This window comes from Ambystoma mexicanum, chromosome 6p (genome assembly GCF_040938575.1).
Source record: "Ambystoma mexicanum isolate Mex_15411 chromosome 6p, UKY_AmexF1_1, whole genome shotgun sequence".
In the NCBI taxonomy this organism is placed as follows: Eukaryota; Metazoa; Chordata; class Amphibia; order Caudata; family Ambystomatidae; genus Ambystoma; species Ambystoma mexicanum.
The window spans coordinates 65,344,156-65,488,334 of record NC_090935.1 but is presented as its reverse complement, the minus strand read 5'-3'; the positions used below and the strand labels follow the sequence as shown (position 1 = coordinate 65,488,334).

At 46.0% G+C, this 144,179-nt stretch overlaps 1 protein-coding gene and 1 long non-coding RNA gene across 2 annotated transcripts; both read right to left on the bottom strand.

Moving 5' to 3' along the window:
* Positions 1 to 42,012: 42,012 nt before the first annotated feature.
* On the bottom strand, positions 42,013 to 42,672 carry LOC138510662 (zinc finger protein 300-like). The gene has a single exon (XM_069626445.1). The coding sequence runs from the start codon at positions 42,670 to 42,672 to the stop codon at positions 42,013 to 42,015; it is 660 nt and encodes a 219-aa protein (XP_069482546.1).
* A 1,048-nt stretch (positions 42,673 to 43,720) lies between these two features.
* Positions 43,721 to 130,691, bottom strand: LOC138511217 (uncharacterized). Its single transcript, XR_011280589.1, has 4 exons — positions 130,662 to 130,691; positions 125,591 to 125,717; positions 125,244 to 125,306; positions 43,721 to 43,749 (listed from the first exon to the last, which is right to left on the bottom strand). It is a non-coding gene; the product is annotated as an uncharacterized lncRNA (long non-coding RNA).
* Between the last annotated feature and the right edge of the window lie 13,488 nt (positions 130,692 to 144,179).

Here is a 144,179-nt window from a genome sequence, read left to right as displayed (position 1 = left end):
ACAGGTTTGCTATAACCACTGGAGGCCCGTCAAAGCCATGGTGCACAGAAGAGGGACCGCATGATGCTGTGCCATCGACGACTGGAGCCGCACGCTCCATTGATTAAGACTTGATTCACGGACGCGCTCGGCCGCAACGCCGCCCGCCTTATCCCGCCAGAGAAGGCCAGGTTGTTGACGCGCCAAGGAGCATCCGCTGGTGGGTTTCCCGCCACCCAAAGACTGTAGACACGCTGGATGACTCGACGGCCTTGTTGGGCCACAGTTCTTCACAAACTCTCTGCGGTCCTGAACTATCGACATCGAGGTGCCCCCACATGCCTCTTCCTTGCAGGACGTCTTTGAATCGTCATCGATGAGCACTGCTGGGACCGAAGCTGCCGCCTCGATGCCAAGTTCACTTTCTCCGAAGGATCTCGATGATCCGTGGCTCCTGCTTTAAAGGGAGCTGCTCAAGAAGGATCCGTTGACGACTCGTCGTCAAACTCGGCTATTCCAGGTACATTGGGATGGTAGAAACCTTGTAGAAGGAAATAAGACTTATAGAACAATATATGGACTGGGCTTGTAGCATATCTTTATTTCACAGGTTTTCCAGGTGGGGGGGATCTCCACACAGATCTGTGTCCAACAGTAGGGGCCAGTATTCTGCCAATTGTTCTTCCTCCTAGATCTATTGTTGGTTACCTTTATGAAGTGATTTGTGTGACATTTAACCAGAGTACAGTTGATGCACTTTAATGAAATCTGATAATAATTGTGGTACCACTTAGAACTGTATATATTTGTCATTGTAGATTTACTGAGTGAGTTATTGTGATTGTGTATATAACCTTGAACCTTAATTATATAAAGACTGTGTTTTAACTAATACAGTGTGTGGACAGTCCTTTGTGGGGGATTGGGGCCTACACTGTACGTAAGAATCAGCCCGCATCACCTCCTGAGAAGCTAGGTCTTGATTGCTCAACTATGTTACCAATAATAGAGAATCTTGGCTGGGGTCCTCTGTGCCTCTCCTCTGTCATATAGAGAGCAGGAGTACAGACACCCCCCTCCAGTCTTTACAGCAGGTAACTCAATAAGTGCATCCAACAAGTGCAGAGAGAAGGGACAGTAGGACTGCAGATACAGACCATAAGTGCTATGGGAGCCCGGAGGCAGTGCAAGGGCAACTGGACACACAGAGCAGATTAAGAAAAAGGCTGTTGCAGTTGTCCAGCCTAGAGCGGACCAGAGCTCTGGAGACAGTGAGCTTCTGGGGGAAAGTGAGGAAAGGAAGAACACCTCTGAGGAGGTGCAGCTGATAGTTTGACTTCTTAGAGATGTGAGGAGAGAAGGAGAGGGTGGAGCCGAAGATGACACAAAGTTTCTTAGCCTCACATGTAGGAGCAGGAAGAGGGTCCAGAGTGGGCGGCCACAGAGAGAGAGGAAAGGAGGGAGCTGCTGTTTCCGATGAGGAGGATCTCAGTCTTACTGGTGTTAAGGCAGAGATCATTAGCGGCACACCATTCCTGAATTGCGGCCAAACAGTCTGGTATGAGAGAAGGGGAAGAGGCAGTTGAGGGGAGCCTGAAAGAGAGCTGGGTGTCATCCGCATAACACTGAAAGTTGGAGAAGAAAGTAGCAAAGTGGTGGGCAAGACAAAGTACATTTAACAGTGACTTTTGAATGGGCTACGTCCTTTTGCAGGACCACTTGCTACTTAGTATCACTGATCTCACAGCTGCCTTTTACTTAAAAGTTCATTCACAGGTCTGCCTTTCTTTGCATCTCATCCATACACATGCAGCCTTCACTTGTGATATAATGTTGCTACTTCATTTGCTTTAACACACACCAGTCTCTCAGGTCGCTTGCCTACTCACTGGCAGTGTGCGCTTCTTTCTTGTTTTGCTATTTTCAATTTCAAGTCAAGGTTAGTACCACAGGCTTGGCTTCGCATCCCCAACTCTGCTGTTCACCTGGGAGGGTCTCTGGCATCCTTGAAAAACAATGCAATCTTCACTTGTGGGATCTTGCCTTCTCCACGGGTCTTTCTCTGGCTGTCAGAGGCAACGACTTCCAGAAGGGAACCCTGGGGCTTTCAGCCAGCTGCTCTCATCGCTTGGTCCGTTGCTCTGCTCCAGTAGGTGTGCCTTTGTCCCGGATGTTCTGCTCGTACTTGTGTTGTGCCTTGCTTAGAGTGTGTCTTTAGGTATTGCCTTTTTTCGAGTGATGAGAACTAACTGGTATCAGGTGTATGCACTTAGTATAAAGTACCTGATTTTGCCTGACCCTATTAACGGGACATGTCCAGTACAATGTGAGAAAGTTAGTCTGGTTACTCCCAGGCACCCTCTTCCTGGGCCAAGTGTTTGTGGAAAAAAGGGGGGGATGGGGACTTCGGAAAATCCTACAAAATAGGGTGGGGTAGATGAACAAAAAAGGGGGGAATACCACGTCTCACCATCGGCTGAATGACCCCTCCCCCAGGTGATCCTCCCACAATGGTCCACCCCCAGGGTCTGGATCCAAAGACGATGGCAGTGCCCTGGCCACCTGAGAGAGAGATATCCCCGGGGACTAGCAGGTGAGAACCCTCTGCTTTCTGAGAATACTGACCGCAAACTTGCTCCTGCTTGTGCATATTCTTTGGGTGTGCATGTCATATAGATGCATCCCCCATCTCCTGCTAGGTCGGCCCATACTTCATTTTCAGAGTCAGGGGGTGGGACAATAATGGTGTGGTATAGGCGGTCTACTTCATCTCCCTTAGGGGATCGGGACCATTCGAGGGATGGGGTGGGCAGTTTGTATTTCAATCTCTTTTGTATTGCGAGGTACTTTTGAAATACCAATTGATAACATCATCATTGCGCTACTAGGCACTGCTTTGGCACAACACCGGAATCCCATTTGGCAGGTGCATAAGATGACCAAGATGAACACGATGACAGGTACCAGCATCGCTCCTAACCAAGAAGGGGCCCAATCGAAGGCCAGATCAAACCAGGCTCCACCATGTATTTCTCCTTCTTTCTTCATGCGAACTCCTAATCCATGCAGTGCTGCGATTATATGAAATAGTGATCCATTCTCTGCGTCTACTGTGGGCATGAATGTGCAGCAAGAATCACCAATCTTGCGGCAAACACCTCCTTCCATCGCCGTCGGCATGTCGAGCATGTACCTATTCTCTGTATCGTCATCAGTCTTAGTGCTCTCGGTTTGACCTTTATGACACTGAACCTGTGTTCAGCATAATTTGCCAGCTGGAGCAGTTTCCAGTGCACAATTTGCAGCCACTTGGCATTGATTGCTGCTTGCACACTGGGTATCAGGAGTGAAGCAATGAATGCATCTGCTGAACTGAAAAGTAGGTATTCATTTGGGATCTCTGCAAGCAGTTAAGATGAGTCTATGGATAAGTATTTCGAACCCTTTCTTATTTTCAGTTTCTCGTACTGCCCCCTTCCAGGTAGGATGCAGAACTCTGGCGATGGTAGTGGGTTTTGTTCTTCGAATGTTGGAGGAGCTGTTGGGACAGTATTGTGGATTGGCCTACCTTTCAGGTGTTCTTCTGGGACTACTAATAGACTGAGTGCAGCGTGGCCAGCGATCAAAATCCCCTCCATGATGGTGGGAGGTGCAAGTAAGTTTGTTGGGCACAGACCCAGATCCATCACTGCTGCCATGTCCCTTTTCAAGCCTGGAATCAGCAGTGTTCTATTACATTGCTCGTTAGAGCTGATGAAGAAAGTTCCTTCACTGTGGAAGCAGAGTTCATAAGTCTCCTCTCGGTACGCTTTCACTGTCTTTTCCATTGCCGCAATCCATGTCAATGTTGTAATGTGCTCTGTCCATATTTGTGCACAGGTTCTTTTCACTAAAGCCAGTACTTCTTCCTCGTACCCCAGGCAGCCTTCCGCTAGGCAGCTGACCATTGTTTCTTGCCATTTGTTGTTTTTGTATTTTAGTCCAACAATTACTAAATATAACATAAGAGAATTGCCTTTTTTCACAGCTGGTCTTATGGGCGAATCAATTTTCAGCCAGATTCACTCTCAATTTACGGCGTCCAAAAAATATATATTACTATTGGATCAACTAAGTAATGTACAAAGTTGTCGCACACGGCTGGAGTTCAACGTTATAAAGCCTAATCCGTTATGTGATTAATTGAGATATGAAAAAAAACACCAGAACTTCTGCGCCACATTGATAAAAAATAAACTTCAAGTTTATTCAAAAATGTGCCCTTGTTGATAACACGTGTTTAGACTCTCAAAGCCTTTCTCAAATCAGGGCTATTATTGGTCTTCACCTTGACTCAACTTTCTTTCTCTCATATTTCTCTCACCTCTCGTTCCCGTCGCTTCCACCTTCATAATATACGGAAAGCTCGCCCCTTCCTCACTTTCCAGGCATCTAAACTTCTAATATCCTCACTGATCTTCTAGCGGCTCTTCTACTGTTCCACTACTCTCTTTGGGCTCCCAAGTTCTCATCTTGCCCCTCTCAAATCAATGGTTAATTCTTCTATTCGTTTATTATGTCCTCTCCCCTATCATGACTCTTTCGTCCTCTCTTGCTACACTTGGCTGGCTCCCTTTATACTCAAAAATCAAATTTCACCTTCTCTGCCCCTAGATACCTTGCTGTTCTTGTATCCTTCTGTATTCCTACTCGTTCTCGTTGGTCTTCTTCCCTTTTCAGACTCGTGGTCCCTCATCCTCCATGTGCTCAGTCCCACTTTCGTTCTTTTCAACTTCTTGCTCTGCTTCATTAGAACGCTCTCCCTCTCTCACTTCTTACCTCCTATTCTTTGTTTTGTGCTGCCCTGAAAAAATATCTTCTTCAATATCCCCGATTGTATGCGGCCTGGACTTGACAACTTAATGTTTGTGCACTTCTATTGTAGTGCACTTGTACAGAGTTTTGGATTAAGCCGTTTTATAAACTACAAATAAAATTAAAAAAATACAAATGGGAAATGTTATAAATATTTACAGAGGTGTTGCTGGTTCTGTTTAACTCCCTTTATGTTCCCCCTCCCCCGCTCTTTTAGATGGTTTGTCCAGATAAAGGATGTATCCCATTAAATACCTAACATAAACATTAAGATAGTAAATAATAAGGCGCTAAAGTGTAATCCACATGTGTATGAATATAACAATCTAGAATTAACATTATTATATTATTATTATTATATATTATATGTTTTATTATACAATGAATCATTTGACCTTGAGGGTTTCATTTTTCTTCGCTCCTGTAGTGGAAACAAAAATGGGGGTGAGAGAGGGGGAGGGAGATTTAACTTTTTTATAAAAATCTGATGCTTTTAGCAGCTATACACGTTTATTATCTTGGACATGTAGTTCGGTCTTTATAGCTGAGGTAGTCAGGTTATTAAATTTGAGGTAGATAAATAGTATCTCTAGGGAAAATGTGCGGTATTTGGGGTGCTCTACGGACATCTGAGAGGTGAATCCAATATCGAAGCCATTTAACTTACAGCGAGAGGGGTGGAAAACACAACTTTATAGCGGCCATGGAACCTGGGGTTGTTCCACTTGCGCACAAAGCTTTTGATATATATTAGTTCTCCTGGCAGCAGCGGTTGGGTGGGCGTGGAATCTGTGGTAGGTGGCTGTGCAGTGTTTGGCGCGTCTTCTAGCCGGGGTGGTGCAATCTGTTGGGAGACATGTTTAAAATGCACGTTTTAGGTTCATCAAATAATCTTTGAATTCTTCCCCTAAAACCACTGCAGACATATGATGCCCTTCTAACTGGGGAGACAGGCGTATGCAGAGTCTTTCAGTTACTATTTCATGGGGTGACAGGTGGTGTTTTTTACTTAGTGGTGTGCGTAAGCTGAAGAAGGCCAAGGGCAAGCAGTGGACCCAGTTTTTCTTTAATGTGGTGCAGAGCTTGGATAGCTTGCTTTTAAGGAGGCCATTGATTCCCTCAACAGCACTGTTGGTCTGGGGTGATAAATTAAGCAAATCTGGTGTTTAATGCCAAGTAGTGCTCTTATCTCCTTGAAGAGCTCATTGTAGAAATGGGTGCTGTTGTCGGATTTCAATACATCGCACACGCACCATCGAGGGAAGACTTTGCGCACCAGGAATTTAGCAGCGCACTTGGCATCCGGATGTGCACAAGTACCAGCCTCAACCCACTGTGAGAAAGGGCATACTACAACAATCACATATCGGGAACCATTGCGCCTCTACCCATGTCTGCATAGTCTCGGTGTAGCTCCCAGAATGTCCCAATGGGGTGGGGCAGAGTGCCTCGTAATGTCCGGAGAGTCATGCCAGTGCTGAAGGTTTGGCAGGTGGTGCAGTGTACAATCAGGTTTGTGAGATGTTCTGGAAGGTTTAGTATAAACCAATCTTCTTGTATGTCTGCTGCGATGTGCTGTTTGGAGCTGTGGGACGGGTGGTGTAGCTGATCGAATGCTACTGCCAGGAGCTCTACCGGCATAACTGCAGAGCCCACATACTGAGTTTGTCTGTCTCTCCATGGTCAACGAATTGGGTATTTTGATGCCCAGGTTCTGCACCACTTGGGGGGGGATCTGGCAGAGGTCCAAGTGAAGGCGGCCAGAATTCAGAGGTCCAGCTCATCGTGACCTCTGTCTTGCTAACTATCAGGACCTCAGTCATCCCACCATTTAACATAAGCCAGTTGGCTTCCATGCAGCCCCGGATAACGCCAAGACAAGTTTTTAGTCTTGCTCCCACATCAACCTGATCCGGGTCTAACCTAAACAGAATTTGAGAATCATCTGTGTAGGAGAAAACCCTAAACCCAAAAGACCGAATGAGTGCCATTAAGGGCCGGATGTATAGGTTGAACAGTAGCAGAGACAAGGCTGACCCCTGAGGGACTCCAGAGGTTACCGCGACTGGAGAGGTTCGATATAGAATGGGGGTGAGGGGAGAAACCATTTGAAAGCGGGAGGTCAGGAAAGCACAGAACCAGTCCAAGACTGGTCCGGAGAACCCTGCCTCTTTTAGTCTAGATAATAGGATCTCATGATCAATAGTGTCAAAAGTGGCCGACAGGTCCAATAAAATAAGGCCGGCCATGCCGCCTTTGTCCCTAATCATAGTGAGATTGTCAAGCACTGCCAACAAGATTGATTCGGTCCCCATCAAGGGGCGAAAACCCATTTGGCAGCAGTCCAGGACATTTTGTCCCTCCCGAAACACCCTCAACTGTGGGGTGACCACTGCTTCCAACACTTTCACAGGGAAAGGCTGCAGCAAGATGGGACAATAGCTAGATAAGACTGAGGCATCCAGAGATGACTTTTTCAGCAAAGGAATCACCAATGCTTCTTTTAACTTAATGGGAATTTGACCGAAAGCCAGAGAAGAATTCACAGCTTTGGCTAGGATTGCCAAGAAACTCTCTAGAGCTTGTTTTAACAGGTACAAGGGGATATCATCTAGGGGGGAGGCCGACTTCAGGCCAGCAACCGTCCTGCTCATCTCGGTCCTGTTGGTGGGTGTAAAAACAGTAAAAGGGGTGACAGCCTACTCTACGGTTGACAATATAGGACCGCCGATCTTGCAGGATGCAGCAATTTCGCCGATGACACACATCTGGTCTTTTAGCTCAACGGAAATTACAATCAAGACAGCAACAAACTAACATCTATATACAACACCATTGAAACATGGATGAAGGCAAATTGGATGTGCCTTAATAGCACCAATACTGAGCTAATGATTTTTGGCTCATCTTGCGCCAGGATAAAAACTTAACTCAGTATATTCCTCATTTAACATCAAAGAGACGCCAATCACAGTATCGGAAAACGTAAAGACACTAGGCATTTACTTACAGGCTTCACTGGGAGTTGAAGCCCAAGTAGCCCATCTTAAAAGAAACTGCCCATACCACCAAAAACTCCTGAGAAGAATTAGACACCTGCTAAATCAACAAAACAGCATAACAATTGCCAGGGCTACAGAAACTCTCTGCTACTGGGCACAAGTAGTAAATGCTTAAAACAGTGCCAAGTGATCCAAAATAATGCTATAAGAACCATAACTGGCAAAACAAAGAGCACATCACAGGCGACAGGAGAGACTTACATTGGCTTGCCATAGAGTACCATATTACATTCAAATCGCTGACACTAGTTCACCGCTGCCTATTTGGAAATTCCCCTGCATACCTAAAGAAACAATTCAAATGGTATAAACCAAGCCGCAGCTTCAGATCAACAAACAAAGGTCTCCTACACGTCATGCCAGCTAAAAGGACAAAGGGACTAGGCACGGCCTTCTCATCCAAGGCCTTCATCAAATAGAATGAACTACCCATGATGTTCAGATCAGAAATGAACTACCTATGTTTCAGGAAAAAACTTAAGACCCTCCTTTTCAAATAAAGTCACCATCTCATCTACTCTTAGACCCTGATGTCCCTTCCCTTTACATTGTCCTGTCACTATGTCCCTGTCTACATCGAATGCGATCTGATGCCCGAGTGCTGCAGCGCTTTATAAATATATAAATAAAAATCAAATTAAAATAAACGCTTTGGCGCTTACACGAATTATGCATTCTGAGGAAGCTGTTAATGCTGTAGGTATAGGGGGTACTCCAATACCCCATCCTGTGTCTACTCTGCTCATTGTCACGACAGGTCCTTGTTCTCTTGTGAATTTGTTTTGGATTAGATGTATTGTATAAGCTAATTTGCCCTATTTACTGTTCCCCTGATATTCATACTCACAAACAAAAAGCATGAGGTGCTGAAAGTATTGCAAGAAATTACCCATTCGAACTCTGAAGAGCAGGCCGCTACAGGAACTGTTGAACCAAATTGCAGTCAAATTATGGTAAACACATGCAAATTATACTGGTTATATGGTTAATGTGTGGAATCTGATAAAATGAGGATGCCTGGAATTGTTATCATTAGAGAATCAGTACTCTGTTACAGAACCATTACTCATTGTTACCCAGTATTACCCCTTTTGGAATCCAGTTATTCATTCATCATGTTTAGTTATCCATTATTGCATCCTGTTTAGTAGTACATGAAGACGTAGCATCATTATACTATCCACATTATTAGACTGCCACTTTGTATGCATTAGCCATTTGCATTTATGCATTTGAAGAGAGAAATAGGCCCCGTTATATGAAGGGTTTGTTTAGTTATGGTATTGCCATATATGACAGAAAGAGATGCTTTTAGAATATGTTTGCATTGTTGCGCTTGCCATTAAGAGAGAGACGTGCTAGACACTAGAGAGAACGAATGAGGCCTGAAATGACACACTGTCATATTTGAAATGCCAAGTAGAACCATTTAGAATGACACATTGTTATGCTTTGTAGAGACACCATCTATTAAGTGTGCACTTAGAATTTGCATTATGCTTTGAGTATAGTGCTTGGTATTGGTTGAATGTCTTAGACACTATATTCGAGAATAGAGAAAGCATTTAGCTGGCATTTGAAGCCATTTTTGATGGAGACAGAGAAGTTGTTTGCGCCGCGGTGTGCGAAGATTGTTTTGAGTTAACAGTGTACAAGTATTCGTAAACATTGGCAGGCAGAGACAGATGACACGAACCTTGTCCCAGTGGGGAAAGCGAAGGAAGCTAATCAGCATGGCATGGCTTGGTGTGTCGCGGAGACAGCAAAAGTGGGGGCAGCGCCATGGAGCAGGGTGATGATTTTGTTCACTGAGAGAGAGGATTATGTGATGCCTACAGTGGAATGAATGGAGGAATAGATGGAAGATGGTGTTTTGCACCGCACACGGAAGGCTAAGGCAGAGATATGATGTCCTATGTCAGATTGACACAGAACACGTAGTGACCAGAACACACATAACACAGACTGGCATGCATTGTTATATGCTGACAGAGAAAGAGACATTCTTAGCTTTGAGAATGTAAGTAACCATGGAGAAGGTTTGCGTCATTGGATTAGTATAAGCAGAGGTGAAGAGAGAGGAGTGCTGTTAGTTCTTGCTAGTTGCTGGTAGTTGCTGTGGGAGAATCCGATGGGCTAGTTGCTGTTGAAGAATGGGGTTAGATACAGATGGAGTTCGTTCGAGTTAATTGCTGATGGAGTTTTGGATGGAGGATACATTCCTGAGAATGAGGAAGAGATGTCTTGGTGCAGCAGAATCCGATGGCTTTGGGGCAGAGCTTGGCAGAGCAGTTCGAGTGGCCAGATCTTGAGGGGCCTGCCACTGACTGGCTGATTGCAGAGTTGTGCATAGAGGAGAGACCGGACAGACAGAGCTGGAGACAGAGAGATGCACAAGCAAATGGGAAGTATGGTTCATGGCTTAGACAAACTGCTTGATTAGAACCAGTGGGGTGGCTTTGCTGATGGGTTTGGGGAGGACATGGCATCTGAAGGGGAGGTGCCCAGGCCAAATGAATGGGTACAGAATGGTGTGCCATGGAGGTTGGGGGGACGGGCATCCCTGTCCACCCCCCCTAGAATTACGCCCATGATTAGAACAGACGCTCACACAAAGAGCTTTGGGTTTGGCTGAAGGGGAGATTAGACAGGGATTGTCTTAAGAGAGTGAGTGTGAAGTATGGTGTGGATTGGAGAGGTTTGATTCTGCATGAAGGAGAGGATTGTTGGATGTTGGACGCTTGCACTAGGCTGCATTAGAATCACAGGCTTGCATCACAGGCTTGCATTAGAAACCTGAAAGGCTCATAGTTATTGCATGGTAGATTTGCACCAGAAGCATAAAAGGTGCACATTCGATATTGGCTAGAGTTTTAGCATTGTTTGAATTATGCTTTGGTGTGCATAAAAAATATATTCTATTGTTATAATTGAATCGATTCATGTGTTTTCTTTGTGTCTTATGTTATTTGTGTCCACAGTAGTAAGTTAGGAGTATGTTAGAATGTCGTTAGAAGTAATCTAGGAGTAACACAGTGCACATAGGCCCTGAGATACGAAGGCAAGGGGGGTATAGGGATCCACACCCCCCTAGGAGATTGTCTAAGACTGGTGCATGGTTGCCCAGGGGGGCAAGACCGTGATTAGGATTTGGTTTTACATACTAACAAACGGAGGGGACACAACCGGGTCTTCACTAATGCTGACTGATAACATGGATTGCAGCTGGCTTGTTGATCCACTTATCGGTTTTGCGGCAGCCGAAGTTTGACCATCATGTGCAGCTGTGTTTTGTTTTATTCTGGTAGTTTGTAGTGGGAATATAGATTTTTTATGTTTCATGTTTTGTCTGTCTTGGGGATGTTATTGAATTAGAGCATGCTGTCCACAATTTTGTTTACCGTAGGAAGGGGAACGTAATTGTCTGATTGACCTTTGAATCCAGAATTTGGTTGGCATTGGTTGACATTGACCGAGAGCAGTATTTTATGACTAGCAATGTTTTAGGAATAAATGTACATTTATTTAGCCGAGCGAGAGAAACAGATTTTTTCTTGAAGACGCCTGAGGTACTTTGTTTGGAAATCCGCGGAGACTGACACTTTTTGGGGAAATCTGTATAGATTCCATTTGGTTGAAGATTTGTGCGCACATTTTCAGCAAGATTACCGAAGACGAGAACCTGCTTGTTTAGGAGAAGTCTTGGAAATTGTTTTTTTGTGTAACTCACTGAAGTGTCATGAGATTGGTTGAAGAGAAATCCCGTGGGTGAATAGTTGAAACTGCAGTATGAGCACATTTCTTAGTGACCTGAAGGCAATGAGAAATCGGCTCAGAAATATGCTTGACGCCTGGGATGCATCACCGGCGCCATCCATACGAGATAGTGAATAGTGAAACAGAAATGACAGAGATGAGACCTTATATTAGTGACTTGCATTCAGTAAATGGGAAGTTGTCCCAGCAGCAGCTTTGAAATATGACCCATTGAAAAATGTATTGAAAATGGGTGGGAACAGAGTTCCTAGAAAAATGAACATTGTTCGTGGGGACAAAGAGTTACCTCAGGATAATGACCGAAATAGTGTGAACCAGAAAGCAGTTTGTTCCACTGATAGGGCAGCAATACATGAGAGATTGCAGCAACAGCAGAACAACACATTGAAGGAGGGGTTTGCCAGGAAATAGAGGACATGAAGAGAAAATGCATAGAGGGATTGCCTATGAAGATTTGAGGCATTGTGAAACTGTAGCAATGAAAACAGTTATGTGCATGAAGGCACTTATGTGAAGATCTTTGATTTGAATAGAGAGGACATTTTTGGCAGCAGCACTATTGTGCCTATGTTATTGAGTGAAAAAAAAAATATTGTCTAATGACATAGATATTTTGATAGCATTGAAGCAGAACTTGAATTGCGCTGTTCGTGCTAAAAGTGGATGTTTTCAGACCTTGGATTGTATGCATTTTTTTTGTTTGAAGAGAGTGCATGGAAAGGACGTTTGTTGACATTAGAGATTGTGCGGAACTGGCAGACTGTTGATTTGAAGCAGGAGTTAGCAGTGCATTGAAGGAATGTTGTTTGAATGTGAATTGCATTGTATATGAGAGAGGCTGTTTGAATGAAACCGATTTGTTTGTTTTTTTTCCAACATGGAGTTATTCAGCTTTGTGAAAACTTAATGATGGAAAAAAAAGGGGAGAGTGTGGTTAGAACGAGAACACATGGGAGTGACACAGACATAGAAATGCAGCATATGGGGCCTCATTACGACTCAGGCGGTAAGGGTTTTACGGCGGCGTAAACAGCGCCGACCCTTACCGCCTGAGTACGAGGTCCCTTAGCGCCGTGGCGGATTTAACACCTGCTTTTAGCAGGTGTTAAAATCCATGGCGCTAAGGGACCATGGAGTTAATTACGCCACCGTAATTTACGGTGGCGTAATTAACGCCTTCCCCACTCCCATTATGCCCTATGGGGCAAAAATGGGAATGGGGAAGGGTAAATGGGGATTGGGGACTTACCGCCCCGCCAACCTCGGAATGGGGCGGTAAGTCTGCCAACCACCATGGCGTAAACATAGTTTACGCCATGATGGTAAAGTCACGGCCCAGGCGGTAACTTACCGCCTGGGTCGTAATGAGGCCCATGGAGTGTAATTGAATGAGAAATGTAGTGGTGACAGTTTTGAATATGTAGCATTTGAATGTGTAATTTTTGAAGGTGTATTATTTTTTGAAGTATATGAAATTATTTGTTTTGAGAAGGACAGAGATGGAAATGCAGGAGTCATGCATTAAGCATGCATGCACTGAGCAGAATGGAGAGACAGGCATAGTTAGATGCACTGACACATTGATAGAACTGACTGAGACAATGAGGGAATTAACATTGATGTCTTTTGAGAGACATGTGTAGAACTAGATGTGCACTGCAACACACAATGAGAAATGCCGTTTTGTTTTTGGCTTTGATTACATTGGAATCTGATTGAAGACTGATACTTACACTTTTGTTTTCTTTGCATGAAATCTGGAGAAACACCTTGACCAAACCGAGATCGCATTGATGACTGACCAGATTGCATACCCGCAGGAATTGACCAGACCATGAGTGGCAGCAGCATGTCCAGATGACCAGAATGACCAGACCAGATTGACCAGACCTTGATGACCGTCTGTTCGAGATCCATGATGGCTGACACCTTGTGACTTTGCATGGCTGTTTTGAAACAGCACCAGGAAAGAGACTGGCTTTTGTCACCTTGTAATGTGACGCCATCTGACCTTTTGCTACGCTTTGCAGCAGCACTTTTGGGGAATGCCGACCGACCGATTTGAGGCCTTAGGGTGTGGCCTTGTCTAATTGCTGTGCCCTGAGAATGTACCCAGAATATCTGCTTGCTAAACAGACTTCATGGCATGGCACCTATTGCCATGGAAAGTGAAGATCGTGACTGGCTGTGCAGAGAGAAGACACCTTGCAGCATTCTGTGCCAAGTGAGAGAGAAAGAGCAGTGAAAGATTGTTCAGCAGCAGAAAGAGGAGAAATTCAAATTGTTTTGTGAGCAGCTTTTGTAATATGCAGCGAGAAGAGAATCCATTGGGAATGCCTTTCCGTGTGAACGAAAACCAGAACCAGAGAAGTTTGGGCCTGAGAAGAAAGAGAAATGCGGGAATGAGCAGGAAGACACGCTCTGAAAGCATTTGAATTCCTGTTCCACGTTTGAAATGCAGTGAAGCTTTGTCTCTTGAGTGAAAGAGATTAAGCATTGATACATGGTGCTTGAGATTTGCACTCGCATTCAACGCTGGCTGGTCCCTCACTGGAAGAGCATGGGACTGGCATGGCAGGAACTGGCATTGCAACAACTGGCAACAGCATGACCTGGCGAGGAAGGAGAGAATTTGAAGCTGGAGTTTGGCCTATGCCAAGGGCCACTGTGCATGGAATTGCACTGGAGATTTACGATTTGCATTGTCTGAATGAGTGCACCTGTGCTTCTTTGCACCGCCTTTGTTCCCCAAATTTGAATGTTGGGAATGAAGGCCTAGGGAAAAGGGAGCGTATGATCTGCATCAAATTGACAGTTTCTGACACGCGGTTTTCCCGGTGCTACCTTTGAAAAGTGAAGGGCATGTGTGATCACTCCATGGGGACAAATGGGGCGCATATGGTACTGACACACTTGATGCTTGCTCCTGCCTTTTTGGAGCTCTGTGCAAAATCTCATTAGCTTGCTGTCATTTATTAAGCAGGCCAGCCTGAATTGGCTTGAACACTTTTCTGCTACCTGAACTTTGAAAACTTTTGCTGAACACCGATATGCTCATAGTGAACACATCCGATTTGTGAACACTTGCTTCGTTGACACTTCATCTTTGTTGACATTCCTTGGCTAAACCTTTTGCATTAGAACTAGATTTGTACTGACCTGGAATTGTGCACAGAGTGACCTGAAAATACCTTGGACTGGAATATAGTAAATGAATTGGCCTATATGACCAATACACTGGATGTATACACTGATATGTATGCATTGATCTGTGAATTGACTTGGCCTGTTTGGCTACTGACATCTTTACTGACCTTTGACACCTGAGAAAAGTGATTGTCATATTTTGTGCTTGACACATTGAAAAATGGAAACACCTGTATCCACAGTAAATATGCATTGATTCTATGCATTGAATTTTCGTTTTCTGCTTGTAGAGACACTTTCACACTTTTGACTTGACTTTTGCTATGAGAAATTTGGCTATGCTATTCTGAATTCTGAAACATTTGCAGCTATGCATTTGAATATTTAGCTTGCCACTGATGTGCCTGTGAAATGCTTGCATTTTTTTAAAAGGGGGTTTTGCATGAAAGAATCATTTTTTCCCTTTTTGCAATTTTGCTTGGTATTAGCATACCACATTGCTATGTTATGTTATGACATATAGTTAGGTATGATTATCTAACAATAAGAGGAGAGATTGTGGAATCTGATAAAATGAGGATGCCTGGAATTGTTATCATTAGAGAATCAGTGCTCTTTGTTACAGAACCATTACTCATTGTTACCCAGTATTACCCCTTTTGGAACGCAGTTATTCATTCATCATGTTTAGTTATCCATTATTGCATCCTGTTTAGTAGTACATGAAGAAGTAGCATCATTATAATATCCACATTATTAGACTGCCGCTTTGTATGCATTAGCCATATGCATTTATGCATTTGAAGAGAGAAATAGGCCCCGTTATATGAAGGGTTTGTTTAGTTATGTTATTGCCATTTATGACAGAAAGAGATGCTTTTAGAATATGTTTGCATTGTTGCGCTTGCCATTAAGAGAGAGACGTGCTAGACACTAGAGAGAACGAATGAGGCCTGAAATGACACACTGTCATATTTGAAATGCCAAGTAGAACCATTTAGAATGACACATTGTTATGCTTTGTAGAGACACCATGTATTGAGTGTGCACTTAGAATTTGCATTATGCTTTGAGTATAGTGCTTGGTATTGGCTGAATGTCTTAGACACTATATTTGAGAATAGAGAAAGCATTTAGCTGGCATTTGAAGCCATTTCTGATGGAGACAGAGAAGTTGTTTGCGCCGCGGTGTGCGAAGATTGTTTTGAGTTAGCAGTGTACAAGTATTCGTAAACATTGGCAGGCAGAGACAGATAACACGAACCTTGTCCGAGTGGGGAAAGCGAAGGAAGCTAATCAGCATGGCATGGCTTGGTGTGTCGCGGAGACAGCAAAGGTGCGGGCAGCGCCATGGAGCAGGGAGATGATTTTGTTCACTGAGAGAGGTGATTTTGTGATGCCTACAGTGGAATGAATGGAGGAATAGATGGAAGATGGTGTTTTGCACCGCACACGGAAGGCCAAGGTATGATGTCCTATGTCAGATTGACACAGAACACGTAGTGACCAGAACACACACAACACAGACTGGCAGGCATTGTTATATGCTGACAGAGAAAGAGACATTCTTAGCTTAGAGAATGTAAGTAACCATGGAGAAGGGGTGAGTCATTGGATTAGTATAAGCAGAGGTGAGGAGAGCTGTTAGTTCTTGCTAGTTGCTGGTAGTTGCTGTGGGAGCATCCGATGGGCTAGTTGCTGTTGAAGAAAGGGGTTAGATACAGATGGAGTTTGTTCAAGTTAATTGCTGATGGCGTTTTGGATGGAGGATGCATTCCTGAGAATGAGGGAGAGATGTCTTGGTGCAGCAGAATCCAATGGCTTTGGGGCAGATCTTGGCAGAGCAGTTTGAGTTACCAGATCTTGAGGGGCCTGCCACTGACTGGCTGATTGCAGAGTTGTGCATAGAGGAGATACCTGACAGACAGAGCTGGAGACAGAGAGATGCACAAGCAAATGGGAAGTATGGTTCATGGCCCAGACAAACTGCTTGATTAGAACCAGTGGGGTGGCTTTGCTGATGGGTTTGGGGAGGACATGGCATCTGAAGGGGAAGTTCCCAGGCCAAATGAATGGGGACAGAATGGTGTGCCATGGAGGTTGGGGGGACGGGCATCCCTGTCCACCCCCCCCTAGAATTACACCCATGATTAGAACAGACACTCACACAAAGAGCTTTGGGTTTGGCTGAAGGGGAGATCAGACAGGGATTGTTTTAAGAGAGTGAGTGTGAAGTATGGTGTGGATTGGAGAGGTTTGATTCTGCATGAAGGAGAGGATTGTTGGTGTGCATAAATAAATGTATTCTATTGTTATAATTGAATCGATTCATGTGTTTTCTTTGTGTCTTATGTTATTTTTGTCCACAGTAGTAAGATAGGAGTATGTTAGATTGTTGTTAGAAGTAATCTAGGAGTAAGGAGTAACACAGTGCACATAGGCCCTGAGATACGAAGGCAGGGGGGGTATAGGGATACACACCCCCTAGGAGATTATCTAAGATTGTCTAAGACCGGTGCATGGTTACCCAGGGGGGCAAGACCGTGATTAGGATTTGGTTTTACATACTAACAAATGCTGAGCCAATCAAAATTACTCTCAATACAGCCAAGTCCCTGCCATGAGTACCTCAGTATCCTATTTCCTGACACGTTAAATAAGGTATTTGCCCTGTAATAGAAATCCTTCTCCAACAAGGTATCATTGTGCCAACCCGCAGTCCCTGCAATACGATTTTGTCCACTAAGAAGGTAGGCTTTGCATGGTTAATGCAGATGTGTTAGCAGCTTTTTCTTGTTGTACCTAATCTGGCAACCATTTTGTCATTTATTCCGTTACTCAGCCAAGAACTTGACTGTTCTACATTTGTGTTCAGCATTTTTTGCCATACCAATACATCTGGACAGTCAATACAGGTTTGCATTTACCCATAATTCCACTCAATATACATTGACTAGGCTTCCAATAGGATATGTAGAAATCCCTACCCTGTTCTCTCTGATTTTAAAGAAAGATCTTGATTCAGTTCAGTTTCCAGGAGGGTCGACGCTGGTACAGTATGTATATCTGGTCCAGGTCCCCCTGCCCCCTTTGGAAGCTCTTGTGAGGAAGACTCTCATTCTGTTGAAAGCACTTGCTGAAAAGGATCTAAAGGCATCTAAAAACAAATTACAGTTGTGTCTGCCTCACACATGGGCCATGAGAGTTCTACTGGGAAAAGAAATGTGCCCAGGATCGGATTGCACCTATCCAGAAAGTCCCCAAGCCCTAGTCCAAGAAGCAGATGAGAGGTTGCCTTGGGATGGTCAGTTACTATAGGGAGGGGGTCCTGGGATATGTATCCATAGTTAAGCCCCTTCAGAACCTCACGCATGATTCGACCCCTGAGCGCCTGCCATGGTCTCAGGAAACAGATGATGCCTTTGTCACCATTAAGCACGCACTCACAATGGCCCCAGTTTTAGGTTTACCAGATTACAGTAAGCCCTTTGTGCTGTTCTGCAACGGGGGTTTGCTAAAGGCATGTTGACTCAGTTACATGGTGACTGTATCCTACTGTTGCATAGATTTCAATCCAGTACCCTGGGATGCCCATCTTGTCTGCGATCCTTCACCGCTGCTGCCTTGTTCATAGAAAAGACTGACTTTGTAGTGCTGTGATGTCTTTTCTGCTTAAAGTGAAGACACATCACAATTCAAACTCCCATCTCACCTGATACGAGAAGTCCTTATTTCTGCCGCGAATGTAACTTTGAATCAATGTTCAGTCCTGAATCCAGCTTCTTTGCCATCAGCCCCAGAGGATGGGGAGCTGCATGACTATCAGGTTGCCATGGAGACGCTTTGTTGAATTCTGACCCGATTTCTTTTGTCGACGGTCTGGAATCCATGTGTCAGAAACTGGGGAATTGGTCACTGGTTATTTTATATGTACCCCCCATGCTGTTTTAGAAGCCCATCTATTACCTATGGCAAAATTAGCCAAGGTGGGCAAACTTGTGGCTCTCACTCGTGCTTGTACTATGGCCCGAGATAGAATGGATATAATCTATACTGACCCAGGTATGCCCATGGGGTAGTCCATGGGGTATCCAGCAGCATGGATATTTAATCTCTGCAGGCACCCGATTATTAAATGGAAAGAAAATATGTATCAGCTTTATTGAATGCATTACTTCCCGGAGCTGTAACTATTGTTAAATGCAAGGGACATGATCCCTCAGAGTCATTCTTAGCCAAGGAAATACATTAGCAGAAGGTGCAGCTCTCTCAGCGGTCTTAAGAGCCCCTGGCTCCCAATTAATTTATTTTTTGTGTTGCAGTTCCCTGGTCACCAATCACTTCCCTTTCAAGTCTGGCAATCATCCTAGATCGGGGTCAAGAACCCAAAAAGGAGACCTGGACTCAAAGGTATTGTAAACTAGGAGTAGATTTCCTCTGGCCTCTCCGGAGGGTTGCCTGTTGGCACTTAAGGTACTCCTTTTCTACCTGGTCCCTGAAGCTCATGGCTCAGCGGAGTCAGGTCAAAATGTTATGATCACTTTATTGCGTCGCGATTGGATGGCTCCTGGTTTAGCCTCTATTACTCAAGGTTATTGTGAAAATGGTGTCATATGTTTAACATATAATGTTGGGAGAGTGGTGCCCACGAGGATGTCTGCATGTCCTGTACCGGAAGGTCAATTTTTGCACGTGCAGACAGACTTTATACTGCTCCCCTCCTACATGTACTTTGTCTATCGCTTGAATTTGGTTGACGTATTTTCTGGGTGGGTGGAGGCATACCCATGTAGAAAAGCAGACGCTTTCACTGTGGCTAAAAGGTTTTTAGCAAAGTTTTTACCTCGGGTTGCAATGCCCCCCAGTGACACAGGTACCTATTTTACTGGTCAGGTTATTACAAAAGTATGTAAAGCTTTAGGAATAACTTAGCGGTTCCATTGGTCTAAAGTTGGAACGGGGACCTTAAGATAAGGCTGTCTAAAGTGTGTAAAGAGACAGGTTTGAAATGGCCTCAAACCTTGCCCATGGTTCTGTTTGCCATGTGCAATAATCCACAGCATAAACAAAAACTGTTTGCCCATGAATATGCACTGGTCGCCCCATGAGAGTGGGAAATGCACCCCCACCAGTTCCCCACATTCAAAGTCTGCCATTAGATGATGATAGAATGCTCCAATTCTGTCACATGTTTATTAAAACTGTCCGATCTTTCCATGCTCAGGTCAATGTAGGCCTGCCTGAACCGGCTACTGAACCCTGCCACCCTCTACAGAGAGGACACTGGTTCCGGTGAATGTCCACCAGTGGAAATCTGTGCTCTAGCCTTAGTGGCGTGGCCCGTTCCAGGACTTCTTGACCACCAACTCTACGGTGAAGTGCTCTGGATCCATGTGGCACACTACCGCAAAGTCACCAACCCAGTTGATGACATCACATCTGCAAAAAATATATCTTCCTCGGCATGATTACAGTTCCACCGTGACCGACTCCACCACCAATGACTTTGCCAAACATTTACCAATGTCAGACTCTTCCAGTGTTTCTGGAATGGCCAGTACCAGAAAGCAAGGGTGCAGCCCTCAATCAGCCAATATGCTCAAGTGCTGAACAAAGAACTTCTGAACATCTTCCACACATTAATGTCCCTGCAGAAGCTACTGCTAAGGCTTCATCAGGCAGCCAAGGTTCCTGGAAAAACCACACCGATTCAGACCTCGCTGTTGGTGTACCGTCTTCAGTGTCTGACCCCTCTGAACCACACAACCTCCGAAAGTAGCTGCTGAGAGTCAATAGCACTGAACCAAGTGGCAACTACTCAAGTCACTCACCCCTGGATTTGTCCCTTCAATGACTATGAATGTCCCTGAGCTGGTGGTGCACTGGCAGAGAGTAGAGGCCACTACTGTTGATTCACTGATACCTGCATGTTATGGCCTCTGCGGGTATCATCTGTTGGTCATTCTTTTTGGTACAATGACCCTCGTATCCATGTGGCTGTGGTATTTGTATTTGTATTTAGTTTATTTATAAAGCGCAGCCAGGCCCTGGGGCATATGGGCGCGTAAGGTAGAGCTGGTTACAGGGGAGCAGTTAAACAGAGTTACGTTACAGTAAGGTTACAGTTACATAAGTGTGCAGTTACAGGAAGGTTACAGTTACATAAGTGTGCAATCAAAACAATACGATCGGCCAGGTTCCAAAATGGTACGTGGGATACTTGCAGCTTGGACTTAAAGCTGGAACCTTCGATCATAAACGGTGGACTAAGGAATTCATTTCTCAGAACCTAATTCCTGGTGGAACTTTAAACGTTGATATGTACTGTGAGGGACAGCAATGAGAGGTGGACACAAAGTTGTAATGTTCTCAACATTAGCCAGGTTTATTAAAAGAAGAAGGGGTTTGGATTATTATAATTGTTCTTTTATAATGCGCTTAATACCGGGGATCAGTTTCTAAGAGCAAGCCCAGGATGCAAACCTGTGTTGCTATGTGTTGTCTTGCTTCCAAGACAGACACATTGTTCCTGAGCTATCGTCCCGGCCGGATAAAGAACTATCTTTGCATATCCTAAAGAGAATGTCCCTGCCTATGAAACTAAAACAAATTGACCTTGTGTCCAAAATACATCTGACCATCACACTAACAAATCAATCAAAATCACATATCAATCAAAAGACACAAGGGAAATGGTTCTTGTTTTCAATTCAATAATGTGCAAAAACACATACATATGGTCATCATACATTTAGCTTTTTTTGATTTTGCCACCATATGTACCAATGGTCCTATCTTGTGACTAGTAAGTTCAATTATGGTTTAATGAGGCCCATTAACTTGGTAGGCTTTTGATTTTCCAGTCAAAACATCATCCACTTTATATTCTGTTTCTCTCTTTCGTTTTCCTCTATTTTCTTGTGGATTAATTTTCCTCAGAGATGTTGGACATCCACAACATTTCCAAATGCAATTTTGCACAGGTTATTAATAACAGTTTGGAGCACTATGCACTTTACATGCAGAGGTAGCTTCAGGAGATATATTAAGTAGTAATGAGAACTTTACAATATTTTTATGAATATTGATGGACATGTGCAATAATATTGGCTTTAAATCTTCCATTGACTTTTGATCCATCTTGTATACATTGCCTGTGTGGGGAGTAATCTAAATGAAAGGAATACGCGCCGCTGGTTTAAAATCAATCTGTAGAATGATTACATGTAAATTGGGATTTATCCATTTAATGTGCAGGTCACAAGTGTTACAGAAATGTATTTCTGTTCCTGGTACCTTTTAGCCACACAGGTTATTCATTTTCTTAACTTTCTTTGTGTACAAATTTAGCAACCTATTGAAAACTAAGACAGGCAAAAATGGCTGATCGTTTTTACTAATGCAATGACCTGATCTGGTGTGTCATCGACACTGACATGCGTCTCAACCCTTACCTGCTTTGGTGAACTAAATCAAATTTTGTCTTCAAGCAACAAACCTTTGTGCTGGTGTCACAGCCAGATTCCAGAACTTGGACATTCGAAGATTGAACTTAGTTTATGCTATGTCTGGTTATATTTCTGTTATCATTATGGTCGAAATTCTCTAATGTATCATAGAGATGATAAATAAGACTGACTTTCACCTCAAGGCATTGTATGTGAACAAGCTACGTGTGTGTAGCGAAGAAGTGTTACTTTCTCTTTCCCTGGGTTCAGGGCATTTATTAAAGTACCGGTATACCAACCCAAGGATTTGGATCTGTCCCCTTTTGTTTTTTTTTTACATGGAATGGCAGTGGAGTGCATTTGGGTGAGGCCGTTGCGGCGAACAAACTAGCTTTTTTGGATATATATATTTTCAACCAAACAAGTCTTGTTTCCAGGGTTTGTTCCCTTCCCCTGAACTGTTTCAAGAAAAGTGTTATATTTTAGAATGCTCCGTTTCACCAAAGTTCTATTAGAAGCAATGTAAAAGTCTCTTTCACTTAATGTGCTGTTCAAGATGACAAAGCAAATGTCCTTTCTACAACATAGGTTGGAATATTCCAGAAGAAAGTCTGTTATGATTTTCAAATTTCCAAACGCGGTTTGGAATTTAGCAAGTTCCATTTCAACAATGATTTGACATGACAAAGTATCTCTTTAACAGAAGATTGGATTTCCTGGTATTCTCCCCTGCCTTAGTCACAGAAAAGGGAGGGATACGACATCTCTCCTGTTGGAGCCATCACCTCCCCCTGACAGCCATCCCTCCCTCCATGTGATCCACCCTCAGAATACCACCCGCTGGGTTAGGGTCAGGTAGCAGCTGTCTTCCCCTGGCCACAAGGGAGGAGACTTTAGGTGGGGATTAGTGATGACCCCACAGGATTCATCACAGTACTTTGCTGCAACTTCACAGAGCCTATAAACTATGAACAAGAGGTTTTGGTCTGGCAAACTTATTTTACATGTGTCTCACACCTTACCTGCTTTGGTGAACTAAATCAAATTTTGTCTTCAAGCAACAAACTTTTGTGCTGGTGTCACAGCCAGATTCCTGAACTTGGACATTCGAAGATTGAACTTAGTATATGCTATGTCTGGTTATATTTCTGTTATCATTATTGTCAGATTATTGATATATTATTGCTTGACTGAGGATTTTCATACCACTTGTCATGAAAACGACAGTCCCTTTGCACATCCCTGTGTTCACAGTGAAAACACTTACTGGCATCTCTCCATTTTCAGTCTTATTGGCTGCTTGGTCTGTGCCCATTTGCCACATGAATTATCCCCCAGGTTCTCCATCACACCCATCCCCTTTCAGTGGCAGGATGTCCGTTTGCATCTCAAGTTGGTTACCCAATCCTAAGGCCCTGGACCCGGTAGGGACGTTCATTCCCACTTGGGCTCCTGTGAATTTTCACACCCCAAATGAAGTATGCACTAAGCCAGCAGCACTCCAACTTTCCTCGCCAGCAATTGGTCTTGTATGCTACACCAAGACAGGTCCTCTGTTCATGGAAACTAGCAAATGTCATTATTATCTGTCCACCAATTCCAGTGTAGTGATCAATAATGTTACATTTGCCTTTGCCTGTAAATTTTCATTTTCGCAGTCTGGGTACCCTACGTATACTGGAACCTTTTCATCTATGCAGACAAAGCTTATCCCTGGCTACCCATTAATTGGGGAGGGAGTTGTTGCATGATGTACATTCTTCCTGCAGTGGTCAGACTCCCACCTTTCCAGCCCAGTCCCGCCCAGAGGACGTACTGGCTGGGAAGACCTGGTTGCAGGGGGTGGGATATCTAATATACCAGCCCTTGCAATTAAGATAAAGTATGACCCAATTGTCATAGTCAGTGGAGGATATTGTAAATGCCACTGCATCCTCCTTGACTATTATCCCCAGAACAAGTACTTTTCCGAACTATGGTACTACAGAATCATATGTTTCTAGGCATTGCTCTGGCATCACAAGGAGGCATCTGCGCAATCATGAAGAGTGAGTGCTGTACTGTCATACCTAGTTACTCAAGCAATATTACTGACATTGTCACCCATATGCGTCACACTGTAAGCCTCATTCACAGCAGTTCAGAGGCTTCCTGGATCTTTGGGTCTTGGATTGAAGGTCTATTGAAACCTCTGGGTACATCTATTGGTCAGATCTTACTCATAGCGCTAGTCATAATTCTAAGTCTGTCCAGTCTGTTGATGGTTTGTAAGTGTCTCTATTATCAGGTATGTAAACACCTGTTCTACAGTCTCTCAAACTGCCCAAGTCTCTTGCTGTGATGTTACAGAAGAAATAATCTGCCATGACATGTCAGTCTGTGATATTTGTTCCCCTAGAGATGTATATAATGACAATGGAGTGAAGGTCCCATAGGAGGGGACTGTGGGATGAATGGTTTGAATTGAAAATTATATGTACCCCCTTGCACATTAATGCATTATAATATTGAAAATACTGCACGCTGCAATGGTTAAACAACTGTTTCTTGGTTGTGCGAGGTGAGGCTTTAGGCTCTACTGTGCAGGACTGTGATAAAAGTTCTTTGCCTAGTGTGTAGGTCTGCTCACCTGCTCATCACTCGCTTCTTTCCTTTTGGCATATGCAAGCATGTTTTAGGCACAAGCTTTTCTAGTAGAACTGGCATTAGCACACAGAAGTCATCATAATATAAGCCTTCTTGCCTGCCTCAGAACGTGTGTAAATCTTTGAGTATATTCAACTAAACTAAATGTATCACAGTATGCTGTTCTACATGATAACACTAACATGTAAGAACACAGCGGGTATCAAAAACTTGTATAGAGGGGCTTCGATCTCTTCGTGCAACATTATTTCAGTAAGAATCCTTGTCCTGTCTGGATCACCCCTTCCATTGAAATGCATGTGTTCCTTTAGGAATAAGAGAACGGTGAACAGAGCGAGGGGAGTTGTGTGCCGTTGTTCGCTTTCTCCCAATAAACTGTTCACCAATCCACCAGAATAGTCAGTTGTCATTCTTCCAGGATTAGTTCAATTCCGCTGCATTTTTGATTTGTGTATCTCATTTGTGATATGCTATATTTTATTTGGATCGCACTCATGCACAAGTGCCTTGTTCGTTGTTTTCTGTTGTATTGTTTTATGTGTGACAGCATTGTGGCCCTGTGAAGGGGCAGGGAGCCCAACACCCTTCCCTGGTGCCTGGGTGTGGGCAAGCCCCTCCTTAGCGTGTCAGAGTGCAGCACGGCCACTGAAGCCTCAGCGGGACACTGCAAGGGAGCCAGCAGGAGATACAGGAAGTGGGACTGTGGCGAGCCCTGCTGCATCCAAGAATCCAACACCAAAAGGCTACACAAGCCAGGCCAGCACAGCAACCTCTCCTAGGACATCAAGGGAGGCCACAGCCTGCAGCACACCAGTTATTGGAAAGGGAGCAGAGCCAGTGTCAGGAAGGCCGAGGTGCAGCTGTGATTTCATTTCTAGGGGGTGCAGCAGCATGGACGACACTGGTCGGCACAGTGAGAGTATAGCGCAGGGGCAACATGCTCACCTTGGAAGCAAGATGACACAGAGCACCACAGGTTCGATCCCCAGGTCGCGCTTAGAAACCTCTGGGTATTAAGCGCGTTATAACATATATCCAGGGCCAGCTGGTACACGCGCATATAGAGACCCCACTAGCCCACCAGGGAATCACTTTTGTACAGGGAGCTAGTAGGCCAACCGGGAAAGGCTTAATGAAAAGAAGCCTAGACAGAGGCCATACGCAGCAGCTAACCACACCAGGGACACCTAGAAAGACAAAATGGTCCATGGGAGCCAGAATGGGCTCCATGTTAGAAATAAAACCAGCTCACAAGGAGACAGGACAGAGCTTACAAGCCCTCTCAAGCTCTACCCATGACCTGCCTCAGTCTCACCCTTTCAAGGCAGTTGAGTGATTCACTAACTAAGTGGACAATTCTGGGAGGGGGTGGGGCATTTAAGTAGGCGAGCGTGAGTATGTAGTGTGTATTAATTGGGCGAGGACAGGAGGCGGTGGAGGACGTCCAAGAGAGCAGAGGAGGCAAAAGCTACCGAGAGAGGGGGTCAGTGAAGTATTTGTGTGCAAGAGGGGAAGAGTGTGAGGAGTAGAGACAAGGAAGGAGTAGCAGTGGCAGCAGAAGTGATAGTAGTTGTGGAAGTTGTAGAGGGGCAGTGGGAGCAGCTGGTAGTAGGGGATTGTACTGAGTCTTAGTGAGTGGTAGTTGCATTCTCGAGGGGTATTGGAAGTGAGAGATCGTAGGGAGAGACTCCCCCCGCCCCCATGAGGACAAGAACTCCATTTGATGAAAAACGTCCCTAAACATGTGCCCCCAGAAGCCTTAACATCATTGACTCCTCCTCTTTTCTTTTTAGAGGAAAGAACTGCATGTTATTGTAAAGTCACAAATGTCTCAGGCATAACATCTAGAAATACTGAGACGACCAACACCAATAGAGTAATGCTGATTATTCCCTGGTTAAGACCAGACCATACTGAGACGAAGAAGCCCTAAAGAAGGCATGAAGATCACTACATGGGAATTAAAGAAAGACAGACAACCGGCTGGGGAGGGTCCAGCTGACAGCCATAAAAAGAGACAAAGGAATACTTGAAGGAGGAAGCAGGCATGAATGCGGGAAACTCAAACCTGTGAAGGAGGAAGGCTGCAGAGGTTGGTCCTCGAAGAGAATGCAGCGTCCCCGTTGGCAGGGCACTCTGAATGAGCCCAGAGTGCCAGAACAGCCAGCAGTTGGAGGAAGGCCATCAGTGGCATGACCTCACCGAGGTCGGCTGTTTGGTCCTGCAATGGCGCTGAAACAGAGGGCAAACACCTTGCAGTGCCAGCGCACAGCAGAGGAAGAAGAAGACATGGCAGCCAAGTGGTGCGGCAGACTCCAAGACCCCAAGAAGAACCGGTAACAGGGGCCACAGTAGACCTGGTAGCGGTTTGGGGGAGAATCAAGAAGTACTCAGGAGTCCTCTCCCTCGTCACAGTAGTGATACCCAGAGAACAAAGATGGCATCATCTCCCTCATCACAGTAATGAAACTTAGAGAACCAGAAGCCAAAAAGTACTTGTACTTGGGGGTCAACTCCCTCGTCTCCTGGTGTCTAAAGAGGACCTTTATTGCACACTTGAGGCTTTACATTTGTAGTTGCACAGATACAGTAGGTGGTTTGAGACAGAGGACAGTTTACACGTTTTTGGTTGACTTAGCCTCCAAGCTATTCTAGGATGAGGCAGGGAATTCCTCCGTCTAGAAGTAGGAAGAGAAAGGTTTCCTACTTTAGTTCATGCAGGATCATGGCCAAAAGTCAAACCAAGTTGTCAGCCTACTCACTCCATCTCACCACAGCATGCAATACAATGTGAGGAGGCACGCCTTGAGGCCTGCTTAGTTTAGGCTATTGAGTGTCGCATGCAACACCGATAATAGCCAAAACTATTGTATTGAAATACTGATTCATGTGTACATAAGGATATAAGCTTGTGACAAGGGGTGCACAAGAATCGAGGAGGGACATGCATCGTATTTTGGTATTGTTTGGTTATTGGTCCCTCAAGTTCCCTCTCTGTAGCCATGCTAATCCCTATGGCTAATCCCACCCATTCCTGGCGATCTTGGGTGCTCTTCCATGGTCACGGGCATCTTGGAAGACTGTCTCAGTGAAGCTCTCTAGAAACAAGCTGAACTAGCGGCCATCTTGAAAGTCAGGGTCGTTTAATTATTGGAGTTAAAAGTGCATAGCATACAACTCATAGCGGCTTCTGAATCTATCAAACCTGACTTTAATTGGGAAAAAAAAATCAATGAAGGTTCTGAATTTTACAGCATGATAGTTTACTTTTGATAGTTCCAGGGACAGACTTCTAGAAGTCCCTGTGTTATCGCGTTAGCACATTTCACTGTTGCGCAGCCCAGCATTTGCATTTTTCATCCACATAGTCAGGCATGGCAGCTTCGCTTTCTCCCAGAGTTGTCTTGTTTTTGGTAGCTCTAGATCTTTGTTGTTTACCAATGCCATTACAACAAGTCGCCCGATCGGATGTTAAGCCCTTTTTTAGTGTCTATGTGCAGCCCTCCCTTGTCCAGTTGCACTTCCAGTTCTGGTCTGCCTGCTTGTTTTCTGCGCTCCCTGGTTGCAGTGTGGCAGTGAGTGATTGTGCAGGCAAAAGTTATATTAATAACCTATGTTAATATCAAGTTAGTTTTGTGGAAGTATCCATCAATGAAATCTTCAATACATGCTAGAGTATGGTTGAGGCATTGCAGTATTTTTAGTGTTCAATAACCAAACACTTTATGTGGCTCTATCAGAGTGCCTGGTCCTTCAAAAGTTGTTGGTTCTATCCTTTTTGTACTTGAGTCTAAGTGGGGGGCTAAGTGAACAAAGGCACTCTGTATTAAGATGACCACTGATTAGCCTGATGTGCATGTAGGGGCCTATGGTGCTGTCACTTCTGTGTCTTTCACGACAGCGCGGCTCGCTCTGCGGATGGTTCCTGATGTTTCAGGGTGCCGATTTCGCCATTGACAACCGTCTCCAGCCCACTGATCATGGCAGAGGTATGACCGAGAAGGTGATCATGAGGACCGCTGAGGTACAGTTACAGGGTAAGAGCACTTTGCCCTGAATTACCTGTTCATGTGTAGCTTACACTACGAATATCCAAGAGAACCTTCTTCTGAGACAGCATAAGCTCACAATTTCCTAATCCGGGCACACTGTACTTTTTTTTTTTTTAAATCACGTACCAAACTGTTGGGTCTTCACATAAGACTCAAGGCAGTGTTGTGAGTGACCCATTTATTCATCAGTCTTCATTGATAACTATGTACAGTGGGTGGTTGCATCACTTAAACTGGCTTGGTTTATGGGAGTTGTATGCTTTCAATAGTGAGCTCTCATCACTGTGTTCAATGTTATCCCCAATGAAAGCAAGGTTGTAATTGACTATGCACATGAAACGATGCACGCAATAAGAACTGCAGCATTCAATGCATCAATAGCACAGAGCAAGACTGAGTAAGAATATTGTGAACGAGATAAGGTTCCGATAGTTACCCTGTTCAGAAAGTACATTATCAAAGTGGGAGCTCTCTACATCATCGATGCCATGGCATGACAGAAGCATTCGTGTCAGCGCAGTTGAAACAATTATCACTTCAACATAGAGCTTGAGAGCCGAGTGTCAAGATACAATATCACCTGATGTCCAATCGTGACCTTTTTTGTATGCAGGTGTATAGTTTGTTTTTATTTGGCCTAACAGTGGCACAAGGGGTGATTTACAATTATGTGGGTTCTTTGGTGAGCATGTGCATTATTTCTAATCATTCTTGTATGTTCACTGTGTGACTTGTTCGATACTTTCCCCTTCAGAATGACCCATAATTGTAATAAAGTCTTGCATTATAGCCCAAGAATGTAATGGGTGGAAGGTTTTGAATTAATCATAACCTTTGGCAGTACTCTTGGCCACTTTGTACACCACGTCTTTTTAAGCTGTCTGTGCCATTGCAGTAGGGGAGCAGCCTTACGCACATTTTTAGTTTAGGCAATTAGAGGTTGCTTGCGACATCTATATGCTGAAACTATTGCATTTGAATACAGATATGGAGAAATGGCATGCGAGGAGGGACACAGACTATAGGTGTTTTGTATTTCTTTAAAATAAAGAAATAAGAGTACAGATTGGGGAACATGCCACATGAGAAGGGACACACAGTTTGTAGTAGTTTGGTTATTTTCCCACCCATTGTCTGGCCACGCTAATCCCTATGGCCATTGCCATCCAGTTCCTACTCCTGCCCATCCAAAACACCTCATCGTGGGAAGGCTTTGAACATGCTTTAATCCAGCGTTACCATCAATCTTTGGGCTTGAATAGGCCTGCCAGGGTTTTTTCAAAGCCGTCATGTGAGAGTTAATGGCTTAATATGGAGTTGCAAACTCGCTATTGGAGTAATAAAGTTCGGTCTGCTTCAGCCACTCAATTTGAGTTCATGTGTGTCCTTCTCTGGGCTCTTTACAAACATTGCCAATACTTTGGGCTAGAGTATAAGTACTAGGCATTTGGCAGGTAACAAAAGCCAAAACTGTTGGCATTGCCAATGCTCGTTTTATCATTTGTAGTGAAAGCAGATTTTATTTCTTGCCACAGAACTAGAGACTGACGTTGCTCTGCTATTGTTGCTCAGTGGATACAAGCTTTGCCTAAGATTACATAAGAGAATATTCTTGCCCCCACTGTGGGTCGATACCTACGGCTCTTCAGACGGCAGAAGACGCCATAGCAGCAGAAAAGGAAAACGTGACATTTATCTCAGTTGTGTGTGGTTTTGTGTGTTCTTTTTTTTAATGGTAACGTTTATTATTATTCTTTATTTAACACTCAGATTTATAGACATACACATATGCATCACTTCTGTTGGTGCTAAACGGGGTGGACAGTGAATCTTCCCACAACCCCATTGTTTCTGTTTAGTGTACCCAGCCCCATTGTTTCTATTTTCATCTTCACCTAAAAATGTTTAATATATAAAACTGCTTCACTGATGCTAACACATGTCACAATGTTCACAACCAAGAGCATTGCTTTACACTGATAGAAGTAGTGTTGAATTGCTTTATTCATGTTTTTGATTTCTCAATGTTGACAACACCAGACAATACCATGCCAAACAATACACATATGTATTACACTTCACAACTGCCTTTTATCTCTTAATAAACATACAAGACCATTTCAGATTGCATAATAAAATAACTGTCCTTGCTGTTGGTGTCATTCATTACACATACATCTTCACTATTAGATGTGTACAATTCAGAAGCACATAGAATACATTACATCCTATTACACACATCCTGTAGATTTGCAAACCTGAGTCAGGTGTCTGGTTGGTGATCAATACATTGTGAGCATAGAAAGCAGGTCTTTCACCCATTACTCACCACCAATAATGGAAGCAAAAGAATCTGTGATATTCGTGGACTATCACAATGACGGGGGGATGGCATGCACTGTTTTGTACTTATAGAGGATTTGTTACACCAGCATTATGAAAGGTGACTCACAGCCCATTCTTTAATAAAAGTATTTTTGGCAGAGTGCACTGCTGTACATGCTAGTATACCACCGATTGATTTTCTTCTAAATAATAGTCCCAGAAACATACATTGCTAAGATATAGGGCCTCATTAAGGTCACCAGTGCCGGTAATCCCTTACCGCCCTACTACGAGGTCCCTTAGCGGGTCCCGTCCTTAACGCTTGGTCTGACCAGGTGTTAAGGACGGGACCCGTTAAGGCACTTTAGAGCTAATAACGGTACCGCAAATTGTGGTACCGTTATTAGCTCCATTCCCATTGAGCCCTATGGGGGCTCAAATGGAAATGGGGAATGGTTCCCAGAATGGGGACTTACCGGGTCCTCCAAGGTTGGAATGACCCGGTAAGTCCCTATTTCGGGAGCCCGGACCCGGAATGTGGTAAGGGGGTAGCCATGGTGCTAATAGCACCATGGCTACCTCCTACCGCGTAATGAGGCCCATAGTTATCACTTAAAGTAGTTACAGGGAGAAGAATAGTAAAAAAGGTAATTCATCAATTAGACAAGATCATAAAACACATTCCCATAACTGAAGAAGAGGACAGAGTAAAACTGCATTGAATTAATGAGTGATCATCAGAACAGCATCACATATCTCTCCATCTCTGCATTTCCAGATACAACGCTCAAATCCTCATGACAGCGCATTTACTCTGACTATCATTTTGCCAAGTCTACAATTTAATTTCAGTCACAATTAGTTAATACACATAGTGGCAAGACTTCTGCTGAGAGCAACAGTCATTTGTACTTCTTTCATGGTTTCTACTACATTTCACTGTTTCTACTACATGCCTAGAGGTTCTCTTCTCAATCTAATTGACATGTTTTGGACCATTTGCCTGCATTTGTAAAGGTTTTGCTCTTTCTGCAAATGCGTTCTACCAATTTCATAACTTTTTTGAGAAAGAGTGCTTTAACAGAGAGTGCAGCATCCTAATTTATGCAACATATGTCTCCTTAGGTATATCCTAAATCACTTAACTATCAGGTGCTGCAATAAAGGTGGGCAATAGCGTTGGACAGTTTAGCACAGCCCGAGGACAGAGAACTGACAGAGATGAGTCCAGATGCAAATGAGCCCCTGAGGTCAGCATTTGTCGGGGCTGTTTCAGTTTTGTTGAAGGTTCCAGGTTGAAGTAAATCCCAATGCGGGGATTGCCCCTTGATGAATATTGAAGAGGCGCCCTCAGGCGTACTCAGCGGTAATTCAATTGGATAAAAATGTGTTCACTAATGGATAAAAGGCGTTTCTTTCCCAAATAAGGTTTTGAAATGTTCAGTGCACTGAAAAACGTTCTCACCCATGTGTGGCTTCTCATATAAATGCCTGTAATAGAGTAAACACACACTGCAAGTAGCACCCTGCCTATAAGGACTATGGCAGTCCAATATGACATGCATTACTCACTGTAATAGCATTTCTGATGATTGTATCTGCTTAGATTCACATGCTGTGGATATGGTCCGACATCCGGTGGTAACTGCAGAGTATTGCATCTGGTCTTTCGGGGACCAAAAGGGCACGTCGGCATAGGCGTGTCTGTAACACTATCCCTATTGCGACGTGTAGTGTATGCAAAATCCCTCACGTGCCGAGGTCCCGCTGATTGTATTTTTTCTGCCATGAGGGAGCCCAAGGCTATTTTGAGTGAGTACATGAAGAGAGAAAGTAGTAAGACGTCTATGTTCCTTCCACCCCGAGCGGGGAGGGTGCATGTGAATCTAAGCAGATACAATCATCAGAAATGCTATTACGGTGAGTAATGCATGTCTTCTGATGCTTGTTAATCTGCTTAGAATCACATGCAGTGCATAGACTAGCGAGCAGTACCCAGAGTTGGAGGTGGGTTATGAGAAGGAACAGTAGAGAAAAGATGTCTTAATACTGCTTGTCCCACCTGAGAGTCAGATCTAGAATGAGTGTCTAGGCAATAGTGTTTTGTAAAGGTGTGTACAGAACTCCAGGTTGCCGCTTTGCAAATGGACTCAAGAGGAACATTTGCAATGAATGCTATGGAAGCCCCAGTGCCCCGAGTAGAGTGTGCTCTAGGCTTGAAGGGCAGTTCTCTCTTAGCAAGAGTGTAACACAGTGTGATGCATTTGACAATCCACCTTGAGATAGCTGATTTAGAGACCAGATCCCCTTCTCTGCCAGCTGCCACAAACGAAAAATTGGTTCGTTTTCCTCAGTGGTTTCGTTCTTTCCAGATAGAACATGACTGCCCTGCGCACATCAAGTGTGTGTAGGCTTCTTTCGACCATGCTAGTGGGATTCTGGAAGAAAGTGGGTAGTTTGATCGATTGGTTCACATGGAACTTCGAGATGAATTTAGGTGCAAATCTGGGATGAGTGCGCAGAACTACCTTATCCCTATGGACTGTAACAAGGGCCTGTATTTCGCTAACCCTTCTAATAGAAGTGATAGCCACTAGGAATGCCGTCTTGTAAGTAAGGTCTTTTTAGACTTGCTTTATGCATTGGCTAAAAGGGAGATATCATGAGTCTGGTTAAAACCACATTTAGATCCCATCCAGGAGCTGGGCGAGAAATAGGGGGGTGGATTCTCTTAACCCCTTCCATAAAGGCCTTAATAACCAGTATTTTCCACCATGACATTTTCTGTTGTGACGTGGTGTAGGCTGAGAGAGCAGCAAGATGAACCTTTAGGGAATTGAAGACCAGTCCTGGGTTAGGTACAGCAGAATGCGTGTGGGTGAGCAATCGATGGATTGACGCCCTTGGTATTACACCAGATGACAAAGCGGTTCCATTTACTGGAATAGCAATAGCGGGTGTTAGGTTTCCTAGCTTCCCTGAGTATGTCCATGCATCTTTGAGGGAGCTGTAGGTGTCCAAACTCTATGACCTCAGGGGCCAGGCTGCTAAGTTTAGAGTTTGTGGGCATGGGTGTAGGGTCGAGCACCCACCCCTGTCCTGAGACAACATGTTGTACGGGCAGGGTAGTTTTACTGGTGGGGAGAAGGACATTTCCATTAGATGAGCGAACCAGGTTTACCGGGCCCAAATAGGGGCCACCAATATCATGGTGACTGGTTCCTGGTGCACTATCTTGGTGAGTATGGGAGTCGGGGAGAAAAGTGTAGACAAATTTCCCTGACCATGTTATCCAGAGTCTGTTCCCCTTGGAGCGGTTCTGGGGGTACCTGGAGGCGTAGTCTTGGCATTGGGCGTTCTCCTGAGTTGCTAACAGGTCGATCTCTGGGAAGCCCCATTCTGCGAAGACGTTGGAGACGATGTCTTCGTGCAGACGCCATTCGTATTCTACGGGCAGTGAGAAATCTCTGCTGAGCACGTCTGTCAGAAGATTGAGTTCCCCTGGAACGTGTTGGGACAACAGAAACATCTTGTGTTTGAGAGCCCACATCCATATGTTTTGGGAATGCTTGGATAGCCCTGGAGAGTGTGTGCCCCCTTGTTTGTTTAGGTAATACATGACTGTGGTGCTGTATGTCAGAACCAGAACTGTATTCCCTTGTAGTCGAGTCTGAATACTTTAGTGCCTTGAACACTGCTAATAGCTCTAGCAGATTGATATGGTTGGATGCTACTTGTGGGACCACACTCCATGCGCTGTCTGCTGAAGCAGGTGAGGGGGGGGAGGGGAGAACCCCCCCCCCCATCATCCCGTGAGAGATGAGTCTGTCGTGAGAGTAGCTTCCACTGTGAGGGTGGTGAAGGACTTCCCCTTCAAGAGGTTTTCCCTTGACCACCACTGCAGAGAGAGAACGAGGGCTGGCGAGACAACTACCATATCTTCCCATTGTCCGCTGGCCTGACACCACTGGCTGTTGAGCCACTCTTGCATGGGAGGCAGGCGCGCGTGGGGAACCAAACATATGCATGACGCCATCATACCTTGAAACACATTGTGTATAGGCGCTATATAAATAAACTATCATATCATATCATACCTAGCAGCCTCATGGCGTTGCGTACCGTCACCTCCCGACTGGCTACATATTGAGGGATCTGAAAAAGCATGTTCTGAACCCTCTCGTTGGAGGGAAAGACGAGGCCGTCCTTCGTCGGGATTAGAGCCCCCAGAAATTGTTTTACTTGACTGGGGACTAGACTGGACTTCTTCTCGTTGATAGAGAATCCCAGACTGAACAGAAGGTCTACGGTCTTCTGCGTGTTCAAAAAGCATGTGTCGTAAGAGTCGCCTGTCACAAACCAGCCGTCGAGGTAAGGGTAAACCGGGATGGAAAGTCTGCGCAGGTGTGCTGCCACTACTGCCAGGACCTTTGGAAACACCCTTGGCGCTGAGGCAATGCCGAAGGGGAGCACCTTTAGTACCTGTCCTCTATCATGTACCTTAGATAGATATTTCCTGTGCGCTGGCAACATTGAAATATGAAAGTATGCATCTTTCATGTCAATATTGCCATGTGGTCCCCCTGTTTCAACAGTGGGATCACTTCCTGTAGCGTTACCATACAAAACTTTTGAGGTTTTATAAATTTGTTTGCTGGGCGCAGGTCTAGAACAGTGAGCATGGTGAGGTCCTTTTTGGGTACAAGGTAGAACACTGAATAAATACCCTTGTTTAACTGAAGAATAGGGACGGCTTCTACGGCGTCCTTTCCCAGAAGCGCTTCCACCTCTTGAATCAGGATCTGTAGATGGTCATGCGTGAGGCGTCGTGAACGTGGCGGTCTGAACTGTGGTGGTCGGGCGAATTCCACGCAGTACCCATGGGTGACCGTCTTAATGACCCACTGGTCTGAAGTTATCCCCTCCCATCCCGCGAGGAAAGATGTTAAGCGCCCCCTGACCAGGGTGACAGGGGAGGGGACCTGGATCCGTTGGACATTTCTGACCAGAGGCTGCGGCTCCTCTGGGGTTGGGGCATCTGCCTTTGCCATGTCGTTGACCCCTAGGTGGGTAGTTGGCGGGGCTTCTGGATGCTTGTCCAGAGTTCCAGTTTTCGAAAGGACTGACGAGAACCGCCTCCCCTCGGGGGGGGTGGGGAGGCTTCAGAGTTATTTGTTGTAAGGACTTAAAGAGTCTCAGGCTCTTTCTTGGCTGTCTCCAGAGCACTGTCGACCGCTTTAGCGACGAGATTGGTCTCTTCTATGGGTTTGTTAATAAGATTGGCCTGTGTTTCAGGCTTGAACCCCGAGTTGCGAAGCCAAGCGTGCTGCTTGAGTAGTGTGCCCTGGGCCAGGTACCTGCCTGCCATCTCAGCAGTGTCCAGAGTGTTTTTAATTATATTTTGATTTACCTGCCTGCCCTCGGCCACGATGGGGAGTGGTCTGGACCTAGCGGGTTCAGGAACCTCCTGGATACCTTCTTGTACAAGGTTCCATTGTGCGTCTGCATAACTGGCAAGCAGCGTAGTGTTATTCGGTATGCGTGTGGTGTATGCAGCTGCCGAGGTAACACGTTTACCTAAGGCGTACAACCTTTTAGATTCCTTATCCGGAGGTGCCTACCCCGTAGCAAGGGGTACCCCTGCCCGTTTCCGGGTGGTAGTGACTACTAAGGAGTAGGGAGTGGCGTGGTCTTTAATATATTGAGGGTCAGTGGGAGATGGCCGAAATAGTTTCTCCACTCTTGGATTCACTGCCCGGGTCTGTGCTGGCGTGACCAGGAAGGGGGACAACCTTCCTTTAACAGAGTTCAGGAGAGGAATGGCTTGGCTTGAGGGGGGTTTCTCTTTGAGAATGTCCTCCACAAAATCTTGTTCGGGCACCGCCTCCTGGGTGGTGATCTTAAAGTGCTCTGCTGCCTTCCTTAAAATGGCATTGAAAGCCATTTGATCGTTGTTAGGGAGAATTCTCATAAATGGTTGATTTCCCTTACCTAAAGAGTCCCCCAGCAGCTTTGCTGGATTTCTCGGATTTTTTTTTTTCACCTGGTAAGAGTGTGAGCCTTTTTTCCCACTCTTACATGTGTTTTGCCATGTGTATTTCTACTTTCTGTGTGATCTTCAGCACTAGAGCATCACCTACTCCATGTGCACCACTTTTTTGTGTGTTACACAGCACCTTCAGTGCAGTGACACAAGGTTGTCTTTGAGACTTCCCCCTGACTCCAATTTTCTGGGGCTGACTACTGTCCCCCAAGTTGCCATTAACTTTATATAGTCACTTTAAACCACAGACCCAGTACACCCTATCTTACATGGAGTATTGGAAAGGGATAACTCTTATGCCTTTTTGTCTGTGCCTCTTGGAGCCTTGTTTCGCTCCCTTAACATTAAGACTTGGCTGGTGGCAGTGGTATCTACCCTAACTTTTCTACCGCGATTATCTTATATAAATGTGGTAATGTTTTAGGCTATTATATTAGCCTCGAACATAAACCTGCTTGACCAAATACATTTTTTTTTGGTTCCGGCTGGGTTTATTCGCCATTTCTTTTTGTTAAAGTCTTTCTCGTGGTTTTCTCTGCGCGCCAAACCGGGGATGACTCCTTTCTGTGCTGTCTTTTCGCAGGCTTCTGCACAGATGCCCTCCTTAAGGCGCCTGATAGTCTAGGTAGGCAGGATGTGAGGGCGGGATCTTCAGACCTCTGCCATGGGTTCCCTTGGTAACCCCAGTCGCACTCTTGTCAGATTGGCTAAGGGGACTGGCCTTGCCAGGCCAGCCACCCTGCTGTGTGATAGACAGCCAGGCTGTATGAATGGGGGAAAACTGCATAAAAAGCAGGTCTCTGAGACTGGAAGAGCAGAGTCGTCACTGGAACGAAAGAACCAACAAGGAACTGGAAGATGAGGACCCCTACAACAACTGAACCGCCCGGTGAACCCCTGCTGCAGGTCCGAATCTCCAAATCCGACGACAGAGAAGATCCTCCAGGAATCTTCTTCCCTTGAGCTGGTGGGACCAACCAGTTTGCCCAAACTACAAGCCAGGACCCCTCCACTGGTCGAATTCGCTGTACATAGCAACAGTGGGCCAGATAGCCAGGAAGGTCAGACCCTGCTTGGGTTTTAAGGAGCGTACCTTTTATTCGTTGTTTTCTTTGGCGCTGCTGCTGGTTTCTTCCCTGGGTAGTGCAGGACCCTCCAGTCTTCCTACTTCTGATCAGTCCGACAGTCGCTTCAGGAACCGGGAGCCTCCAGGAACGTCTGCCTCAGCTACAACCCCCTCTCTGCTTTAAGGTACTGTGCACATCCAGTTGTGCGTTTCGCTCAGCCGCAGTGAAAGTGTTTGAAATCCTTCTCCAATCCGAGGGCTTGTCCTTCTCTTCTCTTTGAACTAACTTTTCTACCAATCAACCTCGTCCGGAATCTGTACCCCGAACTTTACCGCAAACTACCCTGAACTGTGTGATCTTGAGCAAAAGACTTTTGACCAATTGACTTTGGCCCTAAGCTGATCTCCTCACTGTAGTCTCTCTTGTTCAATTGCCCAGAGTACTTACCGGTTGGTCTTGCCTGATTTCTAATAACTTTGTCTTTCCCTCCCTTTTAAATTGCTGGCGTGTCATTTTGCTCCCACTTCATTTTGTGAGCTTAACTTGTCTGGAATTTAAGGGAAGTGGTGTGGTGTATTTATGATTATGATTGTGATTTTGATCTTGCTTATAATAGTGAAATGTTATACAACTGTTGAGTAAATAAAGATATATTCTTTTACTTAGAAACCTTGAGTCAGTGTTTGCCTGAATCATAGTAATTGCTGTCCTTTGTGTAACTATTTGTACTGCTCACTTACTCTTGAGATAAGTCTGGCTGCTCCGCTACCACTATAACTGTGTAGTACAGGCTTGTACCAATGGTGAAATTGTCCTGTCACTTGTAGTCTTAATTGTGTGTAGTGTTCCCAAAGGGTACTGCATATAATTCTGCCTAACAATCGTCCACAGGCGCGGCCTGGTGGGCTGGAGTGGTGGGAGGGGAATCCAGGCATAGGACATCAGTGTCCTGATCTTGCGTCGGGACCACCCAGGGCTCCGTCTCGACTTGCTAGGTCTCCTCCCAGTTGCCCATGGCATCCGCCTGGGCATCAGGGTAGTCTTGCAGGAAGGAAGGGTCTTCTTCCTCATCATAGATGTCTTGGTAAGTGTCCATCTGGACCACATCTTCATGGTGGACAGAAGCCGAAGGGTCTTGAGAGTCAAAGATTTTCATGGAAACGTGAAGCCGACACCAAAAGATGGTCTTCACGAGATCTCTTAGGGGAAGGATGCTCTGAACGCGAGACAATCCTTTCTAGGCGGTCCATGCATCCACTTAGATGAACCTGAAGGGGCAAAAGGTGGAAAAACATTGCGTTCCTCTCGTTGGCGTCGAAACTGGTCTCCAAGGGTGTGGGACAGAGGCTCCTGACTGTCCTCGTAGGTTTCGCGAGTACTGGGGCGCCATGGCGTGTCTTTAGACCTGGCAGCGGCACGCTCTATGCATTTCAACTGTGTTTTAGGCGTCAGCCCAACCGCCAAAATAATCCTCGCGAGACTGTCCTCAATCTCCACCGAATCGGCGTGAGTCAACAGGTCAGCAGTAGATTTACTGCCTTCCGCAGCGTCAGAGGGACTAGCGGTAGATTTTTCGCCTGGGAAAGGCTAGGAGGCCTAGGAGTAGGTTTCTGGCCTACCGGGGCCTTAGGGGGCGCCAGAACGTTGGATGATCGCGCTTCGGCATGTAAACCCTATTTAGAGGTAGTGCCCCTTAACTTTGGAGTGCCCAGTAGCAAGACACTGCTGCGGATGTGGGGGAAGGCTGCTGATCTACCAGATCAAAGGATTCTGGCGAAATTATCGGCGGTCCTGTTGGCGCTTTCACCTTTTTCGGCGGAACCATTGTAATCGGTGATGGGGTTGTGTGCTTAGTGTGTGGATTTTGTACGCCCTTGTATCCGGATGTTGTACCCAAAGCGAGACTTACGTCAGGCCTAGAGGGGTTGGGGGACAGGCGTGGCGGACCTAGAAGCATCCGCCTCAAGGTCGATGACATCCGACACGGATGTCTGGTCATCGTCAGTGCCCCCGTCACTTTCGGCGGGTGTGGTGGTGGGGGAAGAGGCGTGAGCCTGCGGCATGCTGTACGCAGCCCACCTCTTTACACGGCGCTCCTTAAGGGTCTTAGGCCGAAGGAGTCTACAGACCGCACACTGCTTCTCGTTGTGATCTAGGGGTAGACAAGAATTACACGTCCTGTGCTCGTCTTTCCACGGGTACCTGACTCTACACTTAGGGCAGAACCTAAATGGAGCCATGGAGTTCCATAGCGAAAGGTATAGACAAAGATGACCAGACCTAGAGGGTAAAGAGGGGGAAAGAGGAGACATAACGAAAGATATGGCCACCCTGACCCCATTCTCCCTACTGTGTAGGCCGGCCAGAGAGCCCGGCCACGTGGATGGCTCAGCTGCCGGATCTTAGGCGCCGAAATCTACCGCCGTAGAAACTTCCGACAGTTTCGAAATGACTTATGGGGACATAACCGAAAAAGTCGGTATAAAGGTAAACAATGTCTCTTATAAAGAGCTCCGCTATAGGGCGACTAGTTATCTGGGCGGAAAAAAACAAACTGAGGGACCTCGGCGCGTGAGGGATTTTGGGTACACTACACGTCACGAAAGGGATAGTATTACAGACACGCCTATGCCGACATCCTCTTTCGGTCCCCGAAAGACAAGATGCAATACTCTGCGGTTACCACTGGATGTCGGACCATATGCACAGCATGTGATTCTAAGCAGATTAACAAGCATCAGAAATAAGTCAACAAATTCAGTAGCCGTGCCTTTAGCCCTTCTCAAATATTTCAGTGGTCATGAATTTGCATCTGTTCCTTAGGATGGATATCATAACAACGGTAGGTGATTCACAACTTGACTTGTCCTAGAAATTATGCATTTTAAGCAGCAGTATTTTAGCTAAGTGCAGATTTGTTTAACAAGTTTATGCGCACTACACATGCCCATCAAATGAACCATTTTCTCGACTGACTGCCCGTGGAAAATATGAAATGCCGGGGAAATATGGTCTTCATGCGGTGGCAGCTGTGCCAATTCTACTCCTATTGGGCTACCTCCTCACTAGAGCTTATTCCATTCTCAGTGTAGATGGGAGTTTGCACACATGCTTTCCGGTGATAAATAAGATAACCCTTCCCTCTGAACCTTTTCTTTTGCTTTCAGTGTACAGGCGAGGATTCATAACTAATATTTCTGGTTACGAATAAGAGGACATTTCTAACAGATGTATTTCCCACATTTAGTGCAACGGTGAGGGTTCTCATCTATATGTGTCCTCACATGATGAATAAACGTTCCATTCTCTAGGAATCTTTTCCAAAATGTAGCGGGGGGATGGTGTTTCTCACCTGTATATGTTCCCTGGTGAAGAACATGATCGTTTTGACAAACGGTCTCTCAACATTCAGGGCACGGATCTGGTTTTCATCTGCACATGCGCCCTCTAGTGAGAATAGCTCAGGTCTGGTTGAAGCTTTCCCCACATTCAGCGTACAATAAGGTTGTTTGCCTGTGTCTTCTTTGGTGGTAAATAAATGATCACTTCCAACTGAAGCTTTGACCACTTTCAGTGAATTTATGAGGGTTCTCACCAGCATGTCTCTTCTGGTCAAGTGACTCTTCTGACCAACCCATTTACCACATCCCAGCGCACTGGTGAGGTTTTCTCACCTGCATGTGTTCTCTGGTGGCGAGTAAGATGACTCTTCTGATTGAAGCATTTTCCACATTCTGTGCACTGATGAGGTTTCTCACCTGTATGCGTTCTACGATGGAGAAGAAGATTTCCCTTCCGACTGAAGCTTTTCCCACATTCCGTGCACTTAGGAAGTCCCTCACCTGTATGTGTTCTGTAGTGGAGAATAAGAATTCTCTTCCAAGTGAAACGTTTTCCACATACAGTGCACTGGTAAGGTTTCTCACCTGTGTGTGTTCTCTGGTGGTAAATTAAATTTCCTTTCTCACGAAAACTTTTCCCACATTCAGTGCACTGATGAGGTTTCTCTTCAGTATGTATTTTCAGGTGGCGAATAAGAGTCTTCTTTGCAAGGAAGCTTTGACCGCATTCAGGGCACTGATGAGGTTTTTCACCTGTGTGTGTTCTCTGGTGAAGAGTAAGATTACCTTTCTGACTGAAGCATGTCCCGCATTCTGTACATTGGTAAGGCTTCTCACCTGTATGTGTTCTCTGGTGGTAAATAAAATTTCCTTTATCACGGAAACTTTTCCCACATTCAGTGCAATGATGAAGTTTCGCTCCAGTATGCATTCTCAGGTGGTGAATAAGCGTCTTCTTCTCTGGGAAGCTTTTAACACATTCAGTGCACTGATGAGGTTTCTCACCGGTTAGTATTTTCTGGTGACATATAAGATGACGGTCTCAACTGAAGCGTTCCTCAGCTTCAGTGCAATGATGACATTTCGCTCCAGTATGCATTCTCTGGTGGTGGCCAAGAGTCGCTGTCTGTAGGACGCTCTTACCACATCAGTGCACTGATGAGGTTTCTCACCTGTGTGTGTTTTCTGGTGACAAGAAAGAACATTTTCAACTGAAGCATTTCCCACAAACAGATTACTGATGTGGTTTATCTCCTGTATGTGTTCTTTGGTGGTAAATTAAATGTACTTGCTGACTGAAGCCACATTCAGTGCACTTATGAGGTTTCTCATGTGTATGTGGCCTCTGGTGGCAAATTAGAGTTTTCGTCTCACTGAAGCTTTTCTTACATCCAGTGCCTTGATGTTGTTTCCCATGCTTAAGTTCCCTCTGGTGGTAAAGAGGAGTTTGCTAACTGAAGCTTTTCTCATTAAATTTGTGCTTTCTCACCTTTATGTTTTCTCTGGTGGCAAACAAGACTTTCCTTCTCACTAAAGCATTTAGGACCTTCAGTGCATGGAATCTGCTTTTTACCTATTTCCAGCCACAGGGGATTTTCATTCAACCCTTTACAAACAATCGCCTTACAATCAGTATATGTATAAATATCACTAAATATCAGTAGCTGTTCTATCCTGAACAGGCTAAAGGATAGGCTTGTATTACAATATGTACATGTTGACTCCAGTTTGCTTTACTGTCCGGTTAGCATAGATTTGTATGTTAGTTTGACTGATTCACCACGCTATATAGCTAGAGTAAGATGTTACCAATAATGTGTTGTATGGCCATGAATTAAGTAGACTTCTTGAATCCAAGTTCCGGATTACTTTAAAATGACAGATGGCTTCATGAGTTGTTGATTAAGATCTGAAGAAAACACTTTATCCACCAATTAAACTTTGCACTGCTGCAGTCTATAATATATGTTCAGACTCACTGTTATTGCTTTGTCAGGTTATCAGCCACCTATTAAAACACAAGAAGATTCCCATTATTAGTTGCCATTTGTAAACTATCAAAGACATGCTGGGACTTCAAACAGGCATTATAATACCTCTGGCCTAACAGGAAAGCAAATGTGATATGGAGCAGACACAATGGTATTCAGTTATATTTACATCCTACATTTAACATAAGCAATCATATTACCGGAGCAGAAAGACACATCGTTTCCAAAGCAGGATGAAATAACAAAAACAATATTCTTAAGGGAAACTGTATTAATTAGGAGTAAGCAAAGTTGAAAAGATGTGTAGTGGCTGTGATGTACTGCTGATAAAGTGTAAATCATATGTTCTTATTCATATCTTGGCATTGAAACTTTCATGTAGCTGTTTGTGCATTGGTAAACAAATTAAATTGTTCTCAAATTTAATGTATTTGCCAATGCATAAAAAGTTTATGTCACTATATGAATTAGAACATATGCTTTACACTTTGTCAGCAGTAAGTCAGTCTTTACACACCTTTTTAAATAGCCAAGTATGGAGGCGATTAAACCATTACCTACCTTTGACAAATATACATTAATCCAAACTCAAATACAGAACTGGCATAATTATTGAAGACTCATTTTAAGTTTAAAGTGAGCAGCACTAGTCTATCTTCCAATAAGCACAGTGCAGGCAATCTTAAATGACCATCACCTACATTTGAAGGAACAGAGTCTTCCGATATAGGAAAACCCTACAGAGCTAATGGAAAGGGTCCCAAGCGTGCACAAAGGAGTGCCAAACGTGCACATCTACCAACTGAGACAAAATGACTACTACTCTAGATGAGTGTAGGCCTGAGTATGGGTTTCTCATCCCCACACTAATACTAAATCAGTCGTGATCCCAATCATAAACGTGAAACAGGCACAACATGAAGGTACACATCTTTCTCCTGTTGGAGGAAGCATGGGCCAAGGACAGGCTAAACTCTGAGGGGGAGTTTAAGCTAGCAAGCCAACATTCAAACAATAGTACCTTTGTACCCTTAATAAAAGAAATGTCCAATCAAGTTTCTATAAAGGAGAATACAAACTATGAAAGAACTAGCAACTGACATCTGTAAAGTAATACACAGAATAGGCAGACATTTGGATGAAAGGGAGAATTTGCATATGAAAACAATGGTATTCTGTCATTTGTCTATACAGTCATGTTGAGTTTCAAAGTACATGTCTTAAAAAGGTAAATAGTAGGGTCTTAAATGTCAGTAAGGCCCATTAAACTAGGTCAAAGAGACAATATTACTAAAAAATACTTTAGTCTAGTCTTGTTCTCGGGACACAACAGCATCAAACCAAGTGTGAGGAGCCAGGAATGAGAGTTGGACAAAAAGGGAGTTATGATTTTGGTCAAATACTTTGACTTAAATAAATGTGGGTGGGGAAATGCCCCTCTTTCCCTCCTAACAAGTTTGGACCTACCTAAAACCAAAACTAAGGGTCTGTCAGCATCGGAACGTATAAAGCAAAACTGTCTCATGCCCAAAGTAGTATTCTGGCGCTCACATTCTAGTAAAATAAACTCTAAAATGTAAAGGGTGTCTTTGGCCTCGAGTGGTTCATATATGTCCATAAAAGGAAAATGTGTAACTATACATTTCAACAGGATCGAGTTAATTGTTACAGACTGTGGTTCCCTTCCTCTGGATTTTTCTTCCCTTGGTGCTTTATTCAACAATATCACTTCCTAGGTTTCTCTTAATAAATGATACAACTGATATACAAAACAACTTGGCTCTCTGTCTTTGTCTTGTTAGTGGGGTGGAAATGCAAGCTCATCGCGGAACAAAAGGCGCAAACTCATCAGCTGGCAGAGTAGCTCATTAAGAAGGGAGGGGGGCTTTGTTGATGGCCACACAGTTCTGTGCACTAGGCTGGAGAATGCCCCAAATGAATATTAAGCAAACATAGGCGATACAGATTGGTTACAGGTAAGTATGAAGGGCCCAACATTAGACCAAGGCACTGTAAACAGGCTAGCTTGCTTAGTAGACGCAGAAACTGACAGCACACTGCAAACTACATGGTCCCAGGCTGATGAGAGAGCAGCCTTTTGACACTTTCAGGGTCATGAAGCAGAGCTCAAGGGTGCCGGAGAAAGGCAATGAATACACCATAATTTTATAATTCGATATATTAGTTATGGAAACTGGTCTATGGTGGTTTCAGATTGCCCCTCAGTACAGCTCATCCTGGGAAGTGGTTTGAAGAGTTCCTATTATGCACCATTAAAACAGTGACTTGTTACTGGTTCAAGGCTCAGTCAGTGTCAATCTTGGTAGTGTTCTCATGAGAAATGGATGGAGATGATCGGTGGCGGATAAATAAAGATCTGCTGGTCATCTCAAATGTCTCAATGTTTAGGCACCATGATTTTGGAATTGTGGGTTGGACTGGGACATCACAGAAGTGGTCATGGGTAGTGTGGTACGATTATCGAGACCCAATCATTTCAGGAATATGTATGTCCCACTATAGGGGAATAAAGTGTTCATACCAATAACTTTCTCTTGGAGGCCTGACTTAATGTTGCAGTGTGTTTTGATGTTAATTAGTTTGCATGATTATAAAAGCTTGTGTTGTAGGGGCATATCTTTGACAGAGCCTTTCGTGCAGTTCTGTTCTGCGTTGTATGTGTGAATCTTGCTTTCCCAGTTGTGTTCGGGGTACTGAATAAACTGTTACTTCTGGCCTGGTGCACGCTCTCATTTTGGATTACTTTTGTAATTTTATTGCAAGTTTTTAAGGCAAACCGCAGTACATTAGGATACCTGGTGTACTCTCCTGACAGGATTTCACTCCTCTTCCTATGATCAGCACAGCCTTTTTACTAATCCGGATTAGTCTTTCTCAGGACCTCTTTTAGTCGTGTACTTTCTATACAATGTTCAAAGTTCCTTGCCTGGTGTACTTCCCTGCCAGGGATTTCTTTTATACACACACTTGCAACTGCCTGGTATACTCTCCTGTGAGTGCTTTCACATATAGGTATCTTTCTTACACCTTTAATTTTCCTGGTATACTTCCCTGACAGGGCTTTTCTCACATCGGCTCAGCACAGCCCTCCAAACTGGATAGTCTCTTACTTTTCCTAAGATTATATCTGCAGGTATATTATCCTGCCAGTACTTCTTTTACATGTGCAAAGCATTGTGTTTCTCATCTGTACTTTCTTCCGAAGTAATACTCTTTTGGTCTTCCTCTCTCATATGCTTCTTCATTAATACTCATTCAGTCTTGCCTGCCAAAACACCCCGGTGTCCCCGATTCCCCCGGGTGGACTCCGGAAAGTGTATTCTACTTCTCTGGTGGCAAGCCGGTAATGTGGTTCAGCTTTTCCCTCTCAGTTTCTTGGCTTCTATGACTCTCGATGTACCTTCTGGGCTCTTCTGCTTCATGTCTTCAGGCCCCAAAATGCGAAGGGTGCCTCCAAACACCTGTAAATGCACAGGAGCCCTCCTTTAGCTTCTGGAATCCCTGTAACAGGTTTGTTCTCGCGGTCGGTTTCTGTTTCTTTTCGGGTACTGCAGCCGGTCGGATCCACTGCTCTCTCTCCAGCCTCCCGGTCTCTCTGATCTCACAGAGGGATTCAGCTTTCTCCCTCCAGCAGCGCGCCTCAGTCAGCTGCTCCACTTGTTTTAAGTCTCCCAGTCACAAGGATGACTGGTGTAGACTGCTTTTTGGATTGCTTTTGTAATTTTATATTCTATTGTTGTTTTGAAGGCAACCCACAGTACATTTTTGGTGGCCAGTACAGGGACTGTGGTTTTCCCGACCAGACGTAGGAATTCCAGCCGTGCTCCTGGAGGGGGGGCGGGACAGCGTTTGCTGGCCAGTCCTAGGAGCTCAACACTGAGGAGGCTGTGCAGAGAGAGTTCGCAAAGGTCTGCCTGGTCAAAATGCTCCCCCCGAGCTCGGAAGGGGGTACTGGCCTTTAAAGGAAGACCTCAGGGCCGAGAGGACTTGAGAATCTCTGAAGAAGGATACGTGAGTGTACCTGAACGCGCTGGAGGATGGTAGGGGGGTAATTGTTTTTATGGTGTTTATCGGACACACTCAGGAGGTGGAGGGCGATTGGCCGTAGTAGTCCTAGATTTTAGGTCCATTTACCCGATAGGGAGTACGTGGGCGGTGGCACATCTGCATTAGAGAAGAGGGGTGCATAATAAGTGGCAGACCTTGTTAGACAAGAGTTGTGCGTAGTGCAGGCAATTGGTATAGTTGCACCATTTTTTAGGTTAAGGAGTAGTGAAGTTGTAACGAAAAGGGGATAACGCACATGCATTAGTAGTTTGTTGTGGTGAAGTGGAGTTAGTCTGTTTTTTGTTTATTGTAGCTGTGGAAATCGCAGAAGGGCCTGAGCCGACTAATATGTAAATATTGAAGGAGCAGTGTAGCACTTGCAGGGGGGCACGGTTGAACGAAGGGAGGCGCAACCGAACCACAGACACACTAACATAGGGAATAATGGTTAAGATGGTGGGCCTGTGGAGAGGGCCATTGTTAGGAAAGTTTCCCATTTATGTGTAATTTTCCCTCCAGTTGTGTACCCACCAACTTTTTGCTGCTGTCCGACAAACCTAGCCTGACTTTTGCCAGTGGAGCACAGCCTTCTGCTGCACTCCGCTGGGCTTTCACTCACTTTGTTATGGGGAAACTGATATGCCCTTAAAGACAGTCAGTACTGGGAGACTTTGTTTCGCTTAGTCCTTTGCAATGTTGCAATTTCTTTGCAACATGATGCAAGTGCACTAAGTACCTTACAGTACAGTGTGCTTGCGTCTACCTTTCGTTTCCAAAGGCCCTAGAATCCCTCAAATGATCTTTTGGTAGAAGTGCAGATGTACCTTGGATAGGGCTGGTGGCAGCATTTACTTTGGCATATTTTTAACCCTTTGCCATGAAAACCGCAATTACTGCAGTTGGCACAGGAAGGTGGCCTGGCTCTAAAATGGCCATGCCACGAGGTTCGTTGGCCATCTTGTCCTTTGCCTTCCCCAGGTCGAGCAGACCCGGGACAGTCCTTATTTGGTCATGCATTTCCCTGCGAAACGCCAAATTTTTGCGGGCTTCTGCATGCCTCGAGTGTGCCTCTAGTTTGTGGGCTGGATGGTCCAGTTCCAATACACATCCTGGGTGCCAGAGAGTCTGGTGTGCTGGGAATGACTGGGACCACTGTGGTCCGTGATTGGTCCACATCTGGTGTGTCTGTATGTGAGCATATCTCCCATTGGGTCCTTGTTTTGGCGCAGAGGAGATTCTGGGTAAGAGAAGGCTCCAAACACCCATACCAGGTCAATCTCTTGAGTTCTCACTGAACCTAGGATAGGATCCAAGCATCCTGAAACTAAGAAGCCGAGTCGAGGAACTGTTGGTGACCCGCTGGAAGGTTTGGTTCCCTGAGCCTGCTGTCGTCCCGCAGGACCGCTCTGCATCTGATCGAACTAGAAGGTCTGCAAAGGCGCTTCGACCCATTTGTATATTGGGAACTATTCACAGCACCTTCATCTTAACCTGCAAGCAAGCCTCTTCGGAAGTGTTCCTGGGCCAACCAGTGAACTGAGAAGCTTGTGCAGGACCTTTTCTATGAAAACCGCCGCCGTTTTGAGTCATCACTTGAACCTTGATAGATCGTAAGCAGTAGGCCCAAGGCACTCACCTGCCGAGTTTCGTACACTCAGGTGCCCTAGGTCTGGAATTGGAAGTGCACACAGTCACCATATCGCCCAGCCGTGGTGACAAACTTTCCAGGTGCCTTGCTGCTGTGCCCCTCTGTGCCCTGAATCCTGCTGCAGTGAAACGAGCTGGATCCCTTCATCAGGAGAGGAGAAATCGCAACTGAATCGTCACAGAATCATCGCTGTAACTCAGCCGCTGAAAGCCGCAGAATAATCCCATTTGAACCTGCAACCCAAGTGGACTCGACTGCTGATGTTTGGTCCGGAGTGCGCCTGGGGTCGGTGAGTACTTGCAACAAACCTTTACTGGTGGCCCCCAGCGCAGCCATCCTTTTTCACGCACTAGTGTCCCCTGAGGGCTACTCACCTTTCCACAGGTAGCCTGTGCTACCGTCCCATTCCCAACTCCTGGAACTTATTCTGCCGTTTTGGGGAGACCCTCCTTGAATAGTGGGAACCTAGTCTTCATCGCCTCACCCACCTTCCTGAGTCGCTATAGCCACTGCAAGAGACCCTGTTTTTGCTCCTTTTATTATTTTTTATTTAGTTAACGTGATTCAAGTGGTTATATTTATCAACAACCTTTGATCACAACGTCCTTCAGTACATCATGAAGCAGACAATGTGAAATAAAATGAGCATTAATAGAAAAGAACAGAAAGAAGTTCATGTATCCTCCGCTACCTTCCTTTGAATGACTATTAACAGTTTCAACAAGGCCACAAAGTTATTGGTATTTTCTCACCTGACAACTTAATTTTCCACCATAGGTCCTTGGGTCTGTATTTGCATTTGCTTGTTACGGCAGACATTAAGTGCCCTCTTTGTGATGACAGAGCCAAACAGTCCATGACCAAGTGCTGCATATTTTAGATGGAATCATCTTCTTTGCATAATCTGCATATTGGGGAACTTTCTTCTAGGATTCTATACCATGTGGTCTCCTTTGTTTTCAATAGGTTCAGTCGAAACCTGAAGAACTGGTCTGTAAAAAAACAATGGGAAATAATCGTAGATAGGTCGTTAATGAATTTGGTTTTCTGTTATCCTCCACGATTTTCTATAGGCCTTATAGACACATTTTTCTTCCTCCATTCTAAACCAATCTTGAGAAAACAGCTTTTTTTAAAAAACTTTATCAGGAATATTGATTAAAGTGTCACTTGTTTCCCCCAAACATAGTAGAAGATTTTGGCACTGCACTTCCCACTGGATCAGTCCCAGCTCTCTGTGTTCAATTAGGGCTTTTTTCAAACACACAACCACCCCCCCCCCCTTGGTGGTTTCCTCTATGCATTTTCTGTAAAAGGAAAGCACCTTCCATTCTGCTGCTGCCAACGAGGTCAGTCTCCCAATTCCATTCTCACAGCCTGAATCGGGGTGCCTTTTGGCAGTCTCAATATCTTTTTCCAGAAGCCCCCCTCCAATTTTGGCCAATTCTTCATATCAAAATTAAGAGTGGTTTCTGTTCCATATGTTAGAATGGGAACGACCTTGGATTTGTAGAATTTAGAGGGATTAGACTGAATTCACAATATCGATCGAGCAGGATCTTTCCCAAGCTTGCCAGATTCATGGCTTTTTTGGCCAAAACTTGGTACCTCGGGGCGTCTACCCTACTCGTGTTCAGGCAAACCCCTAAGTATACAAGTGAATGAACAACTGGGATCTTGACCGCTAGCAAAGACCAAGATAATTTTTTAGCTCACGTTAGCCCTTTTTGAGTGCCAAAGGGCATGATGGCAGATTTCTTTGGATTGATGGCAAGTCCATTTTTGCCAACATACGTCTGTAGGGAGTTTCGTTGTCTCTGTAGGCCCACCGGTGTCTGATCAATATCGACCACATCGTCCACATATGAGTCTTCCGAGTTGTATATCAGCTAATGATGGGGGGAAGCATCTGATGTCTGCAAATGCTAAATCTACATCAGATATGAAAAGATTGAATAATTCTGATTGGACAGCCCTGCTTTAGGCCTTTATTGGTGGATATTGGTCTAGTTAACAGGCCTGCTTTGTTGAGTCAGACTTTTATGGTAGTGTCTTGATGGAAATACTTGATAGGAGCCACTAAAGCAGTGGGACGCCCCCACTGGGAGAGTTTTGCCCATAGTAAGGGACATGAAATGCTATTGAAGGTTTGCGTGAGATCGATAAACGCAATATAAATCTTCTGATCATTTCTCCTTTCAGTGCGACTCTTTAATAAGTTTAGTATAAAAAATAGTGAGGGCTGTCACAATCCCTTTCACAGACCCTGATTGCCAGGGGTCCAAGTGACCAGAAACTCACCCATGCTCGTAGGGAATTTAATATTAAAGTTCAAAAAATGTTCCCCGGGGCGTCCAACCCGGCTATCGGACGATAGATTGTTCCAGCCGACTGCCCTTTTTGTGGATCGGGATAATTATCACCTCTTTCCACGAAGAAGGAATCTTCTGAGATTTACAGATGTAAGCGAAGAGAATTGACAGAAATTCAGCCCATTGCACTATGTCTTCTTTTAAGGTCATGTTGCTGAGCCCATCTGGGCCACACGCTCTCGAGCGAGACTGTTTTTTGATGACATCCGTGACTGCTTAAGCAGAGGTGTCTATTAGCCCCCACTGGCTTTAGGGGTGTTAGATGTTGAAACTTTTTTGGCTTGATCACGGAAAGAGTCAAAATAAGAAATCCACGCTTCAGGTAATATAGGCGTTATCATTAGTGAATCCTGCGGAGTAGCAAACTGATTTATCAGTTTCCATAGTCCCGAAATATTTGAGCTTCTTAATGTATCCAGCATCTTCTCGGCATCATGCCTCCCTTGCCTCGGTGTAATTTAAATTTATTTTATTTATTTCATTTGTTACACGCCCAGACCCATGGGTGTCACGGCGAGGTTACAGACAGCTTATTAAAATTCTTGTACAACGTTACGGAAAAAACAAATAGAATAACAGTAATGCAAAGGGCTCATGCAAACAGTACATTGGTGGTCCTTAGGTAAGGTGATGAGGGTGAGATGGCCTAGTCATTCAGTATTTGTTGAACAGCCATGTTTTCAGTGATTTTTTGAAGCTAGCAACGGTTTCCTCATTTTTGATTCTAAGTGGTAGGGAGTTCCACAGGGTGGGGGCCAGAACTCTGAAACTGCTCCCTCCTGCTTTGGTGCTCTTGTGACGCTGAATTTCGGGTAGTGCTCTGATGGTGGTTTTTTGCTTTATGGCATTGTTAAGGTAGCTGGGGGCTTTGTTAGTGAGACATTTGTAAACAACGCATAAAGTTTTAAAAATGATTCTGGCTTTGATAGGCATCCAATGATTTTGTTATCTAATTTTGGAGATGTGGTCTGATTTCTTTATGCCTAAAGCCGCTCTTAGCGCTTTATTCTGGAGCAGTTGTAGTTTACTTGTATTGGCATTAGAAGTTCCTAGAAGGAGGGTGTTACAGTAGTTAAGCTTAGTTAATTTCAAAGCTCTAGCAAGTGTTATGCAGTTGGCGGGTGTAATGTATTGATGGCTCAGAGTAATGAGTTTGGCTGTGTATGCCGTAGAAGATGAGGGGGCAGATATGCGTTTACACATGATGAGATTGGCATCTAGGTAGACGCCAAGAGTTTTAACATGATTGAGTACTGGTATCAATGTGCCGTCTATAGTGATATATGTAATCAGAGTGGAGAGCGCCTATTCTGGATTGGGATCCTACAATGAGAACCTCAGTCTTCTCGTCATTAAGACAGAGAGAGTTCTGTTGTTAGGGAGAATTCTCTGTTTAGGCTGAATTTCCTAACCTAGTGAGTCCCCCAGCAGCTTTGCTGGATTTTTGGGGTTTATTTTTTTCTCCTGGCAAGAGCGAGACTCTTTTACCCTCACTCTTGGGCATGATTTGAGTGTGTTTCTTTGACTTTAGATGTGTTTAATGGGCTATGGGGTCTTTTACTCCATAGGGCTTCATGTGTTTTTGTGATGTATGTTACACAGCACCCTCAGTGCAGTAACACAGGGGTGTCATAGTGACCCCCCCAGTATAGACTCCATACCCTGGGACTGACTACTGTCTCCCAGGCCATGTAAAGTCACCATTGACTTTACTAGTCTTAAATGCTGAACAGAACCAGTACAAACCATCATATTGTGGACGTACTGGTTGGGGCAATTCGATTGCCCCGGGGTCTGTTAGTCGAGGGGGCACGTCTCCGCCCCCCCTGATAGAGTTTTGGCTGGTGGCAGTGGATACTACTTTTTATATTCAACCGCAAATATTTCTCTATGGGATTTTCCCATTGTTCGATGCTACTATCTTTATTTATTTAATTACGATAGCCTCGAACATACCGCCGGTTTATTTAATTATTATTAATTCTCCGGTTGGTATTTTTTGCCAAAACTCGGTTCTAAAATGGCTTTTGTGTTCTCTTCTGTGACTCCAACCCAAGTCGAGCCCTTTGTTCCACTTTTTGGCGGGCTTCTCCACAGAAGCCCTCCAAAGTGGTGCCACTCTGTCTAGGGTACTTAGGAGGGGTGGCGGGGGATTTAGGCACCCTGGACTGAGTTTCCTAGGCAACTCAAGTCGCACTCTGTCCTGATTGGCCCAAGTGGTGAGCCGGCTGGCTCACCACTTAGCATGTTTGAGTGACAGCTATGCTGAGTGAATGGGGGTTTTCTGCATAAAAGCAGAGCTTTGGGGACTGGAACTCCAGAAGTTGCCACAGGACCTAAGAATCCGAAGAGGGAGAAGCTGAGCCATCTCACCACTTTTCCTAACGACAGAGGAGATCTCCCGCCGGAGAGTCTTCTTCCTTTGACTGGTGGGGATAACCAGTTTCACCGTCTTTTCGCCTTCCCAACGCATCTCATGGCCGCCTTGCCTGTGCCAAGCACCCCGGCAACCGGAATACCACGTTTTACCACGACCGCGAAATAAAGGGTAATACCTTTAACCGGAAAACTCTGCGGCTGGTTTCTTCCCTGGCAGTGCAACGACCTTCATCTTTCCTTCAAGTCGAGATCTTCTCTTCCCCTGGACGACGACAAGACTTGCACCCGCTGCCAGGAACAACTTCCCACTTAAGATACCGTGTCCCGCCTGGCTTCCCTTGCCACCGACTGTACGGGGTAGATTTAGCCCCCGGCTTTCGAACCTGGGTTAGCCTGGGACACCCTGGCTAAACTTTTCTGAGCCTCTCTAAACTCTTTTCGAACTCTCTGCAAGACTTTCTAAGCCTAGTGTAACTGTGTGATCTTGAGCGCATTTGTGCTCTGCTCTCTCTAAGAGTGGGCCCAGCTTATGTACTTTGGCTCACAAGTGACTTTTGCTCTTCTGCCTTGCTAATAGTGTTCCTAAATCTTAGAGTGGTGTATCTCTCCATATTCTGTCTTTTTCCCTCCCTTCTTCATGAACTTATTGGAGTGCCATCTATAGTTAAGCACTCATCTCTGTATGAAAATAAGTGGGGTTAACTAAGACTTATCTGATAAGGAATAAGGGTTGTATATATTATATAGTAACTGTGTTTAGAGTGTTTTACAATAAGAGTGCTGGAGTCTTTCAAACAGTGTGTTTTTAAATAAATAATTATATACTTTGATACCAAAGCTCTGGTCAGTGTTTGCTTGTGTTATTGTATCTGAGTGCCTATTTTGTATACTTTGCATACTGCCTAACTCTTCTTGAGGAAAGTCTGACTGCTCAGCCACAGCTACCAGGTAAATCTGGGTGGTACAGACTGCTACCCAGTGGGTTTACTGCTAACACCTGTAGTCCTAAATCTTTTTCAGTGTTCCCAAAGGGAACTGCACAGGTGTCTGCCTAACATTGGTGTACAGCGGTGCGATTTGTATTGAGTATAGATTTTAGAGTGCTTTAGGATACCTTAGTGCAACTAACCACAAAGCTTAGCACTGAAAAAGTAATATTTCTAACATGTTAACTATGGAAAGTTATAGTCAAGAGTCCCTTGCTATAAAAACTCCTGATTGTTTAAGAGTTCTCTTTAAGCATAAGAATCTCCTGACTAAAGGCAAGAAAATGGAATAGAAAGGTTGTTAGCTAATCAAAGCCTGGATGATGCTTCAGAGGAACCTACCACTCCAGCAACTGTAGATAACAATATTGAGATTGAAACTGAACCAAATGTTGATGATCTTGAGGAAGAGTCAGAAGAGGAGGGTGAGGCTGCTGTGACTGTCCCCCCAGGACTCTGTCTGCTCTACCTGCTGTACCTACTGGACCTTTACCAGGTCCCACACTTAGTCCTCAATATCTTGAACTAGAGAAGATGAAACTTGAATTAGAGTTTAAAAAACGTAATACTCAGGCTGAACAAAGACACCAGGAACTGAATCAAGAACTAAGGCTAAGGGAAATGGAGCTCAAGCATGAGCTAGAAATGAAGAAATTGTCTGTCGAAAATACTTCTCTCTCTGGCTCCTCTAGAAGATCCAGTCCTAAAAGACCCCGGATGCCTAAAGAATTGGTTGGTATGTATGAGCCTAAGTTGGATGTGTTCGATTGGTTGTCTCTGTATGAATATAATCATGGGCTCCAGAACATCACAGGACATGACTTACTCACCTGGTTGTTCTCTAGGCTTCCCCCTGTTGCAACTGATGTGGTAATGGAGTTGGGGGAGGAGGATAGGAAAGAGTATGAATGTGTGAAACTAGCTCTGATAGCTAGATTTGGGAAGACCCCTTCCCAGTATCTTAAGAGGTTTAGAACCCTCAAAAAGCATGATGGTACCCCTTGGGCTACCTGGATGAGTGAAGGGTTGAAAAACTTAGAGGGATGGATTAAGGGTTACAAGGTGAACACTTATGAAGGTATGAAGAATCTTTTTATGTTGGAGTCAATGTATGATGCCTGCTCTCCTGAGCTCAGACAGCACTTGGCTGATTCAAAGGAATTAGATTCCCGAAAGCTAGCTAAGGCTGCTGACTTGTGGGTTGCCAACAGGGCCACTCACAAGGATTCTGGGGTAACTCAGAAAAAGGATGAGGGGAAAGAGCCTAAAAAGGACTCCAAAGAGAATTCTAATTCTGCAAATTCCAAAGAAGGCCCCAAACAAAACCATAAGGGTAAGCCACAAGGGAAACCACAGCAGAATTGTGTACCCTCTGGTGCCAAACCAGAGGGAGGGCAGAACAAGCCACCATTCCAGAAGGCATTCGGTAAATGCTTTGTTTGTGGCTATACTGACCATGTGAAAGGAGATCCCAGATGCAAGGGTAAACCTTCAGGGATCCAACTTGCCTCCTTAACCTTCGCTCCAGAAGAGGAAGTCCCAATGGCAAGTGGAACCTTTCTACTGCTGGCTGATGAACCCATTGGTGTCTCAGCCAGTGTTTCTTTAGTCTCTCTGGGGTTGTGGGAACAACAGAATTTAGATGTGTATAATTCTATCCCAGATAATACTAAAGAGTATTATAAAGACAGTGTCCAGGTGAATGGTCAGGAGACTCCTGCCATTAGAGACACTGGGGCCAGCATAAGGAACAAGTTACTTACCTGTAACTGTTGTTCTCCAGCATGGGTCTGGCATGGATTCACATGCTCATGAATATTCCCCGTCGTCAGGCTGGGAATCCTCGGTAAAGAAAAAAAAACCAGTATCAGTTTCGTTTCTGATCTGTCTTTCGTAGTAATAACCAATCTCTGTTCTCTGCGTCATACTGACCACAGCCAATGACTGCCCTCTACCTAAGCACCGCCTCTGGCAGCCGTCTTCAGATTTGGAAGCACGTGAAGTGGCAGTATGACCAAGTGAAGAGCCGCAGAGGGGTAGGCGGGAGGGTTCGCATGTGAATCCATGCCAGACCCATGCTGGAGAACAACAGTTACAGGTAAGTAACTTGTTCCTTCTCCAGCATGGGGTCTGGCATGGATTCACATGCTCATGAATAAAGAATACATAGCAGTACACACATGCACAACCACGGGAGGTGGCAAAGGCTCAACATTAAGCATTACATCAAACTCAACATTAAGCATCTTACCTCCTCACCAGGCTCACCTCAGGCGAACAGGTTGCGCAGCACTGCTTGGCCGACCCTGGACTCCTCCCTGGAATCCCGATCGACGCAGTAGAATTTCGTGAAGGTGTGCGTCGACCTCCACGTAGCAGCCCTACATATGTCCAGCAGGGGCACACCAGAAAGGAACGCCGTGGTAGCTGCGATCGCTCTGGTGGAATGGGCTCTCGGACGGCCAGGCAGCGGTCGGTTTGCCAACCGATGACAGTACATGATACAGCCGGAGAGCCATCTGGAAATGGAAGCCTTCGAGAGAGCCTTCCCCTGATTGACAGGTCCAAAGTTCACAAAGAGTTGTGACGTCTTCTGAAAACACTTTGTGCGGTCCACGTAGAACTTCAGCGCTCTAGCCACATCCAGCGAGTGCAAAGTCCTCTCAGCCGGCGACGAAGGCGACGGGAAGAACACAGGCAACACCAAGGGTTCGTTGAGATGGAAGTCCGACGGTACCTTGGGCATGAAGGAGGGGTGCGTCCTGAGCACTACCCTTGTGTCGTGGAAAGTCAAGTACGGGGCCTTGCAGGAAAGGGCCTGGATCTCTCCCACCCGTCGTGCGGAGGTGATGGCCACAAGAAACGCTGTTTTCCACGACAGAAACTTCAACGGGGCCGAGTGCAGAGGCTCGAACGGAGGTCCCATGAGCTTGGTCAGCACCACGTTGATCTCCCACGCCGGGGCCGGAGCCTTCACCGGCGGGAACGATCTGAACAGTCCCTTCATGAACTCTTTCACCAGACGATGAGACCACAAGGACGTCCGCCCCGTGGTTCTGGTGTATCGGGAGATCGCAGCAAGATGAATCTTGATGGACGCGTGTGCCAGTCCAGCTTTGGCCAGCGTCAGCAGGTACGGCAGTACCTGGGGAGCCGTAATCCGTAGAGGGTAAATCTTCTGTGCGTGGCACCAGACAGAGAACCTCTTCCATTTGTGTCCGTAGTATTTAAGAGTCGAGGACGCCCTGGCCTTTGCAAGAACCTCTCTGCAGTCGGCCGGTATGTCGTATCCTCCAAACTCTAGCGCTGCAGGAGCCAGGCCTGCAAGTTCAGCGATTTCGGGTCGTGGTGGAGGATGGCGCCTCCTTCCCTGGAGAGTAGATCCGCGTCCACCGGCAGCTTGATTGGCGGGGACGCTGACAAGTCCAGAAGGTCCGGGAACCATATCTGCCTCGGCCACGCAGGTGCGACGAGGATCATCCTGTACCGTGACCTCTTGAGCTGGTTGATGAGCCGGATTAGCAGTGGCAAAGGAGGGAACGCGTAGAGGAACAGGCCCTCCCAGGGGAACGAGAAAGCATCGCCCATGCTCCTCGCCTGGGGAAACCTGCTGGCGAACCTCCGGCACTTGGAGTTCGTCGCCGTCGCGAACAGGTCGATCTGGGGTGTGCCCCACCGTCGGAAGAGGCGATCCACTAGATCCTGCCGTAGTTCCCACTCGTGGCACGAGTGCAGCTCCCTGCTGAGTGAGTCGGCGATGGTGTTTTTTATCCCTGCCAGATGAAACGGCACCAGAAACATCCTTTGGGCGACGGCCCAATGCCACAGGTCCTGCGCCTCCTTGGACAGTGCTGGGGACCTGGTTCCGCCCTGTTTCCTGATGTAAAACATGGTGGTGGTGTTGTCGGTGAAGATCCTCACCACCTTGCCCTTGAGGGACGGAAGGAAGGACCTGAGGGCCCAGAACACTGCACGGAGCTCCAGGACGTTGATATGGAGGGACTTCTCCGTCGGGAGCCAAAGGCCTCTCGCGTGCAGATTTTCGGTGTGCCCTCCCCACCCTTCCAGGGAGGCATCCGTGGTCACTGTCTCCTGGTGGTCTGGGGTCTGGAAGTCCATGCCCGCCGTCAGATGCGCGCGGGTGCCCCACCACCGGACCGCTCGGCGGAAACTCTCGTCGAGTGTGATCCTCTCCTCGAAGCCGCCCGTCGTTTGGATCCAGCGCGCGTCCAGGAACTCCTGCAACGGGCGCATCCGGAGCCTGCACATGGGAATGAGGTAGATGCAAGAAGACATCATTCCGAGGAGGGACTTGATGGACCTCACCTTGGCCGCGTCGGAAACCAACATCCGCTGTACCTTGCCCAGGATGGACCTGGTCCTTTCCTCCGACGGGGAGGCCAGAAGGGACACTGTCGAGCTTCGCTCCCAGAAACAGTGCATTTTGCGCGGGTACCAGGTGGGACTTGGCGTAGTTCACGGAGAATCCCAGGTCCGTGAGAAGTTGGACGGTCCTTGCCGTGTGCTCCACGGCGAGCTCCCTCGTCTTGGCTCGGATGAGCCAGTCGTCCAGGTAGGGGTAGACGTGGATCCCCTCGCGGCGCAGCTGCGCCGCCACCGGTGCAAGGCACATGGTGAATACCCTGGGTGCCGACCGTAGTCCGAAGGGGAGGGCTTTGAACTGGTAGTGACGCCCTTGGACCACAAACCTGAGGAATTTTCGGTGCCCCTTTAGGATGGGAATATGGAAGTAGGCATCCTCCAAATCCAACGACGACAGGAAGTCTCCTTCCTCCAGCTGACCCAGGACGTGCTGGAGGGTGACCATCCGGAACGTCTGCGCCTTGATGAACTTGTTCAGACGTCGCAGGTCTAGGATGGGGCGCCATCCTCCCGTCTTCTTCTTCACGAGGAAGTATCTCGAGTAAACTCCGGAGCCCCGAAGCCTCTTTGGGACGAGTTCGATGGCGCCCTTCCTGAGCATCGCCCTTACCTCCAGGAGAAGCTGAGGGACGTGAAGCTCTTTCCTGGCCACGGGGGGGACGCGCGGGCACCTTCTTTGAAACTCAAGCGCGTGGCCCCGGGCTAAGGCGTCCAGCACCCAACGGTCGGTGGAGATGGACTCCCACACGCTGACGAAGCTCGCCAGCCGGCCTCCCACCGGGGTGCTTCGGTGGGGGCCCGACCCCACGGCCGGTTCAATCCTGTTTCGACGAGGCTTTGCCGCCTTGACCTCCTTGGCGACGACGGCGGGGTCCGCCAGACTTGCCTCGTCCTCTGTAGGCCTCCTGAGACGACGACGAGCGGGCCGCTTGACGGTAGGTGGAGAAACCGCCGCCGGAACCTTTGGAGGCGCCCTTGCCTCCGCTGCTCCGAAAGGGCGTCCGTCGTTGCTGCAGAACCCCAAGGGCCCGGGCCGTCTCAGTGTCCGCTTTAATGGCCTGAAGGGAATCGTCCACTGTTTTCCCAAACAGGTTGTTCCCATCGAACGGCATGTCCAGGACTCTGGTCTGTACGTCTTGACGGAAGTCCGTAGCCTTGAGCCATCCACGCCGCCTAAGGCACACGCCGTTGCCCAACTGGCGAAACCCAGTGTCGGCGATGTCCGTCGCAATAGTGATGGCGTGGTCCGACGCCACCTCACCTTCCTGTAGGATCTCCAGGGCATCCGCCCTCTTGTCGTCCGGTAGGAAGTCCAGCAGGGGAGCCAGTTTGTACCATAGCTCCCTGTCGTAGCGGGCCACGATAGCCAAGGCGTTGGCCGCTTTAATCGTCGTCGCTGCAGACGAGATGACCCTGCGTCCCATAGCGTCCAATTTCTTTCCCTCGCCGTCCGGTGGGGAAGTCGATGTGGAGGCCGCACCCCCCCCGCTTTCTTCCTGGCCGCCGCGGAGACGACGGAGTCCGGGGTAGGCTGCGCCCGGAGGCACAGGGGGGCCGCGTCCGGGACCCGGTACTTCTTCTCGTACCGGTCTCTTCTAGCTGGCGTCGTGGAAGGGTTCTTGAGGAGGGCGAGGCCCTCATCCCAAATGTCGTCCAGTAGAGGCACCGCGAGGACCGTCGTCCTCTTGGCCTCGCGCCGTTGATAAAGGAATCCTTCCTTTTTCTTCTCCTCAGGGCAGAGTTGGAAAAGCTCGGATGCCCTGGCGATCATGGAGTGGAACGATCCAATCTCGTCGGGCGGAGAAGCCCTGGTGGGAGGTGACGACGGTAGATCCTCGTCGTATACCTCGTCGTCCGTGCCCGTCGCTGCCGTGTCAGTCCCCGTATCATCCCCTCGGGTGGGCGGGGAGGAGGGCTGGACGGGGCGCGACGGCTGAAAAGGAGGTGGAGGGTGAATCCTTCTTTTCTTGGGCGGGGGAACACCAGAAGGTCCCGGTTCAGGATCCCCCGACGGGAGAGGTTCCTCTGTCGGCAACGGTAGTCTCGTCCTTATCTCTGAGCATAAGGACTGTATAGCCAACAAAATGGCCGCCGAGTTGTCTTGCGGCGCTGGCAGAGGGGAATCCGACGGGCGATCAGGGGCCCCTTCGGCACCCTCGACGATGTCGTCGTCACCTGCGTCGGGATCCATCCTGACGGGCCGGTCTTCTTCCACGCCAAGGCCGTGGCTTAAGACCTCGATCAGCTCTTCCTCCGAGGTTGAAGCCGAATCTACGACGACGCCCTGCCCCCCCTTTTTCTTCCCCGCTGGGGATTTCACGGGGGTCCTATCGAGGGGCATAAAAGAGGACTCCCTCCGAGGTGGCAGGGAGACTCTGAGCCCCGAGGTCGCCACCACTGGTGTAGCCTCCACAGGCTGAGCCAGGGCCGCTGTGACAGTTTCGATAGAGGGCTTGGCGGATGGATTAAGGCCTTCACCACCTTAGGTGCGCTCACCGCCTTATCCTTGAGGGGGGGACACTGCCTCGCTCCCCCTCCGATGGGGCCTTCGAGCTCGACCGGGGCCTCTCCAGGAGCTTCGCCGGGTGCTCGCCCTTCCTCTTACCCGACCCAGAGCGCTGGCTCGTGGCTGAAGGTGCCGGGGAGGGTGCGCCCTGCCTGGCGCCCGGTGCTTGGCCTTGTGTTGGACCCCCGTCGCCGGGGCGTCCTCAAAGGTCTTAGAAGACCGCTCGGATTTCTTCCTCTTCTTCTCGCCTGACGGGCTCTTCCCTTCCAGCCAGTTGGCGAGACGTTGATGGCGGTCCTTCTTGGTCCGCTCCGACATATTGCCGCAAAACGCACAGTCCCTCTCCACATGCGTCTTGTCCTCATGTAAGCAGTAGAGACAAAAGGAGTGTTCGTCCTCCTTAAAGACGTTCTGCAGCTGGCATCCAGGGCAGACCCTGAACAGCTTTCCGGGCGTCGAGCTTCCCTTCTCCTGGGCCATGTCCGGGCCTGAGAAGCTTCTGGAGTCCTCCAAAAGCGTAGCTCGACGTAATCTTCACCCTTGAGGGGCGCAGACGAATCCGACACGGGTCCCTGTTGATCGGATGGAGAGTCGGTGGAGCTTGAGGCTCTTTTGACCGAAAAAACCAAAGTTTTTGAGAAAAAACGTGAAAAAATAGCACTAACGCTCGAGAGCAATAGCACGAGGATCCCAACACATGAACGTGCGGTAAAAATCTGAAGATGGCTGCCAGAGGCGGTGCTTAGGTAGAGGGCAGTCATTGGCTGTGGTCAGTATGACGCAGAGACCAGTGATTGGTTATTACTACGAAAGACAGATCAGAAACGAAACTGATACTGTTTTTTTTTTCTTTACCGAGGATTCCCAGCCTGACGACGGGGAATATTCATGAGCATGTGAATCCAAGCCAGACCCCATGCTGGAGAACTGAGGTGTATGAATCATTTTTCAAGGCAGAGGATGTTGCTAAGGCACCCAAATACCTCACCAAGTTAGCTGGAGGGCCTGTGCAGATGTGTCCCCAGTTACCAGTTCTCATCCAGTGTAATGATATGGCTGTAAGGATACCCGTCAGTATACAATGTGAAGTACCAGGTAGGGTTCTGTTGGGTAATGACCTGAAAGCTCTTGGAGTTGTGTCACATACCCCCAGACCTCCTAGTAAAAGGTTGCAGGAGCTCACAAAACCTGCAAGAGAGAAAACCCTGTGAGGGTTATCTAAGGAGATGATGACAGAGATCACTCCTTTACCACTGGAGCAACTCACTGCAGTAACTACCAGATCAGGAGCAAAGGGGCAACCCAAGACTCCTAGGAAAAAGCCAGCAGCAAGCACTCCAGTGCTTCCATCAAGGGCTTCCCCTCGGTTGTCCACAGTTACACCTGTAACTCCACCTCCAGCTGAGGGGGAGGTACAACCCTGTGTGGTTGAACTAGACTCTGAAAAAGAGCTAGTTGGAGGCCAAGAACTTATTGGAGATCTGGACCCTGAGGACCATCCTGAGCTGTCTTTACTGGCAGAAGGTGGGCCCAGCAGGGCAGCTATTCGTTAGGGACAAAGAGAATGTCCAACTCTGGCGGGTCTCCGCCACCAGGCAGCTGCTCAGGCTGATGGGCAAGAGCCTGGGAAGTATAGGTTGCACTGGGAAGATGGCCTCTTCTACAGTGAACCAACTGAGTCTGAACCTGGAGACTACAAACGCCTTGTAGTACCTCAAGAAAACAGACAACAGTTCTTGCACTTAGCCCACGAGATTCCTTTGGCTGGTCACTTGAGTTTCAAGAATACCAAGGAAAAGCTCTCACTCTATTTCTATTGGCCAAAAATGGGGGCGGAAGTAGATAAGTTTTGCAAGAGCTGCCATACCTGCCAAACTTCTGGTAAGGTTGGCTCCAAGAATGTGGCACCTTTAGTGCCTCTCCCAGTTGTGGGAGTCCCATTTGAGAGGGTAGGGATTGACATTGTTGGTCCCCTTGATCCCCCAACCTCCTCAGGCAACCGGTTTATCCTTGTTGTAGTAGACCATGCTACTAGGTACCCTGAGGCAATTCCTATGAGGACTGTTACGGCTCCGGCTGTGGCTAAGGCCCTCCTTGGTATTTTTACCAGGGTTGGGTTTCCTAAGGAAGTAATATCCAACAGGGGGTCAAACTTTATGTCCCACTACATGAAAGCCATGTGGAAAACCTGTGGAGTTACTTACAAGTTCTCAACCGCATACCACCCCCAGACAAATGGGTTGGTAGAAAGGTTTAACAGAACCATGAAGAGCATGATAGGTGCTTTAGAAGAACCTCTGAAAAGAAAGTGGGACCTTCTACTACCATGCCTTCTCTTTGCTTATAGAGACGTCCCTCAGGAGGGAGTAGATTATTCTCCCTTTGAACTTCTCTATGGCCATCCAGTCAGAGGTCTGTTGGCCCTGATTAAGGAGGGATTGGAAGGTGCTCCTCCCCTCAAGCCAGTCAGAGTGACTGACTATGTGATAGGTCTCCGAAGGAGAATGTCACACATGATGGCAGAAGCTAGTGATAACCTGAAAGCTGGACAAGCTTTGGTCAAGCATTGGCATGATCAAAAGGCTAACATGGTTCTGTTCACTGTTCCTAGTTCTTGTTATGCTCCCAACAAGGCAGAGGGCCTTGCAAGACAAATGGATGGGACCCTTCAAAGTTGTTGGAAAACTTGGGGAGGTCAACTATCTGGTGGATCTGGGCAGACCCAGGGAAGCTCCTAGAGTCTTCCACACCAACCGACTGAAAGCGTACGTCTCCAGACCTGAAGTAGGAGCCTTGCTTCTAGCTTCAGCAGCAGAGGAAGAAGAGATTGAATCTCTCCCTGATCTCCTCAGAGGTGTACCTTTAGATGAGAAAATTGAAGGAGTCAGTCTCTCTTCAGATCTGACACCTGAGCAACAAGAGGAGAGCAAATCTATGTTAAATCAGTTTGCCTCCCTGTTCTCACTCTCACCAGGCTTGACCCCTTGGGGACAGCACGAGATACTCACTGGTGACTGTCTGCCAGTCAAAAGCAGAGGATACAGAATGTCAGAAAATGTGAGAACCCATATCAAAGGGGAGGTCAAGAAGATGCTTGATCTCGGGGTAATAGAGCCCTCTACTAGTCCATGGTCTACCCCAGTTGTGTTAGTACCAAAGGCAGGATCCAAAGACTTGAGATTCTGTGTGGACTATAGAACTCCTAATGCAGTCACGAAGACTGATGCCCACCCTTTGCCAAGGACAGATGAGTTGGTGGATAAACTTGGTGCAGCCAAGTACCTCAGCACATTTGACCTTACGTCAGGCTATTGGCAAATAGCCTTGACAGACCATGCCAAGGAGAAAACTGCATTTTCAACCCCAGTTGGCTTGTACCAGTTTAAGGTCATGCCTTTTGGATTAAAAAATGCACCTGCTACATTCCAAAGGATGGTGAATCAAGTATTCTATAAATAACAGAACCAATCTCACCAACATCTCCACCCTCTACAAAAATGAGATTATACGGGCCAAGAAAGAATCTCTCAATACTAGGATCTCCCAGGCAAGCTCCAGTACTAAGGAGCTCTTTAACATACTAAAGGAATTAGAAAACCCCATTACCCCCACTGACTTTTGCACTAAGGATAAACCCTGGTGCACAGGGATCCAGAATGCCCTAGCTAACAAAATCTCAGGGCTCCAAACTAAAATCAACAACAAACGACAACAACTCACTCTCGATCCCACCTCCTTCCCCACGCCCCCTCCACCTACTGCCACTAGTTCAGGCTTCACCTTCAAAAAGGTATCCATATTGGAGGTTCAGAAAATTATAGCATCCCTTAAACCATCGAATTGCAAGGGGGACAGCTGCCCCGCACAGATCATAAAAGATGCAGCTAGGGATCTCTCCCCATTTATCACCAAATTAATAAACCTGTCCTTCGCCAACAACATGGTCCCCAGCAATCTGAAACAGTCCTGGGTCCTACCGCTACTAAAAAAAACTACTCTCAACCCTGACATCCCCACGAATTACAGACCCATTACCACCGTCCCATTCCTACTAAAAATCTTGGATAGAGTGGCTTATTTACAAATCCAGGACTACCTTGAGGCCAATCACCTACTAGGAACTCGCCAATCTGGCTTTCGACCACAACACGGGACAGAAACGGCCCTTGTTGATCTCAAATGCCAGATAGACGAACTCAAAGACAAAAACAAGGCTGCCATCCTTCTACTCCTTGACCTCTCCGCTGCCTTTGACCTGGTCGACCATAAAATCCTGTGCAACCATTTGTCTCTGGCAGCACACTTCTCCCACTCTGCAGTCACATGGATCCAATCTTTCCTGGACAACAGAACCATGCGGGTCTTTTCCCCCCTAGCAGCGGCTGACCCCATCCCCATCACCTGCGGTGTCCCACAAGGATCCTGTGTCTCACCTACCCTTTACAATATTTTCACCAAGCCCTTATTCGACAAGCTGGACAATCTGGGTGTCACCTATACTAACTACGCAGATGACACCCAGATACTCCTCACCTTATCAGGCAACTACAACAAGGACGCCAAATGGATCAATGAAGTATTTTCCATCATTCAGGCATGGATGGCCACACATGGCCTATGCCTGAATGATGACAAGACTGAATTGCTTCTTGTCGGCTCACCGAACACTATCAGTAAACTCTGTCCCGGCTACACTAGCTTCACTATTGACGGTAACACCATACCCATTGCCAAGAGCGTAAAAACCCTCGGTTTCTACCTAGACACGAACATCAACCTAGCTAAACAAATCAATATGACCGCCTCAGCCACTGCCTACACCGGTAAACTAATCAGGGCCTGCAGACCACTGATCTCCCCTAGCAACTGTCTCATCCTAGCCAGAGCACTCATTCAATCTAAACTGGATTACTGTAATAGCCTCTATGTAGGTGCCAACAAAACAGTAATCAATAAATTGCAAGTTTTACAAAATAACGCACTCCGTGCCGCCCTCAATATTCCTAGAAGGGAACACATCTCCGCCACCAGAACTGCCTGCAAATGGTTGTCCATCCAACAGAAAATTGACTTGAAAACCATATGCCTTACTTACAAAGCCCTCAATCATCTTGCCCCACCCTACCTCTCGAACAAATTTACACTAAGACAGAACACTAGAACCACCAGATCGTCCAACTCATTACAACTAACAGTTCCCAAATACTCCCTCAAAAGAGCTGGAGGATCCAGCTTCCCAACTTTGGCATCACAACTCTGGAATTCCATCCCACTGGATATTAAATCTACACCTACTTTCCAACCCTTCAGAACCAAGGTCATTTCCTGGTTAACCAACAAATAACTGTCCTACCACATATGTATGCACTCCGAATGTCCAATTTTATGTATATTGTTTGAATACTATTATCTATGCCCTATCAATACTGTACTATTGTCTTTTACCTGTAACCTGATGTTCAAAGCGCATATATACCCCCGGGTCAAGAGCGCTATATAAATAAATAAACAAACAAACAAACAAACAAGTTCTAGCTGGGATGGAGGACTTCTGCATGGCATACTTGGATGACATTGCAGTCTTCAGCCACTCCTGGGAGGAACATGTGAACCACCTAGGGCATGTTTTGCAGGCTCTTGAGCAGGCCAATTTGACTATCAAGGCAAGTAAATGCCAGATAGGTGAAAGTAAAGTGGTCTACCTTGGGCATGAGGTAGGAGGTGGAGAAATAAGGCCTTTGCTCAGCAAAATTGAAGCTGTGCAAAATTGGACAACACCTACTACTCAAACCCAGGTGAGAGCCTTCCTAGGCCTCACTGGGTATTACAGGAATTTCATTGAGAACTATGGGACCATAGCTTCTCCACTGAATGTAATCTCCTCTCCAAAATTACCTAAAAAGGTCAAATGGAATGAGGAGTGCAATCAGGCCTTTGAAAAACTGAAGAAAGCTCTTTGCCAAGCTCCAGTACTGAGAGCTCCTGACTACCACCAAACTTTCATTGTACAAACTGATGCTTCCAATATAGGTATAGGTGCAGTTCTAAGCCAACTGGATGAGAAGGGTAGGGAGCACCCCATTTGCTTCATCAGCCGTAAGCTGAAGGATCCTGAGACAAGGTGGGCAACAATCGAAAGATAATGCTTTGCTATTGTGTGGGCACTGAAGAAGTTTAGGCCATACTTGTATGGTTCTACATTTGTCATTCAGACTGACCACCAACCCTTGAGATGGTTAATGCAAATGAAGGGAGAAAATCCAAAACTATTAAGATGGTCAATCTGCCTGCAAGGGTTTGATTTCACAATTGAGCACAGGTCAGGGTGTCACCATCAAAATGCTGATGGACTCTAGGATGTATGTCATCGACTAGAGGTATGAGGTTCATCCAGGAGTGGAATAAATCCTCCTGTCCCTTAGTCTGGGGCGGGGTGAGTGTTAGGAAGAATTCTCAGTTTAGGCTGCATTTCCTAACCTAGTGAGTCCCCCAGCAGCTTTGCTGGATTTTTGGGGTTTATTTTTTTCTCCTGCCAAGAGTGAGACTCTTTTACCCTCACTCTTGGGCATGATTTGAGTGTGTTTCTTTGACTCTAGATGTGTTTAATGGGCTATGGGGTCTTTTACTCCATAGGGCTTCATGTGTTTTTGTGATGTGTGTTACACAGCACCCTCAGTGCAGTAACACAGGGGTGTCATAGTGACCCCCCAGTATAGACTCCATATCCTGGGACGGACTACTGTCTCCCGGGCCATGTAAAGTCACCATTGACTTTACTAGTCTTAAATTCTGAACAGAACCAGTACAAACCATCATATTGTGGACGTACTCTGGCTGGGGCAATTCGATTGCCCCGGGGTCTGTTAGTCGAGGGGGCACGTCTTTTGGCTGGTGGCAGTGGATACTACTTTTTATATTCAACCGCGAATATTTCTCTATGGGATTTTCCCATTGTTCGAGGCTACTATCTTTATTTATTTAATTACGATAGCCTCGAACATACCGCCGGTTTATTTAATTATCATTAATTCTCCGGTTGGTATTTTTTGCCAAAACTCGATTCTAAAATGGCGTGTGTGTTCTCTTCTGTGACTCCAACCCAAGTCGAGTCCTTTGTTCCACTTTTTGGCGGGCTTCTCCACAGAAGCCCCCCAAAGTGGTGCCACTCTGTCTGGGGTACTTAGGAGGGGTGGAGGGGGATTTAGGCACCCTGGACTGAGTTGCCTAGGCAACTCAAGTCGCACTCCGTCCTGATTGGCCCAAGTGGTGAGCCGGCTGGCTCACCACTTAGCATGTTTGAGTGACAGCTAGGCTGAGTGAATGGGGGTTTTCTGCATAAAAGCAGGGCTTTTGGGACTGGAACTTCAGAAGTCGCCACAGGACCTAAGAATCCGAAGAGGGAGAAGCTGAGCCGACCTGCCACGACGACACCACCGGTGGAGCCCTGCTGGACCGTCTCACCACTTTTCCCAACGACAGAGGAGATCTCCCGCCGGAGAGTCTTCTTCCTTTGACTGGTGGGGATAACCAGTTTCACCGTCTTTTCACCTTCCCGACGCATCTCGTGGCCGCCTTGCCTGTGCCAAGCACCCCGGCAACCGGAATACCACGTTTTACCATGACCGCGAAATAAAGGGTAATACCTTTAACCGGAAAACTCTGCGGCTGGTTTCTTCCCTGGCAGTGCAACAACCTTCATCTTTCCTCCAAGTCGAGATCTTCTCTTCCCCTGGACGACGACGAGACTTGCACCCGCTGCCAGGAACAACTGCCACCGCTGGAGGATCCTTCCCACTTAAGGTACCATGTCCTGCCTGGCTTCCCTTGCCACCGACTGTACGGGGTAGATTTAGCCCCCGGCTTTCGAACCTGGGTTAGCCTGGCACACCCTGGCTAAACTTTTCTGAGCCTCTCTAAACTCTTTTCAAACTCTCTGCAAGACTTTCTAAGCCTAGTGTAACTGGGTGATCTTGGGCGCATTTGTGTTCTGCTCTCTCTAAGAGTGGGCCCATCCTACGTACTTTGGCTCACAAGTGACTTTTGCTCTTCTGCGTGGTGTATCTCTCCATATTCTGTCTTTTTCCCTCCCTTCTTCATGAACTTATTGGAGTGCCATCTATAGTTAAGCACTCACCTCTGTATGAAAATAAGTGGTGTTAACTAAGACTTATCTGATAAGGGTTGTATATATTATATAGTAACTGTGTTTAGAGTGTTTTACAATAAGAGTGCTGGAGTGTTTCAAACAGTGTGTTTTTAAACAAATAATTATATACTTTGATACCAAAGCTCTGGTCAGTGTTTGCTTGTGTTATTGTATCTGAGTGCCTATTTTGTATACTTTGCATACTGCCTAACTCTTCTTGAGGGAAGTCTGACTGCTCAGCCACAGCTACCAGGTAAATCTGGGTGGTACAGACTGCTACCAAGTGGGTTTACTGCTAACACCTGTAGTCCTAAATCTTTTGCAGTGTTCCCAAAGGGAACTGCACAGGTTTCTGCCTAACATCTGTGCCATCCAGTTTTGAATGATCGCGTCAATTTTGTTAATGGTCTGAGTACCTTGGGCGTAATCTCTGGTGATAGGGATGAGGATCTGGGGTCATCTGCAAAATTTGTCTAGATGACACACATATCGTCTAAAGCTGAGAATAGGAGTTTGGTATAGGCATTGTATAGAGTAGGGGAGAGGCATGATCCTTGGGGTACTACGATGGGGACCGCTATAGGGTCAGCCGAGTCTTTCCCTAGAAACGATTTGATCCAGAGGGTAGCATCAGTCGAGAAACTGAAGTCTTTGGCTAGTGTGTCACAGAGTTTGTCATAGTCTACCAGGTCAAACGCTGCTGAGAGGTCCAGCAACAGTAGTATGGGCATTTTTCCTGAGTCTCTGATGGTGTCTATTTGGATTTTGAGGCCAGTGACTGCGGTTTCGGTACTATTGTTCGGTCTGAACCCGGATTGTCAAGCTCCTAGGAGTTTGCTCTGTTTGAGATGGGTTTGTATTTGGTTGTAGGCTATTTTATCAATGATTTTAAGAAGGAATGGGACCGTAGTTATAGGCCTATAGTTGGTCGGAATTAGCGGGTCGAGCAAGGACTTTTTTTAGTAAAAGTGGAACCCAAGCTTTTTTGATACTGGCTGGGACCAGATTGGAGCTGAAGGATGCATTCACAAAATTAGTGATGATAGGGGTGAGAGTGGGCGCACATAGTTTGATTAACTGTGCTGGGAAATAGTCTTCTTTGCAGCTGGATGCCTTTAGTTTATCTATGGTATTAAGCACTGTTTCTTGGGAAACTGGGGTGAAATGGAATACTGGGGTGTTACATACTATGGGGCTGGATTTGGTGTCTGCCAGAGTCTGTTTTTCTGCTAGTATTTTCCTTTTAGTGATGATTTTGTTTTGTAGTAGTTGAATTTTAGCGGCAAGAGCATCTTGAATGGTAGTGCACCATTCTTTGCTTGGTTGGACAGGGTTGATAATCGGGATTGGGTTTTCCAACTCTTTGAGGATAGCGAACAGTTCTTTTGAATCTGAGGATCCATTACTGATTGCGGTATTAATCGCATTAGCTTTATGTGCGATGATGGCTGCTTTATAGGTTTTATTTGCAGAGTTGAAGGCTTCAGTTATTTCAGGAGCTTGATTTTTGATATAGTGATGCTCACACGAGCGTTTAATACGCCTAAGTGCTACTAGTTCCTCGTCAAACCAGAACCATTTCCCTCCCCCTCCCCCCGAGCGTCTGGTTTTGGTGACACAGGGTGCTAAGGTATCTATTGTGTTTGGGAGGCAGTTACAGTAGGTATCTGCAAGGGTGCAAGGGTTGTTATTGTAATCATCTTGTCTGTAAGGGTATTCTTTAGAATAGGGTTGAGGTTTTCAGCAGTGAGTTTGCAGATATATCTGGTTACATAGGACTCCAATGTGGTAGGCTTGGGCAGGTTCGAGGCATAAGATGGAGAACTTAATGCTAAGGTGATCTGTCCAGGGCAGTGGGGTGATAGTTTCAATGGAGACTGGAGTATTCAGGGATAGTACCTAGTCCAATGTTCTACCTTTATTGTGGGTAGGTGCATTCACCAGTTGTGTGAATAACATATCTTTGAGAGCATTATGTAATGCTTCTGCTTTGTGATCTTGGCCATAGTTGAATCCGAGGTTCAGGTCGCCAAGGACGATACTTTTTTTTTGGGTTTGATCAGGGGAGTAAGTAGTAATGGTATGTCTATGTCCGGCTGAGAGTTTTTATTTAGTGCTCTGTATATCGTTACTAAGTTAATAGCGATTTTATGATTGGTGGTAAGTTTTGTGAGTAGAATTTCATAACCCTCTGGTTTATCAATGGGGCATGCTCTTAGATTGAGGTTGGTTTTTGCAATAATGGCTACTCCCCCACTACTGGTTTGGTTCTATCTGTTCTGAAGATGGTGTAATCTGGCGAGAGTAGGTCCAGAGGCTTGGTGGAGCCAGGTTTCGGTCACTATGAGCATATCTAGTTCCTGATCAATTATATAATCATGTATTTCTGGGGCGTGAGCAGCTATGGATCGTGCATTAATGAGCGCTAATTTGAGTTCAGCAGTGGGTTGAGTCTGTGGTCTTAGTATAGAGTGGAAGTTGCTGACTTTATTTAGGGTGGCTTGAAGCTTAGTGGTATTTGTGATGGTCTTTTTTGGAGAATTGAATGGGCAGTCCACTGTGGAAATCGTGGTAGTAGTCTTGCATTGAGTGGTGGCATTGGTAGCTGGGCGTTTAATAGTTTGTGACCAGAGTCGTTGATTTCTAGTGGTGAGCTGGGTTAGGCTCATTGTACATTTTTTGCATGTCAGGTCAAAGGGTACGATACAAAAAGGAAACATGATGAGCGTAAGCCAGGCTGACATAGCTAGTTGTTGGTAGTGGGTTGGCACTATAACAGTGACCACTTACTAATCCAGTCGTCCAGAGTCAGGCTAGGTAGATGAACCTAGCATAGGGTGGCTTGGTTTTCCTGGTTATTCATAAGCAGGTCTTAGTGGTAGGACACATAGTTTGAAACGTAGTTATTTAGATACATACATTTCCTAAATATATGCAAAACAAAAGTGGCAATTGAATGGGCGAAATATTGCAGACTTTTCCGGGAGGTGTGATGATTTGGTACTGGCATGGAAATAATGGCCGTTATAAACTGTTCCTAAACATTTACGGTAATCGTGTCCAAAACGAATGATAGGATAATCACATTCATGATATGTACTACGGTAAGTTTACTCGTATTTTACATGCTGAATAGTAGTACAAAAGTGAGCAATATATTTCTAGGCATAACAGTCCGTGTGTTCGTCATGCTTTGCAGCATGTTTTACTCACAGTTGCAGTTAACGGGTCCACATAATGGTTTCAGAGCAGGATAAAAGAGTATAGCTTTGTTCGGGAGAAAGGGGGATGCGGTCCCCTCGCGGCCATGCCGCGGACAGCTTCTGCGTCCGGGGCTCCTAAGTGAATATTGGCGCAAAGCCAATCAGCTGTGCTGGGCGGAGAGTGGGACTCGGATGCTCTCCAGAGGGATCAGGGCAGCCATGCATGCAGGGTGCTTGTCACTCTGACGGGATGAATGCCTCAGGATATGTAAACGAAATGAGGACCCGAGAACACAAGAGGGTCAGTAGTTGTTCCTAGGAGCGAACAGGTGGCAAACGGCCTTAGATGGCCTTCGGTGGGCCGTCTCTTCCGCCTGCCGGCGAATACGCAGGCAACTAGAAAGACGCTGAGCCTTGTTATGGCGCCATACCGCACCCGACATTTTGTCATCAAAATCAATGTCGGCGCGTGTGCAGGCGCAGGGACTGGGCTGCCTGGGTGAAAATGGTTGATAAGCCTGGTGAATCTCGAGGATGGTGGGTAACCAATTGCGGTAATACTGTCGCATTTTTTGTCTTTGTAATGGCGCCAAGGGTGTTTGATCATATTTTATGACGTTGAGTTGTTGCCTCCTGAGATTCTTTTGACGAGCAACCTGATCATTATAGGAATGGCGATGCGGTTTGTTTTTTCGACCCAAATTGTTTGGGTTTCATCTCAAAAGATTTAAAAAGTCTCAAATAGTCTAAGGTATTGGTGGCCCCTTCTGACTGAAGAGGTCCCACCGAGGAGATTAAACTGTTGATTAACCCAGGTAGTTCATGACGAGCAATTTTGAATCGTTTTCTCCTCATTGTTACTTCCATAGGAGCCAAGTCGATGTAACTAGAGATGTTCCGAGACTGGCATCAAGGAAGCAGAGAGTAGATTGCGGTCACCATCATTCATGTGCTCTACTTCCATTGTATTTTTTTTGACAAATCATCTCCTCCGAAATGCATATATAGTCCAGGATTTGACCTCCTGAACGATTTTTCCAGGTATGTCTCCAAAAGTAGAGCCATTAAGGATGTACACATTTTTGGCTCCTACAGTTGAGATACATTGATATCCTCTTTCACCTGGAGTTGCAATGACAGAGTCATGATTAATTAGTTCTCCCCCTCAAAACAATTGGCATTTAGGGCACCACATATCACAAACCATGGGTCAGTCCACTTTAGTCTGCAATGATCGATCCATTTCTCCACCTGGTCTGGAAACCTTACGCTTGCCATTCTTTCTGGGTTCCAATATAAATTAAAGATGATAATGACTTGTGGGCATTGTCATTGTTGTTTTCCAATCTTCCGAACAGGATTTGAATTAGGGGGGGGGGCGGGGGGAGTTAGTTCTTCCAATATTGTAATCTGCAGTTGGTTTTTGATAAGAATCAAAAGTCCTGACATTGGTCTTCCTTCATCCCCCTTAACTGCAGGATTTAAATGGCTGGAGTAGCCTCCACGATTGGGGGCATACGCAGCCAAGTTTCCTGCAGACAGAATATATCATGCTCCTTGATTTGATCACCTCCTTCAGTAAAGAGGCGAGTAAAGCCCCTTGTGTTCCAAGATGCAATTGGCAGGGGCTTTAATACATTCAAGGCCCTGGCCTATGGTATTTTGATTTTATCAGTCACCATGCTCATCAACCACTTCCAATTTTCTTCTGTGCCCTTCAACGACGGTTTCCGATTGACTCTTCTTGATGGATATCTATGCCAATCAGATCTTCCCATGGAGCATGATCTCTGCTCCTCTCTCCTCCGTGGACTTCTGTATCGCTCAGTTCTTCCTGTGTTGGGAGTCCATCGCAAGGAGACATGCGAGTTGTTACTTTCTTCCTTCTTATAGGCTCGCTTCTCATAGATTTTGGTATGGTACACTCCTCTTTCTGTCGGGTTTCTCCTCAGCGACCATCAACTTCTGCTGATGGGACTTGTTCTTGGCACGTAATTGTGACCCGCTCTGGATGGTATATGTGGGGGTTTAGATGAACAGGGTGCAATTGTTGGTTCTGTAAGATCAAATCCCAAGGATCTAAGTTGAGAGACTTCTTGTCTTAGTGACTGCGTTATCATTGGATAAATAAGGACTCTATCTGGCCGATACTCATTGATGAACTCCACAATAGCCAAATCGTGCAATGGTGCAATAGTCTTATCACATTCAGTCCATCTTTTTCAGGACAGATTCTTTCCAGCAATAGAACATCTTCATAGTTGATCAACCTTGTCGTGTTCTTACCATCTTTCTTTTTCCAAACTTCTCTCTGCTCACGCTCCGATTTATGTCGTGAAATCTTGGAGGGTGTGGAAGTTTGAGAGGTGAAATTTGGTATGGATCTTCACCAGCTGGGGGGGCAAAGTTCTTGGAGCCCCATGGTGTAGTCTCCTGTGTGTCGAGGGATGAATTTAAGGTTGCTGGGATATTCGTTTTATCTTGATTGTTAGGGACCTCCTCACACACGCCTGATTTAACTAGGGCAGTATTGGATTCAGGTTCTTTTTGATGAGATTTTGGTATTTGTTGAATTCTATTTAACAAAGGTGCACATGGAGGCCGAGCCACAGTCTCCTTCCTTCTAGCTTTTTCAAATTGAGTTTGAATAGTCCTCTTTTCTATATGTAAATGAAGTGGGCCCCTGGATACACCCTCCCATTCAGGCTTCTTATTGGGCTCCATATTCTGGTTTTCATCCTCGCTATCAGAGGAGGAGACTTCAGTTGTCCTCGCCTCAACATCTTCAATGTCTTCCTAGACTACACTTTCATCAATGGAATATGTTGAGAAATCAAGTAAATCGATAGAGGAAGTGCCTCCTGCTTTAGTGACCCACTTTAACCCTTGGGCTCTTACTGGTGCAAGGATTTGGGAGGTAACTGCTTTTGTTACTTGAATAACCGGTTGTTCTTGCTGATGATTCATGACAATTTCCATCAATTGAGAATTAACACTTTGTTATGCAGTGATTTGTTTAATGTCCAGACGATTGATAATCCCAGATCACTCTTTTGCGTTTTGTTTTCCAACAGTTTAGGATGGCTCATATGCTTTTTAATCTCCACTGTTTTTTGTTTGACTACATTCTGTTTTTCTGGTTTCTGCATAGATTAACTGGGTTCAGATATAGGGCGAAGCACTCCAGGTTTTTTCTTCTGGTCCTTTTTGCCACGTCATTCCCAGAAGTATGCATTGACGTGGCTAGACCTTTGACAAAAATAGGACACACTTGTTTTTCCAGGTTTGAAGGTGGCAAGGATTCAGCAGTTAGATCTTCGCTTAGCTCATCTATTGTCTCACAGTTGACTCATGGGGGATGCCCTGGGTGATGCTCATCGATTAAAGCAGGAACGATCGAGGAAGGATTCTTGTTGCAGTTGTGTGTTCATTCTCATCCTTGTGCTCAATGTGGGCTTTCAGTCACCCTCCCCCTCCTGAGACCTAGTCTTGACCGCCGTCAAGACTACCTTGATTGGTCTGGCTTGTCCAGAAGGTTACCCTGTTCCAAGAAACTAGGCTGGCCTTCTGAACCTCTGCCCACCAGGTCAGAGTTCAGAAATCCATCTGAACAGCCATTCATATATTAACTAAAACTATCAGGACAGGTTTGTGGAGAGGGCCAATGTGTGCAAGTGTTGTGAAAGAGCGGGGCCGAAGGAGAAGGCCAGTGTTAACGAAAAAGGGTGAATGAGTTGAACGGTGAGTATAAGAAGGCGTGAAGTCAGTGTGGGTGAGTAAGCGGCGTAAGTATTCGAGATATAGAGGTTAAGAATAAAAGAGGGAGAAAAGAGTTCTCTACAAAATTAGGGAAAAAGGTGTAATGTCCTCCCACTGGATAATCCCCCAATCAAATGTGTAAAAGCTTGCCCCACTATCATGATAAAATCTAAAAATACCATTGTCAATAGATGAATGACAGTGGGGAAGTTATCAGACATGGCTCGGAGAGGGGACATTTCAAAAGGATACAAGTATGTACTCATATTTATTAGCGACATACAAAGGTGCAAATCTTAAAAGAGAGACAAGACATTTTAGGTCTTTGGAAACTTGATCAAGAGAATAAAGAGAAAAGGAAGGGATAGAGTGAGAGGAGAAGGACAGCCATCTACCGCCTCCATATAGGTTGTTACAATTGTTAAAGCCAGCCACAGGATACACAAAACCTAAACCGGCATTGCCAGACAGGGAAAAAACAAACAAAAATAAAGCAGAGTCAGACCTTCAGACAGAAGATTAAAAGGAGAAAGGGAACAAAATACTAAGCAGACATTTGAGAAAAACACTGGACAGCAATATTTAGAGAAGCAGAAAAGGTAATGGAGAGGGAGATAGAGAAGAAGGGGAAGGATCATGGAAAAGGTCACGATCAGAAGGATGGACAGCAGGACGTATACAATTTAAAATGTATAATTGGGGACAGGATACAGAGTCAGACGAACCAGACTCAATGGAGGGTGATAATACTGCATCAGACTGTGGGGACATCAGTGACAAGGACAGTAGGGATGATGAATTTGATCCTTGCGACTTAACAAATATGAGCAGAGGAAAGAAGGGGAAGAAGAAAGGGGAGAACAAACAGGGAACTGGGGAAATAGAGTTTGAAACAGAGAAGCAAGGATGGCAGTAGCAAAAAGACCATGACAAAGGGCTAAGCGTGGAGTGCGAACTCAGTTGCCCCTTTTACAGAAGGCAAAAGGGGGGATTGGAGGGGGAGTACACTATATACACCCTGGCGGACAACTTGGTTTACAGTTTACCTTCACTAATGACAGGGTCCAGAAAGTGGATATATGTGCTCGAAAAAGTGACAGCTGGGATCCCATTGGCCATAGGGGAAAGTTTCCTGGCAGTATTGGTAGGGTAACGGAGTGATAATAGTTGGCTGCAAGCAGGGTATGCAGGAGTAAAATTAAGCACCAACATACATGATGGCGCGCCTTTTAATAACTGAAGAGCACGCATTTGGAAAGCTCAGAGTTCTATCCAAACACGTTTGATATGGGTTCAATATTAGCACGAAAAATGAAGCCCGATGAGGACCCTGCAGAATACATACATTCAATACAAGAAATGTGGACTAAAACTAAAAAGTCATGGGATGATAAAATACCCTTATTTTATCCAATTCTAGTGAGGGGGCTCCCCACAGACGTGCAGGCTTCCCTGGAAAAGGTCGTGGGGATAGAAGCAAAAGGGATGGCCCGAGATAAAAGCGACTATTATACATTTTTGTAAAAGGAAACAGGAAAAGGAGAAGGAAGCAGTAGACAATGTGGTAAAAGCCGAAAATGTTATTGTTCAGAACTAATTGGCAAAAATAAGCATAGAAGGGGCAGTGCTCATTGGCCCAGTTAGCGTTCCACCTGCCCAACAGGGAGGGGGCTTCCAGTAGCAACAGTAATCCAGAAAGGGGGATATACACAAGCACCAGAAAACCTGCAGTGGGGGGTGCAACAGAAGCCCGGAATGATAAATGTGCAGCAGCCTTGGTTAACACAAATGGGGGGAATTAACCCGTACATGGGGCAATATTAGATGGGAAGGGGATATTTTCCAAGAGGAAGGGGATTTGGATACAGGGGTATTGAACCCCAGTTTAGAGGACAGGTGTTTTGTTTGTGGAAACCTTGGTCATTTTGCCCGAACAACAGATGCAAATTATGCTGCAGCAACAGTTGCAAATGCAACCTATACAGACACGGGTCATACAACTGCAGGGACAGGAACCTGGCCAAGGGGCAATAGCAGCTGGATCCCAAGGTACGGTGAGTGTATGACAGGAACCAACATAAACACACACAATAATAGGTGACCAATACTGGGACAGAATGAGGTGCCCCATTACACAGGGGTCACGGTAGTGGGTGGGAATCCATTCACATCCTCAAACAATACATTTTCCCAATCAGGGTGTTAACAGCAAGTACGAGTGTGTCCCGTCCTAGCATAACTGAAAACCCCGAAGAAGAACCCGAGGTAGCAGTGCAGATAGGGCAGAGGGACTTTTCCTTTCTAAAAGATACTGGAGCAACTAAATACTGTATAAAAGAAGGGTGATTCCCACTAACAAGAAATTGGACATGTAAGGCTTCTCAGGGACAATCCAAGTGTTTCCTCTAACAAAAGACGTAACAATGACAATAGGGATGCAACATATTGTTGCACCATTATTGTATTCAAAAGATACACCTATAATAAGATTAGGAAGAGACCTGCTAAGCAAATTGAATGCCACAATTTCATTTCAAGAGAAAGGGATGGTGTGCACCACACCTGGAATGTATGCAGCTAGGGAGGCAGTACTGATACAAGCATACTATGAACACAGCACACAGAGGGATACCCATACACACACACACACACACAGACGTGTTCCTGTATGGGGTCGAAGTACTGCTAGGATTGGTCCCATGGATACAGGGAAAGGTTTTTTTCGACTATCAAATGAGTTTGTAGTCAGACCACAGTACTTCTCAACAGCCTCAGCAGGCACACACGCACAGCTGTACACCGAAGAAGTGGTGAAAAAAGATGATTATACTGGTTCCAACAGATGACAATGACATGGAGTGGCAATCAATTATTTTGGATACATCCTACACTGACAGGAGTAACACACAAAGAGTTGTTCGCTAGAAAAGATGAAGAGGGGGAGATAGTTATGCACATACCATGTCCAGTACAGATAAAAGTAAAGAGCAGTGCTGCAGATCCCACAATTGGTGAAAAAAAGAGAATGAATACACGCAGGAGCATTTGGAGAAAGTTCCCAAAAAATGTGTGTTCTAAAGGACACCATGATGCAGGAATACTGAAAGGGGCAGGAGCAGTGCACGTTAAGATAAAGGAAGGAGCACTGCTGCCAAGAGTAAAGCACTATGCACTCTCTCAAAAAGCAGATGAGGGCATATAGGAGGCACTGCATGCACTATGGCAGCAAGGTATCATACAGGAATCTTCATTGCTGTGCAACACAGCAATCTACCAGATTACAAAAAAATTAAAGGGTTGGGCATGGCGTTTCATACATAATCTCTGCTCTTTTAACCACATCATCGTAGCAGAGTTTCCACTAGTTCAAAATCCAGCAAACATTTTCTGCATCATTCCAGTAGTGGTTTTGGAGACTGCCTTCTTCTCTATTGCCTTGCACCCAGACTCCATATATCTCATTGTGTTTACGTATTGCGGGATGAGATTCAAACACACAAAAATGCCCCAAGGGTATTGTGAGGGACCCAGCATATTTAACAGAGTAATACAAATGGATTTGCAAAACATTTGCAAATAGCAAATACAGTGATACAATACATAGATTGTGTAGTACGACAGAAGAGTTCAGGCATGACTCAGTACCTTTACAAACATTGCTGGCTGACAAGGGGTACAAAGAGGACATAGAAAAATTGCAGTATTGTCAAAGTGGTTTACCTGGGGAAGATTGCATCGGCAGATGGGAGAAAGATAACACCAGAAAGGGTTGAAGCAATACATAAAACACCTCAACCTAAGGCCGTGAAAGAAATGCAGCAGTTTCTGGGTCTATGAAACTAAGGCTGAGCATGGGTCTTTGATTACTCTACATACACCAGGCCACTCCTTCAGGCACTTAAGGAAGCTCAAAATAACAAACAAAATGGACAGCTGAGATGAATGAAAGTTTTGATGAGCTTAAACATGAGCTGGCACACGCACAAATATTGGGCACACCCAATTACAAGGAGTTTCATTTGTTTTCGTACTGACTAAAGAAGGGGCACAGACACAAGTCACTGGCACATTACACTTTCCTTGTGAGCAGGTATTGGTGGCTGCTGCTTTTGCAATTGAGAATGCATCAACAATACTAATGGGTTGCCCAGTAATATTGTACATAGAGCACGCACACATTGATTGCAGTACTAGAAAGGTGCAAAACAACATTAACAACTCAGTGAGAATCAGGCTATGAGGTGATACTGACAAATCCTGCAATAGAAATTGCAAGATGCAGGACAGTAAACCCAGCAGAATTAATTGCAGAACCAATAGAGGAAGGAGACGATGCACACAATTGTGTGGGATGCATGGACAGGAATGAATGAAATCCTCTAGTAAAAGAAGAAATAATTGAGGGGGGAGACATGATCTTAATTGATGGGTTTTCGAGTATCGACCCATGTACGGGAAAAAGGCAATCTGGGTCGGCAGTAGTGGGCCACAAACTGGAATACACAAAGAAGGTGAATTTGAAGTTCTCTCTCAAACACGACACCCAGCACGCTGCTCGGCACAGGCAGCCGAGTTGGTGGCATTAATTGAGGTGCTAAATATGTCAGAAGGACAGGAGGTAAATATATTTTCATACTCTGCGTACATAACATCTACAGTACATTCAGGACTAGCGAGTTGGGAAAAGAGAGGGTTCAAAAGAAAAAGTGATGGCACGTGTATAACATGCAAATCTCTTGAGTGAACTATTGGAAAGGTTACCACTCCCTATAGAATTGCCAATAATTAAGTGCAAGTCCCATACTGGAGGGCAAGATTTTATTTCATTGGGTAACGAAAGAGCAGGCAGACCAGCAAAACAAGCAGCATATTTTCCAGAAGGGACGCATGTACTGTTGCCTGGCGAGAAGCTACCACTTATGGCATTGATAAAAAGTAAAGAACAGAATGCATTGCCAGGGGGGCTTCAATGCAATGCAGATAATAGAGTTGCAAGGAGAATCATCAGATGGTGAAAAAGTATTGTGGTATGATGAAATGTTACGTTTGGTAAGAGAAAGAACAAACGGAACATGTTGCGTCTGCTCACTCATCCCACACGTAATGGGAGCACCTATGCTTTTCCTACCTCAGGCTGTATCGTACGATGAAGCAGGATGCCTAATGCACCCATCCCTCTGCAAAAGTAGGGGTCTTCTTTAAGGAAAAAGCCTTCCGGTCCAGGGTACGATGAAGGGGAGGAGGTTTACACGGACAACTATGTGCAACTTGATCGCATGGCTCAAAAAAGAGAAACAAAAAAAGGGGATAGTAGAACATATAACAGAAGTCTCTAAAAGGGGGGAGAAAATGATTAATGAACACAAACGACTGCAGTGTACAGACAAAGAAGGGGCAGTGTGGTACGGTGACCAATAGGAGGCTGGAATAAAGCAATGTCGTGCTGAAGGTTTGGTGGGGATCAAACAAAATGTGGTCTTAATAATAGTTGTAAGGGAGTGTGGGGGACATATGTACATGCATGAACCGGTCTGAAAAACCAGAGGGTGTTTCACAACGTAAGGCCAGCACTTTTGGATCCAGACCCTGGGGGTGGACAAGCGAGGGAGGATCAGCTGGGTAGGAGGTCCCCTGGGGGTGCGGGAGAAGCACTCAATGGTGAGACATGGTGTACCCCCTTTTCCACAAACGATCTATCCCCGATTATTGTATGGGAAACTACAACTCCCAGAATTCCTCCCCACTTTATTTTCACAGTACTGTGCCAAGGAAGATGAGAAATGAGGTCAGAAAGACCACCTCCCCTGACTTGAAAAAGGTGCGGTCCCTGTAATGAGGCCAGGCAGAGTCAGCCGCGTAACTAACAATGTACACCTGACAGTTATGAACACTCCCTGTGAAGATAAAAAGCTGGCGCACACAACCACATTTTGAGCAAGGCTGGGTACGAGAAGGAACAGCTCTTCCGAGGCTGATGCGGACCAAGCTGTGGAAGTTGGAAGTACAATGGGCTGATCGGCAGATGAGAGGATCAAGAGAAAGCCAGGCAGGATTTCCATGCTTTCGGGACGCGTGAGTATTCGAAGAGCAAAGCTGAGTGAGCAGAGGAAAGAAACCTTCAGGTTGCCAGAAAGCAGCCTGTGACCCTCGCGGGTGAACAGCGGACTTGGGGAGGAGCAGAGGAGGCGTTGGTAACGGCCTTGAGCTGCAGGAAAAAGATTAAAGAACTAAAATGTACACGACCTGCGAGAAGGTAACCAAAGTCTGGTTAATCTTAAAGGGAAAGTGACTATAATTTGAAAGTAGCCCGCTTGCCAATAAAACGCTCATTAAGAGAACAATTGTTGAAAGGAAAGGATACAAAGTAACAGAGTGGTCCTGCGAGGTGAAGTTGCACATTCTGTTATGAGATTTGAAAGATATTACAGTGGAGATCAAAGGAAAGAAAGTAACCGCAATAAAGAAAGTTGAATGAGAGGAAAGTCAAATACGTGAACTGTAAATATGCCAAAAGGGCATAATATATAAGAACTTTGGAAAAGGCCAAGAGGGCAAATTAAAGAAACTTAAAGAAAATGTAATTAAAAAATAAGAACTAAGAGTACCAAGAACCATTGGTGGGAAAGAAATGCCAAGAGGTATTGGTGTTGCATATGAATTTTGAAAAAGTCAAGAATGCAGACTAAAGAGAATAAGAACTACAAGTACCAAGAGGCAGTGGGGGTGGGGGGCGGGAACAAATAGCAAGATGTATTGGTGTTACACATGAACTTTTGAAAAGGCCATGATGGCATAAAAACATTGAGAACTGCAAGTACCAAGAAGAAGTATTGGTGCCACAAGATGAGTATTGATTGTGAATTAGAGAATTGTTGAAAGAGAGGTTAAAGTGGCCTTGCAGAGGTCTATGTAAATTCCTTGCAGTTTTGAAAAGTCTTCGAAAGTGAAAAGTATACCTTAGATAAAACGTGGGTAAAGGGACCCCACAAAAGAGACAGGCTTGAGCCCGTCAGAGGGAAGCCTGTGCAAAAGTGTGTGATAAAGTGAAAGTGAATGAGCTAAATATTGATGGCAAGTGATTGAACTACCAGAAGATGGAAGCCTAAAGATTGAACTGTTGAATTGTATCAGTAAGCCAAAGTGTGCAAGACAGATGGAATTGAGCCATCCACCCGTCCTTTGTTTTGGAGACTCTCTAGACCTTGTGGGGTTGAACATGGGGAAGGGAGTTGATACTGAAGCCATTCTACCATTTCTTTTTGACACACTATTTTCCTTTTGTACTCCCTTAACACATTTGTCATTTTTAGAAGGAGGACAATGTTAGGTTTTCTTAGTATAGACCTTTTATTTTTGTATTTTGAGCAGACTGACTTGTACATATGTCATTTATTTGTTCAATGGTCGAGATTACTGCCAGTTTAGAGCTAGGGCCAGTTAGGAATTCTACCAACCCCACTAAAATATTAAATAAAAGGTTTTTGAAACTTGTATCCACTGTGTCTACCGCTCGATACCATGCCTTCCTCACAACTGGTTAAGTGAAACTCGTCAACCAGTCTACATAAGAGCTTTACACAATTCCCTTTGTGTTTCAGGTCCAGTGGGTCCACTCATTTGGGAACGAACACCAGATGTGCAAGGTGATGAATGCGGCGCTGACACAGGGAACAGTCGTCATCATGGACCTGTGGGGCGCATGTTGTTCGAAGGCCTACGCTCAGCTTCCTCCTGATTGAGGTGGTGTTTGTGCGATCGTTACACTGCACAGCCCTGCAGGTTCCCCAAAGCAGTAACAACAATATGGGGTTTTCATTGAGGGAGGAGTCAATGGAACTGAAGGAAAAAGTGGTGCAGCATGAAAGAGCAAAGAATGCTAAGCAGAAGTAGAGCAAATTACTACTGGTCCGAGAAGAGTGCCGAAAGCAGGGCAGCAATTCCAGCGGAGTAGAAGTTGTTTTCAAAAGCCACCACTTTCTTTGTTTCCTTATAGCTAGCAGGAGTGCAAACTGTGGCTAACGCAATATGAGTTACTGCGGCTGGCCAATTCAACAGCAAAAGGCCTAAATGCGGTAAAGAAGAGCTGAGGGCACTACGTTTGCTGGCACTCCAGAATGGGTATGTGTTGGACCTTCTTACTGCCATAGAAGGAGGTATTTGCGGCAAACTCTGAAGCAGTTGCTGCACCGTAGTGCCCAATGGAGATGCAGCAAATGGAACACTGCAAGCAGCTATTCGTGAAATACAGACACTCCATGAGAAGAAGACAAATGAAGAAAATGGAGTGCCTTCGAACACTTGGTTAGCCACCCTTTTTGCATGTGTGCCTGTTTGGTTTTTAGGAGTATTGAAAATGACTATCCCTGCATTGGTCCTCATGCTCATCACCTTCTGCATTGGCAAAAGTATTATGAGACTTTATACTAACAAACGGAGAGGAAAATGTATGATGCCCCTGAATGTTGACTGGGTAAATGATAAAGAGAAGGGTACAAACGAACCAACCATGGATGATGTAGTTGATGATACTGATGATTGGGTTACAACACAACCTGAAGCTATGGAAAAAATGAGGAATATTGGGTCTCCTGTAATAAGGATGGGCAGGGATGTATACTGATAGATGGATCGTTGGAGGACTGGGAAGAAGACTGGTGACATAAGTAGACTAAAAAGAGTATGGATCCCTAAGAAGACAGTAGTTGAATGGGGACTGGTGGTGGAAAGAGAGTTATTGATAAATCGATAGAAGGGGGAATAATGTGGTGCAAATGCCAGCTCATTGCAGTAAAGAGGCATGAATTCCCCAGCTGCGGGAGTAGGGGGCTTTGTTGATAGCCACAGTTCTGTGCACTAGGCTGGAAAATGCCTCAAATAAATGAATTTTAGGAAAACATATAAGCGCTAAGGATGGGTTACAGGTAAGTATCCAGGGCCCAACATTAGACAGACGCACTTTAAACGGCCTCATAGTATGGTTTTCTCACTAGAAATGAACTTGCATTTAACTTGCTTAGTAGCGCAGAAGCTGAAAGCAGATTGCAAACTACACATTCCCAGGATCATACAGTAAAAGAGAACAGAGCCTCATTACAAATCAGCCAGTCCGGAAACAACGGTGGCAGTAAATCCGCCGCCACTGTTGTTTCCAGAGCAGCTGATTCTGAGTCCTGCAAGCGGGAGGTGTCACTCCCGCCAGGTCAGGCGGACATGGAAACACCGGCTCCGTCATAGACAGAACCAGTGTTTCCATGGTCCCCATCCCCATGGAGTCCTATAGGACTCATGGGAATGGTTATTTACAGAATTTCGCCTCCAGAATTACCGGGTCACCGGGGTTGTAAGGCCCCGATGATTTCGGCAATCACGGAGGCGGAATGGTATTACGGATCCGGCGGCAGCCTGACGGTTTTTCCAACATGGCTACCGCCAGACTCGTCATGAGGCCCAACAGACTTTTGACACTTTCAAGGAAAGGAAGCAGAGCTCAAGGGTGCAGGAGAAAGGCAATGAATGCACCATCATTTTATAATTCGATATATTAGTTTATGAAAGAAACTGGTCTACTGGCAGTTTCAAAGTGCCCAATGGCGTTTTCAAATTTTCCTCACTACAGCTCATCCTAGGAAGTGGTTTGAAGAGTTCCTAATATGCAACATTGAATGGTGACTTGTTACTGGTTCAAGGCTCAGTCAGTGCCATGATTGGTAGTGTTCTCATGAGCAATGGATGGAGATGATCAGCGGCAGATGAATAAAGATCTGCTGGTCATCTCAAATGTCTCAATGATTTGGCACCATGATGTGGAAATTGTTGGACTGTGATATCACAGTGGTGTGGTAAGAGTTTAGAGACCCAATTATTTCAGGATAATGTATGTCCCACTGTAGGGAATTGGCATGTTCCTAAACATAGGTTTCTTTTGAAGGCCTGACTTAATGTTGCAGTGTGTATCGATGTTAATTCGTTCGATTGATTCTACAAGATTGTGTTGTAGGAGCAGATCTTTGACAGAGCCTTTATGTTCCGCGTGAATCTTGCTTTCCCAGCTGCGCCTGGGGCCCTGAATAAACATATTTCTTGCCTGGTGTACACTCCTTTTTGGATTACTTTTGTAATTTTATTGGCGAGTGTTTAAGGCAAACCGCATTACAGGACCCCTTTTAGTCATGCAATTGCTATACAATGTTCATATTGTCCTTGCCTGTTGTACTTCCCTGCTAGGGCTTTTTTCTTTTATTTTTTTATACACACTTCCAACTGCCTGCTACACTCTCCTGTGAGTGCTTTCACATATAGGTATCTTTCTTACATCTTTAATGTGCCTGGTATACTCACCTGCCAGGGCTTTTCTCACGTGGGTGCACACCCCTCCACACTGGATATAATCTTAGGAAAAGTGAGAGACTATAAGCCAGGTATATTATCCTGCCAGGACTTTTTACATGTGCATTGCATATGTTCACATACTTGAGTCTTGTGCTTCTCATCTATGATTTGTCTTCCTTTGTTGAAATTAATTTGGATTCCAGTAGGCAGTTTTTTGGGAATGCACACGTGACTGTGTGAAAGCAAAAAGATGATATTGAGGCCGAGTACCCCAAAAGGAAATACACTAAACGCAGGTTCAAAAGATACACAGATCTTTATTCTACAACTGAACAGTTTCAAAGGACAAAGCAACAGATGGCTATCAGGCCTTCAGTACAACACAGTGAATACCAGCCCTGTTCGGTGTGTGCAGTGAGTGGGACTGTACATCAGAATAGTCGCACCTTTTATACAATCCAGAACATGATATCCAGCCCACGTGTAGGTTAACCATTTCCTTGGGCTAGGGGTTCATGCCGAGTTTGTTTCTAATTTATGCATCTATACATCTAGGGGTTATCCTTAATACAGTTGCCAACAAGTTACAATAGCAACAGTGCGTCTTCGGATTTCACATTGAGCCTTCACACATATCTTTATACAATGTAGTCAAACAAGTGTTCACATTAGATGCTCGAACAGTATTGTGCATAATACATGTTCATGGATTAGTTTCGTAGGCACAGGTAATCCTCTATACACAGCTCAACGAAGGACAAGGTCTCAGTACATGACCCCAACATTTGGCCTGCGGGCAGTTTATACATTAACTCACATGCAGAGGTCAAGACGGCCATGTCACATTCAGAACGACACTGTCCACCATCTTAGAACACAGGGTGACTTTTAGAGTGAGAATCTAAAATGGCGGATGAACCTAAAATGGTGGCTAACACTGATCTAAGGATCGCAACACAGATTGCAACACGGATTTCTTCACAGAGCGACTGGGCTTAGGTCAATATATACAATAAAGGAGGCATGATATGATTTCCCGTTCGACAACTGTGTGCATGCCACATTGACAAACGACATAGGTATTGCTGGGATGCCAGTAGACATTCAGCAAAAAGAATATGTTTGCTATACTTTTCAACATGGAGAATTTAAGAAAGTGTGTGCTGATTGGCAAACCCACTGAGATCGAATTAGCAGCATCATTTTGTTGCAAAAATCAAAAGAGCTTGTACCATCTGCCTATACAGCCAGATGGCATTCTCTCATGCCACTCATCATTGGCTCCAACAGGACAGTAATATACCATCCTCACTAATTAGACAGCTCATTCTCAATAAGCACCCTCGGTGGCTGCAGGATCCAATCAGCTCTCACTGAGTGTGGGCTATAACTCCTGATCTCAGCCCACATAACAGGCGAGCTGAATGCTGCTTGCACACGCACTCCATCTTCTTTCCATCACCCAGCTGCACTGTTACTTCCTGAGCCCCCTACTCCTGCGACTTACCTTCCCCTTCCATTATTACCTGGCCTAGCCCCTGCATCGCTGCTGTCACTCACCGTGGCTCATCACCCGCTAAGACCTGCAATGGAATAGAGGTGCTCTACTTAATACCCATGTACCTTTTTAAAAAGGCTCTCAAACTTATGAACCATCTCCCTACATTGCAGGGCTGTATTGATCAGTTGCAAGGAATACCTTGATCAATGTATGCCACAAGTGATAAGAGCTACTTTTAGATCGGATACCCAGTTTGGCTAATACATCGAGAGCATCAGGCCCACAAACCACCACATGCTAGTCAAACCATTTTCCAGGTACCAGTTTTTATGCAGTATTTTGAGAATAAAAAACAAAGCAAAATCCACAACATGAATGTGATTTTTCTTAAACGCCAGCACAATCATGGATACAGCTTCTAGATCTGTACTGTTTTGTAGACTTTAAATTTCAGTGTGCCGTTCTACTGTTTACGTCACAAACCCCTATCCGGACACGTTTTACACAGTCATTTTGAAAAGGATGTTTGTCCTTCACAGCATGTAAATGTGCCATGTTTTAAACCAGCTCGCCGCCTCTCCTACATGTGCACAATTTGCTGGCTTCAGTGGCTGCCTCTGCATTCCTTCTGTGTTTTTCCTACCTTTACAGTCATGGGCAAGACACCCATGGATGCCCTCTGCACTCCAATGCATACTCTACCTGTCTGCCTCTCTTTCATGTCCGTTTCCATGCATTTTCATTTTAAACATCAGTTGCAAATGCTTTTGTTTTTTTACAACCAACATGGCCCTCATGCTGTTAGCTGCCCACTTGCAGCTTTTGCTCTACACAAAGATGCACTCTGAAGTGCTAAACTAAGGTTAATGACTTGTTGTTGGGAACTGTCAGTAGTAAGTTGGATTTGTTATTCTGCGACTTTGTAAATGTTGCATATTCACAATTGTATTGGTTTTAGGAAAGGTGGACAATGCAAATGTTAGCAAATATTCCCCATTAACACTCCGCAAGACCCAAATGACATGGACAATATGGGGCAGTAACTGGACTGCCTGGACAGACATGTATCTTGGAAAGAGTGGAGGTGGCTCGCAAAATAGAAAAACATATTTGATTTACTCTGGTGTTTGCCAGTCTCAGAAAAATCCTTCAAGGTATATATATGGCTCTACACTGAGGGTTTAAGGACAAAGGCTCTAGAAATTCAGAGGGCATTCTGGAGGAGGGGGTGTGATTACTTCAGTAAAAAAGGCCAACACTTCAATCCGAGAAGTTAAGGTTCTACTGTCTGTTCTGCTGTGCGTTTGGCAATGGAAGTGATTTGGCTGCCTAAGGCACTGCATTCAGCCGAGGATGGTCAGTTGTTACATATTGCTTGTGCAAGAGTGCAGGACGTGCTTGTCCCATTGATTGGTTGCAGGTGTGGGCTGTGCAGGAAAGGGCAGTAGTTGTGTGAGGAGTGTGGTATGAAGACAGATTCAGCAGCTGAAATAATGTTAATAATGGAAATGTGCACGTTGGCACTTAGAGGAGGAGCTTAGGCGTGTTTTCTGTGGATTGCTCCACATTCTACCACGGCTTAAAGGGGCCTGGGCCAGCCGTGGTCGAACCCCTGCGGTCTCCAAAAAGTGGGGCTCAGCGGCCACAGCGTCCCCAAAGTGGACACAGCTTTAGGAAGTGCCAGCCGCCCACAGCGTCCCCAAACTACAACTTCCTCTGGCGGTCACGAGAAAAAGTTGCAGTCCCAGGCAGCCAGGCCAGCCTTAATAAAGGGGTGCACCATTTTGGTCTGCCTCACTCACCTGCTGCACCCGAGTCAGTGCCACTGACTGCGATGAACATCAAGACGACATGACTAAGACACCCAACGAGAAGTCACAGCCACCACCACGGCAAGGTAAGTGACTTGCAGCCTTCCACTGACTTTGCTGTTGCAGTTTCACCTGGTCGAGGCCTCACCCTTAAACGTTTGCCTCGAACATTGAACACACGCCAGAGTTGATGTACGAAAATAATACCGCAGCAGTGGTGAAAGGGGTGCGAAAATTCATGAAGTTCTGGTCCAAACTGCCACTATCAATAATGGCCAGGGCGGCCATCACCAAGACGATTATCTTGCTGCGGTTTCTAGATTACTTTCACAATGTGCACGGTTATATCAAGGCCTCGTTCTTTCGACTGCTGGAAGTCCTGTTGTGGGAGTTCATGTGGGGCAATACACGACAAACTATCATTGGCTACACTGACTCTTCCTTATAGGGAAGGAGGGATACAGTTACCAGAACTGGAGAAATATTACCTAGCAGCACAACTCAGCTTTGTGACTAGATGGCTCTCAGATGAGCCCACCTCGGAGACCGCACTGCTACAGCAACTAGTGGCTCCAGTACAGCTCAAAGAAGCATTGTGGTTGCCACTGGACTGCTTGGGTAGCGCTCCTATGGTAGTTGTACTGGGAAGGAAAGTGTGGAATAGAGTCAAGGTGCTAATGCAGCTCAAGCAACCCTACTCGCATGAGATCCCGATCGTCGCTGATGTCTGCAAATTGCAGTGGCAAGATACTGGGAACGGTGGGGTATCTACACTTGGGGAGATGTGCATGAGGAAGGTGTGTTCAAAGGGTTCGAATCACTGCGGGAAAAAGAGGGGTTGCCTGAGGGGGGGGGGCAGTTCCTATGGTACCAAAAGATTAGACAGGTGGCTAAAGAGAGATGGTAGAAATGGCTGGAAGAACCAGAAACAACCCCCTTGCAGGCCCTAATGTACAATCTTAGTAACGGCTGGAGACCAGTGTACAGAATATACAGTAATTTGGTAGATAGACCCAACCCCAAGAGCATGACCCAAACCCAAGAGAATGACCTTGAAAGCTAAGTGGGAAGATATAACTGAAAAAGAATGGGAAGGAGCACTGATGTACGTACCCTTGTGACGTATCCAGATTTGACCGATTCAACTTAGCTAGATTTTGACCGATTCAACTTAATGTTTTGTACCATATATATATTTATGAAACCTCTCAGGTTGGCCAAATTTAATAGCACTGCTCACTCACTATGTCCCTGGTGCAGCGCAGAAGCAGCAGGGATAATGCACATGTTCTGGGAATGTGGGTGGGTGCGACAGCTCTGGGGCCAAATAGAACAGGCCTGCAGAAGGGCCGAGATAATGAGATACAAGTGGACGCTGAAGGAATGTTTACTAGTCATCTACCCCAGAATGGGCAAAATTAAACATGTGGTTAAATTCATGGACATGGTATGCATACTAGCCAAAAGATCTATTGCCATGTCATGGAAGTCTGCTGGTGGCCCGCACTATGTGAGATGGCACAAAGAGTTTGAACAGTGGGCTTAAGCAGAGACCAACATATGGGGGGAGAGTGTATCCAGGTCCAGTGAAAGTGTGAGTGTTGCATATGAAACCTGGAAAACTTTAATATGGGATATGTTCCACCCGTCTGCCGACAAGCCCCCTTGAACGACACATGATCCATATGAGGAACCCGTCAGACACTGCGGAAAACCAACAGAAGAATTATGCTCCCCTGGAATTTGCCCCTCCATCCCCCCTGACTAGAAATGGAAATAGCTGTCCACCACACTCACCGAACAATTGAGACAAGAGCGGCACCGGATATGAGCCACTGTCCACATGTGAAGGTTGTTAAAAAGCAGGTTCCAGGCTCTTTAAGATTTCTTCAGGTAAGTTTATTTCCAAGTTCTTAGTTACATATCCACATGAAGACATAAAGGACATAAGCTTAAGGACAGACACCGGCTCCCATCACCCAGGGCCAGACAGCAGTAACTGTCACTGAATGGAACACTCGCTAAGAAGATTCTATCATCCAGACACAAACATTCCACACGACATCACCAGCTACATCACCATAGACAGGCACAATACAACAAAGGTTTTTTGTTTGTTGACGTGTTGTTCTGTCATCGTAAAAAGTTATTGGCAACATGATAAACAGTGAAAATATGCGATTGGTTGTAACAGTATTTGTTATATAAATGCCAATAAAAACATTTAAAAAAGAAAAAAAACGTTCGCCTCGACCAGCTGAAACTGCAACAGATACATGTTGCTCTCTTTTCAAACAGACCTTTCCATCTTATTCTATACAACTTCCTGTCTCCCACTGCATCCCTGTGCCACCATGTGTCTCCCTGTGCCACCATTTGTCTCACTCATCTCCCAAGTATCCTGTTCTATCCAGGCACAGCTCTGTAGGTCAGCCAGGTCACCTCTGTTACCCAGTCATTCCTCCCGACCCTGCCTCTTGGTTATACCTCTTGGTGGCAACAGTAAAGACAGACAAGTGATCAAAGTTCAAGGGTGTTTATTAATATGCAGATTGGAAAAACGTCTAATCTAAACCTAAATCTAAGATGGGAGCCAAATGATAATAAGGCAGTCCTAGTGGTGTCTTGTCAAATAAAAGGGCCTATACTAAAAAAAAAACATTGCCAATCCTTACGCTAAATACAAAGTGTGGGATAGGGTTCACAGGAAAGAAAAGTGTTTACAAATAATAAGTCAGGATGCGGTAGTCTGTTCTCCCTTCCCAACATTTTGAGCACGGAACAAGGTAAGACTCTGGAGCACAGGACATGCTCGAGCTTTCCCAGCATGAGCTACCAGTTCCGCTCTCAACTTTGGTGGTTAAGTCTCTTGCCTCAGATGATCTGATGTGTTCCAAAATAAACAAAAGTTCCTTTCTACAAGCACTTTGGGTGATTACTTTTCACCCCTGGACACCCCTCTTCCGGGCTCAGATCTCTTCAATGTTCCCAGCGATATCAGGACCATCAGTGTTTCAATCTCTTGCTTCGGAGGGCCTGATATATTCAAAACAACAAAACAAGTTAATTTTCTACTTGTCTTTAGGGTGATGGTTCTGCACACCTGGGTCCCCCCTCTTACGGGCTCAGACCCCTCTAGAATGTCAGCCTCCCTGTGTCGGGTTCACTACAGCTTTCAACACAATCTCATCTGTGCCATTCACAAATCTTAATGTCTTTTTAAACAGTTCACTGTGGACATCCCTATGTCGGTTTCACTCTTGTCAACACACTGTATATTGGGACTTCAGATTTTGCCCCCTGTTCATCGGGTTCACTCTTGGCAACTTTTACAATTCACACAGTTCCTTGAACAGTTCTTACGATGCAGTATTCACTTCCCTTAGCTTTACCGTCATATGTCAGTCCAAGACTTTCGACTGTAAGGAGGATTTTACTAGACCGCCGTATGACCACTTTGACCCTCTTCTCGTACTGTTCCCAAGGCCTTCTGGTAACAGTAGTTACAACCATAGGGTAATCGCCCAGAGTTTCTCAAGTCAACACCCACGTGGTGTCCGACTCCCCCGTAGCTGGTTTTCCCCCTCTCATACCAAAACAACAGTTCTTTGTACTTTCTTCAATTAGCCGTTTTGCTACTTTTGTTCAAGCACAGTTCATTTTCCTATCGGCTCTCCCCTCGACTCACGAATCGCTTGGCTTTTTCTTGTCTCTGGAGTCAAGGCCGGTACCAAGGTGGCAAGTGCCTCCCCTCGACTGGGTTATCAGTGAAGGAGGACCTTGTGTACCGCTGGCATCTGCTGCAACACACGCTGGCTATTTTTTCACAGTCTTACGATTCCTTCTGTGGAGGTTCACGGGCCTCACTCGGAAAGGGTAAGGCTGCTTCTCTCCTTGTCACCCTCTCGGTTCACGCCGTCTTGCTCCTCCTCTTGAACTGCTCTGCTGAGTTAGCTCTCTCGTTGTGGGGTCTGCCTTGCTCGTATTGTGCTCTCGTGCTCCACCTTTTATCCCTGTGGGGAAGGGATAAAAAGGTATAAGGTGTGTGATTCTGGTCCATTGCCTGACTTTACCTGTCTGTCCCAGCGCCAGGATCAGGAAAACGACTTCAGTGTTTGTCTGTCGTCTTTCGTGATGTGTGAAAGTGTGTTTGTCGGAAAAGGGGTGGGGGTAGAGTATCCTACGGGGTAGGAGGGGCGGAAATGTATAAGAAGGCGAAAACTGCATCTCACCCGTCAGTGTCCCGCTTCCACTACCTGTGAATCCCCCCATCCAGGTGATCCTCCCTTACTGGTTCACCCCCAGGAACTGGATCCAAAGCGATGGCCGTGTCCTGGCCACCTGGATGACAGATCCCCGGGGACTAATAAGTGAGACACATTCAGGTTTCTCACGCCTCGGCAGCTCTTTGGGATGTTCTGAGCAGGCGGCAGGGTCTGGAGGAATGGTTTGTGTGTAGAATTCAGATGGAAGCTACTGCAGTTATAAAAAGTCACCATCTGAATTCTACACACAAACCATTCCTCCAGATCCTGCCGCCTGCTTATACCACTACAAACAAGGAGCTGCGAGGGCTGTACTCAGGGAGGGTGTAATGGTGACCCAGGACTCAAGTTGACAAGTTTTGTATGGAATTGTAATGCTAGGGCAATATTACATGTGCCCATTTTTCCTGCGCTAACAGTGTTTCCAAAAAAGGCCCACTTTGTTCACTCATCATAATGATGGAGAGAAACTGATTTTGCAAATCCAAGTCTCTCCTAAAAGGAGGACATAATAAGAAGGAAAGCAGCAAGTCTGGCTTTGTGGCATATTACCCTCTGCATTCTCTGTAGCAGAGCAAATGGGAGGAGCGCACTATGTATGACAATCAGTGTAACTGGTATTATGAGTAGCACAGATATTCTGATAAAAGTATTCCATTCCACAGTAAATCTGCTGGGCACATTCTTGGGTTCAGTAATACTCATGGTCATATTTTACAGCACAGCAATTATGTTCAGCATGCACTGGGAGACAGGATTTATAGGGGGGGCATCATACAGTGGTACAGTAAAAAGTATTCTTGTGGCGCAGCATTACATGAATCAAAGCGCACTGAAAGTCTACAGATGGTTAAATCCATACTAGCAGGACAGGCGGCACCTTCCCTTAGTGACCTTCCATCGGCAACAATTCCACCAATTGCAAACCCTTCCATGATCAACCTTCGATCCCCACATTAGGACTCCTGCATCCGCCCAGGCAGGGGTCTGCATGAGCTCTCTGGCAAAGTAGAATAGAAGAAATCAATATTCCAGAAAAGCCATTCTGACTGACTGGCACCGTAAGTCTTAAGGGCACACTTTTGACACTGGGATTAATATTTTTAAGAAGAGTGGTTCCTGGGGGCATATTCTCTGTGCATGAATTTAAGTGGCTCTGTGTGGCACTACCACTGAAGCTGCCTTTTTGTACCTAGAAAACTAGCCTTCTTGACTGGATACCGAGGACAGTGCTATGTGACTGACACTCCTGGGTCCTGGCACTGCCATATGAGCACCGATGATGATGATTGGAAGTACTGGCAATGAATGTGAGCGGGAACTGGGCCCACTGGCACTAAAAGGCGAATGAGGGAGCTGGCTTTGAGGTGGACTTGGCAACCATGAGCGCAAGACACTAGAAACCCAAGACTAAAATCCCTCTATTGCAATTACCTCGGATATATCTATGGTTCTACGATACACAGTGAAAACTATTTCTTTGCACCTCTACGTTTAGTGCTATTTTCAAACACTTTCTAAAACATTGTCCCACAGGTGACAGCCTTACATTTATTCAGGCACCTTTTCATATTTTGGTGGCATTAGAGCTTACATGCTCAAAAAGACACATGATCGATTAACTGCTCAGGGGAAAATGAATGTGATCACAGTATGGAAAGAAGCATATGAATTGTACTAACACGTCACACGAGAGAACCACAAATGGCTGTAAGATGACCCTGGCCTTGAAAGATAAGCACATGCTCCCATGAGTCCTGGGATTAGGAGAGGCGTGCAGGGGTCCCTGCAGGCTACCCAATCTCACTGCCATCTGCAAAGCATTGCCACTTCCCAGTTAGCATTAACTAGCACCAGCTACTCATTCAACACTGCATTAAAGATATCTGTATTGATTCTCGCCTTGACCGGCACAGCCAGGTACTCATTGGTATGCCAGCAGCTCCTGTTGCGGGGCTGCCCCTTATATACTAAGCAGGCAGCGATTCATCAGCTCTTCATACCATGCCTGCATCTATAAGCACTTATGCCATGTAATTGGTGGCGCATAAGCCCGCCAGGCCACATTAAAAACACTATATAGATAAAAACGTATTTGGTCCCTGTTTCGGTTTTTGTTCTGACTTGAGTGTCGTGTAGACCGATGAGACCTCCGTCCCCAAGTGACGCACAGGGGAACAAATAGAAACCCACTGTGCGACCCTTGAGGCCACAGGTGAGAGATGTCTTCCCAGATCCACGGAGCCTCTGGAACACCGATGCTGCTGTCAAGAAGGAATGAGGTTAAGCACCAGGCAATCACAATACAGGCAAGTAAACAAAAGAATCTAAAGTGTCTTACCTATCTGGTGTAAGGGAGACCCAGGTAACCTAGTAGGGAGGTCCGAGGCTCAAAAAGATACAGCGGTCCCTGGAGTGGTAGAACCGCAGGTAAGCGTGGATACGGGTAGGCCACCTGTAGGGTAGGGCTTGACTTGGGCGTAGAAGTACAGCAAGATACTCAGGGATGATCCAAAGACAAGTCGATGTGCGGTCCAAAAATCCGGCAACAGGTAAACAGTTCCAAGCAAAGGTACAAAGGGGTGTCCAAGAGAGTCCAAGATAGAGTTCCGTGGTCGAGGTAGCAAGGAGCAAGTAGTAACGCCAAACAGGGTCCGAAGCCAGTTGAGAAGCAATGATCGTCCTGCCTCTCAGTTCTTTATACTGTGTGTCCCTGGGTCATGTGACGTCTCTGGGCCATGTGACGTCCACCAAGATCACGTGTGGAACGCCACACTGTATCACGTGACCGACGTGATGACGTAACGCCGCCCCTTCTGCGATATATCCTCCAAGGCAGTTGCCAATGCAGGAAAGGTTGTAAACGAGCCCGTACACCAAAGAAGGTATGGTGTTTTCGGTTCTGTGGGTTCACCGAATCCCTTGAGCCTCGAAGCTGGGGTGGAGATGTTGGGGGAATGTGAGCAGTGTTCTGATGTGGGGAGGCCTGATGTGTTGAGGATCGCCTAACATTTTTCAAGGCACAAGTTGAGGGTACATTGGGTGGGCAGTGCTATGTGTCTTTTTTAGAGGGCGCACTCCGCCCTCACCCCCCATAGTTTGTGTACGTCTTTTACTTATGCTGATTTGTGATGTTTGCTTTGCCTCAGTTGTGGCAGCCTCTGCTTTAGGAGGGGATTCTATGATGCTGATGCATCCAGCATTTCTTTGTTTTGTTGGATATTGATTTGGGTGAGACTCACCACTGGTTCTTCCCACTGAAAATGTTCTGGAAAAAACATTTTTTTTTTAACCCGCTGACCAGAGGGAGCCTGTATCTTCTTCATGCAAAGCTTATGGAAAATCATTGACAGGTGCTGCATCTTCTCTGTATAAGAGTGCAAGGGGAGAGAAATGGGTATTTTCAATATCCGACCAGCCCAACATTTCACTCATTAATCATACCAGATAATGTCATTGTTTTATGATAAACCATTGGTCCTGCTGTCCAGGCTGTTGCTTCTGCTCTCTAATCATGGCTCCTAAGTCTACTTGGGCGAGAGATGCTGTGTGTGGGGGTGTCGGCGGGCAGATGTAAAAGTGTCTTATATTTCAGTTCCTAACAATGTAACTGCTTTCGCCACTTACCACAAGGGAGCCACATCTGTGTGCCAAATGATTACTGTATTAGAAGAGGAGAAAGATGAATGGGGCATTTGATGCATGACTGACATCCAATGTCCCCTTACTTGCAATTGATGCACTATAAAAAGATGCATGGGGAGAGCATAAAGGAGCAAGGTATGGGTAGCAGAACATCTGGTTTACAAATAAGATATAGTAACTTACATATAAACTATGTTCAGGGCAGTAAACCACAATTGTATTTTTTACATCTAGGAAGCCAAGAATTTCCAGCGTTCACTGCTAGAAAGTGATCCACAGGGATAGATCTCCCCAAGTCTTTTTGCTGCCATTAACAATGCAAGGAAAGTCGGAAGCACTTCCTAAGCCCACGTCTATGCAGACTTTGCTGTTTAACTACATGCCATCGCCGAAAAGAGGCGCTGAAGGTGAAGTGTTTCTCTTCTGCTTGGACACCACCTGTCTCTTGACTTGTTTATAGCTCTCTTTCCAGGCAAGCCCTCTCTTTTTGTACAACTCATACATCTCCCTGGTTTCATTACCATCTATCTCTTTTCGTGGCACACCATCTTTCTACATTGGCAAAAACAGGTCCTTTCTTGACACCCGGGAATCTCTACTATTTTGTCTTCTACCCTCTGTTCAGCTCTCACTGTGCCACTCACTCTCTCGAGGTCTGTCCTCACTTGTGTCCCATTTACCCAGTTCTGACAATTGCTGTATAGCATCCACTACATCACTAAATCACTACATCATCAGTCACTAGCAAGGTCATGATGACAATCTTATATGCGGGTGGGGCAGTTCTGATAACAATATTTCTGGCTGGTTGACACTGACACCACTCCTAGATTTACTGGCTCATCTACATGAACTGCTTCTTTCATAGCATGTTCTCCGATTTTTTTTTTAACTGCCTCCTTTAAAGTATACCACTTTCACTCTTCAGTGGGCCAATCAGTGATAATAGGATACATGCGGTTACACCCCTGAGCTCCAACAAAGACACCTGCAAAGCCTGCCCATTGGCATCGGGTGGCGGCCCAGCCCGTAATTCCTACCGTATATAGGTGTCAGTAGACAGAGTCATTAAGTGTGGGGAGTCAGTGTAATCAACTAACAAGCCCCCAGCCTCGCCATCATACAAGCACACCATCCAGGTGAGTAAGGGCTCCCATGACTTCTGCCTTAGTCCAGTAAAAATCTCACCCACATCCTGCTGCGTGTAATCTTCAACCTGTGTGGTCAAATGCACAACCCCACCCCCGAATTGTGTGGGTGAAGGCCTGCACTACGTCTAGTAACTGGGTTAGCATTAACAGTCTTCCCATCCTGTTTTGGTGTAGATTCTGCCTTCACTTCAGGGATAGAATCTGAATCTTGAATGCCATATGTCACCATCCCATAAATCTAGATTCCAATTCACATCAGCAGTGACAATCACTGCAGCTACCTTATGTTTATCAACACGGCCCCTACGCTTCCTATACTTGTACTTGCCCACTGTGTAAGCTGCTCCCTCTGCCACCTATTGATACCTATAGGCCTTGTCATGCCAGATTTTCCACTGCAATGGGTGCATCAAGGAAATGTGCGTCTCTGCTGCTCATTCCTTCTCCTGGAGCATCTGCTTCAAATTCGACATTCCTCTGATGCATTCTTCGGTAAGCATGCATGAGGACCCAGCACAGACTTCCTAGCGTGGAAAACTCATTCCCTTTCTGCACTTGAACTTGATGTAAACACGAACCAATGTAAGCGTGCTCTGCGCTTTTTAAAGATTCATCTCATGGCTCATTTAAACCAGCTGCACAAGCCCATTCTTTAGCCAGTAAATCGTACAGATCCTTAGTGCCACCCGGAATGATATCACAAGATTTTCCACCAGTGGAAAAACCCTCATCTCGCTTCTTAAACAAGGAAGGCATAATTACAGCAATTTAGAACAATCAAGGTACAATGAATAATTCACTGCAGTCTAAATGAATCCAGGGTTCGAAATTGAGATTCGATGAGCAGGGTCTAAAACCATCTCCCGGCTGTCAGGCATCACCCTTTAGGCAGGAGCTAGCACAGGGGGACCATGAGCTACCAGCGATGCGCCTTTAACATTTTGTCCATTTTGTATAAATCTTTGTTATGTACATTATATGTGTTTGATTTCTTCTTTATTAACATTCTCAAATACTGAAATGCTACATTAACATGTTTGGAAAGCACCAGTTGGCTCTAGGAGCCAAATGTAGCTCCTGGTAGTTGTTGATGTCAAGATAACCAGACTACTGTGCTAAAAGCAGGAGCTAAATAGCATCCAGCTCCCCTCAATTTCGAACCCTGGAAGTCACTCAAAGCGATCACACGCAAAGCACTTATCAAACCAGCAACACGCTCACCTCAAACAGAAAAAAAAACATGCAACATAAATCTCACGTTTCAAGGCACGAGCACAGATTTCTGGAGGCCTGGAATTTAACAGCACAAGGCAGCCAAGAGTTTGTGACGCCAAAATATTTTACTTTTCTAAAACAGTGCACACATATAGTAATTATTCTTCTTCCCAACACACCAAATGGAAAAACATTGTACACTTGAAAGGCAAGAATTCACACACACATACACTCTCAGCTAGATTATAAAATGGCTCTTTATGGCGGTTTTTTATATTAATACATGCAACTAAAACACTACATAAAGATTTATTATACATCACTGTTAAGGCGCCTTTCCTGCAACTCTTAATCTCTACCGAATATCTGCCTTGGGAAGCACCCGGCCAGGCGAACAGAGAGATTAGTGCTTAACTGGCAATAGGAAGTGATACGTCCATCCTCCCCCCCCCCCACCCCCCCAAGCTCCTTATGATCTTCTGATTTGGTGGTGCTCCCCAATTTAAACATCCATCAACTCTTTCTACAGTTTCACTTGCCTTTAACAAAAACGGGCTTTTGTTGCCTTCGATAACTCACTGGTTGTTCTTTCTTCACCGCCTTTCATGTAGCAGTCAAGGCAGTTACCAATATCTCCTCTGCTCCTCTCCGACTTCGTCATTCACCCGTGAGGGGAGCGGGCTGCCTTAAAGCACTTTGAAGGCTAATCCTTCTGTCGGTCTTGGAATGCTTAAAGCTTTCTGGAAGTATGGAATTCCTGCCTGGCTCTCTCGCATTCTCCTCAGAAGCTGATCAGCCCATTGGCCTTCCAACTTCGATAGCCTGGTACGCATCAGCCCTGGAAGAGCTGCTCCTTCTCGTACCCAGCATCGCTCAGTGCGACACTGCGCACCACCTTTTATCCTGACAGGGAGTGTTAACAAGTGGCAGGTGTGTGTAGTTAGGATTATGTGCCTGCCTCTGCCTGATCTCATTAAAGGGACAGAGCCATTGCAAGTCATGAGAGGTAATCTATCTAGCCTCATTCCTCATTTTCCTCGGCTCAGTAGTGTAGTCAGTGTGAAGTGTGGAGGAATTATGGGTGCTGCAGTTTCCCATAAAATAGGTAGGGATAGGGGTTAGATGGGCTGTGGAAAAAGGGATATACCATGTCTCACCATCAGGTGCTTCTCCCCCACTCCAGAGGACCCCCTACCAAGGTGATCCACCCTCGCTTGTCCAGCCCCAGGGTCGGGATCCAAAAGCGATTGACTTTCCCTGGCCACCCGAGTACAGGATCCCCCGGGGACTAGGTGAAACATCCTCTGGTTTTTTACAAACTTGTTGTTCGCCAGATTACCCTACTTTATTGAGCTGATAATAAAGTAGTACTTTACCATATTCTTTGAGTCTGTCCATTTATTGAGTCCGAGGTCATTTAGTATGGTAATTCCATTCTGCGCATGATAAACGATTCAAGGCGTTACTGCACAACCTTAAAGTTGGATATAGTAACACTTGTCCCTCACCTTCCAACAGAAAGCTTATCCTTTAAATTATATTAATTGGTATTTATATAGTGTTTTATAGTTTGGAAGACCATATTCTGAATAGGTAAAAGTGCTGCATTGCATTGTAGGAAAAGGACAATATTTACTACACACTTATGATTGCAGGCTAAGAGAATGGGCCTCATTACAAGTTTGGTGGTATCAGCCGTAATTCCGCTGAGATACCACCGAACTGATTTACTGTTACCGCCACTTGGTCCAGTGGAATTACCACCAGATTAACACCACCATGTGTAATCACCATTTATGGAATCAGTATGACTAAATGGGGATTTTGGCAGAATTACCCCTGTTGGTAATTCTGGTGAAATGGGCAGTATTTGGTGGTAATGTGGAAGTATTACCTTCAGCATTTTACTGGAGGTTTATCCCTCTACCTTACCTCCAAACCCATAGTTCGGCAATGTAGTAATGCGGTGATAATGCAGTGACAAATCAGTTACCACTGCATTACCACTGTTTTTGGCCACACCGCAAAACTCATGAGGGCCAATATTTGGTAGAGATGACTACTTATATGATGTCATATTTAGCAGTCTTGTTTGTTGGGTGTGCAGTGCTCTGTGATCGGCTAAGTCAGTGAAGTGTGGCTGCAGGGGTGAGAAAACAATGGCTCACTCTTTGGCTCAGTCAATTAATATGCAATGCTGTATGCACTACAAGGTGGGTGGGCTAGGTCACGTGGGAGCGCAGAAAGCCTGGGGAAGCTCGGGTGGGTGGGGTAAGCCAGCTGAAGCTCAGATAGGCGAGTGTGGATAGTGCTGGGGGAGCTATGAAGTTCAGTTTTGCGGAGGGTCGACGGGGGTAGGGTGCGGAGCTTTGGAATAGGTGTTTGAAGGGCATGGTGTGCCCGATAGGTTGGGTGAGCTCGTACATCAGCTTGTGGATGTAAGCCAACGGGAAGCTGTTTAATCCTGTTAGGACCAGGAGGACAAAAGGACCAGAATGCCTGTTCCTCAAACGTCACACCGGCTGCCTAGAATATGTTTTCGCTTCTCTCTCCCAGCAGCACATCCCCACCATCACCACACGTCACAAACCATGCCACTCCATCAGCACTCCATCATCAACCACTACTTGAAAATTGCCAACATTCGCCAGCAATCCACCATGCAGCAAACATCACTGACTGCATCCCCAAAAACGACGTGGACGCCATCTTCACTTCAGAGACCTGGATGAAATACACCTCCACCCAAGACCCCCTCATTCCCAATTGCTACAGCAGTCTACAAAGAGTGTGTCCAGACATGAAGAGTGGAAGTCTCGCCCTCATTAATATGGCATCACAGCCGTGCACCCAACTTGACATAGGCAACACAGGCTCTTTCAAAAACATTTTATGCACTTCCCTGTCTGCCCCACAGACACAGTTTCAGCTCATCTACAGACCACCCAAGTCCAACACCTCTTTCATCCAAGACTTCACAGATTGGTCTTTGAAGCATGCCAAAATCTTGATCTGCAACTTCAACATCCATCCAGCACCAAGTCCATAAAGGAAGATCTATGCTGCCTTCTGACACTCTGAAACTCACAAAGCACACAAACGGCCCAACTGACAGGAAAGGTGATCACCTCAACCTTATGATAACCCCCCAACCCACTCTTCACCAAAGCTCACCAATCCCGCTCAACTGGTTGACCATCTGGCAATCCCCATTGACATTAGTCACATCAGTCAAGCATACCCATCAAAATCCAGCAAACAACCCTTCAGAACATCCAAGAACTAGCCAGTGGAGGGTCTAATTGAACACCTCACCAACCTTGAACTCACATGGACCAATCTACCTCAGACTTGGCGACAATCCTACCGCACATATGACATTGCTCTGCTCAAGGAACTCCACGCAGCATACAAATGACTGATGACTACAGCCAAGGCCTTCAACGAAAGCAGAGCAATCTTCAAAGCCTTCAAGCAGTACATCAACCCGCTCCGTGACGCATGCGTGCCACACGCCATAAAAAGAATCACTGCCAGTAAATCTTTCTTAATCAACAGGATGGCATGATTTGCCAGTACATAGACACCAATGTCAAAACTGACAACATACCACATATCTCATCTCACACTACCACTGCTACCTGGACACCTTTCAAGATGCACCCTGTGGAAAGACGAAACTGCCAACCTAGCATCACTGAAAGACACATTGTATGTGGACAACATCCTCCATGCTTCTGTACGAAAGATCCTTCCGATTGAAACACTTCTCCCTTAACCGGCATTCATCAATAGCTCCCTCACTCAAAGCACCTTCTCCTCAACCCTCAGGGATGGGCAAATACTCCTGCTTCTCAATAAACCAACATTACACCCTGATGAGCTCAGCAAATACTGCCCATCACCCATCTTCCATTCTTAGTTTAAATCCTTGAGAAAGCAGAAGCCATGCAGCTCCTCCAACACATTGGTGGCAACAACCTACTCACAGACCACCAATCTAGATTGAGACCCAGAGGCAGCATGGAAACTGCTACCATCAAGGTGATCGACAATGCCCTTAAAATCTTTGAAAGTGGCTATCCTTGTCTCCTGGTTCTCCTCGACCTTTCAGCTGATTTCAACAAAGTAGACCACCGGACACTCACCAACATTCTATATTAACATATAGGGATTAGGGCGACCGTCCTCATTGGGTTGCAAATCCTTCCTCAGTAAACACCACTAATTTGTCCAAATAAATTCCTTCAGATCACAAACTCTAAATATCACCTGTAGAATGTTGCAAGGACCCATCCGCTCCACCTTGATCTTAAACCCTTATATGGAATTGTTCTGAACCCTTCTGGCCCCACACGGCATCCACCAATATGCAGATGACAGGCAGCTCTACGTCACAATATCCTCCATCGAAGACATCCACAAGCTCAAGGCTTGCCTCACACTGAACAAGCCCTAAATGTCCAGTACTTACCTGAAGCTCAAGCACTCCAAAACCAAATTCCTACTGCTGACAAACACTGAACAACCCGACATCCAGACCTGGCTCTCCACTAGGAACCTTAAGGGCTTCACAACCCAGCTGACCACCTGGGCCAAGACGACAGACACCTCTCCTTGAAGAAAGTAAGAAAGAAACATTGTGGTGCCATCTCTCCTTCCTGCAGAAAACCAAGTCCTTTATCTCAGTAAACAACTTAAAATCAGCTGTTCAAGTCTTGCCCCCTTCCACACGGATGGCGATAAAAGGCCTTCCGGCGATCACCCTGGCACCCGTGAGATGTGTACTACCTGTTGCAGCATTGAACTTCCCTGGCTTTGGCTTCAAAGATGAATCACCTTCAAAACCATCTCACTCAAGCTCCCAAGATAGCCTGCTGAGAAGCTCTGCATCTCAGGAGGCCTAAGATCAACTCAATGCAAGGACATGTGTGACATGGACTCACCCGATGCAGGAAGGAAAGAGTCAGAAGACAGGCCTTCTGTGTCTATGCCCTCATACTCTGGCACCACCTCCCAGTCAGTGCCAGATTCACCACCTTGCTTCTACATTTCATACTGAAGCTCAAAACTCTCCTCTTCAAAGAATGCAACTCCTTAACACCTATGCCCAAACATTTTCAATGTCCTACTTAACGAGAGACTGGGCCATCTGCTCCCCACGTTTGATGCCCTGGTTGGTTGTAGATCCCTAGCTGCCAAATTAACTGCTCCCCGTTGTTAGCTCACTTGTATTGATCCTGTTGCTTGCCGTGCACTTCCCATGACTTGTAAACCATTGTTGCTACCCGACGCTAGTTCTGCACGCAATATATTCCCTAATAATAAAAACACTACATGTTTGAAATAATTACCTTTAGTGCAATATTGATGCATCATTGAGTAAGCGCGAGTGCCACTGAATAATATGATGACACTAATTTGTTTAGCCTAATGTTGTGGTCATTGGAGAGCTTAAGGCACTGTTAAGGTCAGTACAAGTATTTATTAAAAAATTAAAATGTACGCATTGGCCCTTGCCGTATCCACACATGATGTTGTCATATGTGGGAAAGAGTTCACAAATAATCAAATGGTATGCAAGTAGTTCACTGCACTATTTTGCAGAATTGGGTACACACCGGAAGAGCTCACATGTGTTTGGAGACCCGAGGGCAATATAATTTGGGTAGTTGTGGGATAGTAGTATATGATTCAGATGGCCAAATTAATGGAAAAAATATACATCTTCAGGACAACATGGAACGTGCTGGCATGTATGCATGAGTGCGTTTCCCACTCACCTGAAAGCACAAAGAATATTATTCCAAGAGAGCTCAGTGGGCTATTCAGGGCAGTAGCTCAGCAGGTTACCAGTCCTGCCCCTTAAACTACCCAAAGAGGCTGTTCGGCCTGGTATATTCCATGGCCCAATGACCACTTTATCCGCATTAGAAGTCAGCAGGCCGCTGACCGTGATTTGCAGCCATGGCCAGTGAAACGTGCATGGCCACCGACTACAGTACCACCATTGTACATCGGTATGCCACCAACCATGGCCTGCAAACATTGCCGGTGGGCACTGCTCAGGACATAGCCTACCACCAGGAATTACAAAGCCGCACAAAGTGAACAACGGGCCAGGGCCTGTAGGCACTTTAACCCCACTATGGGTGCATGCCTAGTAGAAACTTTTTCCGAGGCATATCCACATTGTAGGGACATAGGACGCTGGTTACAGCCTGTGGCAATGGCCACTATCCACACATACAGTCAGGTTCATGGGCGACTTCAACCCTAAAGCAGGTCCATATGCACTGGCCATCGCCTTTGACCACTTTTTACCAGGGTATGGCATTCAAACATGCCTCAGGAAGCTGCCCAAAGTACATGGAGGGTATGGTTCTGACAATCGGGTGAAGCAATAAAGCTTTTGCAAAGAATTAAACCTCTCCCACCAAAGGCAAATATGCCTCTAATAAAACAAGATCGAATTGTACTTTTTCTTTAACTGAACCTTATTGTTTGTTTATTCATTCATATGGTGCTGTCAACCCTGAGGTATCTGGGCGCAGTACAGGTTAGCCGTTGCAGGCATGGTACAGTGAAAAAATTCATATTACATTTTACAATATTTACAAATTCTTTACAGCAGTTAGGGAGGACAACAAGACGGCTGGACTGAGACATGGCCTATTATAAACCAGAAGGGCCACAAAAAAATACTGCAATTGATGCACTTATTCCAAGGCATTTGGATAAGTTTTCCAGTCGATCTGGCCCGCCATCCATAGAACAGGTAAATCTAGTGGTCTAATTCATATGAATGACAGCCCCAGTAAAGAAGCTAGTGCGATATAGGAGAGGGCACGGCACATATAGATATTCACTAAGATGTGCAATGTAGGTGGTCCGTGGGGTACGCCACGCATGCAAATGTGCTAAAATGATGAATGGCTCCCAAGGAGCACTTCCGAGGTCCCTACACACGGGTTACTCCAGGCCTTGTTAAGCGACCACTAAGAAATATGACAATAGTACTGAAGGTCACAGAAGAGAGAAAGAGCAAGAGCACCAATAAAGATGGCACCTCTGAATAATCCATGGCCAACAGTTTGTCCACAAACCTCCACCAGGGCAGGTTCTATGGCACGTCGAAGCCCTAAACCGTATTTAAAAGGTTCTGTACTTCAAGGTGAACTGGTGGTTGTTTTACCCCTTCCTACAGAAGGATGCCAGCCAGAGGAAGAGAGAATACTAAAAGGGCGATAGTTACCATGAACTTTGGGATATAGGGTAGCTTTCTTCAACAGATGCTTGATTAGTGAAATATGCAAGATGGCAGGAGCAGCACTACTCTGCAGGGAGCCATTACATACATCAAATTCAAACAGGGTTATGCACTCAGCACAAGACTGCAGAGTCCAGCCAGGATCACATCGTTTATTGACTCTGTAGGCTTCAATTCGCTCAGCGCTTGAGGAGTGACAGCAGCTTCCCGTATACTGTTAAGTGAAAGTGGGGGACAGGAATCCTATCAGATATGAGGGAGCGACACATTTCCGCCAACAACCAGCTATCTCCACCCCCGTCCGCCCCCGCACATGACATTATACTACAATTAATTTTAGTTACGACAAAGTCCTGACTGAGTGGACCATAAACAGGGGGAATTACTTTGTGGCAGGAAGGATAGCTCAGGGGCAAGGTGTTTGTCTTGTAAGCAAACAAACGCAGAGCAACCCAGGTTTGTATCCAGATCCCGCGCTTAGAAACCACTCGCTGGTAATTAAGTGCGTTATAAAAGAATAATTCAAATAAAAATACAACTTTGAGGGATGAGTAGTTTATGGGCAAACAAACAATGTGTCAATGACTGTGGTCTAATGAAATACATATACGGTTATAGGCTTCTTTAGCTTTTTTCAGGGGAGGCGCAGAATGACTATTATGATAACAGTGTGTGCAATGTTTGAAGTTAACTAAATAGCAGGTGGTGCTAAACGCTAGCAGTGAAATTAAGTGCAGCTGGGCCCACTTGTTACTGCATTACAGCATCGTAACACAAGACCTATCACTTGCACAGGCTGCCACTTACAAGATCCCCCTTCACTGTCTACTTTCACTCTGCATGGTGGGCTTTCAAGTTTCAGAGCCTCTATGATAGTCGACTGTTGCTACTTGAAAAGAAGAATCGCTTCCTGATAATATGAGTGCCCATGGCTGGTGCACACTTGTGCTATACAAGGGCGCCTGTAGGAATTAATATGCTCTGAGCAACCTCCCCTTAATGAGCTGCCCAGGTGGATGAATGATACACTTTCAATACATTTCTAAAAAGATTTCTGGAGTACGTGCAATGTTTCCTGGAGCTACTCTCGTTTTGACCCCCTTTCTGATTTAAACGCTGTAGCTCATTGGTGAAGCATGGATGGAAGTGGGCTTGTGGCAAACTTCTCCATAGACAGAATAGTATATTGGCTGTGTTAATATCTATATTAGCTGAGAAACTAAGGTAGGTATTGGCGGCAGCCAATCATTTATTTATTTATTTATTCAGATTTGTAGAGCGCACGTCAGCCCGGGGGCATCGTGGCGCTTGTTACAGACATATCTTGGTTGCGCATAATACAATATTGACAAAGTACATTATTTACAGTGGCAAATATGATATTTGTACAAATTGCAATGCAGTATATTTACATGGATTTGCGAAAGTCACTTATTATTGTGCAAGGAAAGAGGTCTTCAGTTTCCTGCGAAAAATCGGTAGCGAGTTTTCCGCTCTAATGTCTGCAGGAAGAGCGTTCCAGGTCTTGGCGGCAATGTAGGGGAGGCTTAGGCCACCGGCTTTGGTTTTTTTATTGCGTGGGGTGCAGAGTAAGTTGGTGTATTGCGTCCTTGTGGGAGGGGAGGAGGAAGGTTTGGATATGGTCTCTGATAGATAGGACGGGGCGGTGAGAGAGGGGCGGTGAGAGAGAGGCATTTGTGAGAGAGGGTGAGGATTTAGAGTGTGATCCGCTCTTTGACCGGGAGCCATTTGGCTGAGTGTCTGGCATGGGAGATGTGCTCTCTTCTTGGGATGCTAAGAGCGGCCCGGAGAGCATTGTTCTGCGTGTCTTGGAGTCTGTTCAGGTTTTTTGCTGATGTGCCCGCTAGAAGGGCATTGCAGTAGTCCAGCTTGGCTCCAATGGTTGCTCTGGCTATGGAGAGGCAGTTGGGCTTGGAGAGGTATGGCTTGATGGCGTTTATGAGTTTAGTGGTATGCACGAATGAGGAGGTGATTGCGCTGACTTGTCTGGTCATAGATGGAGAGGAGTCTATGTATACCCCCAGTGTCTTTACAGCTGCGGAGACGGGGATGATGGAGTTATCAATGGAGAAGTTAGCGTACAGTTATGTCCAGTTTGTCTAGGGTGCTCTGTTGACCTAATATCATGATTTCAGTCTTATCTCCATTGAGGCAGAGGCCATTAACTGCCATCCAGGGCTGGATGATGGAGTAGATCGAATGGAGTGCCTATGCGTCTTCGTGGTATGAGCCTGAGAGGGGTAGAAGCACTTGTGTGTCATCCGCGTAGTTCGTGTATGTGATACCGTATGAGTAGAGTTTGTCAAAAAGAGGTTTAGTGTACAAGTTGAGGGACCCTGCAGTAGATTGTCGTGGGAATGGCGTTGGCAATGTCCGTGTAGACTTTCATGGCTCTACCCTCTAGGAAGGAGGTGACCCATAGAGCGGATTCTTTAGAAAAGTTGGCTGAGTGTGTGAGGTGTGGGGTGAGGGTTTTGTGGTCAACCAGATCGAAAGCTGCTGAGAGATCTAGAAGGAGCAAAAGAGCTGGCTTGCCCTTGTCCATGATTTGGGTGATCTGACTCTTCAGATCCACCAGTGCTGTTTCTGTGCTGTGTCCTTTCCGGAAGCCTGATTGCCTAGTCCCGAGGATGGAGTGGGTTTCCAGAAAGTGCTGGATTTGGCAATGTGCGGCTTTGTCCAATAATTTCAGGAGGAATGGCACTGTGGTTATTGGCCTGTAGTTGTTGGGTTGTGGGGGGGGGAGGGAAGGGAGGGTAGAGGGGGTCGAGGGTAGTTTTTTTTTTTCCTTTCTTTTTTTTTTAGGAGGGGCCAGACCCAAGCGGGGATAATACCCGTTTTAAAAGACGCATTGATAAAAGCAGTGAAGAGCGGTGCAAAGCAGTCTGCGCAGTCTTTGACGAGTTTTGGTGGGCAAATATCGCCTTTGCAGGGGGAGGGTTTGAGTTTTTTTAGTAGGTTGATAACTTCTGTTTCAGTGACGTCCCTGAAAGAGAAGTCAGGTATGGTGGGCTTGGGCGAAAAGGGTGGGGCGTTAGTAGGCTTGGTTCCTGTCTGTTGAGGTAATGCTTTGCAGTGGTCTTTGATTTTCTTTTGGAGAAGGTCAATTTTGTGTAGCATGGCAGCTTGAATGCTAGTACACCAGGCTTCATCTTTGATTATTTCATCCGGTGTATTGGGGGGGGAGATGAGCTGGTTAAAAATGGCGAAAATCTCTTTAGAATGTGATTTGGCATTAGAGATTCATGTGTTGATCGCGTTGGCTTTGGCAGCAGTGATATCTGTTTTATATTGGTTGGAGATTACGTTGAAATCGTTTTTGGTGCTGCTGCAATGGTTGGATTGACAGTTTTTTAGAGCTGCTCTTTTGTGGGAATGCATTGAGTGCAGTTCTTCAGTGAACCAGGAGTTGGTGTGTAGCGATTTCTTTTCTGTTTTCCATTCGAGTGGTGCTATTTCATTGATAGCTTTAGTGACGACATCTTTGTAGATGTTTGCCAGAATATTGGGGTCATTAGCGAAAGGGGGTGCTAGTTTGGGGGTGTTGAGGTAGGGGCGCAGGTTGTCCTCTGAGATTTTTAGAACTTCTGACTTGTGCAGCGATAGCAGGGGTCAGAGTTTTATGGTTTTTGGTGATAGGAATCAAAAATTCGATGCAGTTGTGGTCGGTCCATGGCAGAGATGAGTTAGAGGTGATAGTAGAGAGACAATGATGGTCTGCGATCCAGTCTAGAGTGCGGCCTTTGGCGTGACCAAGTTCTTTAGAGAAGGCGACTGCAGATTTGTCTTTAGGATCATTATATCCCAGGTTAAGATCTCCTAGCAAGAGGGTTTTGGTGGAGCTTTTGATGTTATTGCTGAGGGTGTGGATTATGTTTTCCTGAGGGTCAGGGGTGAGGCCTGGGGGGGCGGTGTAGTAGGTGAACGTTGATAGTGCTGTTGGGTGACAGTGTGAGTTTGGTCGATAAAAGGTCAGAGTGATTGGTCGAGGAGTGACTAACAAATCGGAGCTGGAGGTTCTCCTTGTAGATGAAGGCTACTCCGCCTCCTATTCGTTCAGGTTTGTCATGTCTGAGTATGGGGAAGCCAGGTGGAAGTGCAAGTGCGATGGCTGGGCCTGAAGCTTCATGTAACCATGTTTCTGTGATGGCTAGCAGGTCAATGTTATTGTTGGTTATGAGGTAATGAATATCAGATGCATGAGCTGGGAGGGAGCGGACATTGAGGAGGGCACATTTGATGTGAGGTGTATGTGGTTTGTTTGTAGAGTTGAGGGTGGTGGGCGTAACTGATTTATTATGTGTGGTGATATTGTGGGGTGTGGATTGGTTCGTGGGTGGTTGTTTGTGGGCGAGTGGGTGTCCAGTGTGAAGGATGTGTTTGGAAACGGTGCGGGAGCTCAATCTGTAGTTTCTGTATTCAATGGGAGGGGGTTGCATGCTGAATTTTGTGGTCTGTGTGCGAGCTCTGAGTCTATCCAGTCTATGCATTTCGGTGATGCAGGGTGCAGGGGGTGCGTCTGTGCGATGTGAGTGAGTTTGTGAGGTGTCCGAGGCAGCGGGTTGTGTTGGAGTGGGGAGTGGGCTAAGTGTTGCGAGTGCGAGGGGGCGGATAGATGTGTAGAGTTGGAGGGCCGCGAGTGTTGCAAGGAGAGTGAGCAGTGTGGTGGTGGTGGTGGTGAGCTTGCAAGGGGCTATGGGCATGATTGTATGCTGGGTAGTGTGCTATATGCTGAGGGTAGTGGAGGGCACAGTCAGGTTGGGTGGCCTTAGCCTGAGGTAGCAGGAGCAGATAGATTCAGAGTAGGCTAAATAGCATCCTAAGATAGTAAAGGGTGTCACTGTAGCTTACTGGCAGCAGGTGGTAAGGGCACAGATGATCGACCATAAGGCACAACAAAGTTGCGAAGTGGTTTATGAGCGACCATAAGGCACCAACCAGTGCACTTGCGCAGTAAGGGGGTTACCTCAAGATTGTAATTTCACAATGGGGGCTGGAAAGGCAGTTTTCAAACAGATGCAAATAGCCTGCTAGAGAGCAAATGACTGGGTGTGAGATCAAGGGCAGTATGGTGTGTTAGTGCAACAAAGCAGACAGATCAAATTATGCGCGATAGGCATCAATCAGGCATGAGGGGAGGTTAAGTATACTAGTGCCTACAATGCAGACGTGCAGTCAATGTATAGCTACGTATAGGTGATAGCTAGCAATATGAAAACAATGAAGTGCAAGTAGACTTCACCACGTTGTACAAGAGAGCCGAATACTGGGAATCAGCAGTATCGATGGACGGTATTGTGCCTCAGAAAGGCTGTGTATTAGCAGGCTTAGACGGATATGCACAGAGTATGGACTACTATTATTGTGTAGCATGCACATAGGGAACAGATAGTACGTTAACAACTGGGCATGCGCAGAGCATGATCCGCTGGTAACATTGTATGCAGTAGGAATTGAAATAGCACATGTTCTATATTAGGCTCTGACATACGATAAAACAGAGTAAAGATTTGTGACAAGACAATCATCACAGTACCGTGAGTTGTATGTAGAGCAGAAAGGAGTGCACGCAGTATATACCGGTAGGTAACAGTCAAGTAGTTGACAACGAAACGACGATCTGTACACAGTGCTACAGGATCAGTGCAGCACAATCATAACTGAGAATATCCCAGTAACCATGCTCAAGCTACACATTCCCTTTGAAAGGGGCCCTTAGGGGTCCCTCGCATTATGGAAACAAGGCAAATTACCACACACGGAAAGATACGTCAGACACAAGGTTGAAATCCCAATGCTAGGGTTTATTGCAAGTAAATAGTCTCAGTTGGCCAACTCGGTCTCACACCCCGCGAAGTGTATCTCTAGATCTCAAAGGACGCAAGAGAGCGAAAAACGTACATCAGTTACATATATACAAAATGCACATCATACAATCATTTGTGACATGTTTAACACCGCCCTTTATTGGGTTTTCTTGAACTCGGTGTGATGATGGACAGTTTTGACGAATATGACACCTTCAAACATCTATTCTAGTAACAATATGCAACAATATGCAACTCAGCGAGTATAGAGACATACTTCTGTTGTTGAACAGAACATTGAGTTTCTGTTCTTGTAAGCGGCTACCTACGGGGGAAGAGTCACATTCCAGACCTTGCTATCTGTGAGTTTGCCATTCGTGTCCTGGGAGCCGACACGCTCTACAGGGGTGGCAGAAGGGGGGCCCGTAAGAAGAGCATAATTCAAGCCTTTAGCTGCCTAATTCTAGTATTTTTCTGCCATTTAACGAGACTGGCTGGCAGCTGCTAAATGATTAAATGCACTGCGGCCCTCCTTCAAGGCTACAGAGAGGGAGCGTGGGCATTCCTCTCTGGGCTGCTCGTGAGGAGTTTCAACAAACTCCTCAGCCTCGCGGCCTTGCCCTTTCACGTTTCAGACAACAATGTTCAATAGTCGAGCAGAGTAAGCAAAATTCTCAGGAACTGCAAACTGCAAAGCAGTTTAGACAGAAAGCAATGAGCTATGGTTAACAAGCAAAATGGCGATTCGTGCAACCTTTCAAAGATGGCCGCTCATTTGTCAAGTATAGCAACCAGTATATATTTTATTATGTGCATAAGACGGTTGGCCTTCGGCCATCAAAATACGTCTGCCGTCCTAAATGAAAGGTATTCATTTTTCCAGATCGACAAACCCTCCTTTTTGCGGTATGCCAAACGTCTTATTCATTCGTCGTATCCTCCTCTGATGATGATAAATCTGATGTATCTATATCTGAATTTTGCATGCTATTATAAGCATCCTCTTAATCATTAACGTCTATAGCCATGAATTGTTTTACTGTTTTCATTTCATTAGTGTCTTTGTCATTCTGACCATGCGTTTGTTTTCTTCTCGACATATGCATACATCCCTTAGTACATCCCTCAGTTATCTCAGTGCAAACTATTGGTAAGCATTGTATGCAACAACAGCACGTTATGAATATTCAGAGTACCACCACTAGTATCGAAATCAGCTGCCATCCCCAGGACCGCAACAGTCCCCAAAACCAGGATCCTATTCCCCAAGCCCCTTCTCCTTCGGAAAGTGCGGAACTTATGACGTGTAATTTCTTGATTGCTTTAAAAATTGTAGGGGAATAGTCATCTATGAATACACAGCACGCAGATTTTACGAGTTTGCAAACTCCCCCACGATCAACTAATATTATGTCTAGAGCCATTCTGTTTTGTAATGCCATTAGCCTGATTCCTTTTTCTTCTAACGTCATATTGTATAAGATATCTGTTGTTGAGTCTATTGTATTTCTTAGTATTCTGGACAGTTGCCTTATGTTGTAGGAATTTACTACCTGGGCCAGGAATGGTATAAAAGCTTTAGCTACATCTAATGCTATCATTCCGTCTTCGCTATCCCTCTGGGTCCTATCTTTTGATCGCCTGGCTACTTCTGCTGTTTCCAAGAGGAACACTCCTGGAAACAGCAGACCCAGGTAACATGTACCTCCCCAGTTTCTAGGTAACCATGGGTATGCTTTCTCCCCACATATGAAATAAACAGGGTCTCCTACGTATACTGGTTCTATTTTGTTCCTACTAAATAGGAACCTTTTTTCTTTAAACATAAGGGGACAGTTCTTGGGCTGTAATTTACCGTGTATGATGGGGGCACCGCATCTTTGTTCCATTTTTCTCTCATGCGGAACATCATTACTGATGTTTTTTCTGGCGGGGACAGTCTATCCTGCCTATTTTGTTTTGTTATTTTTCGTGTACTTCTTTGCGTGGGACTTGGGATCATTACACGTGTTTTATGGAATATGGAACAACCTACAGGTCTCATAATTATTTCCTCAAATTCATTCATATTTGTTTTGTCTAGTTGACCCGTACTGCTCCTGTTCCATTTCCCAAAAAACATTGCACCCAAAGATGCACTGCATGCAGAACTCAATGGCAACGGTTGTACATACCATCCTATCCCTTTCCCACCATGCTGTGGTAAATGTGCACATACCCAGCAATTTCTTTTCTTTAAAACTGCATGGATCATGTTCATTATCAGCAACAACGTATTGTTGCCATATCCTTCTCTATGTCTCTCTTCCATTGGGGACAAAGTACCAGTGATCACAGAACCGGGCTTTCTTCAGTGGTGACACATTTACTTCTGGTAAGAGTGTTTCTAATGGGTGTTTTGACTCCACATACCATAACACAATGGCTATCGTCATTGGTACTACCATACTTATGAAACACAGGACCAGTGTCCAAATCAGTACACCATTCTTTTTACCATGCGTTTCCCCGAATTTACAGTCTCTATAACTATCATTTTCTCAGCAGCGGTGCAGGAGGAGGCTGAAACCGGTCTCGATTTGTCCTTCATCGTCCTTTTTTCTGTCTGACAAAGTTCGTCATGGATATCTCTCGTTGTTGCACTTGCTCTGATGCCAAAAGTTCAGCAGGAATGTCACAGTATAGTCTGCCAGCCCTTCAGAGCCTGGATCACTTATCCATTCTTAAGCAAGATCAGTTATTCTTTCTCCTACTGCTCAGACGACTTCTGAACAGTTCTTTATTGACAAAGTACTATGTGCATCCAGCTTGTCCCGCTCTGGCTCAGGACACATGTACTCTATCATAAACGCACCGAGGAGCCGCGAGTCTTGAATCGTCCGATTTGCACAACTCTCACACTTCTCTCCTCTACACCCCTGATTCATTCTCCGTCCGTGAGTGGAACCAGAGGCAAAAACACCAAAGATCTGTGGATCACTTTGCCTTCCAAGGACAAAAATTATACCGCTTTGCTCCTGGTATTGTGTGATCCGTGAACAGTGCCGATGCACTTTCAGTATCAGACTCAGTGTCAGCCTACGGCACAATGACAGATGGCGATGGGCGCTGCAGCAATGATGCAGATTCTTTCTTTGGTTCTGGTGCGATTGCAAGAACTGGTGGGCGCCAAAGGGGTACGCGCTCCATCTCTGCTGATGTTTGCAATGCAGATTTTGTATCGTTCAACAGTGATGTTGTTTCTGCTGGGCAACGTTGGGGCACTTTTCGCCCTCTCCCTTTTTTGGCAGTTCCCCCATGCTCTGTTTCGAGTTTCACTTCTCGCTCAGGCTTTGTTTCGAGTTTCACTTCTCGCTCAGGCTGATGCTGTGGCAGTTGACTGGCAGTAGTTTCTTTCGTTTCCAGGACCGTTCTCTCTTTCTGGTCGTCTGGATCAGGCAAAGTTTTCAACGAACCTGTCAACCTTTTGGCAGGAGTGGCGTGTATCCAGGCCTTTCGGCCGTCCACTCAAATGGCCGTCTGCGTTGCCAAAAGTACTTGATAGGGGCTGTGCCACCTGGGTGCTAATGAGGTCTTCCGTTCGAAATTTTTGATTAGCACCCAGTCTCCTGGCTACAGCGCGTGCCCCGGACCGGTGTATCTCACTGGTAACGCCTCCTGCACCTGCTGATGAATCAAACACAACTTCTGCATTAAAAGGCCACAGTATGTACTTAACACAGGGTGCTCTACCTCGCATAGCCTTTTTGGCTGAGGCGCACACCATACATTTGCTGGTCTCCCCATCACTATTTCATAGGGGGAGAGTCCAGTTCTAGCCTGCACAGACGTGCGCATGCACAATAGCGCTATGGGTAATGCATCTACCCAACTCAACTTGCTCCCAGCGCATATCTTAGCTATTTTTGATTTCAGAATCCCGTTATGTCTCTCAACAAGCCCGGCAGAACTCGGATGCCTGGAACTGTGGAATCGTTTATCTATCTGCAGACCCGCACAGATCTGTAGTACCACTGCGCCCACAAAATGCGGACCACTGTTTGACCACGGGGCAAGCCGAACCGGGAAAAGTAATCCTTCAGCATCACTTTCGCCGTGCAGTCTTTTAAGGGATATGCCTCCACCCACTTACTGAATGCACAGATCACCACTAAGACATATTTGTAGTTCTGGCATCTTTCCATCTCTATGAAATCAAAATGAATTACCTCAAATGGCATAGAGGACGGACCAAAACTGCCTGTTGGAGTCACGGTTCCCTTTCCTACATTGTGTTGTAAACATGTGATGCAGTTCTGCACTAACCTTTCTGCATTTTTCTTTATGTGTGCATTCTTCCATACCATGGATAAATGCTGTACCATTTTCCTTGCACAAATATGCGTAGGGCTATGCACCATTATGACTATTGCAGTTACATAACAATTTGGCAACATCCAGTTCTTTGTTTCTTTGTCCACCCAACACCACCCCCCCACCCCCCCCCCAAGTCTAATTCAGCAGAGCCCTCAGCCCACCCTTGGATCTCATCGGTCGTGGCTTTGGTCTGCATTTCTTTGACAGTGGCAATCCCTTTTTCTATCATACAGGGTACTTCCTCGGTCTGTACTGTCATCATTCTGTTGTTGAAATTAGTGGCAGTTTGTTTCGCAATTCTGTCTGCAAATGCGTTTCCCTCTCCTATTTTGCATGTTACTTTTTTATGCGCCTCGCATTTTACTATTGCTAGGTGCTTTGGAAACGTGAGTGCAGACAACAATCGTACAATCAAAGGGCCATGTTGAATCCTGGCCCCATGTGATGTCAAGAAACCCCTCTCAGCCCAGAGTCGACCAAAGTTATGAACCACCCCAAAGGCGTACTGGCTGTCAGTATATATGTTCACGTTCAAATTTTCAGAAAGTTCACAGGCTCTGGTCAGTGCTATTATTTTTGCGGCTTGTGCCGAGTTATAGGGGATTATTTTGCTTTCTACAACACTTTCTAGAGTAGTAATAGCATACGCGTCAGTTGACGTGCCATCAGGTAATTTAAAACAAGAGCCATCACAAACAACTCCCTATCTGGCTCTTTCTGTGGGGTGTCACTCAAATCAACTCTTCCCTTAGTTTCTTCTTCAGTGACCATTAAACAATCATGGGGTGGTGATTCGTTGTCACCAATTTCTGCTATGGGCAGTGGCATTAATTCTGCAGGATTCAATGTGCTATACCTCATAATTTGGATGTGGGGTGCAAACAAGATGAGCTCATATCTTGTTAGTCTAGCAGAGGGGAGGTGTTGCGTCTGGGTTCTATTTAATAGAACGTCTATGGCATGTGGCACCATCAGAATTAAAGTATGTCCCAATACCATTCCTTCCGTTTGTTTCACTGACGCAACAGCCGCTGCAACAGATCGCAAACATCGTGGTAGTGCGCGAGCTACAGGGTCCAGCGCAGAAGAATAATAGCCGCATGGCCTATTTCTTCCACCTTGTTCCTGTGTCAAAACCGCCAATGCACATCCTTCACTCTCGCTTACAAACAGTCTAAACATTTTCTCATAGTTCGCCGTGTCTAAAACTGGCACGGAACACAATGCAACTTTCAATTGATCAAACGCTTTCTGACATTCCTCATCCCACTGCAAAGGCATCACTGCATCCTTCTTTGTTAAGTTTATCATCGGCTTCACAATCAACGCAAAATTGCTGATCCACTGCCGACAATAAGAAGCCATGCCTATTACAGCTCTCATTCCTTTTTGGGTCTTTGGAATAGGCATACTAGAAATACTCTCTATTCACTCTGGCGTTAGTCTTCTCCCTTCTTTTGAAAGTAGGTAACCCAAATGAGACACCTCCTTTCGATTATATTGGAATTTCTTCAAGCTCGCTTTGTGACCATGTGCCGCTAGGTGTGACAATAACAGTACAGTACTTTATTTACAAATTTCCTCTGTATCAGCTGCTAGCAATAGATCATCTATGTACTGCAAGAGTAAGCAACCCACTGGTAATTCTAGCATATCTAGCTACTCTTTCAGTGCTCTACTGTAAATACTCGGGCTTTCCGTTTATCCCTGTGGAATGAGTGTGAATGTAAATGATCGTGATCCTAGTGTGAACGCGAACAAATATCTACTGTCCTTGTCCACTGGAATGCTAAAGAACGCATTCTTCAGATCAACTACACTAAAGTATATTGCTGTGGCAGGTAACATTGTCAATATTGTTGTGACATCTGGGACCAAAGGGAATTGTGGGTCTACCACTTTGTTTAATGCGCGCAGATCAATTATAAAACGGTATGGTACCTCATTGCCTCCCTTTATAAACTGAAAGAATCGGGCTGTTGCATGTACTGCCTGTAATTTCTTCAACCACCCCTAACTTCACCAGATCGGTAACAATACTTTTCAATCCTTTCTCACCTTCAACTGAAATTTTGTACTGAGGAATTTGCGGTAATGTAATACCTTCTTTCAAAGTTATCTTTATTAGCTCTGTATTTAACTGCCTAGATCATTATCATGCATTGCCCATAAACAGGTTGGTACTTTACTTAGCTCCCCTGGTAATGTCTCGGACATAAATTCCGTCACCGGAGTATCATGTGGCCAAATCGTAAGGAATACCCCGTCTGCCGTGCAATGTATAACTGCCCCTAACTTTCTCAACAAATTTAATCCTAACAGGTTCTCACCACAATTTTCTGTTAGCAGAAATGGACACTGCTCAGTGAATGGTCCTATCGTAACTGAGACTGATTCGGACACAGGGTTAATGACTGGTGTACCTGCGAACCCTACTGAAACATTATTTTGCCCTGACAGTGGTATGTCCAGAACCAAGTGATGGTCTATCGAACACTTTTGCGCCCCTGTATCTACAAGGAAACGGTGCTCTTTATTCCCGATTCTCACTTTTACGTAGGGTCCTCTCTGATTCACGGGAATAGACACTGGTTCCGACCCCTGTCGTGGGCTGTCCTATTGGGGAAACAACACATCGTCCAATGTGTAGTCACCGCTGCTACTGTAATACGTGTTTGACTGTATCAAAAATGTTCCCATTTCCCCCTCCATTTCCTCCATTCTGATCATTGCTCTGTTGGCCGTGCTGGCCCTGATTTTGGTTCGGAGCACTTTGGTGTTGGGCCTGGTTTTGAAGATGGGATTGGTTTTGAACACCTCCATTATTATGCTGCTGCTGCCTACTATTTCTATTTGGGCCATTTGATCCTTGGTGTCTTCTATTATGTCTTCTCTGGCCGAATCCATTTCTGTTCTGTAGGTGTGGACATTGCGTTCGCCAGTGTCCTTCCTCCTTACAGTACGCACATTGATTTGATCCCAATGACCCCCCATGCATATTATTCGAATTGCCCCTACCTTGTGCGTTCCCTCTTCCTCTATTGTGTCCAGCCACCTGCTGCAGTAGCACCCCTACTATCGTTCGCATTGCTTCTACTCTCATTCGCAAGGGGTACCCATTACATATTTCACTTACTTCTTCCACTTAAGTTTTCTTGCTCGACATCCATCTCATTGTTTCCCCCACCCATGCCTGCAATCACCGTTTATCACCTATTTGTCCAGGTGGCGGCAAGCATTTTGCACTGACCGCCAAAGCTGACGGCAAGGATTTTTCATATACAGCCTTGACGCCTCCTCCCTACCTTTCTTGATATACTCACTACTGTACTCAGGTGTAGCAAACATCTCAGCATAATCATTATTCAGTTCATTTTTAAGCTCAATAAGTTTATACACATGCTCCCTTACTTCTTCATCTTTTTGCCTACAGCGTGCCAACTTATTCAAATCTAACAATCGTGGCGGTAATCTCCCAAGTAACTGTTTCCATTTTCCCACCAAAAATTCACCCATGCATTCCATCACTACCTGCCTCTCGTGATTTCTTCGGTAACCATACAATGAGGCCAATGCTGCCGTCCTGTCATTTCCTTCTATGTACATCTCTGTACATCTCTGCCTCTTTGCTGATTGCGCTGCGAGTTACCCGTACAAATCCGGTTTCTTCAGCCCCGCCTCTCGCCTCCCTGGTTTCAACTTCAACTCCGGGAGGGACAGACGGTGCCTAATCTGTATCTGGGGCGGGAGGTGCAGATGGGACAAGTGGAATAGGTAGCGTCTGCTGTGGGCCTTGCTGTGTACTGGGAAGTGCTGCGTGCGCGGTCTGTGGCTGTGGGAAGGCTTGAGCTACGGGTGGGGCTTGGGTTAAAGGAGGTGCTTGGGCTGCGGGAGGGAGAGTCAGAGCTATGGGTGGGGCCTGCGCAATCACCCCTGGCGTGTTTGGTTTCGATTCTGGTTTTGGGCCTTGGCCCGTATGAGTTAACAAATGTTCCATCAATTCATCTGCTATGTGTAGTTCCCGTTGCGGGTATATTCTCTCTATGTTCATCTGTTCACGTCTCCCTTCCCTTCTTAGACTTGCCGTCCATTCCTCCTCTTCCTTCTCTTCCGCTACCTCAAGTTTTGATTTGTGCCTACGCGCATGCTTCTCTCTACTTCTAAGTCGGAGCATTGTTTCCCTCCCCCAGTCTTTAATAGTTTCAAAAGCCGCAAGTCGCGCTTGTTTTCTTATCAACACCCTTTCCAGGTCATCTATCCTCGCAATCTCAAAGCTACCATTAATCGGCCACTGATGGTCCTGTTGCCCAAATCTCACAGAATATTATCGCACCCACACCATATTTTGCATACATATCATAAGCCGACGTTCTCCCAGGCGGTGCACTTTGGCCATTTTCCAAAGACTATCTACCGCAGCGGAAACGTCCCGCTAGAGTGGACAGTACCCCAGTCATGTTTTTAACCTTCCCCTTCGCTAACCAACCTTACTCTGGGTCGTTTGAATTTGCAAAATCAACTCTCAACCAATATCAGGGCTATGTTTTTCGAATCGGGAAATGACTCACCTGATAAATCAAATTGCCCTCCAGGGCACAAATCGTCCGTACACTGACGCAATCAATGACGTTGTGTCTGCGTTTTTTGGCTTCTGCCTCTTTTCGGGACCCTCGCCTCTTTGCCCTCTGGCCCGGTACGTCGATCAGGGGATCAGATGTGTGCAGATCTGCAAAGGAATCTCTCATCGCTTCTACAGGGCGCCCCGTACACCTCTTGATCCCGGCTCGATCGTCCCGTCCTCGCCGTTCTCCACCTTTACTCTGTTACAACGTCTACGATGGGACAAGTGGGGGAGGGTCCCTATTCGGGCGCCATCTTGAAAGGGGCCCTTAGGGGTCCCTCGCATTATGGCAACAAGGCAAATTACCAAGATACGCCAGACACGAGGTTGAAATCCCAATGCTAGGGTTTATTGCAAGTAAATAGTCTCAGTTGGCCAACTCGGTCTCACGCCCCGCGACGTGTATCTCTAGACCTCGAGGGACGCAAGAGAGCGAAAAACGTACATCAGTTACATATATACAAAATGCACATCATACAATCAGTGTGACATGTTTAACACCGCCCTTTATTGGGTTTCTTTGAACTCGGTGTGATGATGGACAGTTTCGACGAATATGACACCTTCAAACATCTATTCTAGTAACAATATGTAACAATATGCAACTCAGCGAGTATAGAGACATACTTCTGTTGTTGAACAGAACATTGAGTTTCTGTTCTTGTAAGCAGCTACCTACGGGGTGGAGTCACATTCCAGACCTTGCTATCTGTGAGTTTGCTATTCGTGTCCTGGGAGCCGACACGCTCTACAGGCGTGGCAGAAGGGGGGCCATAAGAAGAGCATTATTCAAGCCTTTAGCTGCCTCATTCTAATATTTTTATGCCATTTAACAATACTGGCTGGCAGCTGCTAAATGATTAAATGCACTGCGGCCCTCTTTCAAGGCTACAGAGAGGGAGCGTGGGCATTCCTCTCTGGGCTGCTCGTGAGGAGTTTCAACGAACTCCTCAGCCTCGCGGCCTTGCCCTTTCACGTTTCAGACAACAATGTTCAATAGTTGAGCAGAGTAAGCAGAATTTGCAAGAACTGCAAGTTGCAAAGCAGTTTAGACAGAAAGCGATGAGCAATGGTTAACAACCAAAATGGCGATTCTTGCTACCTTTCAAAGATGGTCGCTCATTGGTCAAGTATAGCAACCAGTATATCTTTTATTATGTGCATAAAACGGTTGGCCTTCGGCCATCAAAATACGTCTGCCGTCCTAAATGAAAGGTATTCATTTTTCCAGATCGACACCTTCACAACTGAGAATGCCCCAGTAACCATGCTCAAGCTACACATTCCCGTCACAGCTGAGAATGCCCCAGCAACCGTGCTCAAGCTACCCATTCCCTTCACAGCTGAGAATGCCCCAGCAACTGTGCTCAAGCTACCCATTCCCTTCACAACTGAGAATGCCACAGCAACCATGCTCAAGCTGCACATTCCCTTCACAGCTGAGAATGCCCCAGCAACCGTGCTCAAGCTACCCATTCCCTTCACAGCTGAGAATGCCCCAGCAACCGTGCTCAAGCTACATTCCCTTCACAACTGAGAATGCCCCAGCAACCATGCTCAAGCTACACATTCCCTTCACAAACGAGAATGCCCAAGCAACCATGCTCAAGCTACACCTTCCCTTCTAGAAGTCTCACCTTTCCATTCTTAGACACAGTGTCACCTGCCAACCTGCGCATCTGGTGCTTAATTTCATACAACTTCATCCTCCTCAAGGCTTTACCATCAACCCTTCTTTACCAGGTGATTTGGAAGAACAACCCACTCCTCCGCCTACCAAACATACTTTACAAAACCCCACCATAAAAAAAAGGAAACAATGCAGGTTTGGCTAATTTATCTGGGAATCAGCTAACACCTTGCCCACTCAGGCAGTTAGGAAGAAAGAGGGGTATTAAAGTTGTGTATTTGTAGGGAGCACTTCTGGGAAGAGGCAGGAAAGGAGGAAAAGGGAAAGAAGTGAGAGATGGGGACTTGGAAGACAAGGACATCCCAAAGCAAAATGTGAAGAGAGATATTTTAAAAAAAAATAATAATAAAAAAAAAAAAAAAACACAGCTGTTATTTACCTTTCGTAGCCTGTGCATCTTTCTCCTGAACCCGGAGATGCAGCAGCAGCAGTGTATCCAGGCCTGGAGAATGACGTTACCATACGATTAATTCTTCTATAATAAGACAGGTGTACACTAAATATTCTGAGCGCTTACACGACATCAACAACTAGACATCAACATAAAAGGAGACCGTCCAAAAAAAGAAGGCTGGCTGCCTCCTCCCACGGCACCGCCCCTCAACCTTAACCCCATGCACAGGCGAAGCTGCACGGGACGCTTTAAAGATAAGGCACAGAAATGTAACAGATGCTCTAAATACAATTCCCACTACAGAAAAAGGGGGGTAGCCGCATGTTACTCACCAACATCAACTAATGTTTCAAAGAATCCTTCAGAGCCTGCGCTGTATTTTCCATTCGGAAATGCTGTGTCCCACGAGTAAAAGAGACAAAGGAGTCTCCAGAGAGAATAGTGACGCACGCTCATTACCTCCACGTCCACTCTTCCTCGTCCCAGTACTTACTTCATGAGGCACCCGCCTCCGACACAGGACCTTCTTCTATTTCTTTAAATCCCTATAACTCCTCCCCCACATCCATGTCACTCAGTTTAAATTTTTCCTGCCTCCGGCAGGTTGGACTTTTTCTTCCCGGTGCGGGGCACCAGGGAGCACCGATTGCTGGCCCCCTGGGGGGGGGCTGTGTGGCAGGGCCCTCGGCTCCCTCCGGTGCGGCACTGCTCCTGGGCCCCCTGCGGGGCTTGGGGTCACAGTTGAGCTGGATTGCCTCGCTCGGTTCTTTGCTGGGCTCCGGACCGCAGCGTGAGCATTGTGTCCCGGGTCCTGCACGGCCCGGGGGAAGGTAAGGAGAGGGGAGGACTGGGCTTGGTGTTTTTCCCCTCTCCTCCTGTTTTGGCCATCTTGATTCGACTTGGCAGTGTGGGCTAGCCTTCCCTTTTGTTGTGAGGCCTCTCTGCTTCTTGTCGTGGGGTGACAGTGGCAGAGAGTCTTTGGGAGTGCGGGGGCTCTGTTCTGTCGCGGGCATGTCACATACCACCCGCTCCTCAGACACACACAGCACAGGATGCACCGGATGTTGGCTGCATTATCTGGGGGAAGGTAAGGAGAGGGGAGGACTGTGCTTGATGTTTTCCCCTCTCTTGCTGGTATGGCCATTTTGACTCCTTCAACATGCCGTTTTCCTCGTGCTTTGTGTGCACATCTTTATTGGAAATGATGGCAAGCACTTGGCAGTATGGGCTAAGCCTTCCCTTTTGTTGTGAGGCCTCTCTGCTTCTTGTCGTGGGGTGACTGTGACAGAGTATTTGAAAGTGCGGGGGCTCTGTTCTGTCGCAGGCATGCCACATACCACCTGCTCCTCAGAGACACACGGCCCAGGATGCACCGGATGTCAGCTGCATTCTCTGGGGGAAGGTAAGGAGAGGGGAGGACTGTGCTTGATGTTTTCCCCTCTCTTGCTGGTATGGCCATCTTGACTCCTTTGAAAGGCCGTTACCTCGTGCTCTGTGTACACATCTTTATTGGAAATGATGGCAAGCACTTGGCAGTATGGGCTAAGCCTTCCCTTTTATTGTGAGGCCTCTCTGCTTCTTGTCGTGGGGTGACTGTGACAGAGTATTTGAAAGTGCGGGGGCTCTGTTCTGTCGCAGGCATGCCACATACCACCGGCTCCTCAGACACACACAGCCCAGTATGCACCGGATGTTGGCTGCATTCCTTGCGTGCTGCCTGTGAATACGGCGCAGATTTTGGACACATCTGCAAGCGGTCGGAAGGGTACCGGCCTGGCATAGTCTACACTTCGGGTTTGAGTCTCAGCGGTGCTGACTCGGTCCTTCATCCTTCCTAGACCGATGCATTGGAACGATTTAGAGCATGGGGCTACCAGCTACTGGATACAGGGCTCAAGCCACCTCTCAGTCATGTGGTGTGTTAGTGGTGTGTTTGGGTCTGTGCTAGCTATGGACGCAGACTCTTTGTCCTGTCCTCTTCCTCTAAACTGCGCAAGGGAAAGTCAAAGGAGTTGATTTGCTTTTCCCTTGTCCGGCATGGGATTATGGAAAATGATCATGGAAGTAACGGCCATGCAGGGGGTTCCCAGTGGCTCTTCTTTTAGGCCCTAGGTCCTCCGGTGCTGACGTGTTGCTTTCACGCCTCCTCTCAGACTTGTGGGAAGTGATAGGGCACATGGTGGCACATGTCTGTGCTTAGAGGGGTTCTCAGAGCCCCTGGTGCCGGTGGAGGGGGATGTCACTTCAGTGGGTTTTCCAGTATAGGCATACCTCAGGTAGGGGGTTGCCTTTGATGTCGGCTATCCGGGATGGATTGCTTTGCCCCGCTTTGTGACAGTACTCTGCCCTTTTGACGCCAGCCTGGTGGCTCCTCTGTTGGCTGAGGAGGATATAGTCTGCTGGACTTCTGGCCTGTCCAGTATCTTCCTTTTGATAGGTCAAATCTTTTTGTGGGCTGACAAGCATGCTGTTATATTGTGGCGCAGGCCTGTTTTAACGTCCTGTGATTTCCCTCTGGTGCAAGTGCAGTGACTGGCGGTTTTCCCTGGCTCCTCGTCTCTATCTTCTCGGAGGTGTATGGGACCGGTGGGGTTCGGCTTCCTGGGTAATGGGCTCCTTCTGGAGGGGGTATCAGTTGCTGTTCCTGTCTCCTCCTGTCCAGGTTTGCATGGTTAGGACTTTGGTATCCAGCTCACGGTCCAAGTAGTTGGCCATGGGATCCGTTCTCTCCGAACGGTTGTTGTGGGTTACCGTCTTGCCCGTTCCTCTCCCTGTTCAGGGTCAAGTTTTCGACTTGCGGGTGTTCCTGGTCCCTATGCCTTCTAGGATGTGTCACCTGCTTATGGGTCTCAAGACCCTGCACTGCTTGTCCGGACGTCTGGGGAGAGCGTACTCTGGATGTTGTGCAGGGGGGGCGCTTGCTGGCTGTTCTGGGCTGGGTTCTCAGAAGGCAGTATGTCTCGACTCACCTGTTGCTGAAGTTACGGGGCACGTGGCGTCTTGCATGTTTTCCAGTTCCTTGAGCCTGTCTTCGGTTACGTCTCCTGATGTCTTATACTCTCTCCCACTGGCTCCCGACATCTCGGCTTTCGTAGTTTTGTTTTCAGTGTCCCCAGCGCTGCGAGTGTCCCTGCTATGGTGGCGGGGGGTTTCAGGTCTACAGGCTGAGGTGTGCATGGTCCTTCCTCCTGTGACCTCTCCTACTACCAACACCAGCAGAAAGGGTATACATTGGGGGTCCTCTCAGCTCAAGGGTTGTGGGATCTGGGGAGAGCCGGTGATCATCCAATTGGCAAGAGTTGTGCCATTGTGCAAGCTCTGGTGTACTTCGAGGAGTTGCTGGACGGTCGGCGGTTTTTGGTCCGATCGGACAATACGACGGCCTTGGCATATGTGAACTGCAAAAGGGGTTCCGGCTGTTCCTTGAATGCTCTGGCAGCACTGATAGGCACCTGGGAGGAATCTCATCTGGTTTATCTGCTGGCCTCACGTATCAGAAGGGTGGACAATGTTCAAGCGGATCTTCTCAGACGCCGGTTTTTCACTCCTCTGCAGAACTGGTCCTGTTGGCCCAGGTCTTTGCGGTGACCTGTGTCAGATTAGGGTCCTTGGTTCTAGACCTGTTTGCATCCCCGGCCTCAGCAGAAGTTCCCCTCTTCTGCTCTCAGTTTCAGGTTGAGGGGATTGGGGGATGGACGCCCTCTCTGTACAATGGCCTTGGGGTTTTCCTTTATGCCTTTCCGCCTATTCCCCTTCTGCCCCGGGTGGTTTGGCGCATCTGAGTGTCCAGGGTGACTGTGTTGTTGTTAGCTCTGTTCTGGTGCCGCCGGAGTTGGCTCCCCTCTCTGTTGGAGCTTCGTTCCTAGGAACCTTGGCTGGTTCCGAGGTGGCCGTGTCCCCTTCAAGGGGATCTGCGGTTAGAATTCCACCGGATGCAATGGGCGGTGTGGCTATTGCTCAGTCTAGGTTGATATCTCAGGGGTTCTCAGATCCTGTAGTTGAGTCCAAATGGATGCTCTTAGACCCTCCACTCTGAAGGTGTTAGGCAGACATTGGGGCCATTTCCGAGACTGGTATGGGCAGTCTGGGATCCCTCCCCTGCGTTCTGGCCCCTGCTATCCTTCGGTTCCTCCAGGAGGGGTTTTGACAGGGGCCTGGCAGTTTTTCCAGGCTTCGCTCTCAGCGGGCCTCAGTGAGATTCCTTTTGGGGGACTCTGACGGTCACTTGGATGGGGAGGTGTTGGTGGGGAAGTTGATCCAGGGTTTTTCTTCTTCCCTTCCTTGTGCTGATAAAGGGTTTTCCTTTTGGGATCTCCCTCTTGTATTACGGTTCCTTCACGGGCCTCCTTTTGAGCCCATTTCCGAGATTGATATCAAACATCTTACACTGAAATCTGCTTTTCTTATTGCCCTCACTTCTGCCCGTAGGCTTGGGGAGATTGGGGCTCTCTTATGTCACGCTCCTTTCCTGAGGGTGCTGCCAGACTCGGTGGGGCCGGGGTGTGGTCCGAAGTTTCTCCCTTCAGTTGTCTCTCGGGTTTCACACCTCTCAGGGTCTGGTTCTCCCTGACTTCTTTCATGATCCAAGAACGCCTGAGGAGGTGGCTCGGCTTAACATTGATGTCCGGCGGGACGCGTTGGAGTATTTGGCTTGGTTTGCCTTTTCCACCAATCTGATAATCTTCTGATTGCTTGTGGTCTGGCTGGGGCTGGGCATAACGCATCTGTGGTTTCCATTTTCTGGTGGTTCCGGGTTGTGATCTCTAGGGCCTATGTGGCTTCTGGCCTGCCTGTGCCTGCGCACAATCAGGGGCGGTCTACCAGGGGTTTCGCGGCTTCCTGGCCCGATGTAAGGAGGGTTTTTCTCTGCAAGAGATTTGTATGGCTGCCGTCTTGGCTGGTCTAGGCATTTTCATCAACCGCTATGGGTTAAGTTTCTCCCACTCGGGGGTTGGTTCCTTCGTGGTTGGAGTTTTTGTCTGTGGGGATGTGATTTAAGAGTTATTGTGGGTGTGTTTTGCTGCACTGTTTTTGGCTCTGTCTCATTGGGACCTTTTCCCCGTTGATGCTTTGGTATACCTCATGAAGTAAGTACTGGGACGAGGAAGAGTGGACGTGGAGGTAATGCTCTGATTACTTACCGGTAATCTTCATTACTCCTAGTCCTGCTCTTCCTCGTCACAGTACTGACGACCCTCCTCACCCTCCCTGCGGGGAAGGTCCCATGCTCCGGCTTGGTAATATGAAACTGAGTGACATGGATGTGGGGGAGGAGTTATAGGGATTTAAAGAAATAGAAGAAGGTCCGGTGTCGGAGGCGGGTGCCTCATGAAGTAAGTACTGTGACGAGGAAGAGCAGGACTAGGAGTAAGGAAGATTACCGGTAAGTAATCAGAGCATCACACACCTCCCGCGCGCGCCTGTCGGGCCTCGGCAAAGCTCGCGCCGAGATAGCGCATGCGCAGTACGGTAAGCGTCAAGCACGCATGCGCAGAATGGTAATTTGACGGGCGCAAGCGCAGTATGGACAGCTCTCAGCAGGCCAGGCTCCGCAAATAGAGAATGATAGAGGGTGTTCAAAAATATCCGCATAGAAGGGAGAAAAACAGACATGAACTGAAAAGAGATACTCATCGGCAATGCAGGATCCAAGTAGAGGAACTAAACAGTGAGGCAGGGAAGAGTCACCAATCAGCAAAGCATTCGCTGGGAAGGGATACGAACAGACCTGCGCAGAGAAAGAACAGAACAGGCATGCGCAGAGAATAGATATTACAGTCTTCTCTTTGAGCATTCCTAGATGATTAGTATCTCTTCCCAGAGTGTGCCCTATTGGTTAGTGCCCCTTCTCTGAGCGTGCTTTGCTTATAGGCCTCTGTTTAAGTTGTCTCTGACATGCTATGCGAGTAAGCTCTGGTTACTTGTCGGTAATCTTCATTTATCCCCGTCACACTATTTAACTATGAGGCTACACCGCCCAAACAAGAGCTTTTTTCTGTGGAAGTATATATCACCACCCACCTACCCGTAATCCTCAATTCATTCCAAAATGCAAAAAAATAAAACTGCAAAATACATTCCAATTCCAGTCAGATCATGGGACCATCCATACCATGAGAGGGCAGGAGAGGGTCGGCAGTACTATGACGAGGAAGAGTAGGACTACAAATGATGAAGATTGCCAGTAAGGAATGGGAGCATTACCTCAAAGTCCCTCTTCTTCGTAGCAGTACTTAACCTATGAGCTATACCCAAGCCAGCAATAAGTGGAAGGGCCCATTGAGACACACCAAACTATGCTTGCATAACCACCACTAATATATAGTTCACAGAAACCAACAAACAAGCACTGATAACACCCCCAGACCCAAAGGAACCTCCCTGGGGAAACCAACATGGAACCGGTGGTTAGTGATAAAGCAATCATAAGACGCGCAAGGAGCCGGCCCGCAAATCCCATGCTGAGAAATACCTGAGCGCCAGCCATGTCTCTCGCAGAATGACCCTGGTACCTCAGAGGAAGCAGCTAGCCCAGATGCCAAGCAAGCCATGTAGACAACCCATGTAAGCCAGCAAGTAATGGAACCAAAGACGCCTACCAACCCACCCGAACAGACCCAAAAGTCACCAGGAGGCAGCCCGACCGCCCGGAGGGCACCATCCCAGCAAATAACACCAAGATAGCACGCCAAATACCAAAGGCGCCAATGTAAATGCAACTAAGAAAGCAGGCTGCAAAGCGAGGAGCAGGACATCAAGGAGGTCAAGAGCCACAAGGGAGCTGATAGCAGAAACCGCAAAACAAGGGGCAAGTCACAAGGCGGTACACTGGATACGGGGGAGGCCAGGAGGAAGCAAGCACTCAAGGAACCATTCAAAGCACGTGGGTTAGATACTAGAATACCGTGCACTATTCTCCATTAACCAGATTAGGGAAACCTGGCAGCGAAAATCTCCAAACAAAGAACCCACTCAAGGTTCGTACAATATGAATATAGTAGAATACTGCTTGAATACTCTTGTTTCTATTAGATACTTACTGTGCATGCTGATTTTCATAAATACAATAATGACAGATTATATGTGTAACCGGGATGAGGACAGGGCCGCCTTATTTGCCCCCAGAGGCAGTACAGCAAACCCTTTCAAAAATAATTATACCTCAGTAGAAACCTTGAAACAGAAGTTTTTTCAATTAGAGAGAGAGGCTTTCCAAAAAGGAGATAAACAAATATTGGGAGCAAGCCTCCCTGACCAACTATTTGGAAAATGACATCATCCCTCAGGGTCTTGAATCCTGAGGGATGATGTCATTTTCCTGATATTCCCAACTTTTGATAAAGATGAAGATGCCGATCTGGCTGAGAAATGGGTAGCACAACTTAAGTTCAAGCTCTAAGAACATGCTGGAACTATTAATTTTACATGCAACACGGGAACACAAGAGAGTTATAGAGCAAATAGAATCTGTAAAAGAAGAAATCAAATCAATGTCCTATGCAGAAACAACTAAACAGAAAAACTATGAGAAAATGAAGGATATTTTGAGAGAATACCAGGATGAGATTAAAATGAGAACATTTAGAAAATATTTTCGTGACGATAAGGATTACAGGTTAGATCGCATTTATACTTTCCAATAAAAATATGATAATGTAGGCCCCAGAACCAAACTCAGTTCATCACATACCACTCCAGCAAGCTCAGACCCTGAATCAGAAGAAGAACGTAATGAAAATAATATCACCAATGAAGAAAATATTGAGATCGAAAATAGCAGGGGAATCAGTTTTTTTAGAAGAGATTCGCAGACCAAGAAGGGAGACCAAAGAACATACAATCTCAAACAAGTCAGATTTCAAAATACACCCATTATCCATAAACCAATAGTAAACACCACACAAGGGGCAAGCAGGGTGGAGGGGGAAACGCGAGCGGAAGTGGCAGTTCAGACGAGGACACTGGCCATCCAGGGATTTTGACCAGGTCAAACACAAAGAAACGTCTAGCACAACATCAACACATTTAGTGGTCAATTTGTCTGCTAGGAATCTAACCACTTCTGAGACAGCGGTATTAAATAAAGAGCTTTCTTTTGCACCTGACATTGGCACGAATCTTGTAGATTTTCAAATTGATTTATTTAAATTTGCACGTAAATTGAAATTAAAAAGGTTTTTTGCCACAGAAGTACGTTCTTTTGTACTGAAACCTGTATTAAACCCCTTGAGCTCATTTACTTTAGCAGATCTGAACAATATAGAGACTCCTACGTCACTACACCAAGATATTAATACAGACAAAGATACAATTTGTGCAGATTTGGAAATTAATCCGAGACATTTGAACATTAAAGAATTCAAACCAAATTCGAAATTCACACCACAAACAACATTAGACAGTGTGATAGAAATTTTCCATAAAGCTATGATCAAAGACATCCATGCACATTTAGACAAATCGAACAAAAAGACCAATCGCAGACCTAATCTTAGCTATGAAGAACATTGCGCTTTGAACTATTTATCACAGGACTCATCAATAACCATAAAAGAAGCAGATAAGGGAGGAAATATTGTGGTGTTAAATACTGCAGATTACATTCAAATGGGTAAGAACCATCTTGCTACCCCTCTTTGTTACAAACTATTGAAAGGTAATCCTACGAAGAGGGTAGTCTCGGAGCTACAAGATCTAATAATTAAATGGTATAATTTAGGCTACCTAACAGATGAAGAAAAGAGATTATTGTTACTCACTGATCCGGTCATGCCCACAGTATATTTTTTGCCAAAAATTCACAAAACGTACCAACGCTTGCCTGAAGTAAGGCCTATAATGAGTGGTATTGGCTGGGCGACTGAAGGCCTTTCACAATACCTGGATGAAGCACTTAAACCATTTGTTGTGTCTATGAAGTCATCTATTAGGGACAGCTCCTCTCAAGTATTACAATTCCTTAAGTCTGTGATATGGCAACCCGATTTCTTACTTGCAACTTTAGATGTTACGGCATTATATACAAGTATTGATCATGACATTGCCCTGAATGTTTTGGAATATACTTTTCGTAATGTATCAACCTCATATTGGAAGCATGTGGAAATGCTAAAAGAATTTTTGAATTTCACTCTGCAAAATAATAAATGTTTATTCAATGAACAGTACTTCCTACAAGCAAGAGGAGTAGCGATGGGGGCTAAATTTGCTCCTTCCTTAGCAAACCTGTTCATATCACAATATGAAGACAAACACATTTATCAACAAGAAAGGCATAAGGATAAAACCTGATACAATGGAAAAGATATATTGATGACATTATTATCATATGGAAAGGTACATTGGAATCTTTTGATACTTTTATCCAATATGTCAATACCAATGCATATGGCATTACTCTGACCGGACATGCAACTCCTTTAGAGATTGATTTTCTGGACCTACACATTTACATCAAAGAAGGCCTAGTACACACTACAACTTTCGGTAAACCGAGTGAGTTCAATTCAGTATTACATGCTACCAGCAGTCATCGACGTAGCACAATTAATAATATTCCAGGGGGAGAATATTATCGGGCAAGAAGGAATTGTAGTATTGATTTAGATTTTGAAAAAGAATGTAAACTATTGACCCAGCGTTTTCTAATGAGGGGCTACCATAGCAATATTATCAAAAAGGCTTGTGATACATGTTTGAATGTCAAACAATCAGAGCTAATATTAGACAAACAGAAGGCTAAGAGTGAACAACAACCCTTATCCATTATTACTCAATACTCTGTTGATTCAAGTCTTCTTTATAAATTGGTAGCCAAACATTGGCATATTCTTAAACTATATAAAGATTTGCAACCCTATTTGACTGATTACCCAAAACTTACCTTTACCAGAGCTCCATCAATCAAACAGAAACTATGTCCTTCATTTTTAAATCTACCAGCTCACAATGTGTGCAGTAATTGGTTACAGAAAAGCTTTGAGTTTCATAAATGTGGCAATTGTAACCAATTCAGATATACGCTCGACAATTGCCGGCTATTCAAAGATTACACTGGTAAAGAGATTAAAATCACTGAGTTTATTAATTGCAAATCCAGTTTAGTATTTATGCTATTGTATGTATATGTGGCAAAACCTTATATTGGCAGTACTATCAGGCAACTAAGGGTACGCATTCGTGAACATATAGCAAGTTTGAAAAACACTGATCCAAAGCTACCATTAGCCATACATTGGCAGCAAGCGCATCAGAAGAACAATCATGATGATCTTCGTTTTGTAGGTCTGATGAAAGTAAAGAAGCGCAAAAGGGGAGGCAACACACAGTTGAAATTACGTAGTTGAAATTACGTCAAATGTAATCTAAACTAATTTGTTATTTACGTGCCACAGAACTTGGCCTCAACACAGATCATGAAATGTACGTGTTTCTGTAAATACAATAACTAATATAGCTTGGATAAACACGTTCTTGTAGTAGGGTTCATGTAATAGAAGTTATGGATTTTTCTTTTGCTGTGTGAACGCAATGCTGATCCAACCCTGTACTTCAGACATTTACTATAACTCATCATCAAATTATATGAATGAATGGTTGTGATTTATCTTAAAGAACCTATTCAATGTCACAACTCTTTTTGAATAGCTTCAATTATTCAGGATCCCTGATACACATTTTTCACCTTTTAGTTCTGTAGTCACTAACAAGCACCCACTTATTTTATTATCATATCGAAGAATATGAGCATGCAAGATATGAATATACATATGCCATTAAGGTTTTAAACACTTTTCACGTAGTTTGGGGTTTTCTTTCATAATGAGATACACAACCGCAACAATAATTGGGAGTGCATTCTATTGTCAGACTATCAACAAACTCAAGATAATTGTTGGACTTTGCAACGTGGAATTAATGACGAATAACTGTTTTTGTTAATGTCATGACATCACGCGCATTGGTACGCGTGACGCCCACACGTAATGATGTTTTAAGAACCGAACGAGATAACATTGTAAAACTGAAAAATCCTTTTCGGAATGAGCACGTTATCAAAAGCACAGCAGTGATACTGCTAGCTACCCCACAAATAAGGAGGATTAACCCAATGGTAAGAGAAACTGAAGCTCTTCCTTATATTTACGAACACGTCTTTTTTAAAACATGTCTGTTTACATAATGACGTCACACGCATTAACGCGTGTGACATCATGACGCAATGACGTCCCAAAAACAGAATAAGATCAGCTGCAAGTAACAGAATGGTTTACTCATTTGCGTGCCATTAGAGGCAGGACTTGGAGATGGGGATGTAACCCAGCAGGGTAAGTGAACTTCGACTCTTCATTTAATGTATGGTGGCAAAACTTTGGCCTTAGAAACAAGTATTCTATACAGGATGCTGCGCATGCATTAAACCTTGGTCTATTATTTTTATATACACAGGACAGCAGTCCCGATATGTGAGGACACATCACTGAAGATAACGTGACTTACATTTCCAAAACAAACCACACTAGCGGGAAGTTTATCACAAAGGTAGATACCTTTGGCATGATTTTTTTCTGTAAGCATCACACAATCTGCTAAATGATCGGTCGCCTTAATATGATCCATTCTATTTTGCTTTACAGACTGTAATCAAATCTTCCAAAGCTTGGGGTAAGCTACCTACACAAAACAAAATATTTTGGGAATTTTTTGGGGTTATTTTATTACTGCAATCACTCACGAACAGGGCTTCCTCTAAGGACAAGCATTGAACATGCACTGAGCAAACTAGTATCAGTGAGCACCCTCTAGTCAGTCTATGCACAGGGTTGGATTGATCATTGTGAAGCAATGGTGACGCTTTGGTGAGCCGCCATTAACCAATATAATTGAGCATAATAATTCATGAGACATGTTATATACCAAAAGAATGGGGTTTTTGTGTGTTTTAAAAAACAAGACAAAAAGTTGCAGATCGCTTTCTTAATGAATTCAATTTTATTTTAATTTTGAACCTGTCACTCCTCGATGCGGGTCCTCTCAATTTGTGACATCCTGTGTGGTATGTGAAAAATACTTTTTCAATTTATGAATGCATATTTACATATTGAATTATAATCTTGTTTTCATATATGACCATATCTAACCTAATCTTGTTTATTTATAATATTATTTATCCGAAACAAATTATCAGCCTTGAGAACGAGCAGAATTGGTCGAAACACGTGTTGGCTGTTGGCTGTTTTGTTATATACTGGAAACAACACAGAATAAAACCAAATTCTGAAATTGAAGATTTATTGATCATATGTTAAGAAATACGTGTTACAAGAAACAGTTGAAGAATGAACACTAAAAGCACTCTTTAATGATTACAGTCCTGGAGCGTGATTACTATCTCTAAACGCTTTTTACTACTACACTCAAGGAACAGCCCACCAACCCCCATCCTGCAGGGCAACCCCCAAACTCCCCTTGATCTCCCCTCTAGCAAAACTCCCCTTGATCTCCCCTCTAGCACCGCCCACTGAGCGTGAAGAGAAGCACTTGCCAACCCCATACCGAACCCATCACGCAAAACCACCGGGACCCCACAGTGGAGGGGGGATGGGCACAAAACACCACACACCAGCGCAGGAAGGGAGCTCAGTGAGCATCACAGGCTTCCAGAGTACTAGGCTGCCAAAAGTGTCAGCCATAGGGGCCGAGAGACCCAAGCGAACAACCCCTCCCATGCAAGAGCCAGACCGACCAGCGGCGCACACTGAGCCCCAGCTCCTGAGCCACCTGCAGCAGGCAAGACCAGCATGGAACCCTCCATACTCCCAAAATCCGAGTCCCAGAAGGGAGCAGAACACCCCTGAGCACCAACAAGGAGCGCCGCCCTATCGTCTGTATCCAACACAGGAGACCCGAACAACCGACAGATCCCCGAGAACTTCCAGGCCAACAACCAGCACCTGCAACCACCAGTCCAGGACCTCCTGTCAACCCGGAGAAACGGGACCAGGCCGTCGATACTGTGGAGGGGGACCAGCAGTGCAGGAGACAAACCACCATTGGGCGCAAACAAACCACCAGCAGGTCTTGCGCCAAACCCCAGAGACACTTTAAAACACAGGAGAACACTGCCAAGAGATGACCAGCCTTCATCTATGGGAGGACCCTCCCTGCCACGTGCAAAACCAAGCACCAAGAAACACCAGATACCGGGACAGGAACTTGAAGGATTAACCACAGTCGATAAGAAACCCCACTCCCAGAGAGCCAGACAGACACAGAGTGAAAGGAACAGGACAGGACACCCGGGGTCTGTTGTGATCAACCTGTCAATGAGACGGTGGAAAAAGGACACCTAGCAGAAGCAGAGGAGCCATGAGTGGGCCACCAGTGTAAGAAAAACCCTGTAGCCGATGTGTGGGAGTGAGGGGTCATTTGGGCCCCCCTTGCTCATTCTGCACGTTATGGACCACTTGCTCCTGTAATAGTGTGGGACGCCTCCATTGCCCGTATGCTAACATTAGCATAAGTGGGCTATTGCTAGAGACACTTGGCTTCCATTTTGTGTGCCCTCTACTCCATCTTTAGACTAGACCTCACTTCGATAGTACAAAAAGGCTTCTCACCCCTCTGCAGCGCCGCGCACAGTGCGCTCATGGCCCCCACCTTTTCTGACTCTCTCTGCAAGCACTTTTCTCACGGATGCGCCGGGGATAATTGAAACAAATATACAAATGTAACATCTCACTCCTCCTCTGAGATCACTGTCCTGTGTGTGAACCGGCTCGAACCATGCCTTGTAGCTCATCCATCTCCACCAACCCACCAGTGCCCTCTTACCCCCGCTGTTGGAAAATTACTGCCAATGTAACCCTGTGCTCTCCTAAGGTATTCTCTTGATGTACCAGAAGTGTGACCCTGCTGTTCAGCCCACCCCACAGTGCCCCCAATAAACCCAGGACCCTGTCTCAGTATATTGTGTCCTAAAACCAACACATGTCATTGTAACGCCCCACTTGCCCTGATGTGCTAAGAACCACCCAGTCGCCCAGGTTATCACAGAGAACAAGCCCTCTACGCATTGTACCCTGTAAAAGTCTTAATGAAAGATGGTAAAATCACATGCATGCAATTTATATGTTTTCTGGATTTATTCAAAGGTATACTAATGATCATTGTTTATTGTATGTCTAGTGGTAGTTTTTCATGCTAGCTTAGTTAGTGACCGCCCTGTCTCACCGCAACCTAACCCTCACCCCTCCTGGACTCTGGCAGCCGGACCACGTGACGTTCACCCTCCCGCCAACTGGGCAATCTATCCGGAGACAGCAGCGCCTATGGATACTTATGTTGCTCTGCTCACCGCCAATCCTAAACTTTTGTAGTCCCTTATGTAATGACGCCACTGATGATGCTTTTTCCTTTTAGAAGTTCATGTAATTGTCATGTTTCCCAGAGCGCTCTCGAGGCAGCAGAGTTCTCTGGATGCAAACTTTATATAAATTTACAAAATCTTGCAACCTGTTCTCTTAGTCTCATTCCCCATTGGGGTGTCTTATATTTTTTGGATATGCATCTGTAAGTCGGGGAGTGAGCATTTACACTGATCACAACCCAAAGGATGCCACCACACCCCAACTGAAAACCGTAGATTTGTTGAGGGGACAGGTGGGTGACTAAATGTGAAGAGGCATCCTGGAGATGCAGTGACACCAACCAGTCAGACCCTCCTCTGCACCTGAGGAAGAACCACCCCCCACCTCCCGGAATGTGCCCACCCAGACCGAAACATCTACACAAACACAGGGAAGGCCTCCAGGACAAAGAGCAGTCAGAAGTTCCCCAAGGGTCTCAGAACCAGACAGACTCACAAGCAGAAGCACAGACCCCACTGACACTAGGAAACCCGCACAATGGCTATCTACAGCAACAGTCCGACAAGAGCCAGTGACATGGCTGCTGTCTGTACCTGGCACCTGGGCACAGCAGTCAAGGCTAAACCGAACCGGCGGAGAAGGAAGCGAGCCGGAAACCATACACAACAGTCTGTAGGGCCAAAAATGCCAGAGGCCTATTAGATCCACACTGGAAAAATCACTGGATGCGACCACCTCCCACCAGCAAGAAGACAGTCACAGGACCACTGATGAGGACCAGGGGGTGTCAATACGACCAGGACGAGGGCAGAAACCCCGGGATTGATGAAAGATCTCCCAGAACTGTGGGCCCTGGTCCCAGCACCTGAAGACTTGCAGCCTGATGAGGAAGCAAAATGCAGCGAGCTCGCAGGAAGAAGAGGCAGAGCTTTACAAGCCCTCTTTAGTCCTACCCACGGCCTGCCCCAGTCACACACTTTCAAGGCAGTCAAGTGATTTGCTAATGTAAGTGGACTATTCTGGGAGGGGGTGAGGTATTTATGTAGGCGTGCGTGACTACGCAGTGTGGGTTAGTTCGTTGAGGACAGGAGGTGGTGGAGGACAGCCAAGACAGCAGAGGGGGCGAGAGCAACGGGAGTCCCGAAGCTATCAGAGAGAGGGGGTCCTTGGAGTATTTGTGTGTGAGAGGGGAAAATGTGTGGAGTAGAGACAATGTAGGAGTAGCAGTGGCAACAGAGGTGATAGTAGTTGTGGGAGCAGGAGAGGGGCAGTGGAAGCAGGAGGTAGTAGCTGGTAGTAGGGGACTACAGTGAGTCTTAGTGAGTTGTAGTTGCAGTTGAGGGGGGCAATGGTAGTGAGAGACTGTAGGGGTAGCAGAGAGGTAATAAGAGTGACAGGGAGTGGAAGAATAGGAGTAGTAGTAGTAGAAGTATTGGTAAGAAAGGAGTGGCAGTGGTAGTGATATCATAGGAGGGAGAAGAGTATAACTGCAGAGTGGTCGTTGGAAGTCAGATTGATAGTAAGAGTAGGAAGAAGAGAAGATCAAAGAGTGGAGGTGGAAAGGCAGAGTGAAAGTTCAGAGGGACAGTAGTATAGTGGGAGGAGAACATCTGTTGAGACCAGTGCAGAAAAGTGGTAGGGGAGAAAGGGCATGAGAGACAGAAGAGTGACACAGGTAGAAATAAGGCATCATCTCGGTTAAGATGGATTTCTGAACTCTGACCTGGTGGGCAAAGGTTCAAAGGCCAGTCTAGTTTCTTGGAACAGGATAACCTTCTGGACAAGACAGACCAATCAAGGTAGCATTGGCAGTGGTCAAGAATAGGTCTCTAGAGGGGTGAGGGTGACTGAAATCCCACAATGAGCACACACAGTAAACACCACCACAAATTACTCTGTCAGGTGTATATATCACAAATACATATACATTTATTGAAAGCCTTTTAAATCAAACACAAAGTAAATCTCAGCAATATTAACAAAACTAACGCACTAACTAGGAAACATATATACAGTAACTACTGGCCTAAAGGAATATTACACAAGTAGAGATCCACAATCTGCAAAGAAAGGGAGCACACAGTGCGAATATACTTTAGGCTGTGCTTCAACAGATCAAACCCCAACTAATAGGCAGTCCAGTCCCTAAGAACTGTGGAGCATTGCGCTCAAAAGTACATTCAGTGCCGGAGCACTCAATCGTGCAGTTAAGTTCAAAACTGTTCTTCTTCAGGGGGCTGTACTGGCTCAGGAAGATGGGTGAGATGATGAAAAATAAGTTCCCACTATTCAAGGTGGGTCTCCACAAGAGGACAGAACGATTTATAAGGATCCGTAATAGCTTGGTAGCACAAGCTACCTTCACAAAGGAAAGTGTCCCTCAGGTGACACTTGTGCATAAAAAAAAGTCTATGGATGCACCCGGGGCCACCGGTAAGGGATGCAAGTACTTACCGACCCTAGGCGCACTCCGGACAAAACTTCGCCAGTCAAGTCCAGTTCGTTTGCAGGTTCGAATCCCGCAATTGTGTGTCTCTGCGGCCTTCATGAGCTGCGTTCCGGGACCTCAGCCCGTGGCGGGACAGTGGCGATTTCCCCGCTTTTGGAGAAGGGATCGGGCCAGTTCCACTGCAGCTCGTCTTAGGGCACAGCAGCAAGGCACCCACAAAGTTAGTCATCACAGCAGGACGACACAGTGACCGCGTATGCTCATGTTAAGGCAGACTCTCCTAATACCATACCCAGGAATGCTAGGTGTAAGAATCTTGGCGGGAGAGTGCCTTCTTCCCAGCGCTTACAGTCTCCAAAGGCTCAAGTCAAAACTCAAGACGGCGGCGGTTCCAGTGCAAAGGTCCCGTACGAGCTGGTCAGTTCACTGGGCGTTCCCGGAACACTTCAGAGCAGACTTGTTTGCAGGTTAAGCAGGAGGTGCCAAGAGTAGTTAGTCCCACTATTCTAATGGGTCGAAGCGCCCTTGCAGGCCTTCTGTGATCGATGCGAAACAGGGGCTCTGACGGGACAACAGCGGGGTCAGGGTGCCAAACCTTCCAGCGGGTCACCAGCGGTTCCACGGATCTGCCTCAGTGGTTCAGGATACTTGGCTCCTTTACTACTTTTGGTGTGAATGCAGAAGATCGACCTAGAATAGGTTTAGGGTGTCTTCTCTTATCCAGAATCTCCTTCGCGCCACAACGAAGACAAACCAATAGGAGATCTGCTCACTTACAACCATCCCAGACGTGGACCAATCACAGACCACAGTGGTCCCAGTCATCCCAGCACACCAAACATCTTGGCACCCAGGATGTGTATTGGAACTAGATAGCTCCAGATAACATCCTGGGCACCCACTCAAAAGACATGTAGAAGCCAGCAAAAGCTTCGGTTTGTGCGGGGGTCTGCATGACCAAATAAGGAATTTCCTAGCTCTGCTCGATCTGGGGAAGGCAAAGGGACAAAATGGCCAAAAGACAGAACAAAAGACCTTGTGGCATGGACATATTAGGCACTGGCCACTGTCCTGAGCCAAACGCGGTTTGGACCATAGAAAAGAGTCAAATATGCTTTAAAAGTAACAGCTGCCACCAAAAGAGACCCCATCGCACTGTACTTACTGTAAGGAATATTGTGCACTGATAAAATGTTACCAACAAGTGGCAACAGAGTGAAACACTAAGGGAAACAAATTCTCCCAGTACTAACAGTCTGAAGGGCATGTCAGTATCCCTATAACAAAATGAGCAAAAGCCCAGCGAAGTGTAGCAGAAGGCTGTGCTCCACTGGTAAAAGTCAGGCTAGGATAGTCAGACAACAGCAGAAAGTTGGGGGTGGGGGGTTCGCAACTGGAGGGAAAATTACCCATTAATGGAAATCTTTACTAGCACTCGCCTCTCCCAGGCCAAGGACAGGGGGAACTAATCCACCCCTGGATGAGCTTTTTGTTCAGGTCAGTTAAACATTCTGGAAAACCCATCAGCATTGCTATGTTGGACACCTGGCCTATGCTCAATGGTGAAGTCAAACCCTTGCAAGCTTATGGACCACCTGAGCAACTTAGGATTGTGGGATGTATTAACCCACTTATGCTCTGCCCTGCGGCATCACTGTGCGCTGATGGTACAAGAATTATCAAAATGGCCGCAAAACCCCTGGGCACGCCGAAACCTATGGAAATCACTCTACAAAACGAAAAGATGGCTGCCAAATCTACAATGCATGTTGTCAGTGGTAGAATGGAGATCGCACTCCTGAAACATGTCGCTGGGCTGCCCGACAAGTAAAAATGGAGACTGCATGAAAACCAGTGCTTGCTGATAGAAATCCGGAATCTTGTTTTTAAATCTTTTCTTGGTTGCTGAAAATACAGAATGCTGGTCCAAAACACCCACAAACATCCAATCTTCTTGCTGGGTGTCACAATTCACTGAGTTCAAGAAATCCTTGTGAAATTGCAGTATCCTGAAAAGCTGAAATTGTTTATAAAAACATCCACAGCCAGAGTGCCTGCCTGTGGGATCCGTCAAAATCTGGCAGCAGTACCAGCAGCCGCCTG

Coding starts and splice junctions, on each gene's coding strand:
- LOC138510662 (XM_069626445.1), bottom strand. CDS start 42,672: ATGCATACTGGAGCGAAACTTCATCATTGCACTGAATGTGGGAAAAGT.